Source organism: Mesoplodon densirostris, chromosome 3 (assembly GCF_025265405.1).
Source record: "Mesoplodon densirostris isolate mMesDen1 chromosome 3, mMesDen1 primary haplotype, whole genome shotgun sequence".
Classification (NCBI taxonomy): domain Eukaryota; kingdom Metazoa; phylum Chordata; class Mammalia; order Artiodactyla; family Ziphiidae; genus Mesoplodon; species Mesoplodon densirostris.
In genome coordinates this window covers 150,340,571-150,482,279 of record NC_082663.1, presented here as the reverse complement: position 1 = coordinate 150,482,279, position 141,709 = coordinate 150,340,571, and the positions used below count along the sequence as shown (strand labels likewise).

Genomic DNA, 141,709 nt, shown 5'->3' with positions numbered 1-141,709 from the left:
GAGGACCTGAGTGGGTAACAAAAGTGAAACACTGAGAAAATAGACCAAAACACTGTCAACAAGAAAATGGTTAAGTAAGTCATGGCCGTATACAAGGCAGATGTAAGGAACTAATTACATCTTTTTGTATAAACTGGTTCTCCCCTAAGGGCAATTTTGCTCCCTGGGGGGACCCCCGGCAGTGTCTAGAGACAGTTTTGAACCTCACGACTGACTGCGGAGGGTCTGCTACTGGGATCTGGTGCAAGGAGACCAGGGATGCTGGTCCACACCCTACAGTGCACAGAAAGGACCCTCAAAAAGGAATGATCTGGTTCTGAACGTCAGCGGTGCTGAATTTCAGAAACCCTGGTGTATAAAAACTAAATCTCAAAAATAACGTTGAAGGAAAAGAAAAAAAGCTGGCAATGAATCCTAACAGTAGGATGCTGTTATGGCAGTTTTTAAAAACACACAAAAAATTACCATGTGTTGCTTAAGAGCACACACGTTTTAAAAAAGCCTATATACACTACAAGACTACATGTCAAATTAGAAATGGTGACCTCTGGGGAGGGAGGGGGAGAAATATCCATACTGTTTTACAAATGTGCAGCAAATATGGCTAAGTGTTAAAATCTGTATATTGCTTCTGTATACAAAATCTGTGTACACTTCTTTGAATTATTTCATTAAAAAGCAAATACGGAAATGGTGTTTCGTTAAGATTAAGGAATTACTTTGGATCTGGAAGACAATCATTTCTCTGTGAAAACTCACCAATAATAGAGTAATAACGGTATCATGGTATCTAATGAATGTCTACTCCACATCATGCATCACTCACTCTAAACAGGGTTGCTCCATATCTGCACTATTAAATAATTTTAGTTGTAAGTGTGGCCCCATTCAGGGAAGGGTGTTGAGAAGCATCCCTGGCTTCCACCCACTAGATGCCAGTAGCACCCCACCTCCACCCCCCAGGTGGTACAAAAATGTCTCCAGATATTGTCAAGTGTCCCTGGGGGTAAAACTGTCCCAGGGTCGAAAAATCACTGCTCTAGACCGTTCATTTGATACTAGAGTCTTTTCTCCCAAGTCCAAGGTCGTAAGTGCTGTCATTCTGCTGCCTGCAGTTCAGGGGTCTAAGACTTTAATATGAGGAGGACGACCACAATGATGAGCTGACACTAACAATAATTAACACATTTTTTTTTTTTTTTTTTTTTTTTGGCCAAACCGCTTAGCATGCAGGATCTTAGTTCCCCGATCAGGTATTGAACCCGGGCCCTCGTCGGTGAAAGCTCAGAGTCCTAACCACTGGACCGCCAGGGAATTCCAATAATAATCCACACTTTACATCCCACACATCACTTGCTAAATGCACGTACTGTTATGTACGTTCGATTTACAGGCTGGAAACAGGCTCTGAGGCTTAGCAACTTGCCTACTACCACTGGAGAGCTGATTAAGGCTTGGGGCCACGACTGGCGCCCAAGACTCGTGCTCAGCTGAGCAGAAGGTCTGGCGGGACACGACTGAGATAGTAAACATCAGCTGAGAAAGTACCTGCCCTGTCATTCATCATGCTGGGAGGGCGGATGAAGCCAGCTGCAAAATTAGCAGGAAACGTATCCTCCAAGAACACGCTACAGCTGTAAAGTGTCAAAACAACTCCCTTTTAAACCATTCCCGTCTACCTCGCTGAATACTCTGTCCATTAAAAGCACAGCTTCTGACCGAAGTCCTATCAGAAGGAAGACAACGTCCCTCTCCTGCCTGTCAGGCCTGATTCTCTTAGATACCAAGAATCCGTCTCCATCTCCACCCAGGTGCAGGGCTCAGATAAGGGGTTTCCGGACATACAATCCACAGGCATCTTATCTTCGCGGTTCCCAAGGAAACAGGGCCTGGGTCCACGTCGCCGTCCAGACCCAACGCTGACCCCTCTGCACGGAGCTCAGATTTGCTGAGCCAATGGAAACCAGGCTGCACTTATATCTCACCTACACCCACCCTTCCCCAAAATCCTACAGTGAGTTCGACCCGTGTCCTAAGGCCCAGGGGGTCAGAAGGTCCCGCGCCAACCAAAACCCCCAGGGCTCAGTCCCATCCCACCAGCCTCCACCCGGGCTGGACCCGGGTATTCGCGCTTTTAATGACCTCGCCCCCTACTCTTGGAACTGTGCCCCGCCCTCTGACCCATTCCCACCGCCGCCCGCCACTCCTCCAGCCTCGGCCGACGAGCAGACGCGGGGCCAGGACCTGCGGTGGACACAGGAAAAACCTCCCTCTGGAGAAGGAGGATGTCGCACGAAGGTAACCGCAGCCCGCGTCACCCGCCCCACTCCACGACCGCCGTTTCCGCTTCCGGCTCCAGGGCTGCTGGGAGCGGAAAAGTGGCAAGCCTTCGGCTTGGGACTGGTGGAGCCCCGAAGATGGACGGGCCAACAGCATCCTCCAATCGCCGAGCAGAGAAAGGCGATTCCCCCGCCCCCCCCGCGGGACCCAAAGTCCGGCCTCTCCCCTCTAGGTCATTCCTGAAACGAAAATTAAGTTGTGGGCGCGGTTAAGAAGGGATCCGCCTACGTGGGCGTGGTTATCACCTAACGAGGCCCAGGGATGCTGCTGGAGGCGTGGCCTCCCGCTAATTCCTGAGCGCCCAGGTTACTCTGATAAGCAATTGCCGCTCGCATAAGCAATAAATGCTTATTTCTCCGAACACGTTCCTCATGCTAACACACCCGTATAAAAAGACATTCCCATTGTTGGAATGTTTCTCCCCTGAAAGTCTTTTATTTCTTGGGGAAATGGGGTCATATTTTATTCATTTCTCTACGTGTTGCTTCTGTTACTAATATATGCCTTGTGATATCCTATGGTGGCCACTGGATGGCGACCTACCTCATGTTTTCACTTTTGTACCTATATATGTATTTGTATTGGGTGTAGTCGGGAAAAATGCATGGGGACTCCTCAAAAAAAATGCTCTTTAAGCATCTCTGTATTCCAGACTCTATTGTCTGCACGGGGGAAGACAGCAGTAAACGAACACAAAAATCCTTGCCCTCATCCTTCTTAGATTCCAGTGGGGAGGGACAAAAATTAACCATATAAAGAGCATATATAATAAATATAATGTATCCCAATGTGGACAGGGGAGTGGCTCTGAGCACCTGCTGCTTCTGCTGTCTCCCCAGGGCCCTGCACAGCTGTTTGATTCCAATCACACACAGAGAAGCCTCTACCCTGCCCTAACCGCCCCCTCTCCCCCTTTAGGGACCCATCCCCAGCCTTTTTCCAGGTTCTAGGCAGGATGCTTCTGGTACAGGGAGGGCTGCCAGGGTGACTGAGGTGAAGCTGGGACAGGCCTGGGGGCTCTGCGAGCAGTTCCTGGCTCTAAACTGTTATCTCAGGCACTTGGAGAAGCTCAGATGTGCAGTGGATGGTGTCCAGGATGGGGTGCAGCTGGTTTATTTGCATTAAATTAACAGGCTCAATTTTGGGAGAATTGAAAATTCTTATAGGTCTTCTTTTTAAGGGCATGTCTGTTGATTCAGAAACGATAACTTCATCATAATATAGTGTACACAAGTCAGTTCAGAGTGAATCATGGAAATGAATGTAAGAAATAAAACTCTAAAACATCTGGGAGAAACACAGGAGAAAAATCTTGGGACTTCCCTGGTGGTGCAGTGGTTGGGACTCCATGCTCCCAATGCAGGGGGCCCAGGTTCCATCCCTGGTCAGGGAACTAGATCCCACATGCATGCCACAACTAAGAATTCACATGCCACAACTAAGGAGCCCACCTGCCACAACTAAGGAGCCCACCTGCCACAACTAAGACCCAGCACAACCAAATAAATAAATAAATATTTTTAAAAAATCTTTGTGACCTCGGGTTAGGCAAAGATTTCTTAGCTAGGATACAAAATGTGGCAAATACACACAAAGGAAAGATCAAGTACGTCATTAAATTTTTAAACATTTGCTCATTGAAAGGCACTATGAAGAAAGCAAGCAGGCAAGCCACAGCAAGAAAATATTTGTGAAACAGACACTGACAAATAATTGTATCCACAATATACGAAGAAAGCGTTCAGTGGAGAATAGTGACCACAAGAGGGCGCCCTTTCACTAGCAAAACCTCCTAGTTGACTTTCAGAACAGCCCCTGAAGTATTTCAGAATAAAGAGGATGTTACCGAACCAAACTGGGTCTGCTCACCTGCGGGCAGTAAAGCCAGTTTACTGACCCGGGTTGTGGTGAAGGAAAGGGCAGTGTTTATCACAGGCGCCAAGCCAAGAGTCCAGGCAGCTAGTGCCCAAAAGCCCCAGACTCACTCCCCAATAGTTTTGAGGGAAAGGGTTTTAAAGACGGCGTGAGGGAGGGGGTGGTTTTTGTGTGAGTGATCAGCTGGTGGACGTTCTTCTGATTGGTTGGTGGTGAGGTAATCAGGCGTCAACATCATAAACCTGGTTCCAATTGGTCTGGGGTCTACGTGCTTGTGGGCGTCATGCAGTTTACTTCATCCACCTAGAGGTGGTTTCAGTATCTGCAAAACAGCTCAAAGGACACGGCTCATAATATGATCTATAACCCTTGAGGAGGAACGGAAGGTCCTTGACTTTAATGGCTAAATCATTGCTATTTCGTCTTACTTGGCTGTTTTACTTTCTTTCTGCATTTTCTCCCTTCTCTGATTGAATTTATTCTTTGGAACTCGAGGAAGGCCTAGGAGGCTAAAGGTTTTTTTACAGACAAGAGGAAGGTGGAGGACATGGTGGGTGGGTTTGTCCTACAAAGGCCCCATAGGGTCCTGCTTGGTTACAGGGGCACAGAATGCAATTTCCTCCCACAGTTAAGGGGGAAAATATGCATAATTTATATATACATATGTATATATACACACAAAGAAAATGAAAAAGCAAAAGGGACCAGCTATTAATATTGGTAAAACTGGGTGAAGGGAATATTCAGGAGTTCTTTGTACTGATCTTGCAACTTTTCTGTAAGCTTGAAATTATATCAAAATAAAATGTTCCCCCCACAAATAGTTTCCTAATTTGTACTAGAAAGCATACAGATAGCCAACCAGTGATCAGAGAATATCAGTGATCGATTTTAATTGTCTGTGACCATTTGGTTTCATTTGTTTTCCTGTCTCTCTGGTTTTATTGCTGTGTTTTCCACGAATATAACTGGTAAGATCATCCCTTTAAGGAATTTTATAATATTTGTGGTTGAAAACAATGGGTCCCAAATGAAGCTGCTTCTCTGTGTCACCCGTTTTCTTTTTGTTTTTCATCCTGAATTTTAATCTGTTTATTTCTGAAAAGCAGATTGGACAGTGACAGGGGAAATTCATTCATTTAGCTCTACACGATCATTGCTCGGAAGCTGCAGGCCATGTACTCTTTTATTTTTTTTTTATGGCCTCTCATGTTATTGGCATTCCCATCATGAAACCATTTTCTTACGTTTCTGTTAGTATGTCTCTCTCTTTTTTCTTTTCTTACCATGCTGCGTGGCTTCTGGAAATCTTAGTTCCCCGACCAGAGATTGAACCCGCGCCCTCAGCAGTGACTGGGCAGAGTCCTAGCCACCGGACCGCCAGGGAATTCCCAGTATGTCTCTTTTTTAGTTGAAAATTTTTATTGAGAGAACTGTAGATTCACATACCGTTGTAAGAAATAATTCAGAGAGATCTCTTCTACATTTTTCCAAGTTTTCCCCAGTAGTAACATTTTTCAAAACTATAGTACAATGTCACAACCAGGATCTTAACATTGATACAATCTATTTTATTCAGGGGTGTGTGTGTGTGTGTGTGTGTGTGTGTGTGTGTTAAGTTCTATACAATTGTAACACCTGGTTGGGTTCATTTATCCACAGTCAAGATACAGAGTATGTTCATCACCACAAGGGTCTCCTGTGTTGCCCTTATAATCACACCCACCTCCCTCCTACTTTTCCTGCCACCTTAACCCACCAGGAAGGTTTTTTTTTAATATTTATTTATTTATTTAGCGGTACGCGGGCCTCTCACTGTTGTGGCCTCTCCCGTTGAGGAGCACAGGCTCCGGACGCGCAGGCTCCGAATGCGCAGGCTCCGAACGCACAGGCTCAGCGGCCATGGCTCACGGGCCCAGCCGCTCCGCGGCGTGTGGAATCTTCCCGGACCGGGGCACGAACCCGCGTCCCCTGCATCAGCAGGCGGACTCTCAACCACTGCGCCACCAGGGAAGCCCCAAAGTTTTTTTTTTTAATTAAAAAAGTTACTCATTCTCCTAGGAATCCTCTAACTAGAAGCACCAGGCTTGAGCTCAGAAATCTGCATGTCGACAAAGATGATCCCGAGGCTAGGACAGTAATCCTGGAGCATCTAGTTACGCCTGAAAGCCAGGCAGTGCTCACAAAATGATGAGGGCTTGTCACTAGAGCCCAGGAGCCAGTTGGAAGGGGCTCCTACTGGCCAAATCTGGGACAATGGGACCATTAAAACAATTAAGGAGATGAAAGCCAAGGGCCCCAAGGGCAAGGCTGGGGGAGTTCTCCAGGGCTCAAACAATCATTCTGCAACTGTCCCAGCAAAGATTGTTTCAGGTAAGAATCAGCCCGAGCAAAGGCCCTGAGGTAGTGTTCAAGGACTAGCAGGGAGGCCTGTGTGGCTGGAATAAAGGGACTGAAGTCAGACGGGGGCTAAAGACCCCGTGGGGCCTTCAAAACCCACCTGAGGATTTCGGCTTCAACTCTGGGAGACTGAGAGCTCTGGGAGGTGTCTGAGCAGGGGAGGGACAGGATCTGACTCAATGATAGGGATGCTATCTATCAACAGGGTCCAATATAGCACCCGCCAGCCACATGTGGCTACTGAGCTCCTGTAAGGAGCTGAATTTTAACTGATTGAAGGTTAAAGAGCCACATTTGACTAGGGGTTACCTCACAGGACCTGGCAGCTCTAAGGGAAGGAGAGAGACAAATAAATAAATAGAGAAACAAGAGTCACAAAATGTAAGCACCTAAAAGAAAATAGAAGGTGAACGGGTGAAAGTGAGTCAAGATTTTGAGCTAAGGTAGTCAGGAAGGGCTTCTCGGAGGAAGTGATGTTCACAGTGAGACATGGAAGATAAGGAGTTCCTGCCACCCTAGAGAGAACAGGGAAGGCTGTTTCAGGAAGAGGGCGCAGCATGTGCAAAGGTCCTGGGGCAGGACCAGGCCTGGTGTGTTGGAGGAATAGTGAGGAGGCCCGTGTGTCTGGAGCAGTGTGAGCGAGGGGGAGAGAGGGAGGGGGTGAGGGCAGGGAGGGGACAGCACAGGTCATGCAGGGCTTAGCCTGCCACGGGGGAGGACTTGGGCTTCCCCTCCCGCCCAGGGAGGTGGGAGCCCTGGAGGGCTAGGGGCAGAGGGGGGGGCCTGAAGTGGAATCCTCAGGGTATCAGGGGGACCCCCACATCTCAGGAGTGCATCTCTGGTCCCGAGCCTCTTCTCTCCTGTCCCCGCGTGCCTGGAGGAGGCCAGGGCCCTGTCAGCACGTTGCAGGTTAGTTGCCTGTGCTAGGAAGGGGCTGTTAGGTGCCAGGCACGGCCCGATGTGATCTCCGTGTGCCTGAGGTACTCAAGGGCCTGACTCACACTGGGGGTGGGGAGGGGCAGCTCCCAGCTCGGGGCACCTTGCTCAGGCTGAGCACAGCTTCCACCCCGCCTGTCCTCCTGCTACCTGGCCCCTTTCTCCTGGGTGATGGCAGGACTTTCTGCCTGTGCCGGATGTGACTCCTTCCCCAGCCGCATTCCCAGACTAAGCCCCAGAACAGCACAAGGCAAAACAACAGCGTCCCCACCAGGAGGCAAAGAACAGAAATGAAACACTTGTTTTCACTAAGTGGAGGAAATTGGGAAAAGATCCGTTATTTTACCTTTGCTGAAACCTGTGGTCAGAGTGAACGCAGAACCGTCAGGTCCAGGGTGGGTCCCCTGCAGCCACACGAACTGCACCCCACCCCCACCCTGCAACCAGTGGTCGTCCCATCCTCCCTCCGACCACTGCCCAGCGAAGGACTGGGGTGGAAGCCCCACGTAAGGTCCAGACAGGACGCCGGTACCTGACCCCACGGCACAGGGTGGAGACTTGGATCGTGAGCCCTGGGGTAGGACCGGATCCATGGCTGCTTCCAGCCCTCCTGACTCTCAGGGGCATTCTCCCTCCGGCCCTGTGGCCCCGCGGCCCAGGCAGGTGAGAGCGATGGGGACGGTACACCTGGGAGTGCACGTGGCAGGTGAGCACAGCAGCTGGGTGGGAGCGAGGTCCATGTAGGGTGCCAGCGGGCCTGCCCCCAGCTCTGATTGGAGGGTGCTCTGGGCTCTCATGGAGGGCTCTGATTGGACAATTTCCCAAGACCTGCTCCTGCCTCTTCAGTGACAGGTCAACAGGACACCTGTGGCTGACCAGCCCACCCCCGACCTGGGCTCTGAGCTGAACCTGGTCCCGAGTGGGCATACCCTCCTGAAGCCAAATGTGTGTCTTTTTTTTTTTTTTAAACAATGTGTGTGTCTTGATTCAGTTTCCCCAGGGAGCCAGGACTGGACAGGATGGGATGGGGGTCTGGTGACATCCTGGGCCAGTGGTCTGCCCAATTTAAGGTCGCCTTGGGCCTATGCCCTTTATTTAAGAAAAAAGACAGTGACGTCACCACGTTCAAGGCAGGGTTGGACTCTGTCAGACATGTGACCTTTGACATGGGGTGACCTCGCCCTTCATCCCCACCCTCACATCTGGGGCTTGAGGTTAGCAACCCAAGGCTCCACCATGGGAAGCCGGACCATGAGGCCCTAGTCTCCCTGCAGGACTGGTTCAGTCCCACTTGCTGATCTTGGAGGACATGTCAGAGAGGCAGGAGGCATCTGGGATTCCCTTTGAGGACACCGATGCTGGCTGGCAACAGCCATTTTGGGGAGTGTGTTTTACCAAAAGGACATCATTGTTGAAAAGCACCATTTTGGGGTCCTCCATCTAGCCTATAAGCTCTGGGGGCTTACTAGCCCACCAGCAGGCCGGCACCTGTCCCCGGTCCCCCATGGGATGAGCAACCAGTCACTCCAGGACCTGGCCCCCAACCACCAGTGGGTCAGCAAAGCCTGGGAGCCAAACAGGCCAGGGAACAGTCCCACCTATGAGTGCACCCATAGTGGTCAGATTCACCACAACAGAAGGACCCATAAGCCCACCTAGGGAGCACCCCCAGAGCATACAGCACAGGTGTCCAGAAGGGAGTTTGCGTCTGGGCACCATAGGTTGTCTCTTACATTAAGGTCACATCTACAAGATTGGGAAATGAAACTGACCTACCTAATACATAGAAATAGACACAGAGAATTAGACAAAATGAGGATTAGAAGGAATATGTTCCAAATGAAGGAACAAGACAAAACCCCAGAAGAAGAACTAAGTGAAGTGGAGATAAGCAATCAAATGAATAAAGAACTCAAGGTAATGATCATAAAGATGTTCAACAAACTTGGAAGAAGAATGATGAACACAGCAAGGATTTTTATGAAGAGTTAGAAAATATAAAGAAGAACCAATCAGAGCTGAAGAATACAATAAATGAAATTTAAAATACACTAGTAGGGAGCTTCCGTGGTGGTGCAGTGGTTAGCAGTGGTTAAGAATCCGCCTGCCAATGCAGGAGACACAGGTTCGAGCCCTGGTCTGGGAGGATCCCACATGCCGCGGAGCAACTAAGCCCGTGAGCCACAACTATTGAGCCTGCGCTCTAGAGCCCGTGAGCCACAACTACTGAGCCCCTGTGCCACAACTACTGAGCCTGCGCTCTAGAGCTCTGCAAAAAGAGAAGCCACTGCAATGAGAAGCCCGCGCACCACAACGAAGAGTAGCCCCCACTCGCCTCAACTAGAGAAAGCCCGTGTGCAGCAACGAAGACCCAAGGCAGCCAAAAATAAATAAAATTAAATAAATTTATATAAAAAATACACTAGTAGGAAATAACGAATGCTGGAGAGGGTGTGGAGAAAAGGGAACCCTCTTACACTGTCGGTGGAAATGTAAATTGGTGCAGCCACTATGGAGAACAGTACGGAGGTTCCTCAGAAAACTAAAAACAGAATTACCATATGATCCAGCAATCCCACTCCTGGGCATATATCTGGACAAAACTGTAATTCAAAATGATACATGCACCTCTATGTTCATAGCAGCACTATTCACAACAACCAAGACATGGAAACCACCTAAATGCCCATTGACAGATGAATGGATAAAGAAGATGTGGTACACATATACAATGGAATACTACTCAGCCATAAAAAAGAATGAAATAATGGCATTTGCAGCAACATGGATGCAAGTACAGATTATCATACTAAGTGAAGTAAGTCAGACAAAGACAAATACCGTATGATATTACTTATATGTGGAATCTAAAATATGACACAAATGAACCTATCTATGAAACAGACTCACAGCCAAAAATAAAATAAATAAATAAAAACTTACGAAAGGGAAAAGCACATAGCCAAGAATACTCCACCCAGAAAACTATTACTCAGATTTGAAGGAGAGATAGTGTTTTTGAGACATGCAAAAGCTAAAAGAGTTCAGCACCTCTAAACCAGCTTTACCAGAAATATTAAAGGGACTTCTCTAAGTGGAAAAGAAACTATCACAACTAGAAATGTGAAAATTAGGAAAGGAAATATTTCTTTGGTAAAGGCAACATACAGTAAAGGTAGTAGATCAACCACTTATAAAGCTAGTAGGAAGTTTAAAAGACAAAAGTAGTAAAATCATCTACATCCACAATAAGTAGTTTAAGAAAACACACAAAATAAAAGGTGCAAAATATGATGTCAAAACATTACATGTGGGGCTTCCCTGGTGGCGCAGTGGTTGAGAGTCCGCCTGCCGATGCAGGGGACACGGGTTCGTGCCCCGGTCCGGGAAGATCCCCCATGCCGCAGAGCGGCTGGGCCCATGAGCCATGGCCGCTGAGCCTGCGCGTCCGGAGCCTGTGCTCCGCAACGGGAGAGGCCACAACAGTGAGAGGCCCGCATACTGCAAAAAAATTAAAAAAAAAACAAAACACATTACATGTGGGACTTTCCTGGTGGTTCAGTGGTTAGGACATGGCGCCTCCAATGCAGGGAGCATGGGTTTGATCCCTGGTTGGAGAACTAAGATCCCACATGCCGTGTGGCACAGCAAAAAAAAAAAAAAAAAAAAAAAAGAGAGAGAGGGAGAGAGAAAGAAAGAAAAAACATTAAATGTTGAGGGGAGGGTAGTGGTGGTAAAGATCCAGGGTTCCTAGAAAGCATCTGAACTTAAGATATGAACTTAAAATAATCACATATATATAGGGTGTTACACAAAATCTCATGGTAGCATAAACCATAATCTAAAACAGATATACACATAGAAATGAGAAAGGAATCCAAACATAACACTGAAGATAGTCATCAAATCACAAGGGAAGAAAGAAAAAGAAGAAAGGAACAAAAAAGAACTACAAAATAACCAGAAAACAATAAACAAAGTGACAATAAATACACACCAATCAATACTTACTTTCAATGTAAATGGACTAAATGCCCCAATCAAAACAGGGCCTGAATGGATCAAAAAAACCAAGACCCATATATATGCTGCCTACAGGTGACTGAATTCAGATCTAAAAACACACACAGACTGAAAGTGAGGGGATAAAAAAAGGTATTCCATGCAAATGGAAATGAAAAGAAAGCTGGGGTAGGAATACTTATATCAAACAAAATGACTTTAACAAAGACTCTAACAGGAGACAAAGTAGGACATAACATAATGATCAAGGGATCAAACAAAAAAGAAGCAATACTAGTTGTAAATATTGGAGCACCCAATATAGGAGCACCTAAATACATAAAATAAATATTAGCAAACAAAAAGACAGGAAATGACAGTAACTCAATAACAGTAGGGAACTTAACACCCCACTTGTATCAATGGGCAGATCATCCAGACAGAAAATCAATAAGGAAACACTGCCCTTAAATGACACATTAGATCACATGGACTGACTGACTCACTCTCTCTCTCTCTCTCTCTCTCTCCCTCTCTCTCTATATATATAAACATTCCACCCCAAATGCAGAATACACATTCTTTTCAAGTGCACATGGAACATTCTCCAGGAGAGACCACATGCTAGGTAACAAAATAAGTTTCAGTAAATTTAAGAAGATAGAAATCATATTAAGTATCGTTCCTGAACTCAACAGGAGACTAGAAATCAACTACAAGAAAAAAAAATGGCAAACCCCCAAAATACGTGATGGCTAAATAATATGCTACTAAATAACCAATGAGTGACTGAAGAAAGCAAAGAGCAAATAAAAAAATAACTGGAGACACATGAAAATGGAAACACAACATTCCAAAATCTATGGGATATAACGAAAACAGTTCTAACAGGGAAGTTCACAGTGATACAAGCCTACCTCAGGAAACAAAACAAACCTCAAGTAAACAATCTAACCTTACACCTAAAGGGACTAGAAAAAGGAGAACAAACAAAACCCAAAGTTAGCAGAATGAAAGAAATCAAAGATTGGAGCAGAAATAAATAAAGACTAAAAAAATAGAACAGATATATGAAATTCACAGCTGGTTCTTTGAAAACATAAATGGTATATACCATTTTATATCAAATATCTTTCTTTTGAAAATGGTTAGTCATCCATACCCTTGTAGGACAATACCATTTTCACGTATTGATTCAACTGCTAGCAGTTACTTTCACTCTTTGGACCAATGTTTCTAGTAACATTTTTGAAAAAAATTTAACTTGTAGTAAACTTAGTAAGTCTTATTGGTTTATGTTCTGCTTCAGCCTGTCTTGATTTCATCTCCATCCCGACACACTTAGAGTGGGACTCATCACACTCCAGCACTATTCTCCATGGGTGACAACCTGCACCTCAGTTATAGCAACTCAATCATGCTGGGTTTTTTTTTTTTCTGTGCAAAATAATGGAGGAACCATTGACTCTTCCTCTCACCCAAACTTCCAGCCATCAAGAAATTCTAATAGCCCGAGTTTCAAATTATGTCTGGGCTCTAACCCCATACAACACTGCCACTGCTACCAACCCAGTCTGATCTACTACCTTGATTGACAACATCATCCTAGTGCCCGTTCTCAAGGAAACAGAGGATCTCGTGAAGCTGCCTCATCTGGTCAATTTTAGGCTCCATGTCACTCACAGCCAATGTCAGTGCCCCATGGCAGGCCAGTGCATCAATACATGATGTGCCTACCACCCTCACACTCTCCTCTGACCTCTGCTGTTGTTCCATCATTTCACTCTACTCCAGGTGCACCGGCCTCTGGCTATCCTACAAATACTTAAGGCCTACTGCTGCCTTAGGAACTATATTAGTCTACTCAGGTCCCCTAACAAAGCATTGGAGTCTGACATTCCGAAATCAAGCTATTGGCAGCACTGGCCCCTTCTGGATGCTGTGAGGCAGAATGTTCCAGGCCTCTCTCCTAGCTTCTGGTGGTTTCCAAAAACCCTTTACATTCCTTGGCTTGTGGACAGATCATGCCAATTTGCTCCTTCTTACGTCATGTGGTGAGGACATATTTATCTTCTGTGCAGGTCTCTGTGTCCAAAGTTCCCTCTTTCTAAAAGGACATCCAACGTTGGACCAGACCTACTCTAATCTGTTATGAACTCGTGTTGAGTATATCTGAAAAGACCTGTTAAACAAAAATTCAACTGATCATATTTAAAAGATTTAATTGTCTTTATTAAATGACTCATGAATTGGACAATATCTCATCTAGCAAGTAGAAAGGAGCTCTAAAGAGCTACAGAAAATGAAAGAATGAGGTGGAAAAAAAGAAATTATCATCAAAGAATGCTTTGTTTCAGGCAGTCACCTTCCTAAGGGAAACTGAAGGGGTCTACCAGTGGAGTACCTCTTACAGGTGACCAGGAAATGCCAGAGGCTGGCTGGCTAGAGTTTACATTCCTGGGAAAAGTTGACACTGCTATTCAGTTAGGTATTAAGACTTGGTTTGCTGCAGTGGGGCTGGGACCTAACACAAGTGACTCCATCTGAGGCCTGTAGTTTCCTTTTTTAAACATTTCCCTCTTTTGATCAGTCTCAGCTTTACTGAGAAATGTGTTCAAAATTTAAAGCATTAGTACCACTCAGCTGTTACCCTGTAGTTCTCACAGCTTTGTGAATTTTGTTGATCCTTTGTGTGGTATCCATATGTCATGACACTTTTTGCTTAATCCTTGTGATATTCACAGGTCACAGCTTTAGGTTTCCATTTTAAATTTGGTCATTCCCTTGTTTCTTTTCTGACATTCCAGTCTTAGATCATTTGCTTGGTGGTTCGCAGCTATGAACACACATTAAAGACTCTTGAGGGGATACAGTGCACCAGAAAGCGTATTATTATTAGTGGAAAGAAGATAATGCCTAATGTTCAGAGTGCACTTTACAGCCATGTTCCCCATGGCCCAAACCAATCAAAATCAAATAAGTCAAAGAAAGACCCCACCAAAAGAGTCACCCCTTTCAGCCAAGGGGCTTACTCAGTGAGCTCACATAACCGAGTTTCAACTTTCCCAGAAATGTTGATCCAGGTGCAGTAGGTTGTGTTGGTCACGGCACAAACCTAATTACTGCAGACTTCCCAAGAGAAAGCTCTGTGTGCACCACCAGCAATTTCTGTGGAATTGTGGAGTAGGGAAAGTGTTGATCCAGCAGACCTCAATAAATGGGGACTACGGAATAGGAGCTCCACATGATTGGGGAACTGCAAGCTGCCACTAACAGTCCCCATGTGGATCTTGGGACAGAAAAAAGGGTTGGAGTTTTCCACTCAAACACCTGGAAATTGCAAACTAAAAAGCCAACGAGAGTGAGAGCTCAAGGGAAAGAGAGTAGAGATCAGAACCAAGAGGAACTTACCCATAGCCCTCAGAGATAATGAGAAAGACAGTGAACTCAAAGGGTTCCCTCGTACCACATCTGTGTTTCTCATTGTCCCCAAATGCCATCAGAAGTTCACCTCAGATCCTATCACTGCCACCAAATCTGCTAAATAACAAAAATTCAACTGAGTAACTTTTAAACATCTAATAGGCTTTATTAAACGACTCATGAATCAGCCAGCATTTCATCTAGCAAGCAGAAAGGAGGTCCAAAGACCTGCAGAAATAATGGGTTTTTAAAGACAGAGAAGGGACAGAAAAAGGAAAGTTATTAGCAAAGAGTGCATTGTTTCAGGCAAGGTCACCCTTCTGAGGGGAACAGAAGCGTGGGCAGTCTATCAGTGGAATACCTCCTACTGTAGACCAGGAAATGCCAGGTTCACTGGTTAAAGGCCACATTCCTGGCAAAGTGGACGCTGCAGTTTGGTTCGTTAAGTCTTGGTTGGCTGCCTAACACAAGTGACTCCATTTTGGACCTACTGTCTCCCATTAATCAGATTTTATTTCCAAAAAAGATCATATTCTGAGGTTCCAGATGGACATAAAATTTGGGGGGACACTACTGGACTCGGTATATGTATACTTTTATATATTTTATAATCCATTTAAGTATCAACTTCCAGTGTTATCTGAAATATTTTACTGTTCTGCTTATACTATTTTCTGGAACCAGAAATATTTTAATATTTTATATTTTATACATATATATACTTCATATATATATATATATAATCTCCATCTTCATATCCCTCTAGCCCCTACTGTGCTACTAATGAAAGGTAGATATGGTTCTATTGCATTGCGTTATTTCATTGTGGGTAAGGCTGGGATGTATACTTCCCAGAACTGTCTTTATAATTTCGGGTTATAATTCACCAATAGCCTAATTTGCAAGAGATTTGCAAGGTACAGGTGAAGAAGCTATTTCTCTCAGTGCTATAAGCCATCATGCAGACAGACGGACCAATGCATAGGGGGTTGTTGGACACCAACTTGCAGCTTGTTTTTCTGATTATTGTATAATTATTGACTACTCTGGTCTATCAAGTATGAATACAAACAAAACATTTTAAAAATGAAATAATTAAACACTGGGTAATCACATATATAAATGCAAGGTAAGTAAATATAGTAGGTTTATGGCTTAGAGAGCAGTCAGCTATAAGAGAAAACAGGGGCTTCCTTGGTGGTGCAGTGATTAAGAATCTGCCTGCCAATGCAGGGGACATAGGTTCGATCCCTGGCCTGGAAAGATCCCACACGCCGCAGAGCAACTAAGCCTGAGTGTCACAACTACTGAGCCTGCTAGAGCCCATGCTCTGCAACGAGAAGTCATGACAACGAGAAGCCTGCGCACTGCAACGAAGAGTAGCCCCCACTTGCCTCAACTAGAGAAAGCCCATGCGCAGCAACAAAGACCCAACACAGTCAAAAAAAAAAAAAAGAGAGAGAGAGAGAAAACGCTCACAATAGGCCAAATACATTCAAAAGTGCTTACTGCAGTCATAGAAGTATCCAGAAACAACAAATGTAGGGTCAGTGCAGCCTCAACAATGCAACCAGGGAAGTTAGTTTCCTGCATTTGGGTGGGAAGGAAACAGCCTCTCTACTAAAGGAACAAGATGCTTCTTACAGAAATCACATAATTATGAGAATCATCAGACATGAAGGGGGGTTCACAGGATATGAGTAAATCACTAGGTGATCTTCTGAAGCCTGAAGAAGTAGGCTGATGGACACCAAAGAGCCATAGGAACATGCAAGGATCTGTGCGCACTCGAAAACCAAAGAAGATCCATAATGAGGAAACTTGTGGACAAGTGTGGAATCTGCTGCCCAACAGGGAACTAACGTCAAACACATGTCTGGTTGGAGGCTGTTCCACATGGGCAGAGCCAGAAGTCAGAAAATGGTGCTGGAACTCAGGCTCACCAGGTTGCCATGCATCTCTGTCTCCTGATGATACAGAAGACCTGAGAATCGTGGCTTCCCCACTTCTGCTTTCCAGACCTCACGCATCTTCTTCTTCCCATGAACTTTAACTCAGAACCACTAACAGAAGGACTCTGGATATACAGTTTCCCACCTCACCCAAGCTGACAACACAATTCAGTAGAACCGTCTGGACAGGAGCTTTCATCTTCATGCCAGCAAGTCACTCTTCTTAACTCCATGGATCATGTCCAATTTCCAACCAAGATCATGGACATGAACAGAGGTCAAATTATGAACATAATCAGATGAGACAGAATGTCCTCCAAGACCTTGCACAATTACTAATTTCTGTGAGGACATATATGCAACAAGGAAACATGGAAAGGACACACCTTTCAGTTTAATACTCCAGGGGAGGGTAAACACTGAGTCAGAAAATTCCAGTATCTGTAACAGTAGACCAGGAAGGACATTTCAACAATACAGGTCTCATGCTCAGATACTAGGAAAACAATGGGACGTAAGAATCAAAAATTTTTTCATCTAAAATTATACCAAGTTGCACATGAAAAAAACCCCAAAACCAAAAACCACTTAACATCCCTGGGTTCAAAAGACACTGTAATGGAAACGAGACAAGTTTTATATGAGGTACAGATGAAGGGGACATGGAGGGATAGTTAATTATCTTAAGTGTTCAGATCAGCAACATGAACTAGAAATTAATACACTGGGATCCCTATTCAGGATGAGGCACTTACAAAGGAAAAACCATGTTTATAACAAAAGATTTCTGTCGTGCCCTGAGTTTTCATTTACAAAATAAGTGAAGTGCTGAAGGTTTTTCCACATTCTTTCCATTCATAAGATTTCACTCCATGTGATTGCTTCCATTTACAATGAGGTTTTAAGGGAGAAGGAAGGCTTCTCCATAGTTTTGTATTCAGAACTGTCACCAGTGTGCGTCTTCATGTGTCTTTGCACGGATATCAGATACCTGAAGGCTTTCCCACACTGCTGACACTGATAAGGCTTCTCTTCACTGTGTGTTTTTATATGTTGTCGAAGGGATGAGGAAGTAATAAACGTTTTCCCACATTCTGTACATTCATAGGGTTTTACTCCGTGGTGTGTTTTCACATGTTTTCTGAAGTATTTGGGACAACTGTAGGATTTCCCACATTCCTTACACACATAAGGTTTCTCTCCAGTGTGGATCCTCACATGTCCTTGCAGGGATTTGAGACAGGGGAAGGCTTTGCCACGCTGCTTACATTCATAGGGTTTTTCTTCACTGTGTGTTCTCATGTGTTCTCGAAGGTTAAGTGCACCAACTGAAAGCTTTGCCACACTGCTTACATTCATAGGGTTTCTCTCCAGTGTGCATTCTCACATGTTCTCAGAAGTGTGAGATGCGAGTGAAAGTTTTCCCACATTCTTTATATTCATAGGGTTTCTCTCCAGTGTGCATTCTCACATGTTCTCAGAAGTGTGAGATGCGAGTGAAAGCTTTCCCACATTCTTTACATTCATAGGGTTTCTCTCCAGTGAGTTCTCACATGCCATGCAATCTGGGAATAATAACTGAAGGATTTCCCACATACTTCACAAACGTGGATTTTCTGTCCATAATGACCTCTCACATGTCGCTGGACAGATGACGGGCAAGTGAATGATTTTTTAGATTTCTTACACTCTAAAGACTGTTTGCTACTGTGACTTTTCACATATCTCTTAGATGCTCTCCCATCATCCTGACGTTTGTCGGTTTTCTCTACAATGTCTGTTCCACCAGGAGGATTTAGGCATGAGACACAGGTGCAGGTTTGCCCACATTCTTCACATGGATGAGGTTTGTGTCTGGTGTGAGATCTTTGCTGATTCCTCTGGAAAGAACAATCCCTGAAGGCTTTTCCACACTTAGTGCATTTACAGGGCTGAATTGCAGTCAGATAACCCTTATGCACAGTAAGATGTGTAAGCTGGTTCCAGGTTTCTAGACATTGATGACCTTCTTTACCTTCACAGAGACTCTCCACCAAATGATTTCTGTTCAAAGTAGGAAGCACAGTATTAGGGATTAATAATAATGATTTCTTTATTAATAACCTATTGATAGATGTTAATGATTATTTTGACTACGTATTTGCCATGTGCACTGAATTGGCATGTTTTTGGCACTCTCTGCAATGTGACAAAGTTCAACAAGTTTAATGCTCCAGCTGAGGGCTCAAATAGAGCCATAATGTTCCGTGTTTTTTACATATTGGGTTTCCTGATCATTGAAATTTCCTACTGAATTAAGTTTCAGATGCTCAGTGTCTACATCACATTTATAAAAGTATTGTGTTGTAAAAACTCTGTGAGTACACAATTGTTTAGCTAGGTTTATATCTTTTATTTAATTTCAAGTGAGTCAAGTGAGTCTAACACTCTGCCGAGATCCCCCTTCTCCTTGTGGGAGTGCCACTCACCTCAAATGCCTCTCCTGGGTTACACGCTGATCTCTCATGTTATGAAATGCCCAGTTTTCTCCCAAAAAAGAGCAGGAATCATTTCTTGTGAATCCTACTATTTTATCTTCACTGCATAGTCCAGTCTCCAAAATATCCCAATGAGCACTTGATCTACTGGTTTTAACTTGAGGGCAAGAACCTGCAACAATTGGTAACATAACTAAATCCTTGGGAAAGAAATGGTGGGATAAAGGAAAGAGGCCATTTGTACTTTTTTTCCATACGTTGATTCAAAAATGTAAAACAGTTTTATAAAGGAAGGAAGGATATATGTGTGATATTGTGATTTATAAGAAATATATACATATATATTTGGTCATTCAGATGACCAACATACACTTCTCACATAAATCGGGTCCTCATCCACAGTTCCCTGCTCACAGCTCCCAAAACCTTTGGAATTTCCTGAGTGATAAAAGCAATGGAATAATATTTGATCTCCTGTTCTCAGTTCCTGAAAATGCTTCAGGGTCAGAAGGGTGAAATGAGTCTTCTGTTATTCATAACAAGCCCTTTCCATCACAACTGGGTTTATATTCATGAAGGTGACTGTTGGGAAGCAGCACAGGATGGGGGCTGGTTGCCAATGGAGACACCATGTGACTAAAGGGTGGAACTTTCAGTCCCACTCACACCCCTGGACACCCCAGCACCTCTGGGGAGGGGAGAGGAGCTGGAGTTTCAATCACTTGCCAATGGCCAATGATTTAATCAATCATACATATGTTATAAAGCCTCCATAACCTCCCCCACCGCAGCAAAAAGAAGTTCAGAGAGCATCTATGTTGGTGAAAACATGGAGATAATGGGAAGACTGGCACCTGGAGACAGCATGGAACCTCCGAGCCCTTCTGACATATACTGCCCTATGCATCTCTTCCATGTGACTGTTCCTGAGTTATATCCTTTTATAATAAACTGGTGATGAAGTACATGAAATGTTTCTCTGAGTCCTGTGAGGGTACTAGCAAATTAATTGAACCTGAGAAGGGGGTCATGGGAACCTCTCTCACTTATAGCCAGTTTGTCACAAGTACTGGTAACAACCTGAGCTTGAAACTGGCATCAGATGAGGGCGGGTGAAGACCAGGGGTGAGTCTTGTAGGACCGAACCCTTAAGCTGTGGAATCTGAGGCTACCACTGGGTAGATGCTATCACAACTGAGTTGACCAGTTGTGAGGAGCCTAAACACACAAACACACAGATACACACATGCTGCAGTTGGGTCCAGAACCTAATTTATCACTCAAGCAAAGAAAAACTCTGAAGACCTCATCTATTTGGAACTTTGGCAATGGTAGGGAAAATGAGCCAAAATGGCAGCCTGTCCACTAAGAAATACCGCAAAAAGAATGGAGACTGATGTCAAGATCAATATTACCAGAGAAGCAAAGTAGGAAGAAACTGGGCAAAATGCACATTTCCAAATGCTCCCTTTATAAAAGGAGCTATAGAAAGACTTCTCAAGCAGGCAAAGATGGATGAAAAGTCCAACAGGGAAGCCAGGAAAATGACAAACGTCACCTTCTCAAAGACAGAGTCATGTTTCTAACAGGTATGTCCAAATACCTCTCCCTGATCCAGAACCTGCTCCTCCCGAGAGGTGTGCCCTCCTGGTGATCGCAGGCACAGAGGCCCTAGAGGAAGCCTATCTCCACTGACCCAGCTGCCACTGGGAGATCAGATGGTGCGTGGCTGCTGTCCTGCTCGTGGAGAAAGGCTTCTCATGGGGAGGATGGAGGAACACAAGCCGTACATCAGATGGGCCGATTCTCTGGTCCTCATGTCACTGAGGATGGGTGAGTTTGGGTTTAAGTGCAGCTAGATTATCATGTCAAATGTGTACTGATCGCAGTGTAACTTTCACAGGGTGAAAACCATAACGCCGCTCTCACTGCCCCAAAGTGACACTGGAGACCACGCTCACGTTTATACAATTAGGGAGCCTCAGGATTCTGATCAAGAGTAATAAAAATCAATTCAATATAAAAATATTTATGGTCATGGAAAAGCTATTTGACTCTAGGTAGGTTCTATAAAGGTGGGGACCACATCTGCCTGTTTTTCAACATATTCCTATTCCTTGGTTCCAGTAAGAAAGAACATTGTAAGAAATATTTGTTCCCTAAAGACTAAGTGCAGGGAGGAAGCCGTCCTCACCCACGGAGGCCAGGTTCCTGATGGTCTCCAGTATCACATCTCTGTAGAGCTTCCTCTGAGCCGGGTCCAGCAAAGGCCACTCCTCTGCCGTGAAGTTCACAGCCACGTCCTCAAAGACCACTGAGTCCTGTAACAGCCACAGGTTCCATGTCAGCAAGGCTCCCTCTTCACCCCCGTGTGTGGGAGGATGGGGAGGCCGACAGTTGGGAACCGGACTCAATTCCTAGGACTCCTGAGCTTACACTCTTGTGGGAAATGAACACACACAAGCCAATCAAATGCATTTTACTCAGTGATGGTAAGTGCTGGAAACTGAAGCAACATGTAACAGCAACAATAGATGTAGACTTATAGACACATGATTAAAAAGAACTGTTTTTTATCAAATATAAAATAGATAAACAAGGATTTACACAGGGAACTATATTCAATATACTGTAATAACCTATAATGGAAAAGAATTGGAAAAAAGACTATAGATATATACATACATGTGTGTGTGTGTGTGTGTGTGTGTGTGTGTGTGTGTGTGTATAAGGGAATCACTTTGCTGTACACCTGAACCTAACACACAATTTTTTTTTAACTTTTTGGCTGCACCACCCAGCATGTGGGACCTTAGTTCCCCGACCAGGGATCGAACCTGCGCCCCCTGAAGTGGAAGCTCGGAGTCTTAACCGCTGGACCACCAAGGAAGCCCCCTAACACAATATTGTAAATCAACTATACTTCAATTTTTTTAAAAATTGTTTTTAATGAGAGAGCAGAACCTGAGGTGGTAAAGACTGAAAATAGAATCATCATTCAGATAAGAAGGAAATGAATACTTGGTTTGGTCAAAAGTTATTTCCTTGAAACTCCAAGAACAGGAGCAGACTGTCAGGAGGTCGTGAACACTGATTTTCTAGGGCCGCTGCATCTGAAGAACTCTCGCCTGGACTGAACAGCATGTAAAAGCCTGGGCCAGTCCCCTCATATCTGACAGAAGCAGAGACACAACCCCCTGCCAGGATGAGGTGGACACCGAGGGCACAGACGCAGGCCAGGGCCCAGGGCCTGGGAAACCTGTGGGGTAAGAGGCGGCCTGTTTCCTGAGGGATCTGTCAAGCCAGCAGGGCCTCTCAGATAAATAATCATGTGCCCAGAAATGGAGGGAAATGCTCCACGAAGAGGAGTCGCAAAAGGATCTGACGGCAATAGGGCCAAAGGAGACTTGAACAGAGAGAAAAAAACACCTAATTATTATCTTTAGGACAATATGGATGACACCAGACCCCTGAAATATAAAGCAAGCAATTATTTTTAAAAATTAGAATTTTAATCCAAAATATAGCCTGACAATCTAAATTATAAAAAATTCCAAATATATCAGCTACAAAGAAGGCAAGGCTGCCTCGCCTGAAGCTGCGACTGGGGTTTGCTAATCACACACCTGATAAGAAACTTGTATTTTAAATACATTTTTAAAAACTAATAGGACAACAATAAAAAGTAAAGGGCAACAAGAGGAAAACAAATAATGCATAAATAATGGACAAATAATGTGAGCAGACATTTCTCCAGAGAATAAATACAAGTGGCCAATAAGCCCATGAAAAGATGCTGGACGTCACTCATCAGGGAAATGCCAAAGCTACAGGCAGATACTTCACACCCACCAGGATGGATATAAGATGGACAAACAAGGCAAGGCGGGGCAGGCGAGGATGTGGGGAAGTTGGAACCTCACACACTGTTGATGGGAAGGTAAAATGGTGAAGCCACTTTGGAAGACAGTCCAGCAGATCCTCAAAATGATAAACACAGTGTCACCATATAACACAGCAATTCCACCCTAGGTATCTATCTACCCAAGAGAGGAGGTGAAAGTGAACACTAACACAAAAACTAATACGCAGATATTCACAGCAGCATGACTTATGACAGCCAAAAAGTGGAAACAACTCGAAAGATCATCAAGTGACTTGGATAAGCAAACACAATATAATCTCACAACGGAATATTATTTGCCAGAAGAGGAATGTTGTACTGATCGGTGGCACAAAACCAATAAACTTTAAGAACATTAAGACTCCACATAACACTTATACAAAAGGCACAGAATGAGCAAATCTATAGAGATAGAAAGTAGATTAATAGGGCTTCCCTGGTGGTGCAGGGGTTAAGAATCTGCCTGCCAATGCAGGAGGACACGGGTTCTAGCCCTGGTCCGGGAAGATCCCACATGCTGCGGAGCAACTAAGCCTGTGTGCCGCAACTACTGAGCCCACGTGCCACAACTACGGAAGACCGCACACCTAAAGCCCATGCTCCACAAGATAATCCACTGCAGTGAGAAGCCTGCGCACGGCAACGAAGAGTAGCCCCCGCTCGCCACAACTAGAGAAAAGCCCGCGCAGCAACGAAGACCCAACGCAGCCAAAAATATAAATTAAAAAAGAAAGAAAGAAAGAAAGAAATATGAAGTGCTTTTCAAACTCTCATCCCAATGGAGCAAAATACCAATGAACAATTATTCCCCTGCAGGATCCATATTAATGGAATCTCACCTTCAATCATCTCATCTATCTCCTCATCACTAAGGCATAAATTGCTTGAAAGCAATTGAAATACCAGTCTTGGGACTTTATACATTATCTGCTTTGTAGTTCCTTCCTATTGTTCAATAAGGAAATGCTCCTCTTTAGTAAACAGATATCTGTGTACACTGCTGGGCTGCTTTGGGTCAAGATGTGACTGACCATGAGAGCTTTCAGGGTATATAGAATTGGAAAATATATTTTTAAAAATCTGCCCAATGCATTTGAGCAGAAGTGCTGGTTTCTATTTAAAACCTGTTTTTCTGCTACATATACCAGGATGGGAGCAAAAGATGCCTTAATATGTCACGTGTCATGTGCTGGAGACAATGAGTTTAGTAAATGCCTGTTTATCTTCTGTGTTTTTAGTATTGGGTGACTGAGGTTTTCTGAGTGGTTTTCATAAAACCACACTTCAAGTCTTGTTTCTGCTCAAAGTCTTTTCAAGTATTCAAACATATTTCTCACTCTGAGCTCTTGGTAATAACAGACACAGAAATCTCTCTAACGCTGATCTGCCATACATGCTTGATTTTTAAAATTATTAATAGAGGAGAGTGAAGACAACCTACACAACAGGAGAAAATATTTGCAAACGATGCGACCAACAAGGGCTTAATTTCCAAAATATATAAACAGCTCATACAACTCAACAACAACAAAAACAACCCAATCCAAAATGGGCAGAAGACCTAAATAGGCATTTCTCCAAAGAAGAAATACAGATGGCCAATAGGCACATGAAAAGATGCTCAACATCACTAATTATTAGAAAGATGAAATAAAAACTACAGTGAGGTACCACCTCATGCCAGTCACAATGGCTATCATTAAAAAGTCTACAAATAACAAACGCTGGAGAGTAGCTGTGGAGAAAAGAAAAGGGAGCCCTCCTACACTGTTGGGGGGAATGTAAATTGGTACAGCACTGTGGAAGATTCCTCAGAAAACTAAAAATAGAATTGCCATATGATCCAGCAATCCCACTCTGGGACATATATCCAGACAAAACTACAATTCAAAAAGATACATGCACCCCTATGTTCATAGCAGCACTGTTCATAATAGCCAAGACACGGAAACAACCTAAGTGTCCATCAACGGAGGAATGGATAAAGAAAATGTGGTATGTGTACACAATGGAATATTACTCAGCCATAAAAAAGAATGAAATAATGCCATTTGCAGCAAAATGGATGCAACTAGAGATTATCATACTAAGTGAAGTAAGTCAGACAGAGAAAGACAAATACCATATGATATCACTTATACGTGGAATCTAAAATATGACACAAATGAACCTGTCTAGGAAACAGAAACAGAATCATGGACACAGAGAACAGACTGGTGGTTGCCAAGGGGGAGGGAGTTGGAGGTAGAATGGGGTGGGAGGTTGGGGTGAGCAGATGTAAGCTTTTATATACAGAATGGAAAAACAACAAGGTCCTACTATACAGCACAGATAACTATATTCAATATCCTATGACATACCATAATGGAAAAGAATATTTTTAAAAAGAAATAACTCAATCACTTTGCCATACAGCAGTCATTAACACAACATTGTAAATCAAGTATACTTCAATTTGAAAAAATAATTTAAAAAAAGAAACAAGCAGTAGAAATGTAAAAGTTTAAACAGACTTTTCTTAACATAGACTTTTTTTTTTTTTTTGCGGTACACAGGCCTCTCACAGTTGTGGCCTCTCCCGTTGTGGAGCACAGGCTCTGGACACGCAGGCTCAGCGACCATGGCTCACGGGCCCAGCCACTCCACGGCATGTGGGATCTTCCCGGACCGGGGCATGAACCCGTGTCCCCTGCATCGGCAGGTGGACTCTCAACCACTGCGCCACCAGGGAAGCCCCCCAACATAGACTTTTAAAACTAATTGTCATTAGGGGACCTCTCTGGCTGTCCAGTGGTTAAGACTTGGAGCTTCCACCGCAGAGGGCATGGGTTTGATCCCTGGTCGGGGAACTAAGATGACACTTAGCGCAGTCCAAAATAAATAAATAAATAATTAAAACTAATTGTCATTAAAATTAATTTTCTTCCTAAAATATGTTTAACAAAAAAATATAAAACAATTTAATGGAAAAACTTCAAAACATTATTGACTAACACCATCCTAGAAGGAAATGAATGGAGGGATGGTGCATATCCACAGAAAAGAGACCAGGATGTCAGCTTCTCCCAAACAGGTTAAGAGTTTTAAGAAAATTCCATTAAATCCAAAATTGGCTTGTTTTGGGGATGGTTTGATTCTGTTTTGTTTGAACTTAAAGAAAAACTACTTCTAAAAACTGAAATGGAAAACAAATTTCTAAAAATAGCCAAAATTTTCTACGGAACAAGGTGGTGGGATGTTCCGTAACAGACATTGAAGCGTTTTAAACTGCAGTGATTAGGACAGGATGGTGTTAACAGAGGGATGGACAAATACAGCAATGGAAAAACAGCGCACTGAAACAAAAACCTGTTTTTGTCAAGTGGATCAACGCTAGAGCATAAGCTGCTGGGCAGGGGCCAGATGATGACACTTTGACCTGAGGGGCAGTGATCACTGGATATTTACAGGGGAATAAGAAATCTTTTTCCTTAGTAACTGCACATGCAATAACCAATTCACTGTGAACTTAACTGTGAAAGAAGAAAGTAGAATACATTGAGAAGTTACAGGCAAACTCACTCATGACTTGAGAGTAAGGGGAAGTTTTCCTATACATTAAAAGAAAAAAGAGCTACAACGGAAGAGATGGATAAATTCAGTTCAAGTCTATTAAAGTTAAGAATTGTCCATGAAGTGTAGAATAAAAAGAAATGATAGGGACTTCCCTGGTGGTGCAGGGTTAAGACTCTGCACTCCCAACGCAGGGGGTTTGGGTTAGATCCCTGGTCAGGGAACTAGTTCCTACATGCACGCTGCAACTAAGAGTTCGCATGCCACAACTAAGGAGCCCGCCTGTGCCACAACTAACACCAGGTGCAACCAAATAAATAAATATTAAAAAAAAAAGAAATGATAACCCACAGTTTGGGAGAACGTCTTTGTCATACCTAGAAATGAAAAGAGATGAATGTCCAGTGTATGTAAATAACACATAAAAAATCAATAAATATACAAATGAATTAAAGGTGAGAAAACAACTGAAAACTATTTCACAGAAGATGAACCACCACTTATAAGAAATGCTCAGACTCAATGATTATCAGTAAAGACCAATATACAATCACAAGCAGATCCATTTTACACACTTGAGATGAACAAAATTAAGCTGGAATCTCCAAATCTCAATCTGCTAGAAATGACGTGGAATAAACACTCATCTCTAGCCCTCCATCCACACTTCTTAGTATTTTGAAAATATTCATAATCTACAATCCTACAGTTTTCCTTCCACATGTACAGAATTTATATTGCATTGGCACTTGGAGACAAAATCAAGGAGTTTAACGGCGCTGCTGACAAATCAAAATTAAACATGAGACAACTCAAGCCTCGCATGACTGGATGGAAGATTTAACCAGGTGACCTCTGACACCAGCACGTGTGAAACAGACTGGGGCTGAGAACCACAGAGAAGCCTTCTGTGTGCCATTACTGGTGTGGTATGGGTCATATTCATTTATTGCAAATTCAGCAGAAGCAAAATCAAACAAAATGATGTTTGGTGATGAAGGACAGATGTAAAGCTGCAAAGAATAACAAAAAGACCAGGATGATCAGCACCCTGGTGGCCCGCTCACTGGGAAGTGCTACCAACTGACCAAGGGAATATAAATCTACACCTTCAAGTAATGGAACAAAAGTCTTCAGTACTCACACTGAGTCACATGACACAAGATTCCATCAAAGAAACAAAAGGGAAGAGCAGCCAAGTGTGAGCCGCTCAGATGAGCAGCCTGCTGCCCACGGTGCACAAGGAAACCCCAAGTCAGAAGGTCAAAGCCATCTGCGCTGGGGGGCTGGGATCCCCCTGCTGACACACAGCCTGGCTGGGCGCCCCCAGGGCAGGGGGAGGGACCGAGCTCCAGAGCTCCACATGCCTGTGCTCCCTCTCTCAGTGTGGAAATGCCCCCTCCTTCTGGGTCTCAATTCTCACCCAGGAGGAAATGCTCAAGTTGAAGTTCTGACCCAGAGAAACTCTCCAATTCATCAACCCTCTCAATAGCAGTTGAGCTCAAGGAGCCTTCTCCACGCCTGACCTTTACAGACTCACTCAGGGTGCACACATCACACTCAGAGCATCAACTCCCTTGGATGAGGCCAAAAGCAAAGGTCAGGGAACAGCTGAGGGCAGCAGAACCTCAGAGGACAAACCACCCCTAGCATTCCTGCAGGTGGATCCTCTCCCCCACGTTCATGCCATAAACAGCTCCTTCTGTGGTGGTTCTATGGTCTGGAGGCCACCGGCGTGGGAGTGGGGTAGGGTGGACAGCAGGACCCAAGGCCACCTTCCTTCAGCTAGGGAAATTCTGGGCACTTTTATGATTTGAGGAACAGGATACCGCTCATCCCTTTCAGAAGACAGGCATCAGTTCACTAATATCCTCATGATGACAAGCTGTAACTCATCTAATCAGAAGTGAGCAAGTCTCAGTAGCACTGGTCAGATGCCACAGAATTTCCATTCATCTCTGTTGTCCAGGTAATAACAGTTAGTGGACCAGATTCAGACAGTGTCAGAACTCTGCACCCTGCATGGTAGAGTCACTACGATTCCTATGCATCTTTTTCATCAGTATCTCCATCCATTTCACATGAAGGGGTGGGACTGCCTGCATTTCCTGCAATCCTAATGGAAGAGAAAACATTTTCTGTACTGAGACACTTCTCCCCAGAGGCATCTGGGGGCCCAAAGGCCCAGAATAATACAAGTCAGCAGGAAAGGGCAAAGACCTGAGATGCTTACTACCCTCACTAAAGAGAAGAAACCAGGCAGAAAGAATGCAGAATTTTACACTTGCTGAAACCAGAAGCTGGATTAGGGAAAGGAAGCTATTAATGCTGACCCGGAGGACCCAGAGGAGGCAGCTCACAGGTGTCAGGGGACAATGCTGAACACTCCCTGAGCCCTGTGCTCCTGGAAACTTCGATGGAAGGTGAAAGGACCCCCCCACCCTTTGGTCTTCTGGAAGATGGCAGGCTGCAAGAAACCACCCCCGTGCCCCACCTGACTCAGATAAGACTCACACGGAGGCCCCTTGTTTATCCAGGACAAGGCCAGACGCAGTCCCCTCAAAGCCCCGTCTCCACCTCATCAGTGATTAGCGGAACGGTTCCCCCCACTGACCAAGCAGAACAAATGCTTGTTGGCCAAACTTTGGTTCAGCTCCTCTCCTTCCCCCTGACCAGGCCTCACCCCAGCCAGCCGACAGACCCCTAAGGACAGGCTGGCCTCAGGGATCTGCTATCTGAGCATCTCACCTGGTCCCTCCTGGTGGTGTTTACTCCTCTGTATAAGAGAAAAACTCTCTTTGCCCAACTCTTGAGACGCTTGCAGATCTTAAGTTCACATGTCTCCCTTCCTGCAGAGCCCCCTGTGCCTGGTGCAACAGACCCTTCTCCCCCTGCAGGAACTCATTTGGATAAAGGTCTTTTGTCTTGAAGTTTAGATTATTTTATGCTACAGGCTTGACCAAGTATTCTCAATGGTCATGTGAAAATTAAGAGAAAACTCACTAAAAAAGGTTTTGGTGGGGAGAAGAGGGAGCCTCAGCCAGTACCACCTGACGTCAGTTACAGGAACAAGTGTCAATTAGAGACCCCAACAGAACAATTGAAAACAAGAAAGAATCACCAATTGCAGGCCACAATAGGAAAAGATGTACATGCATGGCATCTTCTCAAGAAACTGGCTACCCCAGCAGCTAGCCAGTGAGAAACCAGCATCGCCCTGAACTCTCCATTTTCTCCAGTGGAAGTTGCTTCAGTACTATAACTTTTCCCAACTCCATCCTTTCTCTCCAATAAATAAGTTCGTTGGACTTGCATATGGCTTTTACTATTCGTTGTCTGTCCCAAATTGCAATTCTTTGTTCTTCCCAAATAAACCCATTTTTGCTGGTAATTTTATTTTTAAGGTCAACGACTATTTCTTAGCCCACCTTTGATCAGGCTTCTCACCCACAGGCCCCTGATTTTGGGTCTCTCCCCCACCTCAACCCCACCCTCACCCGCAGCCCCACCCCAAGCGACACTGAGCTGCAGAACAAGCCCTTGCAGACCTGGGCCGAGAATGCGCTGACCACAGGGAGGCCCGATCCTGAAAAACAGCCTTGCTCTCACCCTCCTCACAGAGAAGAGAAAAGCCCTTTGCTGTATGGTTGGAGACGCTGGCACCTCTCTGAGATCCCAGCCTCGGCGCTATCGCAACAGCATTCGCAATACAGGCTCCTTGCTTGAAAAGTCTGGGCTGGACTTCATCTGTCAGGTCCAGGGCGGGTCCCCTCCCCACCAGCGCCTGAGCGTCCGCTCCGCTGGTGCTCCCTCGAACCCCACACCCTGCCCTCCCGGCCCAGGAACAGATCAGGGCGCCCAGACCCTGCGCGTGGATGGGACAGGACACCTGACCCACGTCGTGGGTGAGGGTAGAGAGTTGAGTGGGGACTGCGGACAGGGAGACGGGGCCCGCGGCCCGTTCCGGCCAATTGGAACGAGCCCCGGCGGGTCTCAGCGCATGGCCCGCGCACTCACCACCTCAGCCCCGCTCTCGGTTCTCACGGCGTCCTCTCCGCGGCCCTGCGGCCCGACCGCCCGCGCAGGTGGGAGGGACAGCGATTGGACACCTGGACCCCATGAGGCGCGCTGGATGCCCAGGAGGCGGAGAGCAACGTCCCCGCAGGAGGGGATGCGCCCACCCCCGGCTCTGATTGGATGAGGCTCGATACCTCGGGCCCTGATTGGACGGACCTCCTTCGGGCCCCTGATTGACAACATTGCAGGCTTGATTTTGAGAGGGGCCAGCTGTAGGTCACGTGGCGGAGCAGGGCGGAAGTGCCGTTTGTTGCCTTCAGCCCTTTACCGCCTGGCTTTCTATGGGACGCCACACCTGGCCGCCAGGATCCTGGGCTATGAGCAGAATCTGCTCCTAGCCACACAGCATCAGCCCAAACCTTGCAGACCCTTTCTCCTAAACAGAAAAGTGCTGACTCAGTCTCCCCTCCTAGTATCCCCACCTGTCCAGGGCTGCCCCTGCCCTTTAGTCCGGGGGCTGGGACACGAGGGGACAGGTGTGAAAGGAAAATCAAAATGGAGTCAGTATTGCTAAGAGAGCGCTCTAAAATGGAGCCAGGAGGCCACTGAGGAAGTGGGGCTTATGCAGGTCTCAGCCCAGATGGAATCTGAACTTTTGACCACTTACTGCCTTAACGCAGGCATCCAGAACATCTGCCCAATGACCCAGAAAGTCAAGATACTTATTGGACCCTTCCCCTAAATAACGCGTGACAGCCTATCCCTTAAGGACAAATATTTCCTTCCCTGTGTGATGAAATAAAATTTATACTTTGAGAAAGCCCAAGTAAATTTTAACATAAAATGCTCTCTCTCCGTCTGTTTGGAACTCCTCCCTCCCCACTTAGTGTTTAAGCATATGCATTACACGGTAACCACACCTCTTCAAAGATAGGAACGCCTTCTCAAACGTAAAGATCAAACTTTTCCCTTTCTTTTGAGGCTAGCAATGTAATTTCTGTCTTACTGCTCCTTTTGTACGTGCTTACCTGGATTATGTATCTTTTTATTTTATTTTATTTATTTTGCGGTACGCGGGGCTCTCACTGTTGTGGCCTCTCCCGTTGCGGAGCACAGGCTCCGGACACGCAGGCTCAGCAGCCATGGCTCACGGGCCCAGCCGCTCCACGGCATATGGGATCTTCCTGGACCGGGGCACGAACCCGCGTCCCCTTCATCGGCAGGCGAACTCTCAACCACTGCGCCACCAGGGAAGCCCTGGACTATGTATCTTTGGTGAACTTTATGTGAAATGTCATTTTGATGTGCGATCTTTCATCTCAAAAATGTACATGACTGTGTTTTCGACTTCTAACTGGTGGAACAGTTCTCAGAGCTTCTGAGAGACTGTCTCCTGGGTTATAATCCTCAGTTTGGCTCGAATAAAATTCCCTTTCTTCTTAATTTGATGGTTACTTGAATTTTCCTCCGCATCTGTCAGAGTCAATCATAATTTCTGCCAGACAACTTTAATAACCTTGTGGCTTGTGCTTTATAAACCCCTGACTCTTTCTCTTCCCCAGAACACTCTGGTTTTGCCAGAACCTGTGTACCCCAAATTGAAATTCTTAAGTCCCCCAAATAAACCGCTTTGTTCTTTGCAGCCGCAATACTGATTATTATTGAACATGATAGAGGAGGACCTGGGGAACTCTTGGGTCAGGGGACGGATGGAGGGCAATGTCATTGTGGATCTGTGCCCTTCCTTTAAGAACAAAGACACTCTGTGACACCACTGCAGGCACTGCAGGAGCCAGTTTTTTTTTTTTAACACCTTTATTAGAGTATAGTTGCTTTACAACGGTGTGTTAGTTTCTGCTTTATAACAAAGCAGGAGCCAGTTTGACTTTGACCTTTGACATTAGGAGGTCCGGCCCTCCTGACCTACTCACACATCTGGGCTCCACCAACTTTTCCCCGTCCCATTTCTTACGCACATGATCAGGCTCCCTCCCCACAGGAGGAGGGAACGCTGGGTCGGCCCCACACCTGAGCAGCACTGAGGTTCCGAACAAGCCCCTGGTCAGTTTCTCCAGAGAATAGGAGACCCAGGGGACCCTGTCCAGTCCAGCCACACTGACCCGCAGTCCGCGCACCGCCCTCACTCGCCCAACTTCCCTCCTCACACAGAAGAGAAAAAGCCTTTTCCTGTGCGGTTGGGGAGGCTGACTTATCTCTGAGATCCGAGCCTCAGCGCTATCGCAACAGTATTTGCAATTCAGTCTCCTTGCCAAGTCCTGGCTTGACTTTATCTGTCAGATCCAGGGAAGACCTCCCTCGCCCCCAGCTCCTGACCGTCCTTTCTTCCCTCGCAAGCCCACTCCGCCAAGGGCTCAGTCCGGATGCCCGGATCCCAATCCGCCGCCAAGGGGGAGAGTCAAGTTGGGACCCCGGGACTGGAAGCCGGGTCCCCTCCCCGCGGCCGAGGGGGAGAACTGGGTCTGGACACGGGGGTGGGTGGGACGCGGGGAGACCCTGGCCAGACTGCCTCTTCCGGCAGGTCCGGCCAGTTCGAACCAGCTTTTTCCTTGTTCGGGCCCCGGGCCGCGCACTCACCGTCTCCGCCTCCTTCCGGGTTCTCTGAAGAGTCCTCCGGGCGACCCTCCGACCTGGGCAGGTAAGACCTACGGGGACGCGACACCTGAGGCCGCGCGGGACAAGTTCGCACCAGCGCGCTGGCCGCAGAGAGAAACTTCCGGGGGCTCGGAACGCGCCCATCGCCCGCCCTCATTGGACGGCGCTCCGGGGCCCGCGCCCTGATTGGGCGGTAACCCTTGCCCCGCCCCCGCCCCGATGGGCAGTCCTCCTGGTCCCTTCCTACCCTGATTGGCTGGTTGTCGGGACCCCGCCCAGTCGCCACTGACTGGACAGTTCAACCAGGCCCCGCCCCTAACCCGAGTGACAGGCCAGGCCACAGGGACACGCGTGGCTGATTCCCCAGCCCGGGACTTGGCCTCCGTGCAGAACCCGCTCCCAGCCAGGAGGCCCCTGTGGCATCTGCCCGCAGCTGGGCGGCTCCCCTGTGTCCTCCTCCTGCACCTGGAAGTCCAGATTCAGTTTCCCCGCGGATCGCTCCATATCCGGAGTGAGGATGAGGAAAGAGGGACACAGGGCTTCGTGAACTCCGGAGTCAGGACACTGCCCGGGGAGAAGTCACCGGGGGAATGTGCCCGTTAAGAACCAAACTCTCAGTGACATCAACACGTGCAAGGCAGGGTCAGGCTAGGTTTTGAAGTGTGACCCTTGACACGGGGAGGTCCCACTTTTCGTCCCCGCTTCCTGCCTCTGGGGCTTGAGATCAACAACCCAAAAGCCAGGGACCTTTCCCCCGTGGGAAGTCGGACCCCGAGGCCCCAGCCTCCCTGCAGCCTCAGCACATACACAGGTGTGAAATGTCACCGTTCTCAGGTGTGCATTTTACACTGCAAAGAAATTTGTGTCCGATCAGGCTTTAGTCAGTCCAAGTGAATTTTGAAATGTAGAAGTCTATATTTCCTTATTCAGATTGTATAGCGATGGTTGCACAGCTGTGCGATGTGCAAAAAGCCACTGAGTTTTACACTTAAAAGTGTGAACGTATGTGAAATAGAGTATGTGAAATATATCTTCATTTAAAAAGAATTATAAGGCTATTTTATATCCATGATAACCCTACCTCCTGATCACCACTAAAATACTTTCTGTCTCACTGGATTTACCTATTCTGGACATTTTATATATCTAAATGGAATAATACAATATTGGCCATTTGTGTCTGGCTTTTTTCCTCAGCATAATAATTTCAAGGTTCATTCACATTGCAGCATGTCAGAGCTTTCTTCCATTTTATGGCTAAATACTGCTCCATCCTATGTACCGGCTATATTTTGTTTATCCATTTTATGAAATACAATGTATATTTTGAGGCAGGACAATAAAATTTAAATGTAAAATTCTCTCTGTCCTTTTGGGCCTCCTCCCTCCCTCCCCTTTAGTGGGCAGTGAGCATCTGCCTTATATATTAACCAGACCTCCTCAAAGATGGGATGCCTGCTCAACCGTAAAGTTCCTTTTTTTTTTTTTTTCCTTTCTTCTGACCCTAGCAACGTAACTTCTTAGAAGATTTGCATTCTTTCCCAACTTTGTAAGGGGTCATGGTTACTTACGGGGTTGCTTTGTACATGCTTACCTGGACGGTGTATCTTTGGTGAGCTTCATGTAAAATATCAGTATGTCGTTTTGATGCATGAAATTGAAAATATATGACTGTGCCTTTGACTTCCAGCAGGTCAAGTCCTTTGTTGTTTTTTTAACTGGGTTGTTTGCATTTTTGTTACTGATGTGTGAGGTTTTTAATGTATTCTGGACAATAAAACCTTATCTCTGGACTTCCCTGGTGGCGCAGTGGATAAGAATCCGTCTGCCAATGCGAGGGACACGGGTTCGAGCCCTGATGCGGGAAGATCCCACATGCCGCGGAGCAACTAAGCCCGCGAGCCACAACTACTGAAGCCCGCGCGCCTAGAGCCCGTGCTCCGCAACAAGAGAAGCCACCACGATGAGAAGCCTGCGCACTGCAACGAAGAGTAGCCCACGCTCGTTGCAACTAGAGAAAGCCCACGCACAGCAACAAAGACCCAACGCAGCCAAAAATAAATAAAATAAATGTATATATATATAAAAAAAAACCCAACCATACAGCTCTTTGTGAAATATTGACATCGTGGTGACATGGCTCTCTCCTTTCCTGGAACCCTTTCCATCATTCCATTTATTTTAGTCTGCTTTGACGTCATTCAATATAATTAAAAATGTTTTCCATATGGTTCTCTCTATATGTTTTATTAATTAGACTTATTTTGATAATTGAATAATTTCACTTTTACCTTTGGACATGTTACCTTTTAAGTTATACACTCAACTTCTTTTTGGTAACGATTAGAAAGGTATTGATGTTTATTTTTATATTGTTTGCATTCTGAAAACCTGTTAATCGCTTTCATTTTCATGGTTACCCTCATGTGTTTTTTTTTTTTATTTTTGGCTGCGTTGGGTCTTTGTTGCAGTGCGTGGACTTCTCATTGCAGTGGCTACTCTTGTTGCAGAGCAGCAGCATGTGGGATCTTCCTGGACCAGGGCCTGAACTCGTGCCCCCTGCACTGGCAGGCAGATTCTTAACCACTGCGCCACCAGGGAAGTCCCCCTCATGTGGTTTTGAGGTTCTATATGCACAACTGTTTCAGTAACAAGATAAGATACTTTTTTTCTTCCTTTATAATTCAAATACCTATTTCTCCTGGCACCAGCTAGGCTATCTAGAAGACTGTTAAAGGGGTGATGGGTATGTAATTTTATTGAATAAATGACCTTTGACTACTTACATATACTTTCTATCATGAAAAAAATTTTTGAAGTTGCCTTTCAAAAGATTATGAAAGTTCTCATCTATTCTTAAATTAGTAAGAAATTTGTCATGGGTGTTAAATAGTATAAAACACTTTTTATCCATGCATTGAGATTATTTGAGATAGCTTTTTAAAAATGTGGTATTATGGTGAGTTATACTGATGATATCACAGCATTTTATATTTGAAAACACAATGCAGAAAAATGCATAAAATGTACACTCGACAGAAATATGACAAAATAAATATGACGTCACAAACTGGACAAGAAAGAGAGGCTGTGGCTACACCTCACATCCCAGTGGTTATGATGACCTGTCGGGAGAGCCACCTGCCGGCTCAGTCACCAATATCCTAAACTTTTAAAAGGTCATTTCCTTTTTCCCTCTAGTTTCATCACCTAAGTATACAATAATTTTCCCTGTTTTATATTGCATGTAAATAGAATCAAAGAGTATGTATCATTTTATATCAAATATCTCTTGTTCAAAAATATTTACAATCTTCCTGTGCTTAGATCTTCATTCACTTTATTAATCTATTATTATCCTTCTAGGACTATACCATTTTCGTGTATTGATTCAACTGCCAGCAACTATTTTGGTGTTAACAAACCAATTTGTAAAAAAAACAAAACAAAACAAAACAAAACAAAACAAAACAAAACCCAGTATCTGCAATGGGCTTAAAGCGATGTGCACTTCGGGCGCGGGGGTGGGAGGGGAAAAAAACAAACAAAAAAAGACGTGCACTAAAAGGACGTCAGCCTATACCAAGTTGCAAAAGAAAAAACCCCCAAAACAAAACCGACTTATCATCCCTGGGGCCAAAAGACATTGTAATGGAAATGAGACGAGTTTTATATAACTACAATTATTTAAAGACCTAGATAACAAAATATATGCAGTACGGATGAAGGGGACATAGCGGGATAGTTAATGCCGAGTTTTTTTTACATTTTTAATGACATTTATTGTTCTCTTTCTAATTTCACAAGTAATCCGTGTTCACTGCAGACAACTAGAAATAAATAAATACAAAAAAAATAAAACAAAATAAAGCTCTTGAATGAATACAGTGCACCAGAGAGATGATGATGATGATGATGATGTTGATGATTGTTATTATTATAAGCAGGAAAATGCTCAATGTTTGGAGTGCACTTCAGAGCCATGTTCCCCAAGATCCAAACCAATCAAAATCAAGTAAGTCAAAGAAAGACCCCACCGAAAGAGTCACCTCTTTCAGCCAAGGGTCTTGCTCAGTGAGCTCATGTAACTGAGTTTCAACTTTCCCAGGTGTTAATCCAGGTAGCAGGTGGTGTTGGCCACAGCACACACACCTCCTTGCTCAGCTGTAAGATAACGGAGATCTATCCTATTATCAGGAAAAACTCTGGCCAGAGTGTCTAAGGTTCTTTGTTGGGCAGCTGTGGATTCTGCCATACTTTCAGAAGTTATGGGGCAGTTCCTGATCAAGCGTCATTCACCTTTATTCCTCACCAGGAAGTAGGGTCCTGCCAAAGGAAGGAAATCCTGAGTCATCGACGCCTCCTGGAAAATCTTTTCTAAATTAACAATGTAAATTTAGGTGAGTTGAGCAATAAGGTGTCTCAGTAAGTTTGTAAGCAGGTGGCAGCACAGCTAGATAATGTGAGAGGCATTGCCCGCTATGCGGTAGCCATTCAAGCATTCATAGGCCCAAGGAGAACTGTTACCGAAACGCAAGTCCGTGTGCCCAACGCACAGTGAGGCTAAACAATACCCAAACATTGGAGTTTGGAACAAAGAAAGGTTTATTGCAGGGCCATGCAAGGAGATGGGTGGGTGGCTCATGCCTGAAAAACCCCAAACTCCCAGAAAGCTTTCAACAAAGCCCTTTTATAGGAAAAGTGAGGGAGGGGCGTGGTTAGTTGTTGCAAAGTTCTTGGTGTCGGATCTTTTGTTCTTGAGGTCAGGTCACGATATTCCTGTAAACCTCCACCAAACAAATGTTACTCTCTGTTCTGACAAGAAAAGGCAAGGTCCCAAGACACAACTTTCACCCTCCGAGGTCCAGGTCCTGGCTAAGAGGAGGCAGATCTCGGTTGGTGGCTCCCTCAGGGCCAGGTCCCCAGACCCTGCCCAGCTGTCATCGCTGAGGGAGCCAGGCACCCAGGAGCCAACTGGCCCTCAGGCTCCTCAGGCCACCCAAACGGCGGGGGCCAGGTCCCACAGACTGTGTCCCACGCAGACTACCGTTGCCATGAGGTCGCAGAGGCGGGGATGGGAGAGAGGTTCACCGCCCCCTCAGGGCCTGGGCCCGGCCAGTGGGCGGTCCTGGTGAGGGCTCCGGAGCCCTGCAGGACACACCCCCAGCCTGTTCCCTGGGCCCCCCAGCTCACCCGCCAACCCGATGCCGGGTGAGGTGGAGGGCCCCGGAGAGAAGGCCAGGATCTGCCTCTTACCCCACTCTCCACCTGACGACCACCACTCCGGCGACCCTTGGCTCGATGCCCCTCCACCGGTTGCTCATTGACAGCTGCCCGCTTGGGGCGGGGCCCACTGCAGCACCGACCAATGGCTGAGCATGACCTCTAACCTGGCTCTAACCTCCCCGCGTTAATGGTCTCCCGGTAACAGTTGCCTGGTAACAGGGTGCGGGGGGGACGGCGGGTAACTGCTCGTAGCAACGGCCTAGCGCTAAGGGCTGCGCGCTGCAGCGCTCTATTACAGTTCTGAGCAAACTTGGTTATTTAAATGAAGTCCCAGTTTTACATAAGCACACTATTGATATTAAAGCTAATTTTAAAAAATTCTTATATTTATTTATTGATCATACACAAAAATTTTCCCCGATTCCATTCTTACAAAGTTTCTGTAATTTTCTATGTCCACTTGTTTTCTTTCTCTTGGAAATAACCAGCTTTACTTTAGGACAAAATCACTTTCTCTTTTTTTAAAATTGTTTTTCTCTTTTTTTTTGGCCGTGCCACACGGCATGCAGGATCTTAGTTCCCCCATCACGGATGGAACTCATGCCCCCTGCAGTGGAAGCAGCGAGTCTTAACCACTGGACCACCAATGAAGTCCCCTAGGACAAAATCACTTTCATTTCCCTCATACCTCATACTGTTTCTAAACAAAAAACATATCTTACTTTCCTTGAATATAGAATTATTTCCCTAATTATTTTCAGTAGTTTTAATTACATGTATTAATTAGAATTCTTAACAATTAGAACTAAGAAGTAAGCAACTATCTTTACATTAGCATTTGGAGAATTGTCAGACTTACAAGAACTTTTTATACTTTCTAGAAACGTGCTGTTCCATAGAAAATTTCTCATTTTTACCAATGGAATATCTTTAATTCCTCCATAAAAGGAAGCAAAAAGTGGATAAACCTATGCTCAGTAACTAATGTTTTAGTATTTTTTCTTATTTGGAAATGATCTGGATATTCCATGTATTTAACTTAAATCGTCATTTAACTGAGGAAAACTTTAAGATTCTAGGTTACCAAAAGACTTGGGGAGTCTTTTGGAAAATTCACCTAAAACCTTCTTATCTTGCAATCTATTTATTTGTTTTCAACTATTATGTTTCGATTAGTTTTGAAAATTTAATTAAATCAAATTATCTTTTTTCCTGACAAATTTTGTAAGAGATAAAGTGAAGTTATTTGACTTTAGTAAAAAAAATTTTTAACATCTTTATTGGCGTATAATTGCATTACATTGTTGTGTTAGTTGTTGCTGTATAACAAAGTCAATCAGCTTATGTATACATTTATCCCCATATCCCCTCCCTCTTGCCTCTAATTTTTATATTTAATGCTGATAACTCTAAAGACATGCCTATTTTAATTAAACCAACAAATGCAAATTAGCTTCACTAGTGAATATTCTCCCAGATGACGTGAACCTGAAAATCATTTTGGTTAGTTTCCACTACACTTCTGGGAATTTAATTTATATAAGTGCTTATTTTCTTTAGGGCAATTAAATAGAGCTCCTTTTACAATATAAATTAATTTTGTCAATATCATCCAGAGGTAAAAAAAAAAAAACACTGTAGCTTTAATGTACATTCATAGACATACACACACAGATCCAAACAGAGACCTTAGAAGACACTTTAAGAGTTTCTTGTTTTTCTAAGTTGAAAATAACCTTTCCCCCTTTCCTTTTACTTCTCATTACAAATACATCCCTGAAGTTTGTACTTTAAACATACGGCCTAGATTAGGAGTTAACATTTTTTATCTCAAAGGCACAGGGAAATGATATAAATTCCTCTAAGGACTCTGGCTTCCTAAGACCAATAAGTTAAAAGCTTTTTGAGATAAATAGGGAAGGTTTTACGATTGGTAAAAAGAAATAGATATTGGATTGCCTCTACAGCTGTTTTTTGTTTTTTTGGGTTTTTTTTGTAAGATAAGTACAGCTGCTCTCAGTTCCTCAAAGAATTGGGTTGTAGTGTAAATGATATCATGCATTGCTCCACCTCTCCACCTTTGCTGGAATGTTCTTCTTTCCCTATGGGTACATTTAACTTAAGGTAAAAGGCCTAACGAAAGTTTTTTCTTTCAGGCTCTGCATATCAGCTTCTAATCTGGCCAAATTTCTGGTTTAACGTTATTAAGTCCTTTCAAATGTCGTGTCAGGTTTCAGCCAGGAGAAGCAGTGAATATTTTTGGCAATATGAACGTCTTGGATTCAAGAAGTGTCCTCAAGGAGGTACAAAATACATTATCTTCACGATATCTAGAGTCGCTCACAAAAGAGCCAAAGAAAGCGCCATCAACTTGTATGTCCCAGGAAAGCAGAAAGCCCAGCCAAGTTCTTTTTCTTTTTCCTATTTATCTATTTATTTACTTTTGGCTGCATTGGGTTTTCATTGCTGTGTGTGGGTTTTCTCTAGTTGTGGTGAGCAGGGGCCACTCTTCGTTGCAGTGCGTGGGCTTCTCATTATGGTGGCTTCTCTTGTTGTGGAGCATGGGTCCTAAGCACGTGCGCTTCAGTAGCTGTGGCATGTGGGCTCAGTAGTTGTGGTTCGTGGGCTCTAGAGCGCAGGCTCAATAGTTGTGGCGCACAGGCTTAGTTGCTCCATGGCATGTGGGGTCTTCCCGGACCAGGGCTCGAACCGTGTCCCCTTCATTGGCAGGCAGATTCTTAACCACTGCGCCACCAACGAAGTCCCCCAGCCAAGTTCCTACGACATAAAACAAGACATGCAAGGAAGCAAATCTATCCCTGGGAGAGAAAGGACCAATAACCAGTTGGTATGGATTTTGGAAAGGAACAGCAGTGAAATGTTATTTCCCTCTCTCGACTGGGCAGTACAGAGATTTGGGAGTGCTGACTATGATAAGAATTTTCACCCTTAGCTGATTTTGCCAGTTTTTCCAGGATCGCATCTGCAGGTTCTGAGTGGGGTAGAAAGTGGACAGCGTAGCTCTGATTTTTACTAGAATTTGGCTAGAGTTTTAAATTAATTTTAATTTTAGTTTCCCCTAGGCTGTTAAAGAGAATAATGCAGCAGTTTACCAGAAAATCTCTGACTCTTATCAACTCTGGGAGGGATCCTCCTTTCAAGGTAGGTAGGTATGAGGGTGTATATGAGGCTGCTAACTTGTTGGACTTTATGTTGCCTTTTATATAATTAATTTTTAATTAGCTTGTTGCAAGGAAACTTTAATGAAGGTAATTTTGGAATTTTGAAGCCTTTTGGGAGCTTCTGGGTGCCAATTAAAGTAAGTATCCCATTCTGTTTGTTTCATTTGGGAACTCTTGAGTGCACCTCTGAAATGATCTTATCCAATTAGAGAGGTTCTTCTAACGGGCATTGCAATTCTCCTGGGGGCTGACAGCAGTTATGTAGGACCCTAGTCTGTTAGGTTAGGTGCAACCCACATTTCAGTCTGGCCATGTTTTGGGGCCCCCAACATGACAGTTACCAAGCCAAGTTCTCAGGAAACAAAACAAGCTTAGCAAGATTTTGCCATTACTACAAATATCTACAGCTTCTGGGACCACAGTTCTTAGATATTAAAAAAAAAACAAGTGTGCCAGAAAGGGATACACTTGACTCTTTAGATTTTAAGGATCACATTGTATTACTGTTTTTGTATTTTTAGCTAAGCTTTTGGGTCTCTCGAGACAATCTGATACCTAAAAGGGACATGATGCTGGGTTGGAAGTTGTGTGATGTATTACGCTGTACCTCACTGCATGAAAATTAATCTTCTTGAGGCTTGAGGGTGACCCAGTATCAACCTAACCCATTTTGTAACCAACTTAACCTAACATGGGTGTCTGAGTTAGGTGGCAAGTGCTTTAACAGCATTGAAGTTTGCATCCCTTGCCCAACTTTTGTGGCTATGGCTTCTGAAATTCCCATGTAGCAAATAGCCTTTACCTCATGCGCACATTAAGAGCATCCAATGGTAACCAAGGAACTGGAGCTGTGGACACCAGAAGCAACCAGAGAACTAGAGACAGGGACAGGATTAAACCACCAGACCTCACAGATGGGCCCTGTGGACTCATTCCTAACAAATGGAGAACTGCAGTTGCCATCAGCAGTTCCCCATGTGGACTCTGGGGGAAAATTCCAATACATAGGGAACTATACACTAAACCACCAGCAGATCCCAGTAAGGAAACTGGGAACAGAACCAAGGGCTGGGGCTTAGAAATTATTGCAGACTTCCCAAGAAAAGGCCCTGTGTGCACCACCAGCAATTTCTGTGGAAATTTGGACTAGGGAAAGGGCTGACTCAGCAGACCTCAACAAATGGGGACTGTGGACTCAGGGCTCCACATGGTTGGGGAAATGCAAGCTGCCACTAACAGTCCCCATGTGGATCTTGGGACAGAAAAAAGGTTGGGATTTTCCAAACACCTGGAAATTACAAACTGAGAAGCCAAATAGAGTGGGAAGCTCAATGTGAAGAGAGTGGAGATCTGAACCAAGAGGAACTTACCCATGGCCCTCAGAGACAATGAGAAAGACAGCAAACTCAAAAGGGTTCCCTCGTACCATACCTGTGTTTCTCATTGTCCCCAAATGCCAAACATGTGTCTGGTTGGGGGCTGTTCCACATGGGCAGAGCCAGAAGTCAGAAAATGGTGTTGGAATTCAGGCCTACCAGGTTGCCACGCATCTCCATCTCCTAATGGTACAGAAGACCCGAGAATCATGGCTTCCTCACTTCTGTTTTCTGGACCTCACACATCTTTTGTTTGTTTGTTTGTTTGTTTGCATTGGGTCTTCATTGCTGCATGCAGGCTTTCTCTAGCTGCGGCGAGTGGGGGCTACTCTTCATTGTGGTGCAGGGGCTTCTCACTGCAGTGGCTTCTCTTGTTGCAGAGCACAGGCTCTAGGTGCGCGGGCTTCAGTAGCTGTGGCTCACGGGCTCTAGACCGCAGGCTCAGTAGCTGTGGTGTAGGGGCTTAGTTGCTCCGTGGCATGTGGGATCTTCCTGGACCAGGCCTAGAACCCGTGTTCCCTGCATTGGCAGGTGGATTCTTAACCACTGCACCACCAGGGAAGCCCTGGACCTCACGCATCTTTTTCTTCCCTACACTTTAACTCAGAACCACTAACAAAAGGACTCTGGTATATATAGCTTGCCACCTTGCCCAAGCTGACAACAAAATTCAGTAGAACCATCTGGATAGTAGCTTTCAACTTCACACCAACAAGTCGCTCTTCTTAACTCAATGTTTCGTGTGGAATTTCCACCCAAGATCATGGACAATGAAGAGAGGCCAAGTTAATAAACATAATCAGATGAGACAGAAGGTCTTCCAAGACCTCCCACAATTACTAATTTCTGTGAGGAACACAAATATGGTATCCACTAGCAACAAACATGGAAGACACACCTTTAAGGGCAGCTTAAATACTGAGTCAGAAAATTCCAATATCATTCAGGAACCAGAAAAGACATTTCAACAACACAGGTCTCACATCATGATTACATATTAGGAATATAAGGCAAAGTAAGAATCAAAAATATTTTCATCTAGGGGCTTCCCTGGTGGCGTAGTGCTTAAGAATTCTCTTGGCAATGCAGGGGACACAGGTTCGAGCCCCAGTCAGGGAAGATCCCACATGCCGTGGAGCAACTAAGCCTGTGCGCCACAACTACTGAGCCTGCACTCTAGAGCTCACAAGCCACAGCTACTGAAGCCTGTGCGCTTAGAGCCCATGCTGTGTGACAAAAGAAGCCACCGCAACGAGAAGCCCACGCACTGCAACGAAGAGTAGCCCCCACTCGCCGCAACTAGAGAAAGCCTGTGCGCAGCAACGAAGACCCAACGCAGCCAAAAATAAATAAATTCATTAAAAAATTTTTTCATCTAAACTCATACCATGTTGCACATGAAAAAAACCACCAACCAAAAAGACTTTCACTCTGGGTTCAAAAGACATTGTAATGGAATTGAGACAAGTATTATTTGACTGTATAACTATTTAAAGTCCAAGATAACAAAACATAAGTAGTAAATTTGATGGGAACATAGAGGCATGGTTATTATCTTAAGTGTTCAGATCAGTTAACATGAGCTAGAAACTAATACACTGGGATCCCTATTCAGGATGAGGCACTTAAAAGGAAAAATAATACTTATTTCCATTAAAAAAATTTCTGTCTACCCTGAGTTTTCAAGTATAAAATAAGTGAAGTGCTGAAGGTTTCCCCACATTCTTTCCATTCATAATGTTTCTCTCCTGTGACTGCTCCATTTATAAGATTTTAAGGGAGAATGAAGGCTTTCCCATAGTTTTTCTATTCAGAATTTTTCGCCAGTGTGTGTCTTCATGTGTCTTTGCAGGGATATGAGACACCTATAGGCTTTTTCACACTGCTGACATTCATATGGCTTCCCTTCACTGTGGGTTAGCATGTGTCCTTGCAGGGACCTAGGATACCTGAAGGCTTTCCCACACTGCTGACACTGATAGGGCTTCTCTTCACTGTGTGTTTTCATATGTTCTCGAAGGGATGAGGAAGTAATGAATGCTTTCACACATTCTGTACATTCATAGGGTTTTACTCCGCTGTGTGTTTTCACATGTTTTCTAAAGTATTTGGGACAACTGTAGGATTTCCCACATTCCTTACACACATAAGGTTTCTCTCCAGTGTGGATCCTCAAATGTCCTTGCAGGGATTTGAGATAGGGGAAGGCTTTGCCGCACTGCTTACATTCATAGGGTTTTTCTCCACTGTGTGTTCTCATGTGTTCTCGAAGGTAAGTGCACCAACTGAAAGCTTTGCCACACTGCTTACATTCATAGGGTTTCTCTCCAGTGTGCATTCTCACATGTTCTCGGAAGTGTGAGATGCGAGTGAAAGCCTTTCCACATTCTTTACATTCATAGGGTTTCTCTCCAGTGTGAGTTCTCACATGCCGTGCAAGTTGGCAATAATAACTGAAGCATTTCCCACATACTTGACACATGTGGATTTTCTGTCCATAATGACTTCTCTCATGTTCCTGAAAAGATGAGGGACAAGTGAGAGCTTTTCCAGATTTCTTATGCTCCAAAGGCTGTTTACTACTGTCACTCTTCACGCACCTCTTAGATGCTCTCCCAGCATCCTGATGTTTTTCGGGTTTCTCTACAATGTCTGTTTCCCTGGGAGGGCTTAGGCACGAGATACAGCTGCAGGCTTGCCCACATTCTTCACATGGATAATGTCTGTGTCCAGGGTGAGATCTTTGCTGATTCTTCTGGAAAGAATCATCCCTGAAGGCTTTTCCACACTTAATGCATTGATGGGGCTGAATTCCAGTCCGATAACTCTTATGCACAGTAAGATCTATAATCTGGTTCAGGGTTTCTAGACATTGATGACCTTCTTTACCTTCACAGAGACTCTCCACCAAATTATTTCTGTTCAAAATAGGAAGCACAGTATTAGGGATTAATGATTATAAGTGATTTATTAATTAGTGATTTGTTGATGGTTATTCATTATTATTTTGACTACACATTTGCCATTTTCAATGAATGGGCATGTCTTCAGCACTCTCTGCATTGTGACAAAGTGCAACAAGTTTAATGCTCCAGCTGAGGGCTCAAGCAGAGCCGTAACTTTCAGTGTTTTTTACGTACGAGGTTTCCTGACCAGTGTTTCCTACTGAATTAAGTTTTAGGAGCTCCATATCTACATCACATTTATAAAAGTAGTTTTGTAAGAATTCTGTGAATAGAAAATTGTTTAGCTAAGTTTACACTTTTTCTTTAATTTCAAGTGAGTCTAATACTCTGCCGAGATTCCCCTTCCCCTTGTGGGAGTGCCACTCACCTCAAATGCCTCTCCTGAGTTAGATGCTGATCTTGCATGTTATGAAATGCCCAGTTTTCTCCCAAAAAAGACCTGGAATCATTTCTTGTGAATCTTACTACTTTCTCTTCACTGCATAGTCCAGTCTCCAAAATATCCCAATGAGCACTTGATCTACTGGTTTTAACTTGAGAGCAAGAACCTGCAATAATTGGTAACATAATTAAATCCATGGGAAAGAAATGGTGGGATAAAGGAAAGAAAAGAGACCACATGTAGATTTCTTTCCATAGACTAATTCAAAAATGTAAAATAATTTTATAAAGGAAGGAAGGAAGATGTGTGATATTGTGATTTATCAGAAATATATATATATATATATATATGTATATGTATATGTATATATATAATTGGTCATTCAGATGACCAACATATATTTGTCAGATAAATCGTGTCCTTATCCACAGTTTCCTGCTCAGGGATCCTAAAGCCCTTGGAATTTCCTGAGCAGTAAAAGCAATGGAATAATATGTGGTCTCTTGTGCTCATTTCCAGAAAACGCTTCAGGATCAGAAAGGTGAAATAGGTGTCTTGTTATTCATAAAAAGCTCTTTCCATCCCAACTGGGTTTATATTAATGAAAGAAATTGTTGGAAAGAACTGAAGTATGGGGGCTGGTTGCCAGTGGAGACACCATGTGATTAAAGGGTTGAAACTTTCAGTCCCACCCACACCCCCAGACGCCCCAACACCTCTGGGGATGGGGGAGGGGCTAGAGATCAAATCCACTGCCAATGGCCAATGATTTCATCAACCATGCCTATGTAATGAAGGCACGAAAAAACAGTTCAGAGAGCTTCTGGGTTGATGAACACATGGAGATGTGGGGAGACTGGCACATGGAGAGGTGCAGAAACTCCTTTTCAAAATCTTACCCTATGCATCTCTTACATCTGGTTGTTCCTGAATTATATCCTTTTAAAATGAACCTGTGATCTAGTAAGTAGTATGTTTCTCTGAGTTCTGTGAGCTAAACTAATAAATTAGTTGAACCCAAGGAGAGGGTCATGGGAACCTCTGATTTATAGCCAGTTGGTCAGGAGGACAGGTAAAAGCCTGGACTTGAGATTGGCATCTGAAGTGGGGGAATATGGAGTAAGTCTTGAAGGACTGAACCCTTAAGCTGTGGAATCTGTGGCTATCACTGGGTAGATGATGTCAGGATTGAGTTGAATTCTATGATGTGCTGCTGGTCCAATAATTGTTTGTTGGTGTGAGGTGCCTTAACACATGTGCATGCGTACGCGCACACACACACACACACACACACACATTGGAATTGGGTCCAAACCAAAATTAATACCCACACACCCACACACACGTTGGAATTGGGTCCAAACCAAAATTAACACACACACAAAGAAAAACTCTTGAGGACCTCAGCTATTTGGAACTTTAGCCATCATAGGGAAAATGAGTCAAAATGGCAGACTGTTCACTAAGAAATACTTCAGAAGAGATACTTCACAGAAGCAAAGCAGGCAGGAACTGGGCAAAATGCACACTCCCAAATGCTCCCTTCATAAGAGGAGCTACAGAAAGACTTCCCAAGCAGGCAAAGATGGATGAAAAGTCCAACAGGGAAGCCAGGTTAATGACAAACATCACCTTCTCAAAGACAGAGTCATGTTTCTAACAGGTATGTCCAAATATCTCTCCCTGATCCAGAACCTGCTCCTCCCGAGAGGTGTGCCCTCCTGGTGATCGCAGGCACAGAGGCCCTAGGGGAAGCCTATCTCCACTGACCCAGCTGCTACTGGGAGATCAGATGGTACGTGGCTGCTGTCCTGCTCGTGGAGAAAGGCTTCTCATGGGGAGGATGGAGGAACACAAGCCGTACATCAGATGGGCCGATTCTCTGGTCCTCATGTCACTGAGGATGGGTGAGTTTGGGTTTAAGTGCAGCAAGATTATCATGTCAAATGTGTACTGATCGCAGTGTAACTTTCACAGGGTGAAAACCGTAACGCCGCTCTCACTGCCCCAAAGTGACACTGGAGACCACGCTCACGTTTATACAATTAGGGAGCCTCAGGATTCTGATAAAGAGCAATAAAAATCAATTCAATATAGAAATATTTATGGTCATGGAAAAGCTATTTGACTCTAGGTAGGTTCTATAAAGGTGGGGACCACGTCTGCCTGTTTTTCAACATATTCCTACTCCTTGGTTCCAGTAAGAAAGAACATTGTAAGAAATATTTGTTCCCTAAAGACTAAGTGCAGGGAGGAAGCCTTCCTCACCCACGGAGGCCAGGTTCCTGAAGGTCTCCAGCATCACGTCTCTGTAGAGCTTCCTCTGAGCCGGGTCCAGCAAAGCCCACTCCTCTGCGGTGAAGTTCACAGCCACGTCCTCAAAGACCACCGAGTCCTGAAACAGCCACAGGTTCCGTGTCAGCAAGGCTCCCTCTTCACCCCCATGTGTGGGAGGATGGGGAGGCCGACAGTCGGGAACCGGACTCAATTCCTAGGACTCCTGAGCTTACACTCTTGTGGGAAATGAACACACACAAGCCAATCAAATGCACTTTACTCAGTGATGGTAAGTGCTGGAAACTGAAACAAAGTGTAACAGCAATACCTGATAAACACTCATGCACACGTAATGAAAAAGAACGTTTTTTACTGAGATAGAGCAGACTGTGAGGTATGACACATACTGAAAATGAAATCATCATTCAGATGACATGGAAATGGACACTTGGCCTGCTCATAAGTTATTTCCTTGAACCTCCTAGAACCGGAGCAGACTATCAGGAGGTCGTGAACACTGATTTTCCAGGGCTGCTGAATCTGAACAACTCTCGCATGGACTGAACAGCATGTAAAAGCCTGGGCCAGTCCCCTCATATCCAACAGAGGTAGAGGTACAAACCCCCTGCCAGGATGAGGTGGACACCGAGGGCACAGACGCAGGCCAGGGCCCAGGGCCTGGGACACCTGTGGGGTAAGAGGAGGCCTGGTTCCTAAGGCATCTATCAAGCCAGCAGCGCCTCTCAGATAAATAAGCAAGAAATCAAGAATAATGCCCCCCCGCCCCTCGGGCTTCCCTGGTGGCGCAGTGGTTGAGAGTCCGCCTGCCGATGCAGGGGACGCGGGTTCGTGCCCCTGTCCGGGAAGATCCCACATGCCGCGGAGCGGCTGGGCCCGTGAGCCGTGGCCGCTGAGCCTGCGCGTCCGGAGCCTGTGCTCCGCAACGGGAGAGGCCACAACAGTGAGAGGCCCGCGTACCGAAAAAAAAAAAAAAAAAAAAAGAATAATGCCCCACGAAGAAGAGTCATAGAAGGATCTGATGGCATTAGAGCCAAAGATGACTTTAACGCAGAGAAAAATCACCGAATTAATGTTTTTAGGACAATATGGTATGACTCTACACCCTTGAAATATAAAGCAAACTATCTTTATCAATTAGAATTTTAATTTAAAATATATTCCGAAAATTGAAATGATAAAATATTCCACTACATCAGCTACAAAGAAGGCAAAGCTACCTCACTGGGGCTGCAGCTGGGGTTTGCTAATCACACACCTGAAAATATGGGACATCAGTCATCAGGGAAATGCAAATGAAAACTACAAGCAGATACCTCTTCCTACCCACTAAGAAGGCTATAAGACAGACAAATAGATGCTGGCGAGGACGTGGGAAAGTTGGAACCTTACAAACTGCTGGTGGGAAGGTAAAATGAAGCCACTTTGGAAGACAGTCCAGCAGATCCTCAAAATGATAAACACAGTGTCACCATATAACACAGCAATTCCACCCTAGGTATCTATCTACCCAAGAGAGGCGAAAGCAAACACCAACACAAAAACTAATACACAGGGACTTCCCTGGTGCTCCAGTGGTTAAGAATTCGCCTTCCAATGCAGGGGACGCAGGCTCGACCCCTGGTAGGGGAACTAAGATCCCACACACCACGGGGAAACTAAGTCCATGCGCTGCAACGAAGAAGATCCCACGTGCCACAACTAAGACCTGATGTAGCCAAATAAATAAATATTTTTAAAAAACCCAAAAGTAATACACAGATGTTTACAGCAGCATGATTCATGACAGCCAAAAGGTGGAAACAACTCAAAAGGTTATCAACTGATTTGGATAAGCAAACACAGTAATCTCACAACGGAATATTATTTGCAACAAGAGGAATGAAGTACTAATCCACGACACAAAATCAATGGACTTTAAAAACATTAACAGGATTCACAAAAGCCCACAGGCAGTATCATATCATTTATGTGAAGTGTACAGAATGAACAAATCTATAAAGACAGAAATTAGATTAATAAGCTGCCTAGACCAAGGGCAGGCGGAGGCTTGGAATGAGAGGTGACTGCCAGCAGGTACAAGTTCTTTTGAGTGATAAAAATATCTAAAATTAGAATATGAGGACGGTTGCACAATCCAGTAAACATTCTAACACTTTTTTTTTTTTTGGCGGTACGCGGGCCTCTCACTGCTGTGGCCTTTCCCGTTGCGGAGCTCCACAACGGGAGAGGCCACAGCAGTGAGAGGCCCGCGTACCGCCAAAAAAAAAAAAAAAAAAAAAAAAGATTCAGACTAGCTAAAAACATGTTCTTCTCAATCTAATGGCAATTTTATTCAAAAGCACCAGAACTTGAGCAAATAAAAGAATATGAATTGCTTAAGGAACAAAATTACAAACGTTTCAGAGATCCAGTAGGTTGAGGAGATATCACAAATCAATTGTCAAGGATGCAACAAGTGTCCAGAGATGGAACTTGATGCATGATGTTCTATTTCTACAAGAGACGAAAATTCAGTCTGGTTTTCTTTCAAGACTACAGGCTGAAAATGGTGATTCCCCAAACTGCCTTAACAGAGATATCCTGGAGAGAAGTAACGCCGCACATTCCACCATGTGTGAGCTGAAAGCAGAGTGGGCCAGTCACGTTCAGCTTGGAACTGCCATCACCTACACACTGTTTCCACCCACCAAGGGCAGCTCCTGGAGAAGAGTCCTCCCAATACCCTGCACCATCCATACGCCTGATCATCCTTGTTGAAACTCCTAAAACGGTCCCATCAAGAAAGAAAAAAGACAAAAAATAACCACTTTCAAAAGCCCAGAATGAAGAGCTGGCAGATAACACGGCTCGGCAAGAAGCAGCTCCTGAGGATGGGCTGAGTGGATGTGAAGCCTTTAAACATGACTGGCCCTAAAGATGATGAATGATGCTCAGTCTTGGAGATGAGGAAAGACTGTCTTTTCAAAAAGGAACCGGGCTCAAAATCTTTCATAGTCTTTCCTAGTATGGAGGGAGGTTTCCATAAAGCACAATTTTTGATACCATTCTTGGGGGGAAAATGTTGCAAGCTGACAGTTCATGAAAGATGTAGTTCTAGTACACTATTTCCACGCACCTGCCTTAATAAGGTGAACAGGTCACTCTTCAGTATACTTTATGGAGCCTGTTGAGCTTTGAAAATGGACAAATACGGGAAATAATAAATAATTAGTATTAAGTTAAATGATCTTATTTTAGTAAACATGACTTTTTTTAAGGCATATGAAGTGCTTTTCAAACTCTCATCCCAATGGAGCAAAATACGGATGAACAATTATTCCCCCGCAGGATCCATATTAACAGAATCTCATCTTTAGTTAAGTCTTCATCTCGTCTATCTCCTTATCACTGAAGCATAAATTTCTTGAGAGCAACTGAAATACCAGTCTTGGAACTTTTTTACATAATCTTCTTTTCATTTCTTCCTACTGTTCAACGAGGAACTGCTCCTCTTTACTGAACAGATATCTGTGTACACCACTGGGTTGCTCTGGGTTAAGAAGTGCTTCATCATGAAAGCTTTCAGGGTGTGTGGAATGGGAGAATATAAAAAACAAATCTGCCCAATGCATTTGAGCAGAAGTGCTGGTTCCCATTTAAAGCCTGTCTCTCTGCTGCATATACCAGGATGGGAGCAAAAGATGTCTTAATATGTCACGTGTCACGTGCTGGAGACAATGAGCTTAGTGCCTGTTTATCTTCTGTTCTGTCTTTTTAGTATTGCATGACTGAGATCTTCTGAATGGCTTATCATAAAACCACATTTCAAGTCTTGTTTCTGCTCAGAGAGTCTTTTCAAATATCCAAATGTATTTCTCACCCTGATCTCTTGGTAATAATAGACATAGAAATCTCTCTAATGCTGATCTGCAGTACATGCTTGAGTTTTAAAATCATTAACAGAGGAAACTAATGGCATCATTTTACCAGGAAAAAATACATGCAGGCCTTGGCAACACTGTGGGTTTAATTCCAGAGCACCACAATAAAGGAAATATTGCAATAAAGTGAATTACACAAATTTTTTGGCTTCCCTGTACAGGTAAAAGTCACATAGTCTTTTAAGTGCTCAATAGACTTATGTCTAAAAAACCTTGTACATACATTAAAAAACACTATTGCTGGGGGCCTCCCTGGTGGCGCAAGTGGTTGAGAGTCCGCCTGCCGATGCAGGGGATACGGGTTCGTGCCCCGGTCTGGGAGGATCCCATATGCCGCGGAGCGGCTGGGCCCGTGAGCCGTGGCCGCTGAGCCTGCGCGTCCGGAGCCTGTGCTCCGCAACGGGGGAGCCCACAGCAGTGAGAGGCCCGCATACCGCAAAAAAAAAAAAAAAAAAAAAAAAAAAAAAAAAAAAACACTATTGCTAAAAAATGCTGACCATCAATGAGCAAATACTCTTTGAAAATGGCACCCACAGACTTGCTCAGATGCAGAGTTGTACAACACCTTCAATTTGCAAACATCGCAGTATCTGCAAAGTGCAACAAAAACTGAAATGCAAGGGACTTCCCTGGTGGTCCAGTGGTAAAGAATCTGGCTTCTAATGCAGAGGACGCGGGTTGGATCCCTGGTGGGGGAACTAAGATCCCACGTGCCGCAGGGCAAATAAGCCCGCGTGCCACAAGGAAGAGCCCACGTGCCGCAACGAAGATCCGTGTGCCACAACTAAGACCCGACGCAGCCAAATAATAATAAAACAAACAAAAAATGACAATCAACAGACACCAACACCAAAATCACACATGAATTATCTGACAAGGATTTTAAAGTCACTGAAAAATACTTCAGTAATTACAAACACACCTGAAACAAATAAAAAATTGAAAGTCTCAGCAAAGAAAGAAAAGATACAAAGAAGAACCAATGGATATTTTAGAACTGAAAAATACAATAACTGAATTAAAAAACTGGATGGTTTCAATACAGAATGAATATGACAGAGGAAAGAATCAGTCAACCTGAAGGTAGAACATCAGAATTTACCCAATCTAAACAAAGAGAAAATAGACCAAAAAAAAGTGAAAGAGCCTTAGTGACCTGTGGGACAAACACAAAAGATAAAACATTAGTATCACTGGAGTCCCAGAAAGAGTGGAAAAAAGTATGCAATGGGGCTTCCCTGGTGGCACAGTGGTTGAGAATCCACCTGCCGATGCAGGGGACACGGGTTCATGCCCCGGTCCGGGAAGATCCCACATGCCGCGGAGCGGCTGGGCCCGTGAGCCATGGCCGCTGAGCCTGCACGTCCGGAGCCTGTGCTCTGCAACGGGAGAGGCCACAACAGTGAGAGGCCCACGTAACGCAAAAAAAAAAAAAAAAAAAGTATGCAATAGAAAATTACTAGAAGAGGGACTTCCCTGGTGGCGCAGTGGATAGGACTCCGTGCTCCCAATGCAGGGGGCCCGGGTTCAATCCCTGGTCAGGGAACTAGATCCCACATTCATGCAGCAACTAAGAGTTTGCATGCCACAACTAAGGAGCCTGCCTGCTGCAACTAAGACCCAGTGCAACCAAATAAAAATTTAAAAAACTACTAGAAGAATTATACAAATGAAGAACAGATGAGTGTTTGTCAGAAGTTAGAGGTGAGGGGAAGAAGGAAGTGGGGTTTGTGTGACTATAAAGGGATGGCAGGACCTATCTTTGTAGTGACAGAATAGTGCTGTATCTTGATTGTGGTGATGGCTATACACATATACACATGATAAAGCTGCACACACACACATACACATACATATAAAATTGGTGAAATCTATAAAAACCAAACAACCCTACACTTTCAAGTAATGGAACAAAAATGTCTTACATGCTTTCACACTGAGTCACAGGGCAGAACACTGTATCGAGGAGGACACAAAAGGGAAGAGCAGCCAAGTGTGAGCCACTCAGATCAGCAGCCTGCTGCCCACAGTGCACAAGGAAACCCCAAGTCAGAAGGTCAAAGCCATCCGAGCTGGATGGGTACCCCCAGGGCAGGGGGAAGGACTGAGCTCCACCTAAGTGTAGGAATGCCCCCTCCTCTGGGCCTCAATTCTCACCCAGGAGGAAACTCTCAAGTTGAAGTTCTGACCCAGAGAAACTCTCTAATTCATCGACCCTCTCAACAGCAGTGGAGCTCAAGGGGTCTTCCCCACGTCTGACCTTCACAGACTCACTCAGGGTGCACACATCACACTCAATCCACCAACTCATTGAATGAGGCCAAAAGCAAAGGTCGGGAGATAGCCAAGGGCAGCACAACCTCAGAGGACAAACCGCCCCCAGCACTTCTGGAGCTGGATGCCCTGCCCCATGCTCGTGCCATCAACAGCTCCTTCTGTGGTGGTTCTATGGTCTGGAGGCCATCTGCAATGGGGGTGGGGTAGAGAGGTGGGGCGGGGCAAGACCCCAGGGCACCTTCCTTCACCTCCCTCACAGGCTCAGCTTGTCCCCGCCCCAGATGATGCACCTGCTTCAAGCACCGTGTGTCATTTACATGAGACGAAGACCCCTGTCTCAGTGTGTAAATGAGAACCTGCAGGATCACTGCTTCCTCCTGCGTTCACGGATAATGTAGGAGAGGGAAATTCTAGGGCACCTTTATGGTTTGAGCAACTGGTTACTGCTCACCACTTTCAGAAGACAGACATCAGTTCACTAATATCCTCATGATGACAAGCTGTAACTCATTTAAAAAGAAGTGAGCAAGTCTCAGTAGCACTGGTCACATTTCACAGAATTTCCACTAACCTCTGTTGACCAGGTAGTAACCGTTAGTGGACCAGGATCAGACAGTGTCACAACTCTGTACCCTTCATGGAAGAGTCACTACAATTTCTATGAATCTTTTTAATCCATCTCTCCACCCATTTCACATGAAGGGGTGGGACTGCCTGCATTTCCTGAAATTCTTTTTTCTTTTTTTTTCAAAATAAATTTATTTATTTATTTTTGGCTGTGTTGGGTCTTCGTTGCTGCGCGTGGGCTTTTCTCTAGTTGCAGCGAGTGGGGGCTACTCTACATTGCGGTGCGTGGGCTTCTCATTGCGGTGACTTCTCGTTGCGGAACACAGACTCTAGGCATGCGAGCTTCAGTAGTTGTGGCTCGCGAGCTGAGCAGTTGTGGCGCACAGGCTTAGTTGCTCCACGGCACATGGGATCTTCCCGGACCAGGGCTTGAACCCGTGTCCCCTGCATTGGCAGGCGGATTCTTAACCACTGTGCCACCAGGGAAGTCCCATTTCCTGCAATTCTAATGGAAGAGAAAACATTTTCTGTACTGAGACACTTCTCCCCAGAGGCATCTCTGGTTAAGGCCCAAAAGCCTGGAATAACACGAGTTGTCAGGAAAAGGCAAAGACCTGAGATGCTTACTACCCTCACTAAGGAGAAGAAACCAGGCAGAAAGTATGCAGAATTTTACACTTGCTGAAACCAGAAGCTGGATTAGGGGAAGCTATTAGTGCTGAGCTGGACCCAGAGGAGGCAGCTCACAGGTGTCAGGGGACAATGCTGAACACTCCCTGAGCCCTGTGCTCCTGGAAACTTCGATGGAAGGTGAAAGGACCCCCCACCTTTTGGTGGTTTGGAAGATGGCAGGCTTCAAGAAACCACCCCCGTGCCCCACCTGACTCAGATAAGACTCACACGGAGGCCCCCTGTTTATCCAGGACAAGGCCAGACGCAGTCCCCTCAAAGCCCCGTCTCCACCTCATCAGTGATTAGCGGAACGGTTCCCCCCACTGACCAAGCAGAACAAATGCTTGTTGGCCAAACTTTGGTTCAGCTCCTCTCCTTCCCCCTGACCAGGCCTCACCCCAGCCAGCCGACAGACCCCTAAGGACAGGCTGGCCTCAGGGATCTGCTATCTGAGCATCTCACCTGGTCCCTCCTGGTGGTGTTTACTCCTCTGTATAAGAGAAAAACTCTCTTTGTCCAACTCTTGAGACACCCGCAGATCTTAGGTTCACATGTCTCCCTTCCTGCAGAGCCCCCTGTGCCTGGTGCAACAGACCCTGCTCTCCCTCCAGGAACTCATTTGAATAAAGGTCTCTTGTTGTAAAGTTTGTAATTTTTTTAATGCCACAGCGTTGACCAAGTGTTCTCAACAGTCCTTGTGAAAATTAAAAAAGAGAAAACGTACTAAAAAGAAGTGGGGGTGGGTGCAGAAGGGAGAGCCTCACCCAGTACCACTTGACATCAATTACAGGAAGAAGTGTCAATTACAGTCCCCAACAGAAAAATTGAAAACACCAAAGAATCAACAATTACAGGCCCCAACAGAAAAAGATGCACATACATTGCATCTTCTCAAGAAACTGGCTACCCCAGCAACTAGCCAATGAGAAACCAGCATCATCCTGAATTCTCCATCTCTCGACGGACTTTACATCAGTACAACCCCTCCCAACTCCCTCCTTTTTCTCCAATAAATAAGTCTGTTGGAGTTGCCTATGGCTTTTGCTATACTCTGCCTGTCCCGAATTGCAATTTTTTGCTGTTCCCAAATAAATCCATTTTTCCTAGTAAATAACTGTTATTTTTAAGCTCAACATCCATTTCTTACCTAAACTTTACTCAGGCTTCTCTTCCCAAATGCCCCTGACTCTGGGTCACTCCCCGCTACACCTCCCAAACAGAGCATCACTGAGCTGCAGAGCAAATCCCCTCTCACCTGGGCCGAGGACGCCCTGACCACAGGACCTCTGGTTCTGTCAATCCGCCTTCCTCTCACCCTCCTCTCACAGAAGAGAAAAGCCCTTTCCTGTGTGATTGGAGATGCTGGCACATCCCTGAGATCCGAGCCTCGGCCCTATCGCAACATTAATTGCAAAACACTCTCCCTGACCAACCCTGGACTTGACATTATCTGTCAGGTCCAGGGCGGGACCCCAGCGCCTGATCGCCCGCTCCGGGGGCTCGCCCCGTCCTCGCTCAGACACCCACCGGGACAGGGAATGGGTCGGAACTCACGGGATCCCACGTTGCGGTCGAGGGCGGAGACCCGAGTTGGGACCCGAGACCCCACGCGAGGACCGGACAGGACCCCGGGACCGCGCGACGCGGTCGAGGGTGGAAACTAGGGTCCGGACCGGGGTCAGTGAGTCCTATCCTGCTGCCGCTTCCGGCCAATTCGAACCAGCCCCAGCCGGTCTCGGCGTCAGCCCCACGCACTCACCATTTCAGGCCCTCTCCGCGCATTCAGGTCGTCCTCCCCGTGGCCCTGCAGCCCAACAGCTCCGGCGGGTTAGAGCGACAGCGACGGAACACCTGAGGCCCCCTGAAGTAGGTGCGACGGAACGCCCGGGAGGCTAAGAGCGACGTCACCACGTAAGCGAAGGCGCCCGCCCCCGTCTCTGATTGGATGAGGCTCCAAGCCTTCGCACCTTAATTGGACGGGCCTCTAGGCACACCCCCTTCTTGGACCCTGATTGACATCGGGTGCAGGCCTGGATTCTGAGTGAAGGGCGGGCTGTAGGTCACGTGACGGAGCAGGGCGGAAGTGCGGGTGGTTGGCTTCAGCCCTTTACTGCCTGGCTTTCTATGGGGCGCCAGACCTGGCTGCCCTGGTGGACTCTAAGCCGAATGTACTCCTGGCCAGACAGACACAGCATCAGCCCACAGCTTGCAGTCCCCTTCTCCTGAACAGAAATGTGCCACTCAGTTCCCCTCAGTGCCCCCTGTCCAGGGCTGCCCCCCTAAGTCCGGGAGCCAGGACAGCAGGGGACAGGTGTGAAAGGAAAATCAAAATGGAGTCAGTATTGCTAAGAAAGCGCTCTAAAATGAAGGCAGGAGGCCACTGAGGAAGTAGGCCTTATGCAGGTCTCAGCCCAGATGGAATCTGAACTTTTGACCACTTGCTGCCTTAACACAGGCATCCAGAACATCTGCCCAATGACCCAGAAAGTCAAGATACTTGTTGGACCCTTCCCCTAAATAACTCGTGACAGCCTATTCCTTAAGGACAAATATTTCATTCCCTGTGTCAGTCTATCATAATTCATGCCAGGCAACTTTAACAACCCTGTGGCTTTTCCTTTAATAAGTCTGTTACTCTTTCTCCTCCCTACAACACTTTCAGTGTTATGCTTTTGATGAAAAATTAATGAATAGTTGATCTAAAAGAGAAAATAGAAAATTTTGTTTAAGCCTATGAGAAAATTATAACCCAGGAGACAGTCTCTCGTAAAACTCAGAGGGCTGTTCCACTTACTAGAAGTCTAAGGCCATCATATACATTTTTGAGACAAAGGAGCATATATCAAAATGACACAATGACATCTCGCATAAGGTTCACCAAAAATACATAGTCTAGATCTGCAGCAGATCAGCATGACCCCTGACAGGATTAGGAAAGGTATGTTATCTTGGAGTTACATTGCTGGTGGAAGAACGAGGAAAAAAATTTGATCTTTCTGGTGGAGCAGACATTCCTACCTTTGAGAAGGTCTGGTTAATGTATAATGCAGATGCACAATGCACATTAGGGAGGGCCCAATAAGGGCAGAGAGTAATGTTATGCTTAAATTTTCTTTCTTATGCCTCAAAAACATAAATTGTATTCCATCAACTCAAATCTGGGTCCCCCAAGTTGCAATTCCTAAGACCCCAAATAAAGCTCAATACTGATTACTGTTCCACATGAGACAGGAGCGCCTGGGGGTCTCCTGAGTCAGGGGTCGGCCTGGGGGCAAGGTCACTGTGAATCTGTTCCCATAATACAAAGACACTCTGTGATGCTCCCTGCATGTATTCAGGGGCCAGCCCCACTTTGACATTTTATCTTTGACACCAGGAGATCCAGCCCTCCTGCCCATACATTTGGGCTTGACCAAGTTCTCTGTGTCCTGTTTCTTACCCCACAGCGTCAGACTTCTCCCCACAGGTTCCTGGACGGGGTGTCGCCCCCACGTCTGAGCAACACTGCGGTTCCGAACAAGCCCCTGGTCAGCTTCTCCAGACAACAGGTGACCCAGGGAGCCCTGTCCAGTCCAGCCACGCTGGCCCCGCACTCCGCGCACCGCCCTCACTCGCCCAACTTCCCTCCTGCTTGCCCTCCTCACACAGAAAAGCCCTTTGCTGTGTGGCTGGAGACGCTGGCACATCTCCGAGATCCGAGCCTCGGCGCTATCACAACAGTATTTGCAATACAGTCTCCTTGACAAGTCCGGGCTTGACTTTACCTGTCAGGTCCAGGGCGGGTCCCCCACGCCCCAGCGCCTAACGGCCCACGTCGGGAATAGTCCTGTCCTCCCTCCGACCCCCACGGGGCCAAAGACTCAGTCCGGACGCCCCGGACCCCGAGCAGTGACGGAGCAACACGGCAGGTCCTCAGCCCGCGGCCGAGGGGGAGACTCGGGTCCGGATCCCGGGTACCCACCCCGAGGCCGAGGGGGAGACTCGGGTCGGGAGTCCGGGGTGGGTGGGACGCGGGGAGACCCTGGCCCGGCCGTCGCTTTCGGCAAGTTTCGGACCGTTCGAACCAGCCTTTCCCCTGTTAGGGCCCTGAGCGGTGGACTCACCATCTGTGCCTCCTTTCGGGTTCTCCGAAGCGTCCTCGGGGCGACCCTCCGACCTGGGCAGGTGAGACCGACGGGGACGCGACACCTGAAGCCGCGCAGGACAAGTTCGCACAAGCGCAGAAAAACTTCCGCGGGCTGGGAACGCGCACGCCGCCCGCCCTCTCCGGGGCCCGGGCTCTGATTGGACAGTAATCCTTGTGCCGCCCCTGCCCTGATGGACAGTCCTCCTAGTCCCACTCTATCCTGATTGCTGTTTGTCCGGACCCCGCCCAGTCGCCGCTGACTGGACAGCTCAACCAGACCCCGCCCCTGCCTCCGAATGACAGGCCACAGGGACACGCGTGGCTGATCCGCCCGCCTGGGAATTGGGCTCCGTGCAGAACGGGCTCTGGGCGCGGCACACCCTGTGGCATCTGCTCGGTGGCTCCCCTGTGTCCTCCTCCTGCACCTGGAAATCCAGACTCAGTTTCCCCGGGGATCGCTCCATACCCGGAATGAAGATGAGAAAATACGGGTCATAGGGCTTGTTGATGGAAATAAAAAATAAACGATCTATAATAGGAATAGAAAAGTCTTTTGAGCCAAACTGAAGACTAGAGCCCTTAAGACGGCCTCTCAGATAACTCAGAGGACCTGCTCAGGAGAAGCAAGGTTTTTAGCACCGTTTTCTATCTTGTCAGAACTCTTTAACAGCAAACAAGGCAAGGAAATTTTCCTTCAAGTTTTCAAAAACGAATAGATCAGGGACTTCCCCGGTGGTCCACTGGTTAAGACTTCGTGCTCCCAGTGCAGGGGGCGTGGGTTCAACCCTTGGTCAGGGAACTAGATCCCACATGCTACAACTAAAGACCCCGCATACCACAACGAAGATCTCGCGTTCTGCAACTAAGACCCAGTGCAGCCAAATAAGTAAATATTTTTTTTAAAAAACGGCAAGAACAAACAAACAACAACAACAAAAACCCAAAAAACAAACAGATCAGTACATAGGCTGCAGCAGGAGGCAACGAGTAGCTATGGCCTTGGCACCTGGGAAGGGAGTCATCATAGAAGGAGGACCAGCATTGGTGTCCCAGGAAGGGAGACATTTAGTCTTTATTTTTAACACGGACATCTTTTGTTCTGGTCAATGTGCCCTTTAATAATTAAAGCATACAGACAATGTGTTTGATAGGCCACAAACAGGCCGTTTTAGTTAGCATAAAATTCGAGTTAAATCATGTATAAGCCCGAATAACTTCCCCATACCTCAATAGGTGAAAATTTCATCCGCTTGGTGATCTCCAGTGTCAGGGCATGGCCCAGGGCAAGGTCATGGTGGAAACTTGCCCTTTAAGAACAAAGACTCAGTGACACCACCATGTGCAACGCAGGGTCAGGCTTGGTCCATGTGTGACCTTTAACAGCAGGAGGCTCTGCCCTTAGTCCAAGCTCCCACCGCTGGGGCTTGAGGTCAGCTACCCAAGGCCCAGGGAGCTTTACGCCATGGGAAGTCAGACCCTGAGTTCCCAGTCTCTCTGCAAGACTGGTCTCAGCACAGCCACTGAGATGTCACAGTTCTCAGGTGTGCATTTTATACTGCAGGGAAATTTATGTCAGATCAGCCTTTAGTCAGTCTCTGTGAATTTTGAAATGTAAAAAGTTATATTTCCTTTTTTACACTGTATAGTGATGGTTGGACAGCTGTGCAATGTACAAAAAGTCACTGAGTTTTACACTTAAAAGTGTGAATGTTATGGTATGTGAACTGTATACTCGTTTAAAAACAAAGTATAAGGCCATTATAGCCATGATAACCCTACCTCTTGGTCACCACTAAAATACTTTCTATCTGGGAATTCCCTGGCAGTCCAGTGGTTGGGACTCTTCAGTTTCACTGCTGAGGGCCTGGGTTCAATCCCTGGTGGGGGAACTAAGATTCCACAAGCTGCAAGCCATGGCCAAAAAAATTCTTTAAAAAAATTTTTTTTTCTGTATTTGGATTTACCTAGTCTGGACATTTTATATACCTAAATGAAATCATACAATATTGGTATTTTGTGTCTGGCTTTTTTCCTCAGCATATTTTCAAGGTTTCATTCATGTTGCAGCATGTGTCAGAGCTTCCCTTACTTTTTATGACTATTATTCTCATCCTATGTACAGGTTATGCTTTGTTTATCCATTCAGCCACTGATGGACATTCGGGACATTTCCATCAGCCACTGATGGACATTTAGGACATTTCCACCTTTTGGCTATTATGAATAGTGCTGCAACCAGCATTCATGTACACATATTTGAGCATTTGTTTCAGTATAGGCAGGAGTGGAAATGTTGGCTCACAGGGTTAATTTCATGTTTAACTTTTTGAACTTCTAGAACTTTGGACTTCCTGCATTTGTTGTCTAGACAAAGCCTTTCTTACTTCTGCATTATGACCATTGATGGTATGGTATTTCTGCAACACAGTCTTATCCACAGGATCATGCTCATCAAAAGTAACAAACCCAAAGCCTCTTTTCTTTCCAGACTGCCTATCAATTATATCTCAATGGTATCAATTTGTCCGTATGCCTCAAAGTAATCTCTAAGATAATGTTCCTCAGCATCTTCTTTAATTTCACCTACAAACAGCTTCTTCACAGTGACATGAGCCCCTGGCTTTCCAGATTCCCCTCTTGCAAACAGCACGTTTTGGCTCAACCGCTCTCCCATCCGTTGAACGAGGTCTGGCAGCCATGGCAGCACCAATCTCAGCCATGGATGAAAAAGTTACAAAACCAAATCCTCTTGACCTTTTGCTTGCAGGATCCCTCATTACCACACAATCTGTAAGTTTTCCCCCATTGTTCGTAGTAGTTCTTCAAACTTTCTTCTGTCGTTTCAAAGCTCAGGCCACCAATAGTTTACGGATTTGTTCCTTTTCTCTCTCCATCGCGGACTCAGTCGCTTCAGCCCGATTTCCCGCAGCCGAGCGAGATGAGAGAGATCTCCGCGGACGAACACGAACCGGACTCGTCCCCGCGCTGTAGTCAGAACTGCCGCTGCTCTAGGAGCACCTCCACTCTCTGGACCCGTTGCTACTGCTACTGTCGCTAGAGCCGCCGCCGCTGCTTTTCTCCTTGACAACACTTCTGGCCGTGATTCTAGCCACCCTAGTAGGTGCAAAGTGGTTAGCTCATGTGGTTTTGACATGCATTTTCCTGATGATTAGCGATGTGGAGAAAATTTTCATCTGTTTATTGGCCATTTGTATATCACTCTTGGACAAAAGTCTATTCAACTCCTTTCTCTTTTTTTTTTTTTTGCGGTACGCGGGCCTCTCACTGTTGTGGCCTCTCCCGTTGCGGAGCACAGGCTCCGGACGCACAGGCCCGGCAGCCATGGCTCACGGGCTCAGCCGCTCCGCGGCATGTGGGATCTTCCCGGACCGGGGCACGAACCCGTGTCCCCTGCATCGGCAGGCGGACTCTCAACTGCTGCGCCACCAGGGAAGCCCCCTTTCCCATTTTTTAACCGGGTTGTTTGCATTTTTATTATTGATATGCAAGGCTGTTTAATGTCTTCTGGATAATAAAACCTTATCACATGTATGATTCCCAATATGTTCTCCCATTCTGTGGGGTGTCTTTTCACTCTCTTGATAGTGTCCTTGGATGTACAAAAGATTTTACTTTTGATAAGGTCCAGTTTACCTATTTGTTTCTTGTGTTGCTAGTGCCTGTATTCCTGTCTTACTGGTTGTTTGGCCTGAGGCGTTCAGCACTGGAGTTTGCAGGCAGTTGGATAGAGCCAGGTGTTGGTGCTGAGATGAGGACCTCCGGGAGGCCTCACTCCGATTAATATTCCCTGGGGTCTGAGGTTCTCTGTTAGTCCAGCGGTTTGGACTCGGAGTTCCCACCATAGGAGCTCGGGACCGACCTCTGGCCTGGGGACCAAGGTCCCTGCAAGCTGCGTGGTGTGGCAAAAAAAAAAAGAAAAAAGAAAAAAAAAGAAAGAAAGAAAAAAGGGAACAGTACAATATCAAAGAACAAAAAACAAAATAAAATTAGAAAGATGAAAAATATATTAGGTAAAATAAAAATATAATTGAAACAAACAGTCGCTGGGGGTTCCTCCCATCCCCTTAGGTGTCTGTGGTCCCCCACTGGTGCCTGGTAGGTGCCCTAGTTGTGCGGAGACGCGAATTCCACTTCCCCCTAGTCCGCCATCTTCCCTATGTGAAGTTTTAAGTGATAACTGTTTTATGCTAGATCTATTTAGAATAGCTTACCAATTTTGAGGGGGTAATTTACACCCTTAGAGTTTGCTATGTTAAACTGAATGATGGGAATTCATTGAATGTCTATGTCATTTCTGAGTAAGATAAAATACTGAAACATTAGTTATTCAATACTAAACAAGCCTAAGTTTACCTACTTTTGCCTTATTATAGAAAACAAAAGATATTTGGATCTATTAATAAGATACTTTTTACTGAATTGGAAAAGAAATATTGGTACAACAAACAGTTCACAATTGCTTACTTCTTAGTTTCACTATAAATTAAGGTTTCTAAAACTACTAAGATTAATAAGGAAGACATCCTTGTATGCAAGAAAATTAAAAGAAAAATGTATAAGGAATGGGAATGCATTTTGTGGGAAAACGAAGTGACTTTGTCCTAAAGCCAGTCATTTCTAAATGGGAAAGAAACAAAGGACAAGTAAAATGGACATAGAAAGTTGTAAAAGTTTTGTGAAAAAAAAGGAATCTTTAGAAAGGATTTTTTTGTGTCATCAGGACTGGCTAAAATTGGAATAAATTTAGGTGAACAAGTTTTAATATGACAAGTAAGTTAGTGCAAAAGTAAAAATTGGTTTTTCTGTTAAAAGAACGAATATTTTTTCTAGTGGTCTGCTCGTGATAATAAGAGACTATAAAAGGTGGACATGTTTTGTCAAAATAACCACTATGTTCAATGTTGTCTTTATGAGTTCTTTTGTTTTAGGTACCTCTTATAGCTTTAATTTTCTATTAGCCTTTTGTAATGCATTTTTAAGAATTTTTTTTTTACTTTGGAGGGCCCTACATGCCACTTAATCCCATTCTGTTTGTTTCACATGGAAGCCCTCACTTTTTTTTTTTTTTTTTTTTTTTTTTTTGCAGTACGCGGGCCTCTCACTGTTGTGGCCTCTCCCATTGCGGAGCACAGGCTCCGACGCACAGGCTCAGCGGCCATGGCTCACGGGCCCAGCCGCTCCACGGCATGTGGCATCTTCCCGGACCGGGGCATGAACCCATGTCCCCTGCATCGGCAGGTGGACTCTTAACCACTGCGCCACCAGGGAAGCCCAGAAGCCCTCACTTTTAAGTGCACTTTCTTTGTAATTCTTAAAAATTTTTACTATTTTAAAATTTTTTATTAAGTGCACTTCTTAAATGATCTTATCTAATTAGAATGTTCCTTATAACAGCCACTGTAATGCTAGGTTTTAATTTCCCTGAGGAATGGCAGCAGTTTGGTAGGACCCTAGCTGTAAATGGAGATTAATATACATTTCTGTTTGGCCATATTTTGGGGCTCCCAAGCCATGTTCTCAGGACACAAAATTTGTAGGTTGCTGTAAGATTTTGCCATTTTTACAGATATTTATAGCTTCTGGGACCACAGTTCCTAATAGGTGTACTGGAAGGTGGCATGCTTATTAACCATGTGGATTTAAGGATCTTATTTATGTATGTATGTACGTATGTATGTACCTTTCTTTCCTCCCTCCCTCCCTCCTTCTATTTCTTTTACTTTTGGTCACTTGGAGACAAACTAATACCTAAAAGGGACATGTCACTCAGTTGGAAACTGTGGTAGTTTACAATGTACCACACTGCATAGAAATTTTCTCGAGTTTGGCAAGGGACCTTGTACCATTCCAACCCATTCTGTGACCAACTTATCCCAACATGGGAGTCTTTGAGTTAGGTGGCAAGTGTTCTAACAGTTCTTAAATTCTTGATCTGTGACCACCAATTTTTGTGGCTTTTTGGTTTCTGAGATCCATGTTAGCAGTAGCCTTTATCTATACAAAACAAGATAAACATGTTCACCAAAACAAACCAGCAGCAACCAAGACACACTGCTGCAGAAGTCCGTGTACACCATCAGCAACTCCCAGCATGGGGAACTTCCCTGGCAGTCCAATGGTTAGGACCCTGCACTTTCACTGCAGGGGACACAGGTCCAATCCCTGGTCAGGAACTAGGATCCAGCATGCCTCAGGGCATTGCCAAATTAAAAAAAAAAACCCAGCATGGACTAAATAAGGAGACTCCAGCAAATGGGGTCAATAGACTGGAACTGAGGAAAGGACTGTATCAGCAACCCCAGTAAAGGGGAAATGCAGGGTGCAACTTGCAAAAGGGATTCCAAACAAGCAGGAGATTGCAGACTGAACTAAGAACTAGGGACTAGGGTTCTGGATGGAACCATCTTCCAGCTCAAGCTGACCCCCTAAACCCTTGACTGGAAAGTCAATTCGATTGGGAGTACAACAGAGAGCAGAGCTCAGAAATGAGAGGAACTTATCCACAACCCTCAGAAATGGTGAGAAAGACAGTGAACTCAAAAAAAGTTTTGCTGGTACCACGTGTGTGTGTGTGTGTGTGTGTGTGTGTGTGTGTGTGTGTGTGAATTAATTATTTATTTTTTGGCTGCACCACATGACACATGGCATGTGGGATCTCAGTTCCCTGACCAGGGATGAACCTGTGTCCCCTGCGGTGGAAGTGCAGAGTCTTAACCACTGGACCACCAGGGAAGTCCCCCACGCCTCTGTTTCTGGTCATCTCTGAATACTGTTGGAAAGTCTTTGATCCCACTGCTGCCACCAAATCTGTTAAATAGCAAAAATTCACTGAGTAAACTTAAAGATCAAATTGGCTTTATTGAACAATTGAACAGGGCAGCATCCCATATGGCAAGTAGAAAGGCGCACCAATGAGCTTCAGAATAGGAAAGGTTTTCAAAAGTGGAAAGGAAATTATTAGCAAAGAATGCATGGTTTCAGGCAATGCCGCCCTCCTAAGGGGGATGGAGGGGGCCTATCAAGGGGATTACCTCACTAGTGCTGAGCAGGAAAACCCAGATTGACTGGTTAAAGGTCACACTCCTGGGAAAGACTGAAAGTGCAATTTGGCTAGGTAGTAAGTTTTGGCTTGCTGACATGGGATTCAGCACAAGTGACTATATTTTGGGCCCGATGTCTCCTTTTTTTTAACACCTGATGTCATAATCCATACAAGACAGGGAGGCTGCTGTCACACCCCCCACATCCCACTTGGGTTTATGCCCCATCAGAAGCCCCACCCTGCCTTCTCACAGTTACCAATATCCCAAACTTTTAAAAATCATTTCCTTTCAGTTACTTTTAGTTTCATCAATAATTTTTCCTGTTTTATATTTCAAGTAAATAGAGTCAAATGGTATGTATCATTTTATATCGTGTCTTTTTAAAAAAATATCAGCTTTAACAGTCCACTTTTAAAATTTTATTTATTTTTTTATTTTAGCTGCGCTGGGTCTTTGTTACGGCACAAGGGCTTCTCTAGTTGTGGCACTTGGGCTTAGCTGCCCCTCGGCGTGTGGGATCTTAGTTCCCCAACCAGGGATCGAACCCACATTCCCTGCATTGGAAGGTGGATTCTTAACCACTGGACCACCAGGGAAGTCCCTATCAAGTGTCTTTTATTCAAAAATGTTTTGCCATCCACAGCTTGGTAATTTGTGCACTTTTATTAATCTATTTTTATGCTTGTAGGACTATATCATTTTCATGTACCGATTCAACTGTTAGGAGCTTTTTTTTTTTCACATTTTTGCCATTGGGACCAATGTTTGTAATAACATTCTCTTACAATATGTTTTTATTTTTTTTAATTTATTTTTAGTTTTTGGCCACACCACGGGGCACGTGGGATCTTAGTTCCCAGACCAGGGATCGAACCCACACCCCCTGCAGTAGAAGCTCAGAGTCTTAAGCACTGGACCGCCAGGGAAGTCCCTAAAGTATTTTTTAAATTGTAATAAAATTCTCATAAGTTTACCTTCTGCCTTAGTATGCCCTGATCTCATCGTCATCTCAGCACACTCCAAGTTCAACTCCTTACACTCCACCAATATTCTTCTCCATTGCCCATGACCTACATGTCAGTTGATGGCAATACCATCATGCCAGTTTTTCCTGCACAAAATAATAGAGCCACTCTTGACTCTTCCTCTCACCCCACCTTCAAGCCATCAAGAAATTCTGATGGCTCTTACTTCAAATTACATACGGGCTCCAACCTGGCACATCACTGCCACTGCTACCAACCCCATCTGATCCACCACCTTAAGTGACAACGTCTTAGAGTCTATTCTCAGGTAACACAGGGACTTTGTAAAGCTGCCTCATCTGGCCACTTTTAGGCTCTATGTCACTCATGGCCAATGTCAGTGCACCACGGCAGGTCAGTGCATCAGGACATGATGTGCCTACCCACTGCCATTGCTCTCCTCTCACCCCTGCTGTTCTTGCCACCAGCTCACTCTGCTCCAGAAACACTGGCCTCTGGCTGTCCTTCAAATATCCAAGGCCCACTCCCTCCTTAGGAACTACATTAGTCTGCTTGGGCTGCCCTAACAAAGCACCGGAGACATGACGGTTTAAACAACAGAAACTTATTTTCTCACAGTTTAGGAGGCTGGCCGTACGAAATGAAGTGGTCAGTAGGGCTGGCTACTTCTGGAGGCTCTGAGGCGGAACCTGTTCTAGGCATATCTTCTAGCTTCTGGAGGTTGCCAACAATCCTTTGCATGTCTTGGCTTGTACAGAGATCACACCAATCTCTGCTCTGTCTTTACACGGTGAAGACGTGTCTGTCTCCTGTGCAGGTCTCTGTGCCCAAATTTCCCACTTTTTATAAGGATACACATCATTGGATTAGGACCTACACCAATCCAATATGACCACATCCTGATTACATCTGCAAAGACCTTATTCCAAATCAGGTTGTGTCACTGATTCCAGGTGGACATGAAATCAGTGGTGGGGCGGGGGAGGACACACTACTGAAGTCAGTATATACATATGTATGTTTTGTGGGGGGCTGCACCATGTGGCACGCAGGATCTTAGTTCCCTGACCAGGGATTGAGCCCGTGCCCCTTGCATTGGGAGTGTGAAGTCTTAACCACTGGACCAGCAGGGAAGTCCCACACATTTGTATATATTTTAATAATCCATTTAGGTATCAACTTCCAGTGTTATCTGAAATAGTTAGTTTACTCTTCCGCTATAATATTCCCTGGAATAAATGAATGAATGAAACTTCCATCTCCATATCCCTCTCATCCCCACTGTGCTACATTCCTTGGTACTACTGTGAAAGGTCAATGAAATCTAAAGGTAGATATGTTTCTGCTGAATTGTTGTTTCACTGAGGGTAAGGCTGGGAGGTATGTTTCCCAGAATCTCCGTCTTTACGATTCCAGGTTACAATTCACCAACAGCTTAACTCATATGAGATTTGGAAGGCACCAGTGAAGAAATCATTCCTCCCAGGGTTTGGAACCACCATATACAGACAGACCAGTGCACAGGGGCTTGTTGGGCAACCAGGCTGGAGCTCGTGATCACCAGCCAGGTCAATCAAGTAAGTAATCAAACCAGACGCCAACTTTTTCTCTTCCATTTTCTAGGGGTCCTGGCTTCCACATGTAACATCTATAAACCCCCATCATGGATCAGATTCTGTAGCCAGAAATCCACAGGGTTGGGTTCATCAAACATGTCTGATTGGGACTGTTCCACATGGGCAGAGCCAGAAGTCAAAAACCGGTGCTGGAACTCAGGCTCACCAGATTGCCATGCATCTCTGTCTCCTGATGGTACAGAAGACCTAAGAATCATGGTTTCCTCACTTCTGCTTTCCAGACCTCATGCTTCTTCCTCATCTTAAGAACTTTCCTCAGAACCACTAACAAAAGGACTCTGGATATACAGTTTCCCACCTTACCCAAGCTGACAGCACAATTCAGTAGAACATTCTGGACAGGAGCTTTCATCTTCATGCCAGCAAGTTGCACTTCTTAACTCAATTATCATGTCCGATTTCCAACCAAGATCATGGACATGAACAGAGGCCAAATTACAAACATAATAAGACGAGAATGTTATTTTCCAAGACCTTCCACAATTACTAATTTCTCTGAGAAACACAGATATGGTATCTGCTAGCAACAAATAACTTGGAAGACACACCTTTCAGTAATGAAGGTGCAAGGGGAGGGTAAATATTGAGTCAGAAAATTCCAGTATCTGTAACAGTGGGCCAGGAAAGACATTTCAACAATACAGACCTCATATCATGATCACATACTAGGAAGATAATGCAAAGTAAGAATCAAAAACTTTTCATCTAAAAATTATACCAAGTTACACATGAAAAAAACCAAAAACTGAAAACCACTTATCACCCCTGGGTTCAAAAGACATCATAATGGGAATTCCCTGGCAGTCCAGTGGTTAGGACTCTGTGCTTCTATTGCAGGGGGCATGCGTTCGATCCCTGGTCAGGGAACTAAGATCCCACAGGCCGAGCAGGGCAGCCAAATAAAAAAAGACACTGTAATGGAAATGAGGCAAGCTTTATATGACTGTATGATTATTTAAAGTTGGAGATAAAAAATATAAGTAGTACAGATGAAGTAGACATATTGAGATAGTTATTATCTTAAGTATTCAGATCAGCAATATGAGCTAGAAATTAATACACTGGGATCCCTATTCAGGATGAGGCACTTACCAAGGCAAAACCGTATTTATCTCTGTTAAAAGATTTCTGTTGTGCTCTGAGTTCTCATGTACAAAGTAAGTGAAGTGCTGAAGGCTTTCCCACATTTTCCCTTTCATAAGTTTCCTCTATAGTGTGCTGCTCACATTACAAGTTTGAAGAGAGAATGAAGTCTCTCCCATGGTCCTTGGATTCAGTTTCTCCCCAGCATGTATCCTCATGTGTCCTCGCAGGTTTGCGGGGTACCAGAAGGCTTTCCCACATTGCTGACATTCGTAGGGCTTCTCCTCACTGTGCATTCTTACGTGCTTTCGTAAGGATGAGGGCCAACAGAAAGCTTTCCCACACTGTGTACATCTGTAGGCTCTCTCCCCACTGTGCGTTCTCATGTGTCCTCGAAGGGAGGCGTGGCGAGTGAAGGCTTTCCTGCAGTGCTGGCATTCGAAGGGCCTCTCCCCAGTGTGTGTTCTCTCGTGTTCCCGGAGGGATGTGGAACAACTGTAGGCTTTCCCGCATTCCATACATGCATAGGGTTTCACTCCGCTATGCATTCTCACATGCTTTTTAAAATATCGCTGATGCCTGAAGGCTTTCCCACAGTGCTGACATTCATAGGGTTTCTCTTCGCTGTGTGTTCGTGAGTGTTCTCGAAGGGATGAGGAGCAACTGTAGGCTTTGCCGCATTCCGTACATTCATAGGGTTTCATGCCACTGTGTGTTTTCACATGTCTTCTGAAGTATTTGGGACAACTGAAGGTTTTCCCACATTCCTTACACACATAAGGTTGCTCCCCAGTGTGCATCGTCACATGTTCTCCCAGGGATGCAGGATATCGGAAGGTTTTCTCACATTCCTTACATTCATAGGGCTTCTCTCCAGTGTGAGTTCTCACGTGCCGTGCAAGGTAGGAATAATACATAAAGGATTTCCCACATACTTTACACACATGGATTTTCTGTCCATGGTGACCACTCTCACGTGCCTTAAAGGATAAGGGACAAGCGAGAGCTTTTCCAGACTTCTTACACTCTAAAGGCTGTTGACTACTGCCACTCTTCACGTATCTCTTAGATGCTCTCCCAGCATCCTGATGTTTATCACGTTTCTCTACAATGTGTGTTTCCCCAGGAGGATTTAGGCACGAGACACAGCTGCAGCCTTCTCCATATTCTTCACATGGATAAGGTTTGCGTCCAGGGTGAGATCTTTGCTGATTCTTCTGGAAAGAACGATCCCTGAAGGCTTTTCCACACTTAGTGCATTTATAGGGCTGAATTCCAGTCAGATAACCCTTATGCACAGTAACATGTGTAATCTGGTTCAGGGTTTCTCCACATTGATGACCTTCATTACCTTTGCAGAGATTCTCCACCAAACCATTTCTGTTCAAAATGGGAAGAACCGTATTAGGGATTAATGATTATAACTGATTTCCTCATTAATGATTTATTGATGGTTGTTCATTATTATTTTCACTATGTATTTGCCATTTTCAAGGAATGGGTATGTTGTAGGCACTGTCTGCATTGTGACAACACGTAACAAGCTTAATGCTCTGGCTGAGGGCTCAGATAGAGCCATAACGTTCTGTGTTTCTTATATACAGGGTTTCCTGGTCGTTGTTTCCAACTGAATTATGTTTCAGATACCTCACATTTATGAAAGTATTCTCTTGTGAAAATTTTCTAAGTACAAAATTGTTTAGCTAGGTTTATACCTTTTCTTTAGTTTCAAGTTAGTCTAACAGTCTGCAGAGATCCACCTTCCCCTATAGCTGTGCCACTCACCTGAAATCCCTCTCCTGAGTTTGGTGACCTCGGATGTTATGAAATATCCAGTTTTCTCCAAAAACAGAACAGGAATCATTTCTTGTGCATCTTACTATTTTCTTTTCATGGCATAATTCATTCTCCAAAATATCCCATTGAGGACTTGATCCATTGGTTTTAACGTGAGGGCAAGAACCTGCAACAGTTGGTAACATAACTAAATCCTCGAGAAAGAAATGGTGGGATAAAGGAAAGAAAAGAGACCATATGCAGATTTCTTTCCATATACTGACCCAAAAATGTAAACAAATTTTATAAGGAAAAATGGACATGGGAACAAAGAAAAACTCTGAGGACCCTGGCTACTTGGAACTTTGGCCATCGTACGAAAAATGAGTCAAGGTGGCAGCTTGTTCACTAAGAGATACTTCAAAAAGAATGGAGACTGATGTCGAGATCAATATTTTCAGAAAAGTAAAGTAGGATGGAACTGGGTAAAATGCACATTCCCAAATGCTCCCTTTGTAAGAGGAGCTACAGAAAGACTTCCCAAGTGGGCAAGGATGGATGAAAACTCCAAGAGGGAAGCCAGGTTAATGACAAACATCACCTTCTCAAAGATCGAGTCATGTTTCTAACAGTTATGTCCAAATATCTCTCCCTTATCCAGAACCTTCTCCTCCTGAGAGGTGTGCCCTCCTGGTGATCGCAGGCACAGAGACCCTAGAGGAAGCCTATCTCCACTGACCCAGCTGCCACTGGGAGATCAGATGGTGTGTGGCTGCTGTCTTGCTCATGGAGAAAAGCTCCGCATGGGGAGGATGAAGGACAACAAGCCATCCATGAGATGGGTCAATTCTCTGGTCCTCAAGCCACTGACAATGGGTAAGTGTGGGTTTAATTGCAGCAAAATTATCACGTCAAATGTATACCGATCACAGTGTAACTTTCACAGGGTGAAAACCATAATGCTGCTCCTACTGCCCTAGGTGACACTGCAGACTATGCTCACATTTATAAAATTCGGGACCCTCGGGATTTTAATCAAGAGTGACAAAAAGTCAATCAATACAGTAAACTTTGTTTTCATGGAAAAGCTACCTGACCCTAGGTAGGTTTCATGAAAGGTTGGACTGTGTCTGTCTTTTTTCCAACATGTTCCCATCCTTGTCCCTAATAAGAAAGGACAATCGTAAGAAATATTTGTTCCCTAAAGACTAAGTGCAGGGAGGAAGCCTTCCTCACCCACGGAGGCCAGGTTCCTGAAGGTCTCCAGCATCACGTCTCTGTAGAGCTTCCTCTGAGCCGGGTCCAGCAAAGCCCACTCCTCTGCGGTGAAGTTCACAGCCACGTCCTCAAACACCACTGAGTCCTGAAACAGCCACAGGTTCCGTGTCAGCAAGGCTCCCTCTTCACCCCCATGTGTGGGAGGATGGGGAGGCCGACAGTCGGGAACCGGACTCAATTCCTAGGACTCCTGAGCTTACACTCTTGTGGGAAATGAACACACACAAGCCAATCAAATGCATTTTACTCAGTGATGGTAAGTGCTGGAAACTGAAGCAAAGTGTAACAGCAACACCTGATAAATACTCACACACACATAATTAGAAAGAATTGTTTTTACTGAAAGAGTATATCCTAAGGTATGGTAAAGACTGAAAAATGAAATCATCATTCAGATAACATGGAAATGGATACCTGGCTTGGTCAAAAGTTATTACTACCTTGTCACCTCCAAGAACCGGAAACAGAACGTCAGTGCTGCTGGATCTGAATAACGCTTAACTTGAAGGCAACAGCAGCAGGGAGTCTGGTCTAGCTCCCTCATATCCGACAGAGGCAGAGATACGACCCCCTGCCAGGATGAGACGGACACTGAGGGTATACAGGCAGTCCAGGGCCCAGGGCCTGACATATCCACTGGGTAAGAAAAGGCCTGGTTCCTCAGGAATCTGTCAAGCCAGCAGGGCCTCTCAAATAAATAACAGAGTGCTCGGAATTCAAGGAAGAGGCCCCACAAACAAGAGCTGTTGAAGGATCTGATGGTAATGGAGTCAAGTTGACTTTAACAGGGAGAAAAAAGAACCGAATTATTATTTTTCAAGAAATATTGGGGACTTCCCTGGTGGCGCAGTGGTTAAGAATCCACCTGCCAATGCAAGGGACACGGGTGTGAGCCCTGGTCCGGAAAGATTCCACATGCCACGGAGCAACTAAGCCCATGTGCCACAACTACTGAGCCTACTCTCTAGAGCCTGTGAGCCACAACTACTGAAGCCCACGTGCCTAGAGCCCATGCTCCACAACAAGAGAAGCCACTGCAGTGAGAAGCCCGCACACCACAATGAAGAGTAGCCCCCGCTCGCCGCAACTAGAGAAAGCCCGCGTGCAGCAACGAAGACCCAATGCAGCCATAAATAAATAAATAAATAAATAAATAAATAAATGTTGCAAGCTGACAGTTCATGAAAGATGTAGTTCTAGTACACTATTTTCACACACCTGCCTTAATAACAGGTAGGTCACTCTTCTATGTACTTTATGGAGCTTGTTGAGCTTTGAAAATGGACAAATATGGGAAATAATAAATAATCAGTATTAAGTTAAATGATCTTATTCTAGTGGATGTGATTTTTGTTTTTTAAGGCATATGAAGTGCTTTTCAAACTCTCATCCCAATGGAGCAAAATACCGATGAACAATTATTCCCCAGCAGGATCCATGTTAATGGAATCTCATCGTCAATCAAGTCTTCATCTCGTCTATCTCCTTATCACTGAAGCATAAATCTCTTGAGAGCAACTGAAATACCAGTCTTGGAACTTTTTTACATAATCTTGTCATTCCTTCCTACTGTTCAATGGGGAACTGCTCCTCTTTACTAAACAAATATCTGTGTACACCACTGGGTTGCTCTGGGTCAAGATGTGCTTCATCATGAAAGCTTTCAGGGTGTGTGGAATGGAAGAATATAAAAAACAAATCTGCCCAATGCATTTGAGCAGAAGTGCTGGTTCCTATTTAAAGCCTGTCTCTTAACCTGCATATACCAGGATGGGAGCAAAAGATGCCTTAATATGTCACATGTCATGTGCTGGAGACAATGAGGGTGGTAAATGCCTGTTTATCTTCTGTTCTGTGTTTTGTTTTTTTTTTTACTTTTAATTAATTTATTTATTTTGGCTGCACTGCGTGGCATGTGGGATCTTAGTTCCCCGACCAGGGATTGAACCCACGTCCCCAGCATTGGAAGCGTGGAGTGTTAACTGCTGGACCACCAAGGAAATCTGTGTTCTGTGTTTTTAGTTGTTTAATAACTGAGGTCTTCTAAATGTCATAAAACCACATTTCAAGTTTTGTTTCTTTTCAGAGAATCTTTTCAAGTATTCAAATGTATTTATCACCCTGATCTCTCAATAATAATAGACACAGAAATCTCTCTAATGCTGACCTGTAGTACATGCTTGATTTAAAAAAACTGTTAATAGGGGAAACTAATAGAGTAAGTTTCACCAGGAAAAAAATATTGTAATAGAAGAAAACATTTACCTTTATTCATTGCTCAAATGTTTGTGTATGTCATGCCCCAAAAGAATATGAAAATAATCACAGAATCAGATTTTTAGTAAGTTTCCAGTATACAAACTCATAAAAATAAATCTTGGTATATTTTGAATCACTAGAAACAAGCAATTGAAAAGTAAAAATTTTCGGGACTTCCATGGCAGTCCAGTGATTAAGACTCCATGCTTCCAATGCAGGGGGTGAGGGTTCGATCCCTGGTTGGGGAACTAAGATCCCACATGTTGCACGGTGTGCCCCCCCCCCCAAAAAGTAAAGAATTTAAATATTAGACCTTTAAAACTAATTGCTACCAAAAATAATTTTCTTTAAGCCCTAAATTATGTCTAATTAAGGATATAAGCTGATTTGTGGATAAAGTCCAAAATGTTATCAAACGACCCCACAGTAAAATGAAAGAAATGGAGAGATGGGCACATTCTCAGTAAGGAGACTTGATGTCACCATGATGTCAGCTTCTCCCAAACAGGTCAAGAGTTTAAGAAAATTCCACTGAATCTTCAATTCCATTGAAGGTTTGCTTTGGGTTTTGTTCTGGGGGTTGTTTCTGTTTTGTGTGATCTTAAGAAAAACTACTTTTAAAAACTGAAATGGAAGACAAACTTCTAAAATAGCCAAGACTTTCTACAGAACAAGGTGGTGGGATTTTCCCTAACAGACATTGAAACTTCTTAAGCTGCAGTGATTAGGACAGGATGGTGTTAACAGAGGGCTGGACAAATACACCAAGGGAAAAAAACCACAACACACTGAAACAGACCCACATGTTTTCAGCACGTGGATCTACACCAGAGCACTTGATGCTGGGCAGGGGCCAGATGATGACACTTTGATGGGGCAGTAACCACTGGATATCTACAGGGGAATAAGAAATCTTTTCCCTTATAACTGCATGTACAATAACCAATTCACTGTGGGCTTAACTATGAGAGACGAAAGTAGAACACATTGAGAAGTTACAGGAAAATGCATTATGACTCGACAATTGGGGGAGTTTTCTTATAGAGGAATAATAGAGTAAGCTACAAAGGAAGATGGAGGATGTCAAGTCTATTAAAGTTAAGACGTGTCCATCAAATAGAATAGAGAGAACGGATGAACCACAATCTGAGAGAACATATTTGCCATACCGAGAAATGAAAAAGGTTGAATGTCCAGAGTATGTAAAGAAAGTATAATAAATCACTAAATATACAAATGAATTACAGGTGAGAAGATGACTGAAAACTATTTCACAGAAGATGAACACCACGTATAAGAAGTGCTCAACCCCAATGGTTAACAGGAAAAACCAATATACAATCACAAGGAGATCTCACTTTGCACATTATGATGGACAAAATTAAGCTGGATACTCCTGAGCCAGGCTGGAACCTGGGAAGCTTTGCTGCAGTGTCTGCAACTGGACAACCATCTCCTCCAGCAACAAAATACAAAGAAACTATAAGGGACTAAAAAAACTGCATGCAGGCTTGGGGCAAATTAGGAACAAGAAGATATAAAAAGACCAAACATCCAACTGCCACTTCTGAGGAGTCCAGAGCAAAAGCAGGGTATTGCCCATGTGCCTGGCACACAGCACCACCAAGGGGGTTGGCACACCACCCAAGCCACCCCTCCGGCACAGCTGCTGGACTAGAGCCCCCCCCACCCAATATAAGAGAACGCAGCTCACCCCCACCCCCTCCTCAGAGTGAGCAAGGAAACCTGTTGCTTGTTTTCGCTCCCTCCTGCTGCTGCAGGAGCCCCAATAAAGCCTTGATTGGAATTTCGTGTCTGGCCTCTTATCAATTTCTGTTGATTCAAGTCCAAGAACCCTGGTCAGTAATACTCCAAGTGCTGGAAATGGCGTAGAATCAACACTAGACTCCAGCCCTCCATCCACACTTCCTAGCATTTTGAAAATATCCATAATAGACAATCCTTCAATTTTCCTTCCACATTTAAAAAATTTATATTGCATTGGCATTTGGAGACAAAAATCAAGGAGTATAAATAATAGCACTGCTGATAAATCAAAACTAACCATGAGACAACCCAAGCCCCACAGAACTGGATGGAGGATACCACCTGGTGACTCCCTTCCTCTGAAACCAGCACATGGGAAACAGACTGGGGCCAAGAACCACGTAGAAGCATTCTGTGTGCCATTACTGGTGTGGTACGGGTCGTATTCACTTATTGCAGATTCAGCAGAAGCAAAATCAAAACGCTGCTTGGTGATGAGGGACAGGTGTAAAGCTGCAAAGAATACCAAAAAGACCAGGACGATAGGCACCCTGGGGGCCGCTCACTGGGAAGTGCTACCAACTGACCAAAGGAATAAAAATCTACACTTCAAAAGTCTTCAGTGGGCCTCCCTGGTGGCGCAAGTGGTTGAGAGTCCGCCTGCCGATGCAGGGGATACGGGTTCGTGCCCCGGTCTGGGAGGATCCCATATGCCGCGGAGCGGCTGGGCCCGTGAGCCATGGCCGCTGAGCCTGCGCGTCCGGAGCCTGTGCTCCGCAACGGGGGAGGCCACAACAGTGAGAGGCCCGCATACCGCAAAAAAAAAAAAAAAAGTCTTCAGTACTCACACTGAGTCACATGACACAAGATTCCATCAAAGAAACAAAAGGGAAGAGCAGCCAAGTGTGAGCCGCTCAGATCAGCAGCCTGCTGCCCACGGTGCACAAGGAAACCCCAAGTCAGAAGGTCAAAGCCATCCGTGCTGGGGGACTGGGATCCCCCTGCCGACACACAGCCTGGCTGGGCGCCCCCAGGGCAGGGGAAGGGACTGAGCGCCTGAGCTCAGTGTGGAAATGCCCCCTCCTGAGGACCTCAATTCTCACCCAAGAGGAAACATTCAAGTTGAAGTTCTGACCCAGAGAAGCTCTCCAGTTCATCAACCCTCTTAGCAGCAGCTGAGCCCAAGGAGCCTTCCCTAAGTCTGACCTTCACAGGCTCACTCAGGGTGCACACATCACATTCAATTCACCAACTCCTTGGATAAGGCCAAAAGCAAAGGTCAGGAAACAGCTGAGGGCAACACAACCCCGGCTGACAAACCACCCCCAGCCCTTCTGCAGGTGGATCCCTTACCCCATGCTCATGCCATTAACGCCTCCTTCTGTGGTGGTTCTACGGTCTGGAGGCTACATGTGTGGGGAGGGGTGGCAGCAAGACCCCAGGGCACCTTCCTTCACCTCCCTCACAGGCTCAGCTTGTCCCAGCCCCAGGTGATGCATCTACTTCAAGCACCGTGGGTCATTTACAGGAGACAAAGACCCCTGTCTCAGTGTGTAAATGAGAACCTGCAGGATCACTGCTTCCTCCTGCGTTCACGGATAATGTAGGAGAGGGAAATTCTAGGGGACCTTTATGGTTTGAGCAACGGGTTACTGCTCACCACTTTCAGAAGACAGGCATCAGTTCACTAATATCCTCATGATGACAAACTGTAACTCATCTAATCAGAAGTGAGCAAGTCTCAGTAGCACTGGTCAGATGCCACAGAATTTCCATTCATCTCTGTTGTCCAGGTAATAACAGTTAGTGGACCAGATTCAGACAGTGTCAGAACTCTGCACCCTGCATGGTAGAGTCACTACGATTCCTATGCATCTTTTTCATCAGTATCTCCATCCATTTCGCATGAAGGGGTGGGACTGCCTGCATTTCCTGCAATCCTAATGGAAGAGAAAACATTTTCTGTACTGAGACACTTCTCCCCAGAGGCATCTGGGGGCCCAAAGGCCCAAAGGCCCAGAATAACACAAGTCAGCAGGAAAGGGCAAAGACCTGAGATGCTTACTACCCTCACTAAGGAGAAGAAACCAGGCAGAAAGAATGCAGAATTTTACACTTGCTGAAACCGGAAGCTGGATTAGGGAAAGGAAGCTATTAGTGCTGACCCGGAGGACCCAGAGGAGGCAGCTCACAGGTGTCAGGGGACAATGCTGAACACTCCCTGAGCCCTGTGCTCCTGGAAACTTCGATGGAAGGTGAAAGGACCCCCCCACCCTTTGGTCTTCTGGAAGACGGCAGGCTGCAAGAAACCACCCCCGTGCCCCACCTGACTCAGATAAGACTCACACGGAGGCCCCTTGTTTATCCAGGACAAGGCCAGACGCAGTCCCCTCAAAGCCCCGTCTCCACCTCATCAGTGATTAGCGGAACGGTTCCCCCCACTGACCAAGCAGAACAAATGCTTGTTGGCCAAACTTTGGTTCAGCTCCTCTCCTTCCCCCTGACCAGGCCTCACCCCAGCCAGCCGACAGACCCCTAAGGACAGGCTGGCCTCAGGGCTCTGCTATCTGAGCATCTCACCTGGTCCCTCCTGGTGTTGTTTAAGCCTCTGTGTAAAAGAAACTCTTTGCCCAACTCTTGAGACGCTTGCAGATCTTGGGGTCAGATATCCCCCTTCCTGCAGAGCCCCCTGTGCCTCGTGCAGCAGACCCTTCTCCCCCTGTAGGAAATCACTTGAATGAAAGTCTGCCTTTAGGAAGTTTGGATTTTTATTTAACACTGGCTTGACCCAGTGTTCACAATCACCCATTTCTTACCCAAACTCTACTTAGGCTCCTGTCTACCCACAGGCCCCTGACTTTGGGTCACCACTCCCTCCCCCCGCCCCCCACTGAGAAGCACTGAGCTGCAGAGCAAACCCTCCCCCCGGCCCCCCTCCCCGACCCCGGGCTGAGAATGCGCTGACCGCAGGGACGCCCCATTCTGTCAAACAGCCTTGCTCTCACCCTCCTCACCCATAGCCCTTTTCTGTTTAGTTTGAGACCCTGGCACATTTGTGGGATCCGAGGCCTGTCCCTATTCCAAGTCTTTGGAATATTAAAAACAAGACCACAGCCCCAAACGGAATCGGTTATGCTAAGTCCCAAATCACCAAACAGAGACTTAATTACAGTTTCAGCCTCTCCCAGAAACGGAACCTGAAACCAGTCAGTCAGGAATTACCTGGTCAGCACAGTGAAGTGATCTGCCTGACAGACCCCTGCCCTCCGTAGAGTAACCTGGCCACAGACAATCCACTTTTCGCTACTTTCTTTGTCCCGTTCCCTCTGCCTATGGAAGACTTTCATTCCGTACAGCTCCTGGCAGCGCCCTTATAGATATGCTGGATGGGAAGCTGCCAGATTCATGAATTGTTGCATACAGCCAGTAAGAGCTTCAAAATGTACTCAGTTGAATTTTGTTTTTTAACGGGAATAAAGTCTCTCCTTACCCAATAAGGGTTTGACTTTATCTGTCAGGTCACGGCGGGTTCCCTCACCCCCGCCCCTGACCACTGCCCGGGCCACCCGGTCCTCCCTGGGACCCCCAAGGGACGCATACTCAGGTCGGGACTCCCCTGCCCCCCACGAGAGGACGGGAAAGACAGGACGCCGGGACCCCACCCCGCGGCCGAGGGGGAGACTCGGGTCGGAATCCAGGGGAGCGGGCGCGGAAGACTCGGGCCTGCCTCAGCTCCCAGGCGGTCCTAATCAGCCCCTTCCGGTCTCTGGCCCCGGCCCGCGCACTCACCATCTCCGCCCAGGTCCTGGGTGTCCAGGGCGTCCTCCCGCGGCCCCACAATCTGGGTCGGTGACAGCCACAGAAGACTTGACACCTGGGTCCGCGCCCTGCAAGCGCGCAGGAGCGCCGAGATCCACCTAGAGCGACGCCTGCGCGTGCTGGGAGGGCTGGGAGGGCTGGGAGGGCTGGGAGGACACCCACCCCAACCCTGATTGGACGGAGCTCCGGGCCTCCGCCCTCTGATTGGACGGTGCTCCAAGCCCTCCCCCCCGGGGCTTCTGAGTGTACACTACTCCGTGACCCGCCCCCGGCACCCTTTAGAAAAGGACTCCAGAACCGGCCCCCGCATTCCTTGATTGGATTGTTCTCCGAGAACCGGCGCTCTGATTGGACGGTACTCCAGTCACTCACCCTATTGAGGACTCAATGTATAGAGCGAGGACAAGCTTCCGGGTTCTGATTGGACAGTTGTTCAGACCCTCCCCGTCCCTCCGCCCAGTTTCACGGGCTCCACCCTAGCGCTTCTGATTATTTCCCGGGCCCCGCCCCCGTCTCCCTTGATTGGACAGTGTTATAGTCCCTAAGGCCTCAGTGATAAGCTGGGACCTTGGTCAAGTCCCCAAGCTGGGCAGAAGTGCGGTTTTTGAGCCCGGGGCGTAGGCTCCCAGCAGAACTTGTTCCTGGGCAGGCGGACGCGGACCGGGACGTCCTGAATCAGTTTCCCCGCGGAGAGACCCTTGTCCAGAGTCGGGACTGGACAAGATGGGCCGGGAGAGGCTGGTGACCTCCAGGGTCAATGGTCGACCCGGGGTCAAAGGTCACCATGGGTCTGTGCCCTTTCTTTAAGAACAAAGAAACGTTCGCCTGTAAGGCAGGATCCGGCCGGGTTTGACGTGTGACCTTTGACACCTACCGCCCTCCTGACCCGCCCGCATATCTGGGCTTGACCAAGTTCTCTGTGTCCCATTTCTTACCCCACAGCATCAGGCTCCCTCCCCACAGGAGGGGGGTACCATTGGGTCGCCCCCACATCTGAGCAACCCTGAGGTTCAGAGCAAGCCCTTGGTCAGCTTCTCCAGAGAACAGGCCACCTAGGGAGCCCTGTCCAGTCCAGCCACACTGACCTGCAGTCCACGCACCGCCCGCACTCGCCCAACTTCCCTCCTCCCCTCCTCACAGACTAGAAAAGCCCTTTTCTTTGTGGCTGGAGAGGCTGACCCATCGCTGAGATCCGAGCCTCAGCCCCGTTGCAACAATCTTTGTGAATAAAGTTTCTCTTTATGTATAGATTAGTTTTTTATTAAACATACTTTTATTTTTTCAGCTGCACCATGGGGTATGTGGGATATTACTTCCCCTACCAGGGATCGAACCCGTGCCACCTGCAGTGGAAGCACGGAGTCCTAACCACTAGAACGCCAGAGAATTCCCATAAACATACTTTTTAAATGATGAATCCTGCAGCTTCCTGAGAGCTTGGTTCTAGGGCCATTTTGCCCAGGGTGATATGGCACTGGGATATCCTTTCCCAGTGGATACCCATTTGGGTTGATGTGCATCCAATTTTTGTGGCTCTATGGTAGAGCCATAGCGGCTGAACCACTTGCAGAATTCGATGGCAATTGTGGGCCTGGGAGCTTGACTTGCAAATACCTTTCAAATCAAGGTGCACAGCTAGCAAAGGTGATGGCAGCCTCTCTGAAACTGCCATCATTGGACTTAACTGGCACAATTAAAGCCTCAGTTATGGGTGGCTGAATCTAGAAGCTCCCAACAGTCCAAGGTGTTGCCCAGAAGGATGATGAGATGGTTCTGTTGCAAATAGGTTTTAAATCATATGACCAGATTTGGGTGTATGTGGTTCATAAGGTATCAGGTTGTTTGCCAATTAAAATACATGTGGCTGAGGTTGTAACTCCAGCATTAGCCTGCAAGGACTTTAGTCAATAATAATGTATCAGTGATAAAATAAACAAGGTCCTACTGTCTAGCACAGGGAACTGTATTCAACATCCTGTGATGAACCGTAATGGAAAAGAATATGAAAAAGAATGTGTATATATATATATATATATATATATATATATATATATAAATAACTGGATCACTTTGTTGTACAGCAGAAACTAACACATTGTAAATCAACTATACTTTAATAAAACTAAAAACCTTAAAAAAAAGATTGTGATATTCCAAACTCAACCTCCATAGCTTTTATAACAACCATTCAAATTAAAGAAAAGGTAGTTAAAAAAAGAAAGTCCCTGCATCTCTCAGTATATTGATGGCAATACTAACTTCTGAAATTCCTCCATGAGTGAGGTGTTGCTTCAGGCTTACTATCTTAAGGAACAGTTCTAGAAGCATCTCTTTGACCTTTCCCCAACAATACCCCTCAAGGAAACCAAAATGGTAATTTTAGTGGTTAGTAAGTGTATCTATTCCTACAATCCATCCTGGGCCTGAGGAACTAATCTATGTTCGTTATCTTTATAGGGCATTTTGTAATTTATGATTTTGTAAGTTTCTGTGCACAGGCTTTGCACATTTTTCTTGGACTTTAACATTTTGCTTCTGATTTATAAGCGCTTTTAAAACTATTAATTAGGGTTTCTCTGGTGGCGCAGTGGTTAAGAGTCTGCCTGCCAATGCAGGGGACATGGGCTCGAGCCCTGGCCCAGGAGGCTCCTACATGCCACGGAGCAACTCAGCCCATGCGCCACGACTACTGAGCCTGCGCTCTAGAGCCCGTGCTCCGCAACAGAAGCCACTGCAATGAGAACCCCGTGCACCGCAAGAGTGGCCCACGCTCGCCCCAACTGCAGAGAGCCACCCGCGCAGCAACGAAGACCCAATGCAGCCAAAAAAAAAAAAACTATTAATGATATTGCATTTTTTGCTATGACATCATTGAAAACATTTCCAAGTTATTATGTCTTTCATCATTTATGACGTTTTTACTTTTTTTTTCAAATCTTGTCATCATTCTATTTATAGTTTTTCTTTGTTTTTTTTGTTTTTTTTGCAGTATGCGGGCCTCTCACTGCTGTGGCCTCCCCCGTTGCGGAGCACAGGCTCCGGACGCGCAGGCTCAGCGGCCATGGCTCACGGGCCCAGCCGCTCCGCGGCATATGGGATCCTCCCAGACCGGGGCACGAACCCGTATCCCCTGCATCGGCAGGCGGACTCTCAACCACTTGCGCCACCAGGGAGGCCCTATAGTTTTTCTTTGGATGTCGTGACTTTCACTCCCTAAGTATACAGAAATACTGATGTTTTCGGTTTTTTTTTGTTTTTTTTTTTTTTTTAGCTGCATTGGGTCTTCATTGCGGCACGTGGGACCTTCCTTGTGGCACACGGGATCTTTCATTGCAGCGCCCAGACTCTTTGTTGCAGCATGGGCTCCAGAGCATGCAAGCTCAGTACTTGTGGCACACAATCTCTCTAGTTGCAGTGCACGGGCTTTAGAGCACAAAGGCTTAGATGTCCTGCGGCATGTGGGATCTTAGTTCCCCAACCAGGGATAGAACCCATGCCCCTGCAGAGGAAGCGTGGAGTCTTAACCACTGGACTGCCAGAGAAGTCCCTATTTTTTTAAGTTTAAATCTTTATCCCATCTGGAATTTATCTGGATGTAGTAGAAAGAGGGCTGAGATTGAATCATCTCTTGCCATAAATCATCATATACAGTATTTTATTATATTCTTGTGTCTGTTTATAGACTCTCAAGGGTGTATATGTTCATTCCAAGATTTCTCAACAATGGCACGATTGTTATTTTGAGTCAGATAATTCCTTGTTTCTGAGGGCCATTTCAATTATTTGTATTCATTCGTTATTTTAACTGGTAATCTGATCAGAAGTTCTTCCTCATTCTTCATTTACATTTGCCTACCTACTCCTTGCACTACCTTCAGAAATTCTTTTATAATTATCTTATTATGAGGCATAAAGTACTTCTTGATGCAAATTTGGTTGGAAATTTCTCTCAATTTTATGGCTAGGTTTAGAGAGACCTGCATCTTTGAACTGAGGAGTCTTCAATCCAACAATATTATTTATATATCCATGAAGGTGACACCTTTGTCACTTCATCAGGAAACACTTTTAAATGTTCTTATATGGATCCTGCACATGGCATTAAGCCTATCCTGCAATATCTAATATATAGTTTCCCAGAAAATGCAATTTTAGTCCAATAATGTATTTTATTATGTAAATCATATATATTTAATCAGTAACTAGTAAATTGCCAATAGTTCTAACAGTTTTATAGTTGTTTCATCTTTAGTTTCTCAAGAAAGCAATGCTATCACCTCCAATCACAATATTTATTCCTATCCTTTATAGGGCTCATTGTCTATTCTGACATGATCTTATAACAGATTAAAGCAATGATAAATAATTGAGGTGAAAATAGACATATTTGTTTGGTTGCTCCTTTCAGTCGGAAGTCCTACTGATATCAGTTCCTCTTCACTTCCTGCTCTCAAACACCTTCAATGAGTAGCAGCCTGGCCCGGCAGTCATTGCCTAAAATTGATCAGAGAAAATTTAGTAATAATAATAATAATAATGGCAGTGTCTCTAGCAGCTAAGATTGTGAAATAAGGCCATAGACTTCTTTCCAATAGTGCTGAAATTACGTCGGGGAGACAGACAATAAGCACCAAATAAACTCAAATGAGGCGTATAAATGCAAGAGAGATTCCTCTTAGATCAATTAACAAAAGGAGAGATAATGCTTCGGGGGGGGGGCGCTCCTCAAAAGGTCACGTGAGAGAGAGACCTTTACACTGAGACCAAGGAGTAGAACACGAGGTGCCTGACTGTGGGGAGAGAGAGGAGGGGATGTTTTCTTCTTACAGGGAAAATGTCACTGATTTTTTAATTGATGGATTAGATCTGCAGAATGGAGAGAGGGTGGTGCTGGACCCCTGCAGACCTATGGCAACAGAAGCTGGGGGAGAGGGGTGCCTCCGCACAGATTTTAAACAAAATAACGGAGGGAAGGGCATTCCCTGGCAGTCCAGTGGTTAGGACAGGGCGCTTCCACTGCAGGGGGCATGGGTTCCATCCCTGGTCCGGGAACTAAGATCCTTCAAGCCACGCGGCCAAACAAAGGGAAAAAAATAGAGAAAATAACGGAGGAAAGGACAAAGAATATAAATGGAAACATTAACAAGAAAAATCCTGACCATACGCTAAAATGATAGAAGTGAAATCTTATATAAACAAACCAGAATCAGATCTAAGTGCATTAAAAAAAAAAAATCAGATTTCGAGACCAAAGTGGAAAAAATACGGTTTCCCTGAAAACTCAGACACAATGATATCAATTTTCAGTGTAGGTGCTGGTATACTAGAGGTCATGGTCTCTAAAGCCCCAGGTCGACACCTGACCCTGGAAGTCACCAGTCTCCCGCGTCCTGTCCAGTCCCGCCTCCAGACACGGGGTGCTCCGCGTGGAAACTGAGTCAGGCCATCCGAGACCAGAAAGGAGGACGAAGAAGGACCGTCGAGCTGTGGGCTGACGCCAAGTCCGACCAGCAGGGAGCGAGTTCCGTTCGGAGGCCGCATCCCGTGCAGGTAGTTCCGCGTCCAGGGTAGAAGGCCGGACAAAGACAGGACAGAAGCTGAGAATCCACGTTTCCGCCCGGCTCTTCCACGTGATCCCTGCCCCCGCCCATATCCCAGGCAGGGTCGGTGCAGACACTCAAGTTGCCCAATCAGGGGCGCCGGGGCCTGTAGCACTACCCTCAGAGGCTCCAAAGGTGGTGCCCGAAGCGCTGTGCAATCAGAGTGCGTGCGTCGGGGAACTACCCAATCAGAGTCCCCATGGGGAGGGAGTACTTGGAGGACCGTCCAATCAGGGGGCGAGGAAACCCAATTCTATCCAATCAGGGCGCGGGGCCCGGAACACCGTCCAATCAGGGCCGGGGGGCGGGCACGCTCCCAGCCCGTGTAGGGGGTCGTTCTCGGCCGGCAGTGGTGCTGGTGCGCTACTCCGCGCAGCCCGAGGTTAATCTTCCCCATCGCTCTCACCTGCCCAGGTCGCGGGGCCGCGAGACCGCGGGAAGGACTCCGGCAGAGTCCGGAGCGGGGCGGAGATGGTGAGTGCGCTGGCCGGGTCGGAGACTGGGAGGGGCTGGTTCGAACCGGCAGGAACCAGCTGGAAGCTGACGCGGGCCGGGGTCTCCACGCCCCTCCCTCAGGGTCCCGGCCAGAGTCCCCGCCCTTGGTCGCGGGGTGGGGGGGTCCCCCTGTATCCCCTGCTTTTTCTTTACTGACTCACCAAGCTTCCTAAACTATGAGGCTTTAAACGAGGGGATCTTTTAATTTCTCATTTGTTTATCGCAACCACAGGGGGGAGGGTATATAGCACTTATTAGACATTCAAGGTGTTTTTCATTAAATGGATGGATTCTGGTGCCCATGGGATTGAGTTTCTCGCATGTAAAAAACTAGGATTAGAGTCAGCATTTCAAGTACAAAGAATGAGTTGCAATTACAGTGAACCTGTAGATGAATTCGAGGGTGGATCTTCATCCTGTACGGTATTGAACTTTGCGATCCACGGTCTTGGTATGTCTCTCCATTAATTTCCTTTAATAATGTTCTACTGTTTTCGTCATGTTTTACAAAACCTTTGTTAGACTTGTTCTGCATGTAATGTTGATGCTGATTTAAATGGTATCTTAAAAAAAAACTGTTCCTGGTACATAGAAGTAAACTCATTTTTGAGCATTTTTCTTAGTGTCTTTGTTAGGTGCAAGCATAGATTTTAATTATTGATCTGTAAAATCTTTGAATCTTTACTTACAAAATCTTACCTGCAAATAATGATACTTCAGTTTTTTTCTTGTCCTGTCATTTTACCTTTTTCTTTTCTTTTTAAATGATTCATCAGGACCTCCTGTCCAGTGTAGAATAAGGTACTCTGTGTGTCTTGTCTTCTTGACAAGAGAGCTGTTTTACTATTTCAGATTTTTCATTTAACATTGCAGTAAGTGTTTTTATGCACCATCTTCCCCAGGTAGCCATGTTCCTTCTAGTTCTGATGTATTAAATTTTTATGTCCATTAATGATAGTCATTGTTTTGGATTTGAGGACAACGAATTATGATTTTTCTGCATTTCTATTAATATAGTAAAATGGATTAACTTTTGTATACTGAAAACTACAAAAAAAACTTTAATTTTTATTGGAGTATAGTTGCTTTACAATGTTATGTTAGTTCCTGCTGTACAGCAAAGTGAATCAGTTATACGTGTACATATATCCCCTCTTTTTAAGATTTCCTTCCCACCTGGAGGGGTGGGATGGGGAGGGTGGGAGGGAGGGAGATGCATGAGGGAAGGGATGTGGGAACAGATGTATATGTATGACTGATTCACTTTGTTATAAAACAGAAACTAATAAAAAAAAAAGATTTCCTTCCCATTAACGTCACCACGGAGCACTGAGTTCCTGGTTTTATAAAATGGATTAATTTTTGAACATTATTGCATTCCTAGAATAAAATGAGCTTGGTTGTGGGACTTCCCTGGCGGTCCAGTGGTTAGGACTCCATGCTTCCACTGCAGGGGGCACGGGTTCGATCCCTGGTCTGGGAACTAAGATCCCACATGCCCCATGGCTCGGCAAAAAAAAAAAAAAAAAAAAAAAAAGCTTGGTTGTGCTTGATTATGCACATTACTCATTATTTAGGGAACTAATTTTTAATAGAATTTTGCACCTGTGTTTGTTAATGATAGTTTATTTTTTTCATTTGTACTATTCTGCTCTTGGCATGTCTCTGAAAAAGGAATTGATTTCTGCTCATAGAATTATTGATCTCATTAATATTTAATAAAACTAGCCTGTAAAACAATTTGGGATTTTTGTTTCCTTTTTGTGAATGTTTGAAAACACCCTTTTATTATCTTTAAATTACTTTCGACTACTGAGTAGTATGGAAGTACTCAGATTTTAAAATTTTATTTTAGACCATTCCCCTCCTCTCGTGTTTAATCCCTAGAACATCCCTAATTATGTCTGCTTTTTCATTTGTAACTTTATTTGCCCATGCTTTGTTTTTCTTGAAAAAAATTGTCAGAGGTTGCAATCTGATTAGTTCTAAGAGATGTGGTTTGTATGGTTTTTTGTTTTGGACTCGCTGCACAGCTTGTGGGGTCTTGGTTCCCCAACCAGGAGTTGAACCCAGGCTCTTGGCAGTGAAACCACAGAGTCCTAACGACTGGACCGCCAGGGAATTCCCAAGAGATGTGTTTTTAGCCTCCCTTTTATATCGTTCATTTTGCCCTTCACATTTCATTCTGTGCTTTCTTCTTTTATTCTGCTTCTCTTTTTCCAGATTCTTGAGTTCATTTTTAGCCCATTGGTACTGTTCTTTCTTTCTTTTTCTGGGAGTAGATGGTGCTTCTGCTCTTGGCTGGGGACACTTTGATTCTAGTGTCTCTCCAGTGGGACATGGTGAAGTTAACAAGCACTTGAAACCTTTCCAGAGGTTTTGTGAAATCATGACATTCTGTTTCTAATCCTTATAGTTTAAAAATGCAGTGGCATTAAAAACAAACAAAAAACCAAGCCACGGTATCCATTTCCAATGTTACCCAGATGGTTATGTCTCTGTTATGATTTCACCCTGCCCCAGTCCCTTTGCTCATGTTCCTAGTTCCAAATGCCTTCATTGTCCTGTATTTTACCTACAGCACTTAACCCTTCATCTAGATAATATTCAATTTACTTATTGTCTTCCACCATGAGATTTTAAGATCCATGTGGTTCAGAATTTTTCTCAAGTGCTGTATCTCTATAACTGCATGTAGTAGGAATTATCACCTAAATAGATTTTCAGCAAATGAATGAGTCAGAGCTACAGCTGTATAGAGAAGCAACTTGCCTGAGACAGAGGGCTTTGCCAGGAGAAAGAGCCCAAGGATGTCTGATGTGAAGAGAATGTTCCATTTTTCTAGTCTCCACTGTCCTCTCCAGGAGACAGGCAGAGTCTAAATCTGCACTGTCCACTAGAGCACCCCTGGCCACACATGGCTGTTGAGCTCTTGTACAGCTATCAAAATTGAGTTGGGTGCATGTGTGAGATCCATACCAGATTTCTAGCATTAAGTATGACAAAAATAACATAGACTATCTCAGTAATTATGTTAGTTATGTACTGAAACGATCTGTGTACTTGTATTTAGTGGGCAAAATGAAAATTATTAAAATTTCAATACAGGGACTTCTCTGGTGGTCCAGTGGTTAAGACTCCATGCTCCCAATGCAGAGGGCCCAGGTTCGATCCCTGGCTGGGGAACTAGATCCCACATGTCGCAAGTGAAGATCCTACATGCCGCAACGAAGATCCCACGTGCCGCAACTAAGACCTAGTGTGGCCAAATAAATAAATAAGTAAATAAATATTAAAAATTTCAATATGACTTTTTTATAAGGTAGCTACAAGAAAATTCAAATTTGGATATATTGTCTGTATTGTCTTCCTATTTAATGGCACTGCTCCACAGGCCAAACCCAGCCTGCCACCTATTTGCATAAATAAAGTTTTATTGGCACACCACCACATCCATTCTTTGACATGTTGTCTCTGGCTACTTCTGTGTGACAAAGGCAGACCTGAGCAGTTGCAACAAAGACCACATGGCTAGAAAAGCCTAACAATGTACTATCTGACATTTGCAGACAAAGCCTGCTGATCTCTGCTCTAGGTCATTGTACACATTTTGAGGAATAATGGGCATAATCATCCTGTAACATGTATATACAGAAATGCAGCTGCTAGACATTTAGGCTTTTAAAGCAGTCAGACCTATGTACAAGGTTCTAATTGGGTAACATTGAGCATATTATTAATTGATTCTGTCCTTTTGAGTTTCCTCTGCTACATACTGATTGTAATGATATCTACTGTGAGATTTATTATGAGACATAAATGAACTCAGGTGTGCAAAATATTTCACACATCATGGATGCTCAAATAGCACATTTTCTTTTTTTTTTTCTTTTTGCGGTATGCGGGCCTCTCACTGTTGTGGCCTCTCCCGTTGCGGAGCACAGGCTCCGGATGCGCAGGCCCAGCGGCCATGGCTCACGGGCCCAGCCGCTCCGCGGCATATGGGATCCTCCCAGACCGGGGCACGAACCCGTATCCCCTGCATTGGCAGGCGGACTCTCAACCACTGCGCCACCAGGGAGGCCCAGCACATTTTCTTATTGATGCTGTTGTGAGACTGTTACAGGTTTTTTTTGTTTGGTTTTTTTTTTTGTTTTTTTTTTTTTGCGGTATGCGGGCCTCTCACTGCTGTGGCCTCTCACACTGCAGAGCACAGGCTCCGGACGCGCAGGCTCAGCAGCTATGGCTCACGGGCCCAGCCGCTCCGCGGCATGTGGGATCTTCCCAGACTGGGGCACGAACCTGCGTCCCCTACATCGGCAGGCGGACTCTCAACCACTGCGCCACCAGGGAAGCCCTGTTACAGGTTTTGATGGCTTTTAAATGTCACCTGATACACAGCAGTGGAAGAGTTAGTTGAATTTTATCTGTGGATAAAAGTTTGTTTTGAGACAGTGCTAGATACCAGAGTACCTTGGTAATTAGTAATTAAGGCTCCCAAAGCAGCTGACTTCACTTACCAGCCTCATGAGAGAGTGTTCCCATTCTGGAGCATTCTAGTTCTGCTGCTGTTTATTGAACATGTAAATCGTATCCCCTGCATTGGACTGTGGCAGCCTATGTTCACACCTCTGCATGTGGAAGCTGATAGAGTGATGCACTTCCTCAAAAGCCAGGCTGTTGGGGGACCCTGCGAGCCATCAGATTCCATGCTAGGGGTTGGGCAGTTATGCCTGTCTGCATGCCACGGAGTGCAGAAATGACTGCTGTGTGTAGTGCCTCTAGGAGGCTGGTGTATAAGTCAGTGCCTCTGGCTTTTCAGTGGGAGCAGATGTCCTTTGGGAGGAAGGTGCCACCCGATCCCTTTATACCTTTTATGATCTGGGCAGATTCACAGCCAAACCCTTCTGGACTTCAATTAACTCATTTCTACAGTGGGCTCAGAACTGCCTCTTCACAGGCAGGAAGGACCAGGGCACTCTTTTCTGGGGAAGGCAAGGCTGTTCTGGTGTCTTGTGACATCAGTGACATCAGTTGAGGAAGAGCCACCACCCATAATTTTGACATCACTCATAATTATCAGCACTCAGGCCCCTGAATGCAGGCACTGTCGTGAGGTCTGAAGTCTTAGGCTTCCCTTCTCTTGGCTGGGCTCCAACTTGTCAGTACACTGACTGCCTCCTGGAGAGCATGGAGAGAAAGGAAAAGGTGCTGTTTTATAAAAGAACAGGAGACAGATAAGTAAATATTAATGCTTCGCATAAAGGTGGACCTGCCAGTTTATGATGGATTGGAATTTTCCAAGGAACTATATCTATCTCAGGGCCTGGGTTGAAGGTTGGGCATAATCAGGCCTCTTGAGAATCAAATTGTTCGTGAGGGGGCAAGCAAGAAATGCCTCTGGACCCTCACTGTGTTTTAATTCATTAAAACCTCATCCAGGGGCTTCCCTGGTGGCACAGTGGTTGAGAGTCTGCCTGCTGATGCAGGGGACATGGGTTCGTGCCCCGGTCCGGGAAGATCCCACATGCCACAGAGCGGCTGAGCCTGTGAGCCATGGCCGCTGAGCCTGCGTGTCCGGAGCCTGCACGTCTGGAGCCTGTGCTCCGCAACAGGAGAGGCCACGACAGTGAGAGGCCTGCATACCGCAAAAAAAAAAAAAAAAACAAAAACCTCATCCAGGCCTGACTTAGTTTCATATCATGCTTTGGCCTGTGTTGGACCACGAAGAAGGAGATGAAATCATTTTCATTACAAGGAACTGATGTTTTTAAAGATAAAATACTTGTTTTATTTGTACAGTATTTCTTCCATATCTCCAATGTATTGTGGACTGTTCTGGACCCTTCAGATGGAGGGGAAGAGTGGAAGGAGCCAGAGTCAAACTAGAGAGATGGGTGTTAAATCTATGAGGCAGGCTGGCATCTTGGAGGAAGTCAGCACTGAAGAGAGGGGAAGAGATGATGACAGAGCCCTAGAGTTGATGGGAGACCACAGAACCATGGATGAACTTGCTGTGAATTGAGTCCTGGTTCCCCAGTACTGTCAGCCTCCCCCTTCCTTCTGCACACACAGGTGGAGAGTGGTACCTTGCTAAACCAGAATTTGTTGGATGTTTTAGGAGTCAGTGGTTTTTGAAGATGTGGCTATGGACTTCACCCCAGAGGAGTGGGCTTTGTTGGATCCGGCTCAGAGGAACCTCTACAGAGATGTGATGCTGGAGACCTTCAGGAACCTGGCCTCAGTGGGTATGGATGACATCATTGCTTTACTGACTCTCTAGAGGACAGGTATCCCCAAGCTATTGAGCTTGCTCTAGAACTTGGGCTGAACAGTGGGAATTTATTGCTAAGTAAGATAGACATGGTCACATTACTATGGAGCATATAGTCTAACAGCTTTCTCATGTATGTATGAAACCTACTACTTTCTCATTAAATGTTTTTAGCCTCTGTTAAGGGTTATAACTGTTCCTTAAGAGGAACAGCCCTTGTTGAGGAACATTACATTTGGAAATATTAATTAGAAAAAGAAATTACTCTTCTTTCTGTGGAAGTTGAATTTTGCAGATATGTTAGCTTCCCTTTTTTTGACTTTTCATCCATCCTCATGAATGGCCTTTCCCACATTGAAAGACCTTCCATAGTTCCTCTTTGAAAGTTTATATTTAGGCATATGCATTTTGTCCAATTCCGTCCTATGTTGCTTCCTGACAATAGGGCATTTATGTCACCAGAAGTCTCAATCTTCATGGAAGTATTTCCAGTAAATTGCCCACCATTCTGTCTTCTTGTCCTTATTATTGTCAAAGTCCTGAAGTAGCCAGAACTCCTCCAATTCTTTTTTTATGCAAAAGTGTATTTTTCCTTATAAAATTTATCTCTTGGGTTGTTCTTGGAAAGAAATGTACATGTTTCCTACTTATTTTCTTGCCTTAATCCCACAAGTTCATTCCAAAGAAAGTAAACGTGTTACTATTTTTCATATTTTGGCACTCAAAATCAATGGGTTAAGTCCTCTACAGTGAATGTTTGGGGAAGAAGTATGAAATGAACAGAATATAGTAAGTTTCAGAAGAAATGATTCCTGGTTCTTCATTTTAGGAGAAAACTGGAAATGCCATAGCATTGAAGATGAGCATAAGAACCAGGGGACACATTTGAGGTGAGTGACACATACATTAGAGAAAGTAGGTCTCAGGAGAGAGTGCTATGATATTAATAAGTGTGTAGATATATGTCAGATCTTAAGTGTTTACAGAGAATTTTCACAAGACAATTTCATAAACATGATACAGTTGTTGGCTGATTGAGACGTAGTTCAGTTGTAAACAATTGTCAGGGAAAAAAATCCCATATATAACAAACAGTGAAAATGGTACCTCAGGTTGAGCCCTCTGTCAGAGCACTCAGCTTATATCACTTTGAAACAATTCTAACAGGGCAAGAAACATACACATTCACTGAAAATGGTAAAAGTGTAATCATATATATATATATATATATATATTTTTTTTTTTTTTTTTTTTTTTTTTTTTTGCGGTAAGCGGGCCTCTCACTATTGTGGCCTCTCCCTTGCGGAGCACAGGCTCCGGACGCACAGGCTCAGCAGCCATGGCTCACGGGCCCAGCCGCTCCGCGGCATGTGGGATCTTCCCAGACCAGGGCACGAACCCGTGTCCCCTGCATCGGCAGGCGAACTCTCAACCACTGCGCCACCAGGGAAACCCTAAAAGTGTAATCATATTAATCATTAAAAGCCATAATGAACTGTTAACAAATCATTAGTAATATGATTCCTATTTTTAACAGATGGCGTGTGGTGGAGATACCCTCAGAAAATAATGAAAGTAATCAATGTGGAGAAACCAACCAGATTTCCAATCTTATTGTACATAAGAGACTTTCTACTGGAGTAAAATCCTATGAATACAATAAGTTTGAAAAACCCATCATGGAGTCTTCATCCCTCAAGAGTCCCATAGCATCATCTCAACATGGACAAAAACCCTATCAATGTAAGGAATGTGGGAGAACTTTTATTTCTTACTCATCCTTTGGGGCACACATAAGAGCTCACACTGAAGAGAAACCCTATGCATGTAAAGAATGTGGAAAAGCCTTTATATATTTCTCCAAACTTAGAGTCCATATAAGAACTCACACTGGAGAGAAGCCTTATGAATGTGAAAAATGTGGGAGAACCTTCAGATCTCCCTCAAACCTTTGGACACATAGAGAAACTCATACTGTTGAGAAACCCTATGCTTGTAAAGAATTTGAGAAATCCTTCTCTTCTCCCTCTTCTCTTAGAAAACATGTGAAGGTTCACAGTGCAGAAAAAGCCTATGAATGTAAGGAATGTGGAAAAGCCTTCCTTCATTCTTTTTACCTGATCATACATGCAAGGATGCACACTGGAGAGAAAGCCTATAGATGTGTGGAATGTGGGAAAGCCTACAGCTGGCCCTCAGACCTTAGGATTCACATGAGGACACACTCTGGAGAAAAGCCTTATGAATGTAAACTGTGTGGAAAATCTTTCAGTTCTCCTTCATCCTTTAAGGGACATTTGCGAACTCACACTGGAGAGAAACCTTACGCATGTAACAAATGTGGGAAAGCCTTCAGTAGTCTTCATACTTTAGAACACATGTGCGAATTCACACTGGAGAGAAACCCTATGTGTGTAAGCAATGTGGGAAAGCTTTCAGTTGGTCATCATCTTTTCGAGGACATTTGAGAACTCACAGTAGAGAGAAACCGTATGAATGTAAGGAATGTGGTAAAGCTTTCAGTAGGCTTTCATCCTTACAAAGACATGTGAGAATTCACACTGGGGAGAAACTCTGAATGTCAGCAGTGTGGGAAAGCCTTTTATACTCCCCTATCCTTAAAAAAAAACACATGGAAACTCAGGAAGGAAACTCCATGCCAGTTCCAATGATGGAAGGCCTGCATGCAGTTTACATGTATTGTGCACCACAAATTGCATAGCATTGGAAAATATTTACAAAGGTCTTGGATATACTGTTGGCTTTATTAGCGCCTTATTCTTAAAGTAGATCCGTATCACACTATTTCCAGTTCTTTCTGAGAATAACATCTAGGAGATAATAATTCTTTAAGTTATTACTTTGCCAGGGCTGCCCTAACAGATTGCCACAGAGTTGGTGGCTTAAAGAAACAAATGTATTTTCTTCCAGTTCTGGGTACTGAAAATTGGAAATCAGGCGTTATTAGGGTTGGTTCCTCATGAGGGTTCTGAAGAAGAATCAGATCCATGTGCTCTACAAACTTCCAGTGGCTACAGCAATCCCTGGTGTTCTTGGCTTATGGACGCCATCATTTATTTATTTATTTTTTGGGCGGGGCATACTGTGAGACATGCAGGATCTTAGTTCCCTGACCAGGGATTGAAACTGCGCCCCCTGCAGTGGAAGCACAAAGTCCCAACCACTGGACTGCCAGGAATAGACACAAGCGTGCATCATTCCAATTTCTGTCTTAATTTTTTTTTTTTTTTTTTTTTGGCGGGACATGGGCCTCTCACTGTTGTGGCCTCTCCCGTTGCGGAGCGCAGGCTCCGAACGCACAGGCTCCGCAGCCATGGCTCACAGGCCCAGCTGCTCCGCGGCATGTGGGATCTTCCCGGACCAGGGCACGAACCCGTGTCCCCTGCATCGGCAGGCGGACTCTCAACCACTGCGCCACCAGGGAAGCCCTGTCTTAATTTTTTTAATTAATTAATTTAATTTTGGCTGCATTGGGTCTTCATTGATGCACACAGGCCTTCCCTAGTTGCGGCAAGCAGGGGCCACTCCTCGTTGAGGCACACAGGTTTCTCACTGCGGTGGCCTCTCTCGTTGCAGAGCACGGGCCCTAAGTGCATGGACTTCAGTAGTTGTAGCGCACGGGCCCAGCTGCTCCACGGCATGTGGGATCCTCCTGGACCAGGGCTCGAACCCGTGTCCCCTGCATTGGCAGGTGGATTCCCAACCACTGTATCACCAGGGAAGCCCAATTTCTGTCTTAACATCCCCTTCTCTTGTAAGGACACCTGTCATTGGATTCAGGGCGCACTCTAGGATGATCTCATCTTGAGATCCTTATTACATTTACAAAGACTCTTTTTCCAAATAAGTTCACATTCACGGGTTCTAAGTGGACATATCTTTGGCGGGGAGGGGGAAGGCACCATTCTACCCACTACATACCTTGTCAGCCAAATTACATACCTTTTGGTATATAGTGTTTTCATCATGAATTGCTTATATAAAGGTTATTTACACTATGAAATCTTTTGGACCCATAGATCTTTTGAAGTGTGTGTGTGTGTATATATATATATATTTTTTTTCCACACCACATGGCATGTGGGATCTTAGTTTCCCCAACCAGGGATCAAACCCGCACCCCCTGAAGTAGAAGTGTGAAGTCTTAACCACTGGACTGCCAGAGAAGTTCCCCTGAGTGTATTTTAAAATACGTAACTAGTGGAATGTTAGTTTTTTTTGTTGTTTTTTTTTTTTTTTTGCGGTATGCGGGCCTCTCACTGTTGTGGCCTCCCCCGTTGCGGAGCACAGGCTCCGGACGCGCAGGCTCAGCGGCCATGGCTCACGGGCCCAGCCGCTCCGCGGCATATGGGATCCTCCCAGACCGGGGCACGAACCCGTATCCCCTGCATCGGCAGGCGGACTCTCAACCACTTGCGCCACCAGGGAGGCCCGGAATGTTAGTTTTATGTGTTTCTAATTATTATTATGTTCCAGTCCACAATTTGGATCTTCCTGCAAGCTCCATCATGTCCACCCACACCACTGATTTTATACTTTCTTGGTTGATGACCTTCTCTGACATTCTCTCTTTTCTCCAGTTCTTACCATATTTGTGTTGGGTCTAATTTGTGTAGTGAACATCTTCTTACATCTAGTGGCCCTGTGTTCCTGACTCTATCCTGAAAGTTACAGTTGTGATGTCAGAAAACACTTAGGACTTTATTTCCTGATTGCATTGTTGAGTGGTTGCATTTACCCTGTACTTTTTGTTTCCAGACAGTTCCACATGAGAGATGGGCACTGTATAGTTATATGAAGCAGATTGTGTGAGTTTTCTGTTATTCACAGCTGAATGCAGTCTCTAAACAATGAACTTAATATGTGGTCAGTAATTAAAATTTTCATGCTTGCAAAATAAGATACATATTTTTTAAGTCCGACACAAGGTTCTGTACATATTTCTTAGAAAAATCCAAGTAAAACTGGTTTTATGATTGCTGTATACTTAAACATTATCTTTCATGTACTGAGAGAGGATATGTTAAAATATTCCAATACAGGGCTTCCCTGGTGGCGCAGTGGTTGGGAGTCCACCTGGCAATGCAGGGGACGTGGGTTCTTGCCCCGGTCCGGGAGGATCCCACATGCCGCAGAGCGGCTGGGCCTGTGAGCCATGGCCGCTGAGCCTGCGCGTCTGGAGCCTGTGCTCCGCGATGGGAGAGGCCACGGCAGTGAGAGGCCCGCGTACCGTCAAAACAAAACAAAACAAAAAAAAGAAACCTGCTGTTTAGTGCCCAGAAGAGGGATAGACTGTGCAGCATGTGTGCTGGGGGGATATGGAACTAATAAATCACTGCCGTTTTTAAAAAAAAAAAAAAATTCCAATACAATTATGTATTATCAAATCAGTAATATAATTTTTGTTTTTTCAAACATGTTCTGAGATTATAGTACATAACTATCTTAAATTTTTTCATGTGAATTTTCTTATAATAGTTTCCCATTAAAGCAACTTATTCATTCATAAGAATAAAAGTTTATATACTGGCTATGTCAGTGCCCACGAACCAGAACCCAAGAGAAACACACCTGCAGTTGAACAAAATTGGGTTTGTTGACTTATATGCAGTGGGGTGACCACATAGCATGATGAACAACAGGACATCTCAGAAATTCTATGTTAGAAAGGACATACGGGAACCAGACTTATTTCAGATGATTTGGGGAGACACTTCAAAGAAGCTTTGCACCAGGTAGGCTGTTGCCAGGAAGTGTGCAGTAAAGTATTAACTCGGCAGGCTTTGGTTGCTCAATCTCCACACTTTTCAAAGAGCGCACTGGTCCTTGACCAGCTCCTGGGAAATAAGTTCTGAGTCCTTGGAATATTCTGCCCGGACTGTTTTGTCTGCCTGAGGCCTTGGGCCACACTTTTTATCAGTTTGACTAGATAGTTTATGCTAACAGTGTGACTTAAGGTGAATGCCTATTTTGTATGAAGCTGTATCCATTTGACCGCTGAGGAAAATAGCTGGAGACTGAGTGGCTAAGCTCAGTTATGTGGGCTCTACATGACCTCCCAATAAAAATCTGGAGACCAAAGCTCAGGTGAGCTGCGATTGGCAGCACTTCACATGTCGTCACTCACTGCTGGGTGCTGTCCACGTGACTGTACTGAGAGAAGATAACTGGAAGCTTGCTCCTGATTTCTCCTCCGCTTCACCATATATTTACCTTTTCCCTTTGCTGCTTTTAATCTGTATCCTTTCACCATAATCATGATATAATGGCTTTTCTGAATCCTATCAGTCCTAATGAGTCACCAAGTCTGAGACAGCTCTTGGGGACTTTTTTTTAAAATAAAATTTATTTATTTTATTTATTTATTTTTGGCTGCATTGGGTCTTTGTTGCTGTGCGTGGGCTTTCTCTAGTTGCAGCGAGCGGGCTTCTCATTGCAGTGGCTCCTCTTGTTGCGGAGCACGGGCTCTAGGTGCGTGGGCTCAGTAGTTGTGGCTTGCAGGCTCTAGAGCACAGGCTCAGTAGTTGTGGCGCGTGGGCTTAGTTGCTCCATGGCGTGTGGGATCTTCCTGGACCAGGGCTCGAACCCGTGTCTCCTGCATTGGCAAGCGGATTCTTAACCACTGTGCCACCAGGGAAGTCCTTGACTGGGAATTTTAATATTTCTTGTTTAGAAGGCAAAAAAGAGGGCTTCCCTGGTGGCGCAGAGGTTGAGAATCCGCCTGCCAATGCAGGGGACACAGGTTTGAGCCCTGGTCCGGGAAGATCCCGCATGCCGCGGAGCAACTGGGCCCATGAGCCACAACTACTGAGCCTGCACGTCTGGAGCCTGCGCTCCACAACAAGAGAGGCCACGATAGTGAGAGGCCTGCGAACCACGATGAAGAGTGGTCCCCACTCGGCGCAACTGGAGAAAGCCCGCGTGCAGCAACGAAGACCCAACACAGCCAATAAATAAATTAATTAATTAATTTTTTTTAAAGGCAAAAAGAAGGGACTGGGGCTAAAATTAACTTGTAAGGAAACAAGTCAGTTTTGTTAGCTAGACTAGGAGAAATTTTCATCATTTTTGTGATTTGCATAATTCTTTTGATCCTGTGTGACGACATGATCACAGAGTGCTCTTGCTTGTGCCTAACCCCATAACATAACACCCAGTGGCCTTGTCTGATGACAGTGTTGTTTAAAATGGTTTCTGTTTAAGGGACCTGCCTGGTGGTCCAGTGGTTAAGACTCTGCACTTCCACTGCAGGGGGCGCAGTTTCAATCCCTGGTCGGGGAACTAGGATCCTGTTTGCCACCACGTGGCATGGCCAAGAAACTAAAAAAAAAAAGGTTTCTGTTCAGCAGAACACCACAGCCTAGGAGTGAAGACCAGGCCAGGTAGATCCCCGTCTCAAGGGCTGATTCTTTTTTCTCACTATGTGAACATTTTGGTATGTTTACTATATATCTGCCACTGTTTTGTTTCCCATAAATTAGTTCAGTTAATGTAAATTGAGGTAATCCTCCAAAAGTATAATGTAGATACTCTGATCGCCTTTTGTGAGTTAACTGGGGCCTACAGATTACAAAGCTAGCAAGTGGTAAAGACAGGATCAGGATTCAAAACAAAACCTTCTAGCCCTGAGACCGTGCTCTTCACCGCATGTTAGTCTTTGAACCTCCTTTAATACACCCACCATTCTAAGCTCAAAACAAAATTAGGCCCAATCATGGCACACATGGTAGACTCAATGCAGAAGCAGGAACAAGTCCTTGAAGTTCCGATTTGGCATCAAAGATGGAAATATGTGTCTTGATGGAAGATAATCCATGATAAGAGAGAGAATAGGGACAGCAGGAGGGTATAGTCTGTATTTTTTTTTTCCTCTGAAAGGCAGGGGGGCATCAGTGAGTGAGGATGTGTTCATTAACTTATAATTCCATCATCTAGTGTCTTAAGTAAACACTACTAAAGGAAATGCTCAAGGGAAGTACAATAATGAGTCTCCATGAAAATAAAATCCTACAGACTTGTGGTTGCCCAGGGGGAGGGGGTGGGGAAGGGAAGGATGGGGAGTTTGGGATTAGCAGGTACAAACTATTATATATAGGATGGATAAACAAGGTCCTACTGTATAGCACAGAGAACTATATTCAATATCCTGTGATAAACCACAATAGAAAAGAATATGAAAAATAATATATATATATGACTGAATCACTTGGCTGTACAGCAGTAATACAACATTGTAAATCAAGTATACTTCAATAAAATTTGAAAAATGAAATTCTACTCATGGTTCAATTTGCAATAATTAAAAGCTTTAGGGGCTTCCCTGGTGGCGCAGTGGCTGAGAGTCCGCCTGCCGATGCAGGGGACACGGGTTCGTGCCCCGGTCCGGGAAGATCCCACATGCCGCGGAGCAGCTGGGCCCGTGAGCCATGGCCGCTGAGCCTGCGCGTCCGGAGCCTGTGCTCCGAGACGGGAGAGGCCACAACAGTGAGAGGCCCACGTACTGCAAAAAAAGAGAAAAAAAAAGCTTTAGCTCATGTGATATGTACTTAGGAATTGGAAAGGGTTTCTGTTATCGGTGTCCCATCATTTATTTGGGCCACAGTGTGGCTGTTTATAATTCTTTTGAAAGAGCTGTAAATTGGATTATATATTTGGCATTATCATTTTGCTATTTATAATAGTATAGTCCAATGAGAGTTTTGTATCCCAGAAATCAGAGTTGCCCCCTAGTTTGCAAAAGGAATATGGTCATTTGCACAGCTATACCCTAGCATATGCTTTTTTCCTATGAGCAGAATGATACCTATACAAGCTCTCGGAAATGTCCCAGTAGATGCAAGGAAAACTGCAGTCAGTGACGGGATTTTTCCACATCATAAATCCATTTCAGCTCTCAAATTCCTTTCCCAAGCCCATTTCTGTGTCTTTTTGCTGAGAGACTTCATTAAGGGATCCACACCTGTCTCCATTTTGGGACTATTTCCCCTAAGCAGTGCCATGTGGCAGTGAGTGGGAACAGAAAACAAGGGCAACCAGGGCCCAGGACAGTTACTAACAAACTGTGGGCCAAGGGCAGAGGAACCGGCTCTCGATCATCTTCAGCTCAGCAGCAAGTACCAGGGTCACCACTGCCTCGACACTGGACCCACAGACGCCGCATGTGCAATCACAGCCCCTGTGTCGCAGTCGACCACCACGGGTCAGGAGCAATCAGGGCTGGGGCTCAGGGCTGCACATGCGCAGTCCACACCTAGAGCCACCTGGACTCTGGCTCCCTAGTCATTCGCAGGCTCCAGACCAGCTTTAAAGAGCCCTCCCTTTTGTCCTCCAAGTTCACTCACTTCCTGGGACACCACCCCAGGGAACCTGAGCCCCTTGAAAAATGCAGCTGGAAGAAAGCCCGCAGAGACTAGATTCCAGGCCCTCATTGCTTCCAGCACACACCTTGGCCTCCACGCCCCACCAGCTGCCCCCAGAGGCTGCTGGCCGTTCTGACCTTTGTCGACTGCCCAGGTTCAAGTGGATTATCCTTCCCTTGTTAGTAGCTGCGGCCTCTGGTTTTCCGGAAAACCCCGAAAGGACGCCAGGCAGGGCCGAAGGTAGCAGAAATCTCTGCCTTCTAGTCCGGCCTCACTGGACCTCACTTCCGCCGGTAACCAGGTACTGAGGCCAGGCGAGGGGTTGCGAGGTTTCCCGAGGCTTCAACCTCCCTTCCGTCCCCAACCATGGCTGCCACTGGGAAGGCAGCTAGGTGCTAAGGAAACCACAGCAGATGCTGAGAGACTTAGTAGAGGATACGACAGCTAAAGAGGGATTGCACACCTTGGCAGCCCCAATGCAGTTCCTCCCTGAAAACAAAGGGACAACCAAAACCCTCTGTATTGTCAGGTAGTGAGGGGCCTGTTCTTGGAAGAGACCTAAAGCAGAGTGGCTGGCTGAAGTATCCTTGACAAGGGATGTTGGCCCTTGACTCTCAGGGCCTCAGGCTTTTATCATGTGGTGGTAATGTCCCCTTGGCAGTTCTTACGATGTTCTAAGAAGAACATTCTTCTTTGAATGTTATGCACGGTGAGGGCTCATCATTGTGAGGTCCCCTCCCTCACCAGGTCGGCTGAAAGACCCTCCTTTGGGATTTGTTTTGAGTGCCAAGGGACATCACTCTGCCGCATGGGAAGGGGGTGAGAAAAGTATGGATCTGTTATGAGCTTTGAACAAAACCCTCATTGTCTGTGTGTGAATATATAAGTATATATAAGTATCTGAACCTGGTCATTCAACTAGCATTTATTGATCACCTATATACCAGGTCCTGTTCTACATGCTGGAGATGCAGCAATGAATAGACACATACACACCCACACAAAGTCATGGGGATGTAATGAACAGCAAGGTGACTATAGTTAATAATACTGTACTGTGTATTTAAAAGTTACTAAGAGAGTAGATCTCAAAAATTTCAGTACACACACTGGGGAAAACCCAGAGACAGAGAAACACTACAGTCATCCATGCAGTGAGATGCACAGACAATCGGCACTCCTGTCAGGACACAGGAACCACCACTCAAACACCTGAACCTTCCCAGACAAATGCATGTGGTGGCATGACAAAATCACACAAACTTTGTCACTGGGACATACACGTGGACACACTCAGACACAGATACACAAATTCAGACACACTGGCAAAGATGATGTCTCCAGAGAAACTAACACACTCCCAGAGATACACAGCCTACGGCCTCTGCGACTCCCCCACTCCCCAACAGCTCTCTTTACTTAGAACTAACCAACCTCAGATACGTCATCTATTGCACTTGTTATCTCTCCTCCTGGAACAGGGACTTCACACTTCCTGAACCTGCACAGTTCAAAACGCCTCTCTCCCTAAGAACCACAAGAACCCAACCTGCGGAAGAAGTGTCAGGGGCCCGACGTGGCTTGGGTTATGATGTTCCAGCCCCCCACACTGCTGAGGATTCTACCAGCAACACACTCATCACTACCTTTACCCTTTGTCACTTTGCTTTCCAACTGGAAACTCAATGCGGGCAGCAATGGTGTCTATCTTGTCGACTGGCAGCCATGTGTCCTGCACTGTGGTCCCCCCGGCAGCGCTCTCTGCTGGTCTCATGTGCCCGTAGACTCCACCCTGTCTGCCCTGGGTGGCCCCAATGTCCTCCCGGAGACTCCGAGGATGGGCGCTTAGGGAGCACAGACCACACATCTCCAGGCCAGAGATAAGTCTTGCTGATGCGCGAGAGGTGGTGACCCGACTTCCATCTTTCCCTGGGCAGCCTCTCAGTCGCCCCACCCACGAGCACCTGCACACTTCTGCAAAGTCTGCATCCCCAGTGTCTCCAGAGGCGTTTAAGAGGCGGTCGCGTTGCATGCCTGGAGGAGTGTGGGGGCGGGGCTCTGGGCATCCGCTTCTGAGATCTCCATTTCCCACAGGCCACAGCGGCTGAGACTACGCTGAGCGCAGGCATTGGTAGAAGTGTGCACGCACCACCATGGAGTGCGACCCAGAGGGGAGGTGAGAAGGCGCGACCGGAAGTGAGAAGTTGGAGTGGGATTGGCGCACCTGCAACCTAAATCCTCCAGTGGTGGATGATCGTGGGGCAGTGGGTGTATGCGCGTGCGCGCCAACGGGCAGGCCATGGCTGGATGTCCCCTTGACGTCCCTGGAGGTTTTGAGATTGGTGTGCGCCTTGGAGCTTGTGGGCGCTGAGCTGATGCTCTTGAGGAAGCAGGGGTTGCTGTGGCCACAGGCCATCTGTCGCTCTGTCGCAGGTTCTGCTACTGCTATGTTTCTGTCATCTCCCAGACCCATGCAGTTGCCGCAATGTTCCATGAGCGGGAGTGTAGAACCCTCATGATGTCTCCCAGCAAGAAGTCACAGGACCCGGCCTGATGCAATTTTAGAGCTGGATGGCCTAGAGACAGGCCCAGTAAAGGCATGACGCTGATGCCCAAGGATTAAGATGCCCCCAGGCAGGTCTCTTGGGGAGAACTGTAGGGGCACTTTTATGGTTCAGACCAGAGCATTCCCAGAGATCTCACTGGAGGAACCTGGCATAAACTTGGAGAAAGATTCCAGGAGCCCTTTCACTTCTCTCCTGTTGTGCGAGGCTAAGGACAGATGTGGTCCTTGCGGGTGTTTCCTAACTTTAGACCGAGTTCCAAGAATCTGTTTGGCCCCAAGTCCTTCTCCCCGCCCCCTCCAGGTCCTTCAGCATTTATTGAGGATCCCAAGATGGGGGTGGGGTGGGTGTCAAGGTTCAGGAGTTTTAAAATTCCCTTAGCAAACAAAGGCTTTGTTTTTCTATTATTTTTAATACACATGCAGTAAAATTCACTATTTTAAGTGAAGTGCCATGAGTTCTTATAAGTGAAGAGATAACACCAACAGTCAAAATGAACACGCCATCACCCTGAAAAGAACACAGGTGCCCATTTGTTCTCAAATGCCCCACCCATAATCACTGACTTGTTTGTTTCCTATACTCTTGTCCTATCCACATCTCATAAAAGGAAAGCCTTCCTTTGTCAGTCTTTTTGTAAAACTGGATGCCATTTTTCTAAAATTCAGAAATCACACTTGCCTTCCAGTGTTAAATGTCCAACACTTCCCAATAAAGATTAAGCAAAACTAAAACCTTCAAACCTGACATTCCATTTTTATGAGCTACATGAGTTTGGGCAACTCTGTGCTCCCCGTGCTTGTCATCACCTGAATGATAGGAGGGAAGGAGGTACAGATGATTGTCAAATCACATCAAACTATGGAGTGCTATGAAAACCTAAGTTAGCACGGAAAAAAAATTAGGGATTAGACATCAACTGCTCTTTAATAAAAATAAGTGACTGCTTCTGTTCTACCAATTAGTTTTAGCCAACCTCAACTACTTATGCTTTCTACACTCACCAAACACCAGCCCAAAACGGAAAATATATTCTTCCAAACAACCTCTGACTGGTACATCCCACTGTCTGTGCATTCATTCAAATTGCTTTAACTCAATACATCCATTTTCTTTGGTCAAACCAATGTGGTCCTGGTGGCTTTTGGCTAGAGACCATTGACAAAACCATTATTTAAGCTTTTATTATTAACAATGAATAAGCAATCCATTTAATGACAGATGTTGAAGTATGTAACAATAAGAATGTTTATATGACAAAAAACACCTTAACTTGTATATGCCAGCTAATATTGTCTTAGACTGTATAATGCTTAAATTAACAATATTAGTTGACTTAAAATCCATAATTGCAATGGAATACTTTAACATATTCTCAGTACATGAAAAATAATATTTGTTAGTATTACAGGTTGAACTGTGTTCCCCCCAAAATTCGTATTAAAAGTTCCAGTATCACAGAATGTGACCTTATTTGAAAATATGGTTGTTGCAGATATAATTAGTTAAGATGAGGTCATACTAGAATAGGATGGGCCCTAACCCAATACGTATGGTGTCCTTATAAAAAGAATGCCATATGAAGAGACAGGCATGCACAAGTAGAATGCCACGTGGAGATTTTTATTTTTTGGGGGGCCTGCGTTGGGTCTTCGTTGCTGAGCGTGGGCTTTCTCTAGCTGCAGCGAGCTGGGGCTACTCTTCGTTGCAGTGCGCAGGCTTCTCTTGTTGCGAAGCACTGGCTCTAGGCGCATGGGCTCCAGCAGTTGTGGCATGTGGGCTCAGTAGTTGTGGCGCACAGGCTTAGTTGCTCCGCAGCATGTGGGATCTTCCTGGACCAGGACTCGAACCTGTGTCCCCTGCATTGGCAGGCAGATTCTTAATCACTGCGCCACCAGGGAAGCCCCCATGAGAAGATGAGTTATGCTTGTTGCAAGCCAGTGAGCTAACAGAAGCTAGGAGAGTGCTGGAACACATCCTTCCTTAGCACTTTCAGAGGAAGCATGGTCCTCCCAACATCTTAACTTTGGACTTCCGCTTCCAGAGCTGTGAGACAAAAATTTCTGTTGCCCTAGCCACCCAGTTGTGTGGTGCTTTGTTACAGAAGCCCTAAGAAACTAATACAGTTAGTATACAAGTGATTTGGAAACAGTAAACAAGATATTTCTAAGACATACCTACAGAAGATTTTTCTTGAAAATAAACACTGTTTTTAGTGACTTAGAATCAAACATAATAATTAAACCCATATCAAGGAACTGCATTCAGCTCTAACAGACATCTCCTCAAATTCACGAGGAATATGTTTGTTCTCACACAGGACTGAGTCAGTGCATTTAAAAATACAGTAGGACTTCCCTGGTGATGCAGTGGTTAAGACTCTGCACTTCCACTGCAGAGGGCACAGGTTTGATCCCTGGTCAGGGAAGTTCTGCGTGCCACATGGTGCAGCCGGAAAAAAAAAGAAAAAAGAAAAAAAAATACAACACCTTAACAAAGTCCCATGGGTTGTTTTGTTTTCCTGCAACATTGTAGCTTTTGTGGTAGAATCATGATCAGAGAGTCACTAAAAGTTTTGAGAACAAAGAGTTCGCTATACAAATTAGACCTTGTAAAATAAGTTAACATCTAGAGAAGAGTGGAATCACAGCATCAGAGATCACTAAACATGAGTCTGAATTAGTGGTCTGCAGGACATGTTAAGGTTTGCAGGAAAATCCAAATTGTGAGCGCCTGACCACATGACCGAATCCCTGACACCAAGCTCTTGGAGGTATTTATGGAAGCCTGTAACTCTGAGAAAAATAGAAATCAAGTACTTGGCATTTCTTTTGATGATACTCTTGATTGGTAAGGTCAACAATCAGGAAAATGGGCTGAAAGCTGGCTTCCAAGTAGCCCCTATGCATCTCTCTCTCATACTTTAATGTGGCTGCAAAAACTTAGTAATGGCTTCATTTCTGCCTTCCAAATCTCATGCCAATAGGCTACTGGTAAATTCGAACACAGAATCATAAAGGGAAGGGATTCTGGGAACTGTAGCTCCTAACATTACCCATGCTGACGTAACACAATCCAGAACTCTGTATCTCATGGTCACATCACAAGCGTCTCTTAAGTAAAAACCCACTGTTTAATTCGCTATCACAAGCAAGGACAAAGCAAAGGGCAAAAGCTGAAAGTAACAATTCACATGAGACTGTACACTTGGAAGAACTCTGCATAATTACAAATTTCTGCCAACTATTTAGAAGAAAAACAGAATAAGGCTCCAATGGCCTAAAATAAACAAATAAAGATTCTCTCAATCCATGGTGGAAAACATATAATGGTTGATTATTCAGTATCTGCCACACTAAGCCAGTAGGAAAACCCAAACAAATACCAGTGTCATTGTTCCAATAACCCCTTAAAGGACAATTTAAAGAACATATTAAAACTACTTATATATTAAAAATACACTTCAAATCACCCATGAGTCCAACAACCTGTAAAGATAAATGTTTTATTTCCTAAAACATAAGAAAAAACACTTCCTGCAAAATTTATGTACTGTAGCCAAAAGAGTACTTCAACAGTTAGTTTTCATCTAAATGTTTATGTGCAAAAGAACTGGAAATACACTCCCTATGGTTCCACTTTAGTGATGAAGGACTCATAAAGGCAATACCAGGTTTACAACTTTTTAAGATTTCTCTCCTGATGTGAATTTTCTGAAGCACTGTGCATGAATTCATTTGCAGGAGGATTTCCCAAGTTACATATGTAGTGTTTCTGGGTAGTATGTATCCTCACATGTCTTCTTAAGGATGAGGAACAACTGAAGGCCTTCCCACACTGCTTACATTCATATGGTTTCTCTCCAGTGTGCATTCTCATATGTATTGGTAAAGATGAGGGCCATTTGAAGACTTTACCACATTCCTTACATTCGTAAGGTTTCTCTTCAGTGTGTGTCCTCACGTGCTGATGTAAACGTTCAGGCCAGCTGAAGGCTTTCCCACATTGCTTGCATTCATAAAGCTTCTTGGCAGTGTGCCTTCTCATGTGTCTTTGTAAGGAGATGTGGCAACTGAAAGCTTTCCCACAGAGCTTGCATTCATATGATTTGTCTCCAGGATGCATTCTCACGTGCTCTTGAGAGCAAGCGGACAAACTGAAGGCTTTCCCACATTGCTTACATTCATAGGGTTTCTCTTTAGTGTGTGTTCTTGTATGTTTTCGCAAGGATATGGGCCAGTTGAAAGTTTTTCCACACTGCCTGCACTCATAAGGTTTCTCTCCAGTGTGCACTCTCATGTGTCGTCGAAAGGATGAGGGGTGGCTGAATGCCTTACCACACTGGTTACATTCATAGGGTTTTTCTCCACCATGCGTCCTTTCATGCCTTCGAAATGACTGGGGATAAATGAAGGCTTTTCCACATTGCTTGCATTCATAGGGTTTCTCTCCAGTGTGAATCCTTTCATGCCTTCGAAAGGATTGGAGGTAAATGAAGGTTTTCCCACACTGTTTACATTCATAGGGCTTCTCCCCCGTGTGTGTTATCATGTGCCTTCGAAAAGCCGAGGAATAACTGAAGGCTTCCCCACATTCCTTACATTTATATGGTGTCTCCCCAGTGTGTGATATCATGTGTCTTCGAAAAGTTGAGGAATAACTGAAGGCTTCCCCACATTCCATACATTTATAGGGTTTCTCTCCAGTGTGTGTTATCATGTGTCTTCGAAAAGTTGAGGAATAACTGAAAGCTTTCCCACATTCCTTACATTTATATGGCTTCTCTCCAGTATGAGTTCTCACATGACTAGTAAGACTTGAAAAATCAATGAAGGCTTTTCCACATTGCTGACATTCATAGCTTTTCTCCGCAGTATGAATCCTTACATGCCGGTTGAGGGAAGAAGTGCGAGGAAAAGTTTTTCCACATAATTTACACACATAGGGTCTCTCTCCACTGTGGGTTCTCACATGCGTCCTTAGGTGTGAACGACAACTGTAGGCCTGCCCACATTCCTGACATTGATACGGTTTGTGTCCAGTGCAAACAGCGATGTGACTCTTGAGGGATGAATGATGCATGAAGACTTTTCCATCTGTACTGCATTCATACCTTTTTACCCCAGTAAGAGATTTCTGGTACAGGTTAAGATTTGGGGTCTGACTGAAGCCTTCCCCACATTGATCATTACTTTCATGGAGTCTCTCCACCACATGATTTCTGTTAAAAATGAGAAGCATGTTATCAATGGTTTGATTAATAATGATTTATTAGTAAGTACGAGAATTACATTTTCACCAATTTCAGTGGATGGATTTTCTCGACTTCTTTTTTTTTAATAAATAAATAAATAAACAAATAAATAAATAAATGTATTTATCTGTCTATCTATCTATTTATCTATTTATTTATGGCTGCGTTGGGTCTTCATTGCTGCATGAGGGCTTTTCTCTAGTTGTGGTGAACAGGGGCTACTCTTCGTTGTGGTGCACGGGCTTCTCATTGCGGTGGCTTCTCTTGCTGCAGAGCATGGGCTCTAGGTGCACGGGCTTCAGTAGTTGTGGCTCACAGGCTCCAGAGTGCAGGCTCAGTAGTTGTGGCACACGGGCTTATTTGCTCCACAGCATGTGGGACCTTCCCCGACCAGGGCTCGAACCCATGTCCCCTGCACTGGCAGGCGGATTCCCAACCGCTGCGCCACCAGGGAAGCCCTATCTGACTTCTTTTTTTTTTTTTTGGCAGTACGCGGGCCATTTTTTCTTTTTGCGGTACGCGGGCCTCTCACTGCTGTGGCCTCTCCCGTTGTGGAGCACAGGCTCTGGACGCAAAGGCTCAGCGGCCATGGCTCACGGGCCCAGCCGCTCTGCGGCATATGGGATCTTCCCGGCCCGGGGCGCGAACCCGTGTCCCCTGCATCGGCAGGCGGACTCTCAACCACTGCGCCACCAGGGAAGCCCAATCTGACTTCTTTTAAAGTGGAATGAACTCAATGCCACAGAAGGGGGCTCAACCAAAACGATTACAAAAACAATGTTTCTTAAACATGGGCTCTTCTGTTGATTGTTTTCAGCTGTTTCTATCACTCAACATCAATGTCGCATTTAAGAAAAAAAATCATCGTGAAAATCTCTATGAATAAACAAATTTGATCTAGGCTTACATGTGTTTTGTTTGTTTGCTTCTTAAACTTTATGTCATACTAAGATTCCCTCCTGGAATACTGTTTTCTCTCATGAGTGCAACTCACCTCGGATGTCTCCCTTGATCTATGTGCTGATCTTCAAGGCTGAGTTCTTCCCAAATTTTTCCTAAGACGGAGGCCAAGGAATCATTTCCAGTGAACTCTGATATTTTATGCTCCTTGGAAATTTTATTCCCATAAATATCCTGCTGAGAAACTGACCCATTGGCCTTAAATTGAGTCTCATCATCTGAAAGCAAGAAGGGAACAAATCTTACAAGAAAGGAGGTAGGTACCTGTTAGCCAAAAAGGTCACTGAGGAGTTTAGCTATGTCAAGACTTCATCAATAACAAGTATAAGGGGTCAAAGTGGTAAGCACTTTAATAAACACAGTAAAATTCTCATATGGTTCAAAAACAGACCTCACTGGGCCCCCTAAGGCCCCATGAAATCTATATCCACCAATGATGCTAAGGGAGCTTTCTTTACAGAAAGAAAAGCTCAGTTTAATACACAGATTCTCAGTCTCATGGGGAGAAACTATTAGATTCTAGCTCTATGATGGTTATGACCATGTCTGTCTTATTAGTTAACGTATTCTCTTTCCACAGTCCAATTCTTGGAACAGTGATGTGCCAGAAATGCTTGTCTCTAAATGACTAAGTGAAGGAATGATGTCATTCTTACCCACTGAGGCCAGGTTTCTGAAGTTTTCCAGCATGACATCTCTGTAGAGCTCCCTCTGAGCAGTATCCAGCAAAGCCCACTCCTCCAGAGTGAAGTCCACGGCCACATCCTCAAAGACCACTGAGTTCTGAAACACCCAAGATATGTGCAGGAGCATGGGTGAGACTCACAGCATTGAACAACTGTACTCAAGTCACAGAAAGTTCAAATAAGATTCCATGGTCACCTAACATCTGTTCTGTGATTCAGTCATCACACCTCCTACTTTATGTCCACAATCATGGATTATCCTCAGAGATTTAACAGCACTAACACACTGAACTTAATCTCTACACTTTTACTGTGACCATTCAAGTCTTATTCTTCTCTAACCAAAGGGTTTAGACCACATTGGAGAAACGAAAAAAATGCTATACAAATGAAATAATATTTGCATTTTAAGACCCATCAATCCCTTGTGACACAAGTGACTTTAGCTCCTTCCTACTGTACAACATCCATAAGCACATGAAGCCCAAGGTCAACCTGGATGAGGCTTAAGGAATACAAACACAGTGAAGGACTGGGAACTTTTCCTTCTTTTTCTGCCACCAAATATAAGAGGCCCATGGGTCTGTGGGAACCCAACTTGCTCCAAGGGCCTGCTATCCATATTGTCGGTTTTTTTTTTTAACATCTTTATTGGAGTATAATTGCTTTACAATGGTGTGTTAGTTTCTGCTGTATAAAAAAGTGAATCGGCTATATGTATACATATATCCCCATATCTCCTCCCTCTTGCGTCTCCCTCCCACCCTCCCTAACCCACCCCTCTAGGTGGTCACAAAGCACCGAGCTAATCTCCCCATGCTATACGGCTGCTTCCCACTAGCTATCTATTTTACATTTAGTAGTGTATATAAGTCCATGCTACTCTTTCACTTCATCCCAGCTTACCATTCCCCCTCCCCATGTCCTCAAGTCCATTCTCTACTTCTGCATCTTTATTCCTGTCCTGCCCCTAGGTTCTTCAGAACCTTTTTTTTTTAGATTCCATATATATATATGTGTGTGTGTCAGCGTATGGTATTTGTTTTTCTCTTTCTGACTTACTTCACTCTGTATGACAGACTCTAGGTACATCCAAGCCATACTGTCTTAAAGAACTCCAGGCCATCAGGACAGTCCAACTGGCTGAATGAAATATTTCTTTTGAAGAAGTATTAATTTAATTTAATTTAATTTAATTTTTTTATTTTTTATTTTTTTTGCGGTACGCGGGCCTCTCACTGTTGTGGCCTCTCCCGCCGCGGAGCACAGGCTCTGGACGCGCAGGCTCAGCTGCCATGGCTCATGGGCCTAACCGCTCCGAGGCATGTGGGATCTTCCGAGACCGGGGCACAAACCCGTTTCCCCTGCATCGGGCAGGCATACTCTCAACCACTGTGCCACCAGGGAAGCCCCAGAAGTATTAATTTTAACATTTTTGTATAATACTTATCACCAGCTCAGTTTCTACTCTTTTCCTCTGTGTATTTTCATGAAAATAGGACGTCAGAACTGCATACGTTCCCTACACTCCTGAGCCAGTGCTGCTGCCCACCAGTTCTGAGTTCACACACACACACACACACACACACACACACACACACATGTTACATGATGCCAAAACAGCTCTTCTACCAGACCCATAAAAGAGTACTCTTGCTGACCTTGAGAATAAGGTTAAGAGTCCTACTTTGCAAAGGACTTTAACATCAAAAACATCTGACAGTGGGCTTCCCCGGTGGTGCAGTGGTTGAGAATCCTCCTGCCAATGCAAGGGACACAGGTTCGAGCCCTGGTCTGGGAGGATCCCACATGCCACGGAGCTAAGCCCGTGCGCCACAACTACTGAGCCCATGTGCCTAGAGCCCATAAGCCACAACTACTGAGGCCCGCGTGCCTACAGCCCATGCTCCACAACAAAAGAAGCCACCTCAATGAGAAGCCCGCACACCACAACGAAGAGTAGCCCCCGATCGCCACAACAAGAGAAAAGCCCACGTGCAGCAATGAAGACCAAATGCAGACAAAAAGAAATTAATTAATTAATTTAAAAAAGAAAACATCTGACAGCAAATTTAGCCTTGAGTATAAAATACATAGAGGATTCAGCAGTGCTTTCCTACAAAGGAAACACTCCCTTGCCTCAAATTCCAGGAGACAGTGATTCCACACAAACCATCCTAGAGGCTGCACTCTCAATTTCTCTCACGTCCATGTCCCTCCCCTGGTGGGCACATGAGCGTGTCAGGCCAACCCCTAAGCACAGGGACCACTGAGCTGCATGTCTCCTTTAAGCCATGGTTTTTTAAAAAGTTCATCAACCCACTGACATCCATGAGCGTGGGAAAGAAAAACACTCTCATGTAATAATCCTGATGCCAGTATTTAGTACATATTCAACGGAGTAGCAGCATAACAGGAATATCTCTACTGTACAGAGAACAACAGGAGCTTCTGGAGCTTCTGGAGGTGAGATGCTCTCTGTATAGTTATATGTAGTGTTTCCTCTACCTAGCGTGCAGGAAAGGAGCTGACATGGCAAACCTTAACTTTACCCTTGGCAGTGACTGATGGCAAGGTTGGCCTTGGCCAATGTGTGGGAACTTTAATTTCTGAAGGTTTCACATCACCCTAATTATTACTCCCTGTCTCTGACTGTGCAGACAACACAGTGCTGAGCACCTGCTTTTCGCGTGGGAGTCTGGGCTTTGGGCCCTTGTTGCGCAGAGGATGCTCACATGATCAGCTGTGAGCTGACAGAAACCCCCGGTGAACTGAGTCCCCAGTGAGCCTCCGGTAGATGGTATTTCACATGCTGTCACAACCCATCGCTGGGGGCTCTCAGGCGTGTTATGTGCCACTCCACTGGGAAAGGACTCTTAAAAGCCTGCACCTGGTTTCCTTCAGATTTCTCCTCATGTGCCTTTTCCCTTTGCTGATTCTGCTGTGTTCTTTTGTTGTAACAAATCATAGTCATGACTCCAACTATATGCTGTCACGTGAATCCTACCTGCAGGACCTAGGGGTGGTCTTGGGGACACCAGACACATTGGAACTGGGATTTGCTAGAGCAACCCCGATTCACTAAAATATGGCAAAAGCACTGTCTGGGAAGTGGGAGGGTGAAGCAGGAGGGGATGGCAAACCTTTGCGGCAGGGTAGCTATGGAGTCATCCAGGGTATGAAAGGGCAGCTGAGCTGTCTGGTGTGAGGCTAAAAGTTGAATGAGGTATGGGAATTCCCTGGCTGTCCAATGGTTAGGACTCGGCGCTTTCACTGCTGGGGCCTGGGTTCCATCCCTGGTCGGGGAACTAAGATCCCACAAGCCGTGCCGGGGCCAAGAAAAAAAAAATGTTGACTGAGGTAAAAATAAGCAATCCAACTCCAGGAGGTCCAGCTCACTGGATATACCAGCTGCCTGTGGCCATGGAGGCCAAGTGAGAAGAAAATCAAAGTTCAGCACAGGTGACACCTTTGATTTTTGCTCTCTCTTCCAGGCAGGAGGAGAAAGGGCCGGCAAATTCACAAAAGTGAGCTCTGGATAGGCAAAAAATGTTAAAAGATTGTACTGCATCAGGAGAAAAAAAGTTAAATCAGTTCCTAGAGCTGAAACAAAATTTTACACAAACCAAAGGGGAGGGGATAGCCAGCCTTTCTTCAGCCTAGCTGCTGGGCCTCCTGGCCCACCCACATGTGCCAGCCAGTATCTTCCCAGCTGTAACGCTATCCCTGTAAATGCTAAATACGTTTACAGAGATAGGCTGAAATCCTAACCCCTGATACCTATAAATGTGACCTTACTTGGAAATAGGGTCTTTGCAAATGTAATCAAACTAAGATGAGGTCATTAGGATGGGCCCTAATCCAATGACCGGTGTCCATAGGAGACGGGGAAAATGCCATGTGAAGACAGAGCCACACAGAGAAGGCAGCAGAGGAAGAAGATGGACACAGAGACTGGAATCATGCTGCCACAAGCAATGGAACGCCTCGGGATACAGAAGCTATAAGAGACAGGAAATGACCCCAGGACTCTAGAGAATTCTGAGGGAGCATGATCCTGCCAACACCTTCATTTTGGACTTCAGCCTCCAGAAATGTGAGAGAACACCCACATTGTGGTAATTTGTTATGGCAGCCCTTGGAAATGAACACAAGGTTTGATTGCAATGAGGGAAAAAAGGGGGGGAGGGATTTTTTTTTTTTCTTTACTTAAAATGGTTTTGTTTTGTGGCTACTGCACCTGCTTGGATGGTAAAAATGGATACTAATGGTATCTGCTTGTAATTTTATAAATGCTAGAGAGATCATCCCCATCAGTGCAAAGAAAAATGAGACACAGCTTCCTTGCTGTTTCCAACTGGTGCCTGGATTGGAATTTGAACCCTAAGTATCAGAAGCAAGATTAGGTGTCCATAAATGATTTTTTACTATGACTTTTACCCACTGGAGGTTCAAAAAGAGGTAAACAGGGACTTCCCTGGTGGTGCTGTGGTTAAGAATCTGCCTGTCAATGCAGGGGATACGGGTTCAAGCCCTGATCCCGGAAGATCCCACATGCCGTGGAGCAACTAAGCCCATGTGCCACAACTACTGAGCCTGCACTCTAGAGCCCACGAGCCACAACTACTGAGCCCACATGCCTAGAGCCTGTGCTCTGCAACAAGAGAAGCCACCACAATGAGAAGCCCATGCACCGCAATGAAGAGTAGCCCCCGCTCGTTGCAACTAGAGAAAGCCCGCGCAAAGCGACGAAGACCCAACGCAGCCAAAAATAAATAAATAAATAAATTAATTAATTAATTAATTTTAAAAAGAGGTAAACAAAAATGAAAAGACAGGCAATCTTTAAGTAAATATATACTTTTGGAATTTTAGGTAGAAGTTTTCAGTTTGCTAAAAAGCTCTTTTGAAAACCTATTTCGGATGACCTTCCGAGGCTGATTGCCCAGCAGGGGCTTAGCTGGGACTCTAAGGCAGACAAGACAAAAAGGGCTTAGGACAGTCTCAATGCAGGGAGAAAGGTACCCAATCCTGTTGACTTTGCTTTATTCTTGCAGTCAGAAATCACAGCCATGAGCAGACTATTCACCGAAGCCTGGGAGGCCTCCTAGTGAATCTCTGAACCTAGGGTGGTCGTGGGGACTGCTACAGACTGAAGGTTTGTGTCCCCCCAAAATTCACATCAAAACCTAATCCCCAATGTGATGGTGTTTGGAGGTGGGCCTTTTGGAGGTGGACAGGAATGGGATTCGCCCTTATAAAAAGGACCCCAGAGAGCTCCCTGGACCCTTCTGCCCTGTGAGGACACAGTGAGAAGACAGCCACCTACGAACCAGGAAGCAGACTCTCACCAGACACTGAATCTGCTGGCGCCTTGATCTTGGACTTCCAGCCTCCAGAACTGTGAGAAACATAGGTCTGTTGTGTATAAGCCACCCAGCTTACAGGTGCCCTACCTGACTAAGACAGGGACTCCCAACACACCTAGCTTGAAACCATCAAATATTTAACACTTTACAATATTAATTTTTTTCTTTTTTTTTGTTTTTGTGGGATTTTTTTCGTTCTTTTTTTAAAAAAAATGTTTGTTATATTACAATATTAATTTTTTAAATGTGCCATTGAGCACACATTATATGAGAAAGACAAAGGGATTTGCACGCATTAGCTCATATATACTTATAATAACTCTGTAAAGCAGACATGATTAAAATGAGTTCACAGCAGAGGAAATGCAGAACAGTGAATTAATAACATCATGCCAGCTTGGCACACTTGCCCTTCTTTCACACACATCTCACAGTTGTTTTGCTAGTGTGACTGTTACTTCCCACTGTGATGAGAAGATAAGCTAGCTTCTGCCGGGCGCTGTGGAGAGCAGCCAACAGAAACATCCTATTCCATCCTTACATCTCACACTGCTTCTCCTGCCAAAGCCCCGTGCCCATGCATAAACGCTTTGTTTGAAGACCTGACCTCTGGCTCTTCATTTAGTAAAATTTGTTTAGGTTACAGTACTTGCAGGCACTAGGGCTACAGCACTAACAAAACAAAAATTCGGAACCACGTGGATCTTAAATTCTTTTGGAGGAAAGCAGTAAATAAGCAAATCAAATATAATTACTGAGGAAAATGTGCGAGACCTAGGGGATTTGGAGGGGTAGATATATATATATAGAGAGAGAGAGAGAGAGAAAGAGGCAGAGATTTTCACGTGTGTGTATATACACGTTGATATCGATACACATATATATGAATGAATGGCTGCAGGGCAGAGTAAGGGAGAACAGTAAAATAACCATTTGAGATAAGACTGCAAACTGGCACCTAAAAATCTAAAAAATATATATATATACATATATATACACACATAATTATACATAATTATATATATCTTCACGTAATTCAACATACTCAACATATTGGTCATATCTGGAGAGTGGCAGAGGGGCCTGCCACTGGGGTTCATTTCAAGTCTTTTAAGAAAGCTTGTTCTACATTTAGGGCTGAGTTTCATTTAACAGAGGATTACTTTTTTTTAAATATTTCTGTCAACTGTACGTATGTCACATGCATTTTCCTGCACTGATGTTATATGATACAACAGAAAACTCTAAAATCAATTCACAGGATTTACCTGTAATCATCTTAGAGTTGCTGAAAGCCATTTTATAATATTCAACAGTCATACATAAAAAAACACTCTTACCAATGGGGAATAGATGGTAATGTGCATGACTGGATAAAGGAAAATGGACAAAAGAATATTCAAACGAGACCAAAGAACATATAAATGGTATGAAGTTCACTGTTTTCTCCAAGACAATTAGGTACAAATGAAGTGTGGACAGCTGACCTCTCAGTCAACATTACATTAGCAATCCAATCTGGAAAATGCACAGATGTGCAATGCCAGGAGACACTTGTCTTAATGCCTAACTCAACAGCTGCACATGTATGACACCAACAGAACACAAAGATAATCGTACAATAAGATTCTGAACAAGATCTCAGGATAAAAATTCAACATAAAAATAAATTTCATTACCTTTCTAATTAATAGCAACAGCAAGTTGGAAAGTTCACTTTAAAAAGATAACACATACATAAACAAATGGGACCTAGTGAAACTTAAAAGCTTTGCACAGGGGCTTCCCTGGTGGCACAGTGGTTGAGAGTCCGCCTGCCGATGCAGGGGTCACGGGTTTGTGCCCCGGTTCAGGAAGATCCCATATGCCGCGGAGCAGCTGGGCCCGAGAGCCATGGCCGCTGGGCCTGCGCGTCCGGAGCCTGTGCTCCGCAATGGGAAAGGCCACAGCAGTGAGAGGCCCGCGTATCGCAAAAAATAATAATAATAAAAATAATAATAAAAAGCTTTGGGCCTCCCTGGTGGCGCAAGTGGTTGAGAGTCCGCCTGCCGATGCAGGGGATACGGGTTCGTGCCCCGGTCTGGGAGGATCCCATATGCCGCGGAGCGGCTGGGCCCGTGAGCCATGGCCGCTGAGCCTGCGCGTCCGGAGCCTGCGCGTCCGGAGCCTGTGCTCCGCAACGGGGGAGGCCACAACAGTGAGAGGCCCGCATACCGCAAAAAAAAAAAAAAAAAAAGCTTTGCACAGCAAAGGAACCCATAAACAAGATGAAAAGACAATCCTCAGAATGGGAGAAAATATTTGCAAACGAAGCAACGGACAAAGGATTAACCCCCCAAAAATACAAATAGCTTATGCAGCTCAATATCAAAAAAACAAACATCGCAATCAAAAAATGGGCAGAAGACCTAAACAGACATTTCTCCAAAGAAGACATATAGATGGCCAACAAACACATGAAAAGATGCTCAACATCACTAATTATCAGAGAAATGCAAATCAAAACTACAATGAGGTATCACCTCACGCCAGTCAGAATGGCCATCATCAAAAAATCTACAAACAGGGTTTCCCTGGTGGCGCAGTGGTTAAGAATCCACCTGCCAATGCAGGGGACACAGATTTGAACCCTGGTCTGGGAAGATCCCACATGCCACGGAGCAACTAAGCCCATGTGCCACAACTACTGAGCTCGTGCACCACAACGACTGAGCCCGCGAGCCCCAACTACTGAAGCCCATGCACCTAGAGCCCGTGCTCTGCAACAAGAGAAGCAACCGCAATGAGAAGCCGGAGCACTGCAACAAAGAGTAGCCCCCGCTCACCACAACTAGAGAAAGCCCGTGCGCAGCAACGAAGACCCAATGCAGCCAAAATAAATAAATTATTATTATTTTTTTAAATCTACAAACAGGACTTCCCTGGTGGTGCAGTGGTTAAGAATAGCCTGCCAATGCAGGGGACACAGATTCGAACCCTGGTCTGGGAAGATCCCACATGCCGTGAACCAACTAAGCCCATGCGCCACAACTACTGAGCCTGCGAGCCACAACTACTGAAGCCCACGCACCTAGAGCCTGTGCTCTGCAACAAGAGAAGCCACTGCAATGAGAAGCCCATGCACCACAATGAAGAGTAGCCCCCGCTCGCCAAAACTAGAGAAAGCCCACACACAGCAATGAAGACCCAACACAGCCAAAAATAATTAATTAATTAATTTTAAAAACACTTAACTTAAAAAAAAATCTACAAACAATAAATGTGGAGAAAAGGGAACCCTCATGCACTGTTGGTGGGAATGTAAATTGATACAGCCACTATGCAGAACAGTATGGAGGTTCCTTAGAAAACTAAAAACCGAAGTACCATATGACCCAGCAATCCCATTACTGGGCATACACCCAGAGAAAATCATAATTCAAAAACACACATGCACCCCAATGTTCATTGCAGCACTATTTACAATAGCCAGGACATGGAAGCAACCTAAATGTAGAACATGTGGTACATATATACAATGGAATATTACTCAGCCACAAAAAAGAATTAAATTGGGTCATTTGTAGAGATGTGGATGGACCTAGAGACTGTCATACAAAGTGAAGTTAAGTCAGAAAGAGAAAAACAAATATTGTATATTAACGCATAAATATTTGGAATCTAGGAAAATGGTATAGATGATCTTATTTGCAAAGCAGAAGTAGAGACACAGACAGAGAGAACAAACATATGGATACCAAGGGAGAGGTGGGAGGGAAGAATTGGGAGAATGGGATTGACATATATACACTATTGAAGCTATGTATAAAATAGATAACTAAGGCTTCCCTGGTGGCACAGTGGTTGAGAGTCAGCCTGCCGATGCAGGGGACACCGGTTCATGCCCCGGTCCGGGAAGATCCCACACACCGTGGAGCGGCTGGGCCCGTGAGCCATGGCCGCTGAGCCTGCGCGTCCGGAGCCTGTGCTCCGCAACGGGAGAGGCCACAACAGTGAGAGGCCCGCGTACCGCGGGAAAAAAAAAAAAAAAAGATAACTAATGAGAACCTACTGTATAGCACAGGGAACTCTACTCAGTGCTCTGTGGTGACCTAAATGGGAAGGAAATCCAAAAAAGAGGGGATATATGTATATGTATAGCTGATTCACTCTGCTGTACAGTAGAAACTAACATAACATCGTAAAGCAACTATACTCCAATAAAAATTAATTTTAAAAAAGGAAAAAAGATAATACGTACAGCAGAAACTAACACATTGTTAATCAACTATACTCCAATAAAAATTATTACTCAAAAAAAAAAAAGAAGATAACACATACCATGGTAAAAACCAAATTGAAGTAGTAGAAAATCAGTTTAATGAAGGCTATAAAAAGAAACTAACAAAAATTTTAAAACATGAAGGATAATAACAAAGCAAAATGAAATAAATGACAAGATGGCACATGTTCTTAGAAAGAAATCAGTGTTACCAAGATATCAACCCTCCCAAGACAGAGTCTTTATAAAATTCCATAAAATTGCCAAACCAGATGTTTTTTAGGATTTGACAAATACTAACTTTACACACAAATGCCCCCAAACAGGCAAAATATTCTGAAGAACCAGGCAGGAATCCGTCTATCACACTGCAAGGGTTTTAAAGCAGCAGCAACTCCTGACAGGACGGAATTGGCAAAGGAATGGACGACTAAATCTACAGAAAGGAACAGAGTCCGAAGGAGGCCTGTGTCTATGGGGAGGGGGAGACCTGATTCACCACAGGGTACCCACAGGGAGCCAAGCAGAAATGATAGACACTTTCACACATGGGACAGGACAAACTGGTATCTAAGTAACATCCGTGTATTCCCACCTCTTGCATGGACAATAACCAACTTACTGCAGATTTAAGCAAAGTGTATCGCAGATAATAAAAAACAACAGTATCATCTACTGTCACAAATTAAATAACTGGTATTTTTGGTGAATCTTTAAAGTTCACCAATTTCACCTACCACACTATGTGGTACTGTATTCTCTTCTCTGCAGCTGTACAGGAAGGGACAGACCTGAGAAACTTACTACAGACAGGAAGAGATTTTAAAAGAATGTTTAACAAACGTAATGTATGACATTTTTTTTCCTGAAACTCATCCCTTTCAAAGTATTTTATCTTATATTTCCTGCTGTACTAATTCAATGTATTTTACACTTGCTGAAAATATGAGGTTCCAGTAAGTGAATACATCTTTTCAAGGTGAAAAACCCACGGAGGGGTTGTGCTGAACTGGTACCCAGACACAGATGACTCAGGGTCAAGTGCAGCCACGCTACCACGAGGGGCACCCCTCCCCCACTGCTCACTAACGAGCTCCCTGAACAAAGGACACCGTCTGTGTTCCCGCTGTGTAGCCAGTGCATTTGGCTTGGGGGATGGGAGGGGATGAGGGGTGCTGCCCCATCTCACAGTGGGCTTTCCTTGACCTTTGCGTTAGTTTTTCTCCCTTGTGTGGTTCTTGCGAGAACAGGGGGCAGGAAGCATTTCCGTCTTTTCCCCTCAGGAGTCCGGTCAGCTGACAAGTAGTGTCCCTCCAGGGAATGAGAACTGGGACTGGGGTCATTTAGGACGGAGGACCTACCAGGAGACGCCCTCCCAGCCCAGGGCCCCCAAGCAGATCTCCCCAGGCTCCCCGCCCGCCCGCACAGGCTGTCGGCTGGGAGGAGCCGACCAGGGGCTGATGTTCCCGGACCCCAGGAGGAGGGCAGTTGTGCACATCTAGGTCACCCAGATAGTCCTGAGACACCAGCCCCACAAGCGGGGGCCAGAGAAGACGCCGGGACCCCACCCCGCGACCGCTTCCAGCCGGTTCCGGACAGTTCGTAACAGCCCCTCCCGGTCTCGGGCCCTGGTCCCGCGTACTCACCATCTCCGCCGGGCTCCCGGCTCTCCCAGGCGTCCTTGCCGCGGCCCGCGCAGGTGAGAGGTACGGGGACCGAACACCTGGGCCCGCGCGGCGCAGGTGCGCAAGAGCGCCACGGCCGGCCGAGAACTACCCGCTCACGGGCTGGGAGCGTGCTCTGACTGGACGGTGCTCCTGGCACTCTCTTCCACCTGGCTCTTGATTGGGAGATGCTTCGCGCCCCGCCGTTCTGATTGGACAGTGCTTCGGGCATTGCTGCTGCCCGGACCCCTGACTGGACGGTTTCCCGAGACCCGCCCCTGGAGGCCCTGATTGGACAGTTCTCTGGGCCCGGCCCGCGAGCGCCTGATTGTTCCCCGAGCACCGCCCCGTCGCATCTGATTGGACATTCCTCCCAGGCCCGCCCTCTGGTTATTGAGTGACAGGCCTTCGTGACACACTGTGGACCGACCCACCCGCGCGGGACATGCGCTCCGAGCAGAACCTGATCTCGGGCGGTCGAACGCGGCGTCCTCCGGCAGTTCGGCGGCCCCAGATTTAAAAATAAAATTTTTAAAGTGGTTAAGATGGTAAAAATATAAATAAATAAGTACATGGTAAATTTCATGTCGTGAGTATTTTGCCACAGTATTTTTTTAAACGGTTTTTTTTTTTTTTTAAGGCTGTGATATCCTTGAGACAATTGAATTCCTACTTTTTTTTTTTTTTTGGCTGCGTTGGGTCTTTTTCGCTGCGCGCGGGCTTTCTCTAGTTGCGGCGAGCGGGGGTACTCTTCGTTGCGGTGCGTGGGCTTCTCATTGCTGTGGCTTCTCTTGTTGCGGAGCACGGGCTCTATCTAGAGCACAGGCTCAGTAGTTGTGGCGCGTGGGCTTAGATGCTCCGCAGCCTGTGCGATCTCCCCCCTCCAGTGATGGAACACGTGTCCCCTGCATTGGCAGGGGTATTCTCAACCACTGCGCCACCAGGAAAGTCCCTGAATTCCTACTTTAACTTATATAAAACAAACAAACAAAAAAAAACGTTTATATAAGGGCTTCCCTGGTGGCGCAGTGGTTGAGAGTCCGCCTGCCAATGCAGGGTACGCGGGTTCGTGCCCCGGTCCAGGAAGATCCCACATGCCGCGGAGCGGCTGGGCCCGTGAGCCAAGGCCGCTGAGCCTGCGCATCCGGAGCCTGTGCTCCGCAACGGGAGAGGCCACAACGGTGAGAGGGCCGTGTACCGCCAAAAAAAAAAAAAAGTTTATATAAATTTAGGATGGACCTAAGAACTCTTAATACACTTAACTAGATGGGGGCTAAACACCTACTGCATTTAATATGCCTGATTCTTTTAGAAAACATTCTCTCATTTGACATCAAGTGGATGCCCAAACTCGGATATCGTTTGTCATTTTATTTACAGACAGAACTTTAAAAATTCCTTTTTTAGGAATTCCCTGGCAGTCCAGTGGTTAGGACTCCGAGCTCTCACTGCTGAGGGCCGGGGTTCAATCCCCGGTCGGAGAACTAAAAATCCCACAAACCGTGGGGCATAGCCAAAAAAATAAATAAATAAAATAAAAATTTCTTTTTTACGGTTTTCAGAAAGGTTTTAGATGCTTTCATAAAAATGAGTGTTTAGAGAATTAACATAAAAAAGCTGCAAGGCAAAAATAAGTTACTCATTGGATTTATAAACTATTAAAGATAAAATATATACTTTTAAAAATATGGGTTAATAATGCATGCCAAGTTTCAATAAATCAGCATGGAATTTAGAAGTCTGCCTTAAGATCGGGTCCTGGCATGGCCCTCAAGCACTCCTGTCTGTTTGCCATAATGTGTTCAGAGATCTATCCTGTGAGCCTCACACATAAAGAACACATCATTTCATGTATTAAGGTGAAAAATGAGGCTGGTTTCCGAATTCTTCACCAAACACCCATTGCCACAAGAGAGTAGAGTAACACGTGTGGCCATCTGAGGGAAAGGAGGGGCGATGCAAGATATTTAGGCCACACTGGGATATTATTCATGCACAGAGGTAACAAAGACATCCTCAACCACGCAAGGAATGAGAGGGGCCAATCCCTCTCCCTCCTCCAGATTCCATCCCCCCTCCAGTTGGCAGAAGCTGCTGGCAAAGCAGAAATGCGGTTTGCAGTGTTTTCACCCACATCACCAAGCAACGGGTTTGTGGGTTGGTTCAGCCCATAGAATTAAAGGTCCCCAAAGATGTCCACATCCTAAACACTGGAACTTGTGACTGTCACCTTAGGTGGCAAAAGGGACATTGCAGGTGGGATTAAGGACCCTGAGACAGGGATGACCCTGGATTCCCCGGGGGGCCCAGTGTCATCACAGGGTTCTTATAAGAGGGAGGCGGGAGGGTCAGAGGCAGAGAGAGACGGGAGATGCTGCGCTGCTGGCTGTGAGGATGCAGGAGGGGCCGCGAGCCAGGGATGCGGCGCCTCTAGAAGCTGGAAAAGGCGGGAACTGATGCTCCCCTGGAGGCTCCGGAAGGACCAGCCCTGCCCACACCTTGAATTTGGGCTTCTGCCCTGCAGAACTGTGATAAGAATAAACTGGCTATGGGCCTCCCTGGTGGCTCAGTGGTTGGGACTCGGCGCTTTCACTGCCAAGGGTCTGGGTTCGATCCCTGGTGGGGGAACTGAGATCACGCATGCAGCGCGTCACGGCCAAAAGGAAAAAAAGGGGGAGTTCCCAACCAATGTCCAGAGGAGGGAGTTCAGACGCAGCAGAACCCAGAAGTCAGACTCCACTAGTGCCTGGTGGGTACCTGTCTCTGGCTTACAGCCCAGGGACAGACAGACGCTGAACCACCAGCACGCGGGTCGGCCGGGAATGCTTTCCCCATTTCTTGCTGAACTGGTAATTCTACCTTCTGGATCCGTGAGTATGACCTTCCCACTTGAGAAGCTGCTCCTGCTTCTTCGTGATTGTTCTGCTCCAGGGTCAGGCGATGGAGGGTCTATTACTGACTCTTCCGGGACAACCTCACAGCGTGGTCATGAGGGCTCATGAGTTCACGTGGGTCGTGGCCTCTGCTGCCCACAGAGCCAGAGAGCCTAGAAGTCACACCTAGAGCAATCTGTCTGACCAGGGAGACCCTCACCCCAAACCTGAGGTCCGTAGATACTGGTTCTTTGGTGCCATGAGTTGGAGTTCCACGTCACAAAGCACAGAGGGGTAAGGAGTGGGGTTTGCTACCTGCCCCAGACTCACCTGCTCCCTGAAATACTCGGGGAGAGCCGAATTTGGGGAAGGGAGGATGAAGGGGTGGGGGATGACAGATGCATGGTACCTGGCTGGGCTGGGCTGCTGGCTGTCCTGAGAAGGAAAAGCTACCTGTGGAATTTGACAATGACAGACCCGACCTCAGGAAAGTGGGTGTGCTGAAGTGTTGGATCCCCTGGCAGGTTTGGGCCATTCGGGCTAAAATGAGGGGATTTAAAAAAAAAAAAAAAAAAAAAAAAAAAAAGCAAGTATTGGTGATGCCTTTGGTCTTTTCCCTCTTCCAGGAGGAGCAAGGGCTCAGACATTCCCAAAGGGGGTGGCGTGGAAGTGGACAAAACATATTCAATGTCGCTGTTGCCTGTTCCTCCTAGCAGAAAAAAACAGCCTTTTTCCCTCAGTGGCTGCAGCTGCTACAACCTCCCCCCGGGCCCCCTGCATTCCAGCTGGCGGCTTTAATGTTAACCCTGCAATTGCTGAATCACTGCAAGGGTTGAGTGAATTTGCAAGAAAAAAATGTCAATGGCTCTGTATTGTATGGCTCTTAACATAGGATGCATAATAAAAAACTAGTGTGGGGGCTTCCCTGGTGGCGCAGTGGTTGAGAGTCCGCCTGCCGATGCAGGGGACATGTCTTCGTGCCCTGGTCTGGGAGGATCCCACATGCCGCGGAGCGGCTGGGCCCGTGGGCCATGGCCACTGGTCCTGCGTGTCCGGAGCGTGTGCTCCGCGGCGGGAGAGGCCACAACAGTGAGAGGCCCGCGTACCGCAAAAAAAAAAAAAAATTAGTGTGAAATATTATTGGTTTGCATTTATTAAATACAATAATATACTTATATAATTATAAGCATTATAGTATTACTATAATCCATTATTCTGGTTATTATAATAAATGATATAAATATATTATTATAATTTCATAACAGGGAGATCATTCCAACCAGGGAAAGGTGGGAAAAAAAGTCTTAGTGGGACACAACTTCTTTGCTTTCTGCAAAGCTCCGGGCTGAAACCTGACTGTGTCCATGGGGGCTGTTTCAGCCAGGCTGACCTGAGAGTGGGTCCAGGCGCAAAAACCAGGACTTCGACTCAAGGACCAGAGCAGATCCAGGACACCTGACCGTTTTCTAAATAGGAGAATCTCACGGATGCTGCGGGGACCATCTGGGAGACTTACAAATGTCCACGAGAAAGGGCTTGTTTCCCTAGGGGACCTGAAACCGAACTGTGGATCAGCCCTGTTTTTCTGATGTGGAGAATAATTATGCTCAGTGAAATCAGCCAGACACAGAAGGACAAATACTGTCTGATTCCACTCACAGGAGGTCCCTAGAGGATTCACATTCACAGAGACAGGAAGTAGATGGTGGGGGCCAGGGGCTGGGGGAGGGGCTGGGGAGTCAGTGTTTCATGGGAACAGAGTTTCAGTTTGGGAAGATGAGAAAGTTCTGGAGATGGATGGTGGGGATGGCTGCACGACAGTGTGAATGTACTTAAAGCCACTGAGCTGTGCACTTAAAAATAGTTAAAATGGTAAACTTTATATGTATTTAACCACAATAAAATTTTTTTTGAAAGAGGAAAAATGGTTAAGATGATAAATTTAATGTTATGTGTATTTCACCACAATTTTTAAAAATATAAATGTTTTAAAAAGGATGGCACCTTTCGGGGGGGCCCTCCCTGCCCTATGGGGGAAACTGCAGGGTCTTCAGGTGGTGCAGAGATGCTCCAGGCCCTGGGAAGGAAGCAGAGCCCTCCTCTGGGGATACAGTGCACCTCTCCCTCCACTTAGGAGGAGCCTGAGTGCCTGGACCCAGACACTCATGGTGAATTCTCCCACCTTTCCCACAAAGCAAGGGCACTCCATTTCTGACAGGTGTGTTCCCTCTGGACATACTGGGTGCTTTTCGGGGGAAGAGGAAACCCCACTGGGGCCAGGGGAGCAGGCACCCAGCAGCCATCCTCTCCACCCTCCTGGGCAAAAGCAGCTTCCCGGGCAGGAAGGGCTGCGGGAGAGGAAAGGCAGAGTGAAGACCAGACCCAGCCTGTCCCCAGACCCCAGAATCCCCTCCACCACTTGAGATGACCCCCGCCACAGAGGATGGTCATGGAAGCCAGGACAGGCCAGGGGCCTTAATGGTTCCATTTTCTGGATGAAGATACAGAAGGTCTTGGAAGCACACAAGTTCTACTGTGAAGCGCTCTGTATTAGCATCCCGGGGCAACGGTAACAAATGACCACACACTAGGGGGCTTAAAACATCAGAAATTTATTTTCTCTCAGTTCTGGAGGTCGGAAGCCTGAGATTCAGGTGTGGCAGAGCCGTGCCTTCCTGCCTCTTCCAGCTTCTGGGGGCTCCAGGCACCCTTGACTTGTGGCCCCATCACTCCAGTCTCTGCCTCCCCTTCTGTGTCTGTGCATCTCTCTCCTCTTCTTATAAGGACACCAGCCACTGGCTTAGGGACCCCACCCCCACCCCACTCCAGGATGACCTCATCTTAACTAATGACATCTACAAAGACTGTTTCCAAAAAAGGTCACGTTCTGAGTTTCTGGGTGGACGTGAATTTGGGGGCGCGGGACACAATTCAACCCAGTAGGACCTCCCAGGCCCACGTTTTGGAAGGCTCAGTTCAGACCCCCCCATCCCCAGGCTCTGCATCAATCAGATTCACCTCTCCCTCCCCACAGCCGAATCCCTCTCAACCCTCCTTTCTTCGGCCAAACTACCCAAACTGCTCCGTGCTGTAGCAGGAAGGATCTAGATGGGACTGCCCCACCTTATGAGAAGCAGGAGCACGTGGCCCTGAATGCCCGTGGGGAATTCTGAGCTCCCCACATACCCAGGGGACCCCCTGCCTTCCAGAGGGAGAGCTCCAGGTGGATCTGGGCTGTGCTGATTCTGGAATTCTCCACAGTGACAGGACTCTGTCCTTGACCAAACGTTAGGCCCCTCTGATCCCTCATCCCAACTAAGCTTCGACCTTTGGGCTCCCGAGTTTGTCTCTGCATTGCACAGTTTTGGCAAAAACCCTGCTAAGTGACTTCAGCGAGAACCCCTGCCCTCTGTTTCTATAGTTATATGAGCTGCCACTGAGGGGGAGGCTGGGCGGTGGCTACATGGGACTCTGCCCTGTCTTTCCAACTTCTTATGAGTCCGTAATTTGTTAAAAATTTAAAGTTTTAAAAAATAGTAGTCTCCCCCCACCAAAAAAGAATTTCATGGGAAAGGTTGATTAGGGAAAAAAATACCTAAAAAGGGGGTGATAATTTTTTTAAAAGGCTAAGAACACTGCCCAAGGGGAAGCTGTGTGAAGGTACATGGGAACTCTCTGTACCACCTTGGCAATAGACACTTCCAAAAAAAAAAAAAAGGGAATTCCCTGGCGGTCCAGTGGTTAGGACTCCGCGCTCTCACTGCGAGGGCCTGAGTTTGATCCCTGGTCAGGGAACTAGGATCCCACAAGCCACAGGGCTAGGCCAAAAAAAAAAAAAAAAAGAATTGACACTTCTCTAAAGACAACATACAAATGGCTAATAAGCACATGAAAAGATGCTCATGGTCACTAGTCATCAGGGAAATGCAAATCAAACCCACATTGAGATAGCATCTCATCTCCCCACCAGGATGGTTAGGATCAAAAAGACAGACAAGTAAAGCAACTAGACTCCTATATATATATATATATATATATATATATATGAAAAGAGAGGTGTAATTAGAAAATGTAAAGCGCTCACGCACAAAGAAATAAAACTTCACTATAATAAAATTTTAATAGCACATTACTCCTTTGTCTAAAACAACAACAACAAAAAACCCCAAAAGACAGACAATAATGAGTGTTGCCAAGGATGGGGCGCCCTCATCCATTGCTAGTGAGAATGTAAAATGGTGCAGCCACTGTGAAAAACAGTCTGGCAGTTCCTCAAATGGTTAGAGTTGCCACAAGACCCAGTTGCACTCCTAGGTATCTACTCAAAAGAAAAGAAAAAAAAAACACATTCACACAAAAACCTGTACACCCATGTTCACAGCAGCATAACCCACAACAGGTGAAAGGTGGAAACAACCCAAATGTCCATCAAGTGAGGAATGGATAATCACCATCAGGCACATCCACACAATGAAAGATTCTTCGGCCATAAGGAGGAGAGAAGCCCTGACACTCGTTACAACGTGGATGGACCTTGAGAACACGATGCTCAGTGAGAGAAGCCAGACACAGAAGGACACACAGTGTGTGATTCCATTGATGGGAACCGTCCAGAACAGGCCAATCCACAGACACAGAGAGTGGGTTCCTGGTTGTCAGGGGCTGGGGAGGGGGAGGGGAATGACTGTTGATGGGGACGGGGTTTCTTTTTGGGGTGATGGAATGCTCCAGAGTTAGACATAATCTGTACACACACACACACACACACGTGTAAATATACAGCAAAAAGCCATCAAGGATAGACACCAAACGATATCACGGTTACCTCCAGCAAGGACCTGGAATTATGAAAAGTATCAAGGAAAACGTGATGTGCAGTCAGCTTCTCGAAATAAAATCGAGATAAAATAGAAAAGTTAAAAAATCTAAAAATGACGGCAGCTTTCGCTGAGCTTCCGAGATGAGGGACCAGAGGGGATTTGATGCAAATTCTCTTCCCGAGAGCTGGCTCTGACTCATTCCACGTGGGTGGTGGGAACTGTGGGTGCACAATGCTGTGCCGAGCCATGCCCCCAAACTGCACCAGATGCACCTCGAGGACACAGAATACTTTACCCAGGGGGAACACCTGCTGCTAAGACTGTCATGGGCTGAATCACGTCGCCTAAAAGATACGCTCCAGTCCTGACCCCCAGTAGCTGTGAATGGGAACTTATTTGCAAACAGGCTCTTTGCAGATGTAATTAGTTAAGATGAGGTCATACTGGGGCAGAGAGTGTCCTAATGCGATATGACTGGTGTCCTTAAAAGACAGACAGACACACAGGGAGAAGGCCATGTGACTATAGAGGCAGAGATTGGAGTGATGCATGATGGCCACCACCAGAGGCTGGAAGAGGCAGGAAGGACCCTCCCCTGGAGCCTTCAGAGGAAGCAGAGTCCTGTGACACCCTGATCTCTCTGCTCTTGGGACTTTAAATTGCAGCTGATGGCAATGGGTCCAGGACCCCCTGTCCTTTCCTAGGTCTTCCAGACCAATCCTCTCCCACCCTTGGGTGGTTCGCAGGACCCTCCCTCCCTCGTGGTTGATGTCAGTGATCCCGTTGGACCCTCATTCACCCAGGACTGTGGCACCTGGTTCAGGGTCTTCCCTTTCAGTTTTCAAACCACTGAAACTCATCCTTTCTCCACAAGAAAGGGCTGAGGAGGACTTCCTGGCAGGGAAAAGTGCAATCAACCCCAGGGAAGGGGAGAGGTCGGTGGGCTTGTTGCTGGGACATTGGCAGAATGGTCAGCTCATTCCTGAGCAGGTGTGTCAGGAATCAATGGAGTGGACTCTTGATACCTTATCACTAGAATCACAATGCTAAGGTGTAAGACCCCTTGGCACGGGCGATCTGGGTCTGGATCATTCTCTGAGGGTCCATCCTGGGCGCTGTAGGGTGTTGAGCAGCATCCCTGGCCCCCACCCACTCAATGTCAGGAGGCCCCCCAGTCATGATAACCACAGATTTCCCCGAACACCGCCCCGTGTCCGCCGGGGGGGCAGAACCACCCCAGGTGAGAACCCCTGGGTTAGCCCAAGTGCCCAATGAGTCTACACCCTGGATTCCGGGCATTCGGTTTACCTGGTTTCCCTGTAACGTCCGGCCTCTGGGAACTCCATTTACTTCACGACAGAGTTTGCCCCACGGACCTGTCATCCAGGGGCACCTCCACAGGGCAGGGCTCACACTTTGCCATTCTGGGTGCTGGGCGGCCTCGGGCAAGCTGCTCGACCTCTCTGCCTCTCTTTTGCCGCCTGCAGAGTGACGGGTGGAGCAAACCCAAGGGGAACACCCCAGGCCACCCCTCCCGCCCGGGACCCCGCCCCCAGACCCCGTCCAAACCCCCGCCCACCTAACTACACGCACAGGAGCGGGGGCCAGGCTCGGGGTCTGCATCCCAGCGCGGCTGCGCGGCCCAGACAAGCGCTGCCCGGGTGCTGCGGCCCCAGGTGTGGGGGAGCGCTCCGGCGCCGCCGGCTCCGCCGCGGCGGAGGCCCTCGGTGCAGCGCGTCCCGGAGACCCGTCAGCACCCTTCCCGGCCGCCCGCGCCCCCCGTTGGCGCCCCAGTTAACTCACGCCGCTGCCGCCGTCCCCGAACGCGCGCCCAGGACGGAGCCGGCAGTGCACTTGCGCGCCACGAGGCCGTGAACTACAAGTCCCAGAAGGCTCCGGGCGCAACCCAGGGTCCCCGTCCCTCCGGGGGCAGCGAGTTGAGTCACAGCGCTCTCTGAGGACGGGCGGTGTCTCCGCAGGACTGAGATGCCTCCTGCAGCTGAGCACTTCCTCCGGCCCCAGGCGCACACGCGCGCTCGCTGAGAAGCTCAGGCGCATGAGCGGCCTTTTTTTTTTTTTTTTTTTTTCTTTTTGCGGTATGCGGGCCTCTCACTGTTGTGGCCTCTCCCGTTGCGGAGCACAGGCTCCGGACGCGCAGGCCCAGCGGCCATGGCTCACGGGCCCAGCCGCTCCGCGGCACATGGGATCCTCCCAGACCGGGGCACGAACCCGTATCGCCTGCATCGGCAGGCGGACTCTCAACCACTGCGCCACCAGGGAGGCCCGAGCGGCCTTTTCTTAAATAAGGGAGGAAATACGGTATATTCAGCGCCACGCCCAAAACATAGCTTTGCCAATAAAACAATAATAATAACCAGTATTATTTATTAATACATTAATAAGTGTATAATCCATTATATACCTAGTAAAATTGTTTTAATGATAATGTGTATTTATTAGTAATATTAATATGTTGATTTATGTTAATAATATTCTGTTAAATAATAAAACTACCATAATTAATATAGTATAGGTTGGTAATATATTCTTAAAACAATATAATATATAATTAAATTATATATTATATAATATAGTAAATGTTATCATTCACTGATAAAATAGCTATTTATTAATAAATTATATAAATATTTTATATGTTTACATTATTATTATTGTTCCTATTGGACCAAGCCATAATGTGTTATCTCTCTTCCCTGATACTACTTCTCTCACTCTTTTTCTTTCCATATAATTCTGTCTCTGCAATATCCCAAGTCCTCTCCTCTACTGCATGTTTTTGTTGTTTTTTTCGGCTGCATTGGTTCTTCGTTGCTGCGCGCGGGCTTTCTCTAGTTGAGGTGAGCGGGGGCTACTCTTGCGTTGCGGTGTGTGGGCTTCTCATTGCGGTGGCTTCTCTTGTTGCAGAGCACGGGCCCTAGAGCGCACGAACTTCAGTAGTTGTGGCTTGCGGGCTCTAGAGTGCAGGCTCCGTAGTTGTGGCGCACGGGCTTAGTTGCTCCACAGCATGTGGGATCTTCCCAGACCAGGGCTCGAACCCGTGTCCCCTGCTTTGGCAGGCGGATTCTTAACCACTGCACCACCAGGGAAGTCCCTACAGCAATGTTTTATGTTGGAGAAGAAATGAAGTCCCCAGAAAATGCAGAGAAGTTGACAATGCTTCCTCCGTTACAACTGGTGACCGCTGACACTTGATGGTGTTTATGTGCTATATAATTATAAACGTTCTGATTGTGACTTTGCCATATGATCAACAGGTTCTTGGGCAAAATGGATTAGGATCCTTTCTCTAAAGTTACATTTTACTTGTTTCAAGCTTTGGTTTAGATAGAATAAACATCAGGTTAGAAGACTTTGATGTTGGTATGAATTTGTGTGACATATGGCCCAAGCCAACTCAATAATAAACATGATGTGTGTGATGGACTGAATGTTTGTGACCCCACAAAATTTGTAAGTTGAAATCAAATCCCCAGTGTGATAGGTTAGGAGGCAGGGCCTTTGGGAGGTGATTAGGTCATGAGGGTAGAGCCCTCACTAGTGAGATTAACGCCTTTATAAGGGGACCCCAGAAAGCTCCCTCTCCCCTTCTACCATGTGAGGACACAGGAAAAGTCAGCTGTTTGAAACCTGGAGGAGGTTCCTCATCAGAACTTGACCATGGTGGCACCCTGACCTCAGACTTCCAGCCTCCAGAACTGTGAAAAGCAAATTGGTGGTTAAGCCACGCAGTCCATGGTAATTATAAGAGCATCCCCAATGGTCTAAGACGATGTGTTGAACAATTTTCCAACCTAGCTTTTTCAGACTGACTTTACTGGTATAAATACCTCAATTAAAAGTCTTAGCCTTAGTCCATGACATGGAAGATATGCTGCTCAGATTCCTCCTTGAGGACTGAAGGACCTATTCCTCCTGCAGCTGGGAATGCTGCTGACCAATGGTCCTCAGCTCTCAGCCTTGCTTAATCAAAAATCATAGCAGTGTATTGAGGGGGTTATAACAAATGGAAAAGTAAAATCATGACAAAAGCAGCCTAAAGGCAGGAAGGGGAGAAATGGAAATGTATAACACTATTGTGAGGTTCTTATACTACACATAAAGTTCTATAATATCAAGTGAAGATAGACTGTAACAAGTTAGACATGTACTCTAAGTCCTAAAGTAGCTAACAAACAAAACGTCAAAACACAGTTACAGGGACTTCCCTGGTGGTGCAGTGGTTAAGAATCCACCTGCCAAAAAAAAAAAAAGAATCTGCCTGCCAATGCAGGGAACATGGGTTCAATCCCTGGTCAGGGAACTGACCCACTTGCATGCTACAACTAAGAGTTCGCATGCCACAACTAAGGAGCCAGCAAGCCACAACTAAGACCAGGCACAACCAAATAAATAAATAAATAAAATACTCAATTACTCCAAAAGAAGGCAGGAAAAGAGAGAAAAGGGTAAGATGGAGTGAGTAGCATATAAATAGCAAGATGATAGACTCAAATATAACCATATTAAAAATAACATTAAATAAAAAATAAAATAAAAATTTAGCAAGGAAAAAAAAAAGTAAAAATCATATTAAATGTTACTGGTATAAATACCTCAATTAAAAGTTAGAGGGCTTCCCTGGTGGTGCAGTGGTTGAGAGTCCGCCTGCCGATGCAGGGATTCATGCCCAGTCTGGGAAGATACCACATACCACAGAGTGGCTGGGCCCGTGAGCCATAGCCACTGAGTCTGCGTGTCCAGAGCCTGTGCTCCACAACGGGAGAGGCCACAACAGTGAGAGGCCCGCATACCGCAAAAAAAAAAAAAAAAGTTAGAGATTGTTGGGATTCCCTGGCTGTCCAGTGGTTACGACTCTATGCTCTAACTGCCAAGGGCCTGGGTTTGATAACTGGTTGATGGGAAACTAAGATCCTGCTTACTGTGTGGTGGCACAGCCAAAAAAAAAAAAAGTCACAGATTGTCAGAGAAAAAAGTTGACCCAAGAAATGCTGGCTTCAAGAAATGTGCTTTAAGTATGAAGACCAAATACAGGAAATGGAAAGATAGAGCATGTCAATACTAGTCAAAAGAAGGTAGATTTGGGGACTTCCCTGGTGGTTCAGTGGTTAGGATTCCACGCTCTCACTGCTGAGGGTCTGGGTTCAATCCCTGGTCGGGGAACTAAGATTCCCACAAGCCAAGGGGTGTGGCCCCCCCCAAAAAAATTGCAAAAGAATAAAAAGAACGTAGAATTGGCTATATTATTATCAAAGTCAATTTAAGAGCAAGGAATGTTACGAGGGATAAATTTCACTTCATAATGATAAAAGGTTTGAATTAGTCAAGAAGACATAACAATCCAAAACATTTATGCACCTAATAACAGAGCTTCAAAATACATGAAGCAAAAATGGATAGAACTGCATGGAGAAATTGATAAATCCACAATTATAGTTGGAGAATATTTCAGTACTCCTTGCATCAGTCAAGGTTTCCAGAAATATAGAGAGGGATTGATTTTAAGGAATTTGCTCACGTGATTGTGGGAGCTGGTAAGTCTTCAGGGCAGGCAGGCAGCCTGGAGACCCAGGGAAGAGCTGATGTTGCAGATGAAGACCCAAAGGCGGTCTGGAGGCAGAGTTCCTTCTTCCTTCGAGGACATCAACCTGTTTTCTCCTGAAGTCCTTTAGCTGATTGGATGAGGCCCGCCCACGGTATGGAGGGCAATCAGCTTCACTCAAAGTTAACTTACTTAAATGTTAATCACATCTAAAAATGACCTCAGCAACATCTAGACTGATGTTTGACCTAGCAACTGGGTACCATAACCTAGCCAAGGAGACACAAAAAACTAACCAGCACACCCTTCTCTCAATAATTAATAGGACAAGTAGGCAGAACATCAGCAAAGATATAGACTTGGAAAGCACTACCAACCACTTTGGCCTGACTGATATGTATAGAACACTAGACCTGACAACAGCGGGATACACATTCTTCTCTCTCGATTGTGCACAGAGCAGAGATAGACTATTCTGGACCATGAAACAAATCTCAATACCTTCAGAAGGATCCAAGTTATACAAGATGTTTTCTGATCACAAAGGAATTAAATTTAAAATCAATAACAAAAAGATCTCTGGAAAACCCACAAATATTTGGAAACTAAATAACATACATCCAAATAAACCATGAGCCAAAGAAGACAAAAACGGAAATTAGAAAGTACTTTGAACTCAATGAAATATCATTCTAGGTGCAAAGATTAAGAGCCACTATCATTATCCGTGTGATCCATGGATACTTCATCTGCTGCTAATAAGACATTTTTATTGTCAGAACTTCTCTTGTTCTGATTCCCCACTCTGTGTGCCGTTAGGGCTGTGGTCCTGAGTTCATGAAAACCCCTCAGGAGGGGAAGCCTGTCTGCTGTTTTGATTGCACCACTCACCCACATGGGGAGATTTCCAGTCAGACTGGCTTTGTAAGATTTGACTTTCTCCAAACATAGGAAGGTTAATCCCAAATTTATGCCCAGCCATCAATATAACGTATCCAATATACTTTCACTCACTGAGAATCTCCTCAGTCATGTGAGTTATTCTAAAGAAACTTTTGCTGTCTAGTCCTCACAACAGCCCCATGGGGTGAGTACAATCACAACCAGCATTTTACTCGAAGAATTGGAAGTACATCTAAAAGCAAAGCCTTTGTAAGCAGCAGAGTGCAGAATTAATTCTGAGTCTATAGAATTCAAAATCTCCTCTTTCAACTACATCGCACGGTCTTTGAAATTTTATAGTCTAATGAATGAAGCATGGCAAATACACAAATTCTTTCACCACCGTGCCAAAGGCTGGATGAGAAGAAGCTTGCACAAGAAACTTGAACTTGACAGTCTTGAAAGATCTGGGAATGATTCCCAAAGGAGATGTAGTTTGAGCTGAATTTTTGAAGCCAAGTAGAAAACTTTTGCCCAGCCAGACCCACCGTACACATGTTTCTGCCCCACCCTCTACCCTGGGAAACTGACTTCTCTGGATCACACCAACCAAGGTCATTTGCCTCCTGACTTCCATTTGGCTTTGACCAAATGGGAGCGACAGCACAAGATCAGCAGGGAGGGGAAATAATTAAGAGATATGTCTTCCTGTCTCCCTCCATGCTGGGTCATGGTTTGGCCATGGCTCTTGGTCTAGTGAAAGCTTCAGCTGCTGTCATGTTGAGCCCTTGCTGGGTTCCATGATTTAGTCCCTCTTTTTCCCCTTCAGGTCAAAGGTAGTAGCCGCTCCCACTCTTGCCCACTGCAGAATGCCACAGAATCCTTTGTTGGCTTTCTTTAAATGTATCCACGTATTTGCACATAGTCCTCTCAGGGAACGTTCTTCCATCACTCTCTTGAAGGGTGCCATCTGTTTTCTAGTGACACCCTTATGAACAGAGAGGGAGATTCGAGTCAGAGAAAAACATGTGCCAGGGCACAGGGGAGTGAGTGAGCCGGGAGCATTTCAAGCTTGGAGGATTTCAAGTAGATAAAATGCATTTCCTCCTAGGCTAAAGAGTGTGAACTCTACCCAGAAGCACATAGGATCAATTTTAAACAATTGCATCATCAGATTTGCATGCTTAAGCAGTCACTTCATGAGCGGTGCACTCGTAGGAGGGAATTAGAACTGAAGACTGGAAATTCATTGCAAGTGAAGGGGAGGGATACAGTAACTATCCCTGTATACGCAGTTTTGCACACTTGGGCCAATAGTGTATAAACCACATTTTGGAAAGACAAATATCATATGATATCACTTATATGTGGAATCTTAAAAAAGGGTACAAATGAACTTATCTACAAAACAGAAATAGAGTCACAGATGTAGAAAACAAACTTATGGTTACCAGGGGATAAGGGGGAAGGGATAAATTGAGAGACTGGGATTGACATATACACACTACTATGTATGAAGTAGATAACTAATAAGGACCTACTGTATAACACAGGGAAGTCTGCTCAGTATCTTGTAATAACCTATAATGGAAAAGAATCTTAAAAAGAGTGGATATATGTATATGTATAACTGATTCACTTTGCTGTACATATGAAACTAACACAATATTGTAAATCAACTATACACCAATAAAAATTTTTTAAAAACACACATTTTGGGCCTCCCTGGTGGCGCAGTGGTTGAGAGTCCGCCTGCCGATGCAGGGGATACGGGTTCGTGCCCCGGTCTGGGAGGATCCCATATGCCGCGGAGCGGCTGGGCCCGTGAGCCATGGCCGCTGGGCCTGCGCATCCGGAGCCTGTGCTCCGCAACGGGAGAGGCCACAACAGTGAGAGGCCCGCATACCGCAAAAAAAAAAAAAAAAAAAAAACACATTTTTATTTTCTGTAGGGTAAATGCCTAGAAATGCAATTGCTGAGTCATTTGCATATGTACATACTCATCATTTTAAGGCCCTATGATACATTTTACCAAATTGCTTTCTCAAATGCTTGTACCTATTTACCGAAAACCTTATCCCTTTACCACTAGGGTTTGCAATTGTAAACAGCTTTTGCTAATAAAATGGTATGCCATCATTTTATTGCACATTCCTGGATTATTAGTGAGGCTGAATATCTTTTCCTGTATGTATTAGCTAAATTCCCCAACTGATGCTTCATATTTTGTCAGAGTATTGTCATCTTCTTGTTGATTTTAACAACTCTTTATAAATATCATCCTCCCTACTATATAAGCTGAAAATATTGTTTCATTTTGTTCTTTTACCTGTGTATGGTGACATTTGCCAAATTAAAGTTTTGAATTTTTATGTAGTTGGCAATGAAAATTCAATTAACAATCAAGTTAAGAAGAAAAAAGAATTTAATTCGAGCCAAACTAAGGATTATAACCCAAGAGACAGACTCTCAGAAGCTCTGAGGATTGTTCCACCTGTTAAAGTTGAAGGCACGGTCACATAACGTTTTCAAGACAAAAGATCGTACATCAAAATGACATACTGACATTTTATACAAAGTTCACGAAAGACACATAGTCTAGGTAAGCACATACAAAGCGAGTAGTAAGTCATCATGACCTTCTACAAAGTTGGGAAAGAACACTATTCTTTTAAGAAGTTACATTGAGAGTGTCAGAAGCAAGAAAAAAATTGATCTTTAAGGCTGAGCAGGCGTTTCCATCTTTGAGGAGGTCTGGTTCATGTGTAATGCAGATGGAAGGGAGGGAGGAGGCCCAAATGGACACAGAGAGAATTTTATAAGTTTTCTCATCCTGCTTTAAAATATAAATTTTATTTCATCATACTTAAAGAACAAACTTGTGATTCCAAATTTTGGCAAATGTAAAATTATGC

General features: G+C 45.4%; 4 protein-coding genes and 1 pseudogene across 10 annotated transcripts; 1 reads left to right on the top strand and 4 right to left on the bottom strand.

The window, feature by feature from the left end:
* Positions 1 to 18,243: 18,243 nt before the first annotated feature.
* LOC132486962 (zinc finger protein 77-like) lies at positions 18,244 to 30,945 on the bottom strand (annotated as a pseudogene).
* A 13,617-nt stretch (positions 30,946 to 44,562) lies between these two features.
* Positions 44,563 to 60,562, bottom strand: LOC132487038 (zinc finger protein 77-like). 4 transcript variants are annotated; one of them, XM_060094600.1, is made up of 4 exons: positions 60,461 to 60,562; positions 48,892 to 49,018; positions 46,609 to 46,789; positions 44,563 to 46,193 (listed from the first exon to the last, which is right to left on the bottom strand). In XM_060094600.1, the coding sequence occupies exons 1-4, from the start codon at positions 60,461 to 60,463 to the stop codon at positions 45,086 to 45,088; spliced, it is 1,419 nt and encodes a 472-aa protein (XP_059950583.1). In that variant the 5' UTR covers positions 60,464 to 60,562; the 3' UTR covers positions 44,563 to 45,085. The 4 variants fall into 4 exon arrangements, with proteins under 4 accessions (XP_059950583.1, XP_059950582.1, XP_059950586.1 ...); XM_060094599.1 differs by lacking the exon at positions 60,461 to 60,562 and adding an exon at positions 58,117 to 58,223; XM_060094603.1 differs by lacking the exon at positions 48,892 to 49,018.
* A 10,526-nt stretch (positions 60,563 to 71,088) lies between these two features.
* Positions 71,089 to 82,179, bottom strand: LOC132487037 (zinc finger protein 77-like). Its single transcript, XM_060094598.1, has 4 exons — positions 82,123 to 82,179; positions 74,266 to 74,392; positions 73,039 to 73,216; positions 71,089 to 72,633 (listed from the first exon to the last, which is right to left on the bottom strand). The coding sequence occupies exons 1-4, from the start codon at positions 82,123 to 82,125 to the stop codon at positions 71,379 to 71,381; spliced, it is 1,563 nt and encodes a 520-aa protein (XP_059950581.1). The 5' UTR covers positions 82,126 to 82,179; the 3' UTR covers positions 71,089 to 71,378.
* Positions 82,180 to 86,356: 4,177 nt separating this feature from the next.
* On the bottom strand, positions 86,357 to 124,776 carry LOC132487034 (zinc finger protein 555). 4 transcript variants are annotated; one of them, XM_060094596.1, is made up of 4 exons: positions 124,642 to 124,776; positions 113,336 to 113,462; positions 112,714 to 112,897; positions 86,357 to 86,646 (listed from the first exon to the last, which is right to left on the bottom strand). In XM_060094596.1, exons 1-4 carry the CDS (start codon positions 124,642 to 124,644, stop codon positions 86,640 to 86,642), a joined length of 321 nt encoding a protein of 106 aa, XP_059950579.1. In that variant the 5' UTR covers positions 124,645 to 124,776; the 3' UTR covers positions 86,357 to 86,639. The 4 variants fall into 4 exon arrangements, with proteins under 4 accessions (XP_059950579.1, XP_059950578.1, XP_059950577.1 ...); XM_060094595.1 differs by lacking the exon at positions 86,357 to 86,646 and adding an exon at positions 92,747 to 93,428; XM_060094594.1 differs by lacking the exon at positions 86,357 to 86,646 and adding an exon at positions 108,232 to 108,511.
* LOC132487035 (zinc finger protein 77-like) lies at positions 88,082 to 97,163 on the top strand. Its single transcript, XM_060094597.1, is given in 5 exon segments — positions 88,082 to 88,226; positions 94,369 to 94,495; positions 95,351 to 95,411; positions 96,059 to 96,888; positions 96,891 to 97,163. Coding segments are annotated over 5 exon segments (1,230 nt in total). The 5' UTR covers positions 88,082 to 88,223; the 3' UTR covers positions 97,100 to 97,163.
* Positions 124,777 to 141,709: the final 16,933 nt, after the last annotated feature.

What these genes read in the sequence shown, in the direction of transcription:
- LOC132487038 (XM_060094600.1), bottom strand. An exon ending in CAGGAACCTGGCCTCCGTGG is followed by an intron (nt 46,790 to 48,891) that starts GTGAGGAAGGCT and finishes CAATTATTGCAG; the next exon opens with GTTCTTGCTCTCAAGTTAAA. An exon ending in ACTCAGGAGAGGCATTTGAG is followed by an intron (nt 46,194 to 46,608) that starts GTGAGTGGCACT and finishes TATTTTGAACAG; the next exon opens with AAATAATTTGGTGGAGAGTC.
- LOC132487034 (XM_060094593.1), bottom strand. An exon ending in CAGAAACCTGGCCTCAGTGG is followed by an intron (nt 112,898 to 113,335) that starts GTAAGAATGACA and finishes TCTTGCTTTCAG; the next exon opens with ATGATGAGACTCAATTTAAG. An exon ending in GATCAAGGGAGACATCCGAG is followed by an intron (nt 111,687 to 112,713) that starts GTGAGTTGCACT and finishes CATTTTTAACAG; the next exon opens with AAATCATGTGGTGGAGAGAC.
- LOC132487037 (XM_060094598.1), bottom strand. An exon ending in CAGGAACCTGGCCTCCGTGG is followed by an intron (nt 73,217 to 74,265) that starts GTGAGGAAGGCT and finishes CAACTGTTGCAG; the next exon opens with GTTCTTGCCCTCACGTTAAA. An exon ending in ACTCAGGAGAGGGATTTCAG is followed by an intron (nt 72,634 to 73,038) that starts GTGAGTGGCACA and finishes CATTTTGAACAG; the next exon opens with AAATGGTTTGGTGGAGAATC.